The sequence below is a fragment of the Bos grunniens genome, chromosome 6, assembly GCF_055505025.1.
Source record: "Bos grunniens cultivar Pamir isolate PY7600 chromosome 6, Bosgru_T2T1.0, whole genome shotgun sequence".
Classification (NCBI taxonomy): Eukaryota; Metazoa; Chordata; class Mammalia; order Artiodactyla; family Bovidae; genus Bos; species Bos grunniens.
In genome coordinates this window covers 31,496,782-31,634,333 of record NC_141170.1, presented here as the reverse complement: position 1 = coordinate 31,634,333, position 137,552 = coordinate 31,496,782, and the positions used below count along the sequence as shown (strand labels likewise).

The window sequence follows — 137,552 nt, the reverse complement described above, 5'->3', positions numbered from 1 at the left end:
CTGAGAAACTTGTATGCAGGTCAAGAAGCAATAGTTAGAACCGGACATGGAACACTGGACTGGTTCCAAATTGGGAAAGGAGTATGTCAAGGCTGTATACAGTCACCCTGCTTATTTAACTTCTATGCAGAGTACATCATGCAAAATGCCAGGGTAGATGAATCACAAGCTGGAATCAATCAAGACTGCTGGAAGAAATATCAGGAACCTTAAATATGCAGATAATGGCACTCTAATGGAAAAAAGTGAAGAGGAACTAAAGAGTTTCTTGAAGAGGGTGAAAGAGGAGAGTGAAAAAGCTGGCTTGAAACTCAACATTCAAAAAACTAAGATCATGGCATCTGGGCCTATCACTTCATGGCAAACAGAAGGGGGAAAAAGTAGAAGCAGTGACAAATTTTATTTTCTTGGGCTCCAAAATCACTACAAATGGTGACTGCAGCCATGAAATTAAAAGATGCTTGCTCCTTGGAAAGAAATCTATGACAAACCTAGACAGTATACTAAAAAGCTGAGACAGATATCATTTTGCCAACAAAAGTCCATATAGTCAAAGCTATGGTTTTCCCAGCAGTCATGTATGAATATGAGAGTTGGATCATAAAGAAGGCTGAGCATTAAAGAATTGAATTGTGGGGCTGGAGAAGACTCTTGAGAGTCCCTTGGACAGCAAGGAGATCAAGCCACTCAATCCTAAAGGAAATCAACCCTAAATTTTTATTGGAAGGACTGATGCTGAAGCTCCAATACTTTAGCCACCTGATGCAAAGAGCTGACTCAGTGGAAAAGATCCTGATGCTGGGAAAGACTAAAGGCAGGAGAAGAGGGGATGACAGAGGATGAGATGGTTGGATGACATCACTGACTCAAGGGACAAGAATTTGAGCCAACTCCAGGAGATAGCGAAGGACAGGGAAGCATGGCAAGCTGTAGTCCATGGGGTTGCAAAGAGTTAGACAACAACTTAGTGACTCAACAACAGGCATATAATATTTTTCAATAAATTCTACTTAAAATTATAGTATCCTTTTTTGGCAGCTATGTTACACTATTGGCTTCTAATAATTATACAGCCAACTAACATCCTCTTGTAAAAAATAAGTATTTCTATAAAGTATGAGATGTAAGTTTTTAGACTTAACCCAATGGCTCACCTTAAAGAATCCACCTGCAGTGCAGGAAACGCAGGAGACATGGGTTCGATCCTTTGGTCGGGAAGATCCCCTGAAGAAAGAAATGGCAACCCACTCTAGAATTCTTGCCTGAAAAATCCTGTGGACAGCAGAGCCTGGCAGGCTAGAATCCAAAGGGTCACAAAGAGTCAGAAATAACAAAGTGACTGAGCATGCACGCACATACTTTTTTTAATAGACTGCATTTTGAGCTGTTTTAGTTTCACAGCAAACAAACTACACATTTAATAATAGAAAATGATCAAATTTATTGAATCTTCTTAAAACCTTGTAAGGCAAAGAAAATTTAATTATGGTAACTGGAAGCAATGATTGGGAGAAAAAAGTGATTTCATGTTTATAACTCATTAAACTATTTATAGCCCCAAACTTTTCTCTACATTGTCTTACCCCCATAACTCATTGTCCACTGAGCAGTAATCTTTTTATAAGGTAAATGAGATATATCTGACTTAAAACCCTTTACTGGCTTCTCATTACACTCAGAATAAATTCAAACTCATTATCTCCCTCAATTGCCCACAACTCTCCCTTTCACCCATCACCCTCCAGTCACTCCTGGGCAGGACCTTTGTACTTTGGTCTCTCTGCAGTTGACACTTCCCATATCCTTGCATGGTTGGCCCCTCATTACCAGTCAAGTCTCAAGTCAAATGTCATTGCCTTAGAGAGAATCTCCCTGATTGCTAATCATCCTAATTACTAGTCACTGTCATTTACTCTATTTTATTTTCTTCATAGAATTTATCATTGTTCAAAATCTTATTTAGTTTATTTAGCATCTGTCTCCTCCTCATTAGAATAAAAGCTCCTTGAGAACTGCACTGTCTTGCTCACTTCCAAGAACTAAGCACAAATGCCTAAAATATATTAGCTGAACAAAGGATGAATGGAGAACATCTTCATAAGGCGTTGAAAACTGTGTCTAATTTTAAGTCTTTTCCTACTATTAGTCTCTTTTAGGACAGACTATATTGTCAATGTCACTTAAAATTACACTTTAAAGTGTAATTTTCAGAAATGTATACAATTGTCCAAGTGTTATGTGACCAAGTACAAAACATAGAAGGACTATAACATTTTTCAGTAAATGCTACTTAAGATTATAGTATCTCTTTCTTGGCAACTATGTTACACTATTGGCTTCTATTAACCAGTACAATCAACTAAAATCTTCTTTTAAAAAAGTGTTTGCAGTGTTTCTGTAAAGTAATGACTTCTTCACATTTAAACAGTTGGGATTTGGGTATGAGATTTAGCACTAGTCCCTAAGTTTTTTCTTACTAAACTCAAACCAACATTACAACTAACTAGATTCTTTTTGCATCCAGGTTTTGAAACCTAGCACATCCATTATTTCTCTCAGCTTCACAGCATCTACAAACTTGGTACATACACCATCAGAATCCTCATTTAAGTCATTAATAAAAATGTACAATGGCATACTGCTAAAAAAATTTCTATGGCTTACACCTAAAGTCTCACCTCCAAGCTAACAAGAATCCATTAATAAACACATTTTGGGTATAGTAGTTAATTTCAAGCTAACTCATACCATCAAGTTATACCATACTATCACACGAACTACAATTCTCCATTTCATCCATAAGGATAACCTAGTGCTCAATTGCTCAGTCATATCTGACTCTGTGACACCATGGACTGTAGCCCACCAGGCTCCTCTGTCCATGGAATTTTTCAGGCAAGAATACTGGAGTGGGTCGCCATTTCCTCCTCCAAGGGACCTTCCTGACCCAGGGATCAAACCCACATCTCTTGAATCTCCTGCAGTGGCAGGCAGATTCTTTACTACTTGTGCCACCTGGGAAGCGCAAGGACAGCATGAATACTTATCATAAGTAATCTATCTCTCCTTGCCTCTATCTTTAATATTCTCTCTTTGAAAGTCTTCCATAACATAAAAGGAGCCTTGATATCCTGGCATTTTGCCAGTTAAACATTTAAAAGGATGATGGTATTTTTTAATAGGCTTCTTGGCTTTAACCCAAGAAATGGCTGAATTCTCTTGATTTTCCTTCTAAAGGATTGAATTCTGCATTCATTGTAACAATTCATTATTCCCATTTGTCCTTGAACTTGAAGAACAAGTCTTGGTTATGAATCAGATCAGATCAGTCACTCAGTCGTGTCCGACTCTTTGCCACCCCATGAATCACAGCACGCCAGGCCTCCCTGTCCATCACCAACTCCCGGAGTTCACTCAGACTCACACCCATCGAGTCAGTGATGCCATCCAGCCATCTCATCCTCTGTCGTCCCCTTCTCCTCTTGCCCCCATTCCCTCCCAGCATCAGAGTCTTTTCCAATGAGTCAACTCTTTGCATGAGGTGGCCAAAGTACTGGAGTTTCAGCTTTAGCATCACTCCTTCCAAAGAAATCCCAGGGCTGATCTCCTTCAGAATGGACTGGTTGGATCTCCTTACAATCCAAGGGACTCTCAAGAGTCTTCTCCAACACCACAGTTCGAAAGCATCAATTCTTCGGCGCTCAGCTTTCTTCACAGTCCAACTCTCACATCCATACATGACCACAGGAAAAACCAGAGCCTTGACTAGACGAACCTTTGTTGGCAAAGTAATGTCTCTGCTTTTGAATATGCTATCGAGGTTGGTCATAACCTTCCTTCCAAGGAGTAAGCATCTTCTTATTTCATGGCTGCAGTCACCATCTGTAGTGATTCTGGAGCCCAGAAAAATAAAGTCTGACACTGTTTCCACTGTTTCCCCATCTATTTCCCATGAAGTAGTGGGACTGGATGCCATGATCTTCGTTTTCTGAATGTTGAGCTTTAAGCCAACTTTTTCACCCTCCACTTTCACTTTCATCAAGAGGCTTTTTACTTCTTCATTTTCTGCCATAAGGGTGGTGTCATCTGCATATCTGAGGTTATTGATATTTCTCCCGGCAATCTTGATTCCAGCTTGTGTTTCTTCCAGTCCAGCGTTTCTCATGATGTACTCTGCATAGAAGTTAAATAAACAGGGTGACAATATACAGCCTTGACGAACTCCTTTTCCTATTTGGAACCAGTCTGTTGTTCCATGTCCAGTTCTAACCGTTGCTTCCTGACCTGCATACAAATTTCTCAAGAGGCAGATCAGGTGGTCTGGTAGTCCCATCTCTTTCAGAATTTTCCACAGTTTCTTGTGATCCACACAGTCAAAGGCTTTGGCATAGTCAATAAAGCAGAAATAGATGTTTTTCTGGAACTCTCTTGCTTTTTCGATGATCCAGCGGATGTTGGCAATTTGATCTTTGGTTCCTCTGCCTTTTCTAAAACCAGCTTAAACATCAGGAAGTTCACGGTTCACATATTGCTGAAGCCTCTAAAACCAGCTTAAACATCAGGAAGTTCACGGTTCACATATTGCTGAAGCCTGGCTTGGAGAATTTTGAGCATTACTTTACTAGCGTGTGAGATGAGTGCAATTGTGCGGTAGTTTGAGCATTCTTTGGCATTGCCTTTCTTTGGGATTGGAATGAAAACTGACCTTTTCCAGACTGCGCAATCAGCTCCAAAAACATAACTTCTAAAATATGTTACAGTTATCAGCAACACAGTCTTTATACCTTCTCTCTATATATTGTATATCTACCTTCTTTACCTTTGAGACACTAGACAATACCAAAGTAACTTTTGAATCAACATAGGAAAATAAACTGAGGGAAGATCCTATTATCACTGAAGGAAAGATCCAAGAATCACTAACTGTGACTACAAAAATTATCTCCAAGAGAAGCAAAGCGGGATAAAGCATTCAAAAGTGGAAAATTCTTTGTGTATTTATAAATAATAAATATATAATTGTTGTCAGCTTAATTTTAAACATCTGAGAAGTCCCAAAACATCCCATAGTCACTCAAAATTTCACAAATTCATTGTATATAAAGTTATTCACAAAGATTAAAGAGGGAGTTTTTCTACAACAAATGCAAGCTAAAGGCCTTGATCCACTGTTGTCTGTTTCTCCTGTGGAAGGTGAAAGCCTTCCAGGCTGAGTTGTTCTGGACTTCCCCAAACACCTGCAGAGCACTTCTACAAAAGCAACTTGAACTTACTGAGAATCGTTATCAACAAAATTTTAAAGATATGCTTATTAATGGTAAGAAGTAAACAAGCAACCACAATTGTATTTGTAATGCTCCTTGAATCAAGTAGTAGTATGTATGTGTTTGTTATATTATCCTTGAAAACTTATATATTCCTATTAAATTTAAAATATTTTCACTGCCAAAGAAAGACCAATTATCACTCCAAACAGTGCATACCCATCTCTTCCCTTTCAGAATCTTAACGCTGGATCTATTTTGCAGATTAAGAATTAAATAATGGCCTCACATTTTGCATAATGTGAAGTTAAGCAAACACTTAGAATTAAGGACAGAATTAAGAATACTAAACTTTATTTCCAAAATTAACTTCTAATCTTTAAAAGCTTATATGAACTCACTTTTATAGAACCATACATTTGTGCAAACTATTTTGTGTACCTCTTTGTCACTTGTAGATTTCATATACCAATTTCAAAGAAATTGATATAGAATACATGTTAACCTCTGAAGTAGTTATAAAATATTCCATCCTGTTGATACATTATAGTTGGTCACAAATTCTCTACTACTGCACTGGAATTACTTCGTTTCCTATTATAGGCATGCTTCAGAGACATTGCAGCTTTGGTCCCAGACCACAGCAAAAATGTGAGTCACATGAATGCCTTGGTTTCTCAGGACATATAAGTTATGTTTATACTATTATTTAGTCTATTAAGTGTGCAATAGCATTACGTCTTTAAAAAAAAGTACTAACCTTAATTTAAAAGTACTTTAGGGACTTCCCTGGCAGTCCAGTGGTTAAGACTCTGAGCTTCTACTGCAGGCAGGGAATGCAGGCTTGATCCCTGGTCAGGGAACTAAGATCCCACATGCTGCATGGTGCAGCCAAGAGAAAATTTTTTTTAAATAGTACTTTATTGCTTAAAAAAAATACTAACCAGCATTTGAGCCTTCAGCAAATTGTAATCTTTTTGCTGGTGGAGAGTCTGAAATATTTAGAGAATTAATGAAATGTAACACAAAGACATAAAATGAATAAACATTGGAAAAATGACACCAACAGATTTTCTCAATGCAGGGTGGCCACAAACCTTTAATTTGTAGAAAACACAATAAAGCAAAATATGATAAAACAAGGCATGCCTATACACCAAAAACAATTTTTTAAAAAAATGTATGTTGCCAATGTAATATGTATCCAGTATGCTGCATCCTTGGTGTTAAGATATAGCTGAGCTGGCCCTGCTTTCCAGGGATTATACTGTAGTGGAGAAGACAGCTAAGAAAAATAAAATAATCACAGCTTGTGATAAATGCAATGAAGCAGATAACCAAAGTACAGCCTGCATCCACAGGTTCCACATCTGCAATTCAGACCCATTTTATATAAGTCCCATTTTACATAAGGGACTTGAGCATCTGCAGATTTTAGTATCCCCAAGGGGTCTTGAAACTAACCCCCCACGGATACTGAAGGACAATGGTAGTGTGACAGCATCTGGTGGAGGTCTGAGGTAGCCTGCTTTAGAAGAGACACTCTGGAAAGGGCTCTCTTGAAGAGGTCACATCTAGGCTAAAACAGAAATAAGTGAGAAGGAGCCTGTACTAATATTCTATGCTGCTATTAACAAATCATCACAAATTGAGTGGCTTAAAAAACACAAATGAATGATCTCACAGTTCTGTAAGTCAGAAGTCTGGGTAAGCTAACTCCTCTGCTCTGGCTTCACAGTGTGGAAACCTATTATGGGTCAGCCAGCCCGACTCTTAACTTGAGGTGCTGGTAGAGAATCTATTGCCAAATTCATTCAGGTTGTTGGCTGAATTCAGTCCTTTGCACTTTTAGAGCTCAAGTCCCCAGTCCCTTGTCTGCTGTCAGCCTGAGGTCGTTTACAGCTTCTAGACACTGACAGCACTCCCTGACCAGTGGTCCCCTTGATCTTCAAAGTTAGCCAACAGTGGGTCAACTCCTTCTCATGCTTCAAAATGTCTCTGACCTCTGCTTTGCCCATATCCTTCCTGCTTCCAGCTAGGGGAAGTTCTCTGCTTTTAGGGGCTTCCTGTGATTACCTTGGGCCCATTCCAGATAACTGAGGATAGTCTCCCCATTGTAAGGCCCATACTTTTAATCACATTTGTAAGTCTCTTTTGCTATGTAATGGGCTTCCCATGTGGCGCTAGTGGTAAAGAATCCGCCTGCCAATGCAGGAGAGGCAAGAGAGGCAGATTCAGTCTCTGTGTCGGGAAGATCCCCTGGAGGAGGGCATGACAACCCACTCCAGTGTTCTTGCCTGAAGAATTCCATGGACAGAGGAGCCTGGCAGGCTACAGTCCATAGGGTCGCAAAGCATCAGATACCACTGAAGCGACTGAGCACAGCACACATGCTATGTAATAGGTAACAGATTCACAAGTGCTAGGGATTAGAGCATGCACACTTTTAAGGAGACCTTATTCTGCCTTCCACAGACTCAGACACACACTACCCCAAGAAGAAAGGAAACGGCAGGCAAAAGGCCTAAGATAGAAGAAAGCTTGGCCTGCATAGGACAAATAGCACAAAAAAGGCCCCCGGAGCCATAGCAAAGTGAAGGAGAGAACCATAGTAATGACATTATACACTCCTTTACATGAGTTAACTTTTTTCCTATTTGAATTGTACAAGTTTAGAATCTATTTTGAATTTTTAATCAATCTTAGTCATTCTAAAGCTAATGGTGATGAAGCATTAAGCCTCTTAACTTCCAGTCTCTTTCATTTCCCACAAAACCAGAAGTCACCAATAGTACTTTTTTTACATCTATATGGAGAAATTTCTTCTAATTGACATTTTCTTGGTTCTTGCATACAGAATTTCTTCAAATATTGATCTTTGTCCAATCACAGCATACATAAAATTTATATCTTAGATATCGGAGGCAAAAAATAAATTTAAAAAGAATTCAAAATATGAGTAAGAAACTTCATCCTCAACTCTTTTAAAAATTAAAACAAACAAAATTTTTTTTCCCAATAGCTTTCCACATAGACTTTTAGGGTAGTGGTTTGTGGTTAAATGTTTGTAAAGAGAACTGCACCTGTGATGTGGTCTGTTTTAAAATAAACTTGCACCTGCAGCTGCTTTTCACAGAACTGCTATTTGGGATACTACATGTCAGATATTTGACCATATACGGAGCACTTCCTCCTCACCACACTACCTTCTGGGCTGGTCCCTGATTTACAAACACCTTATCTCCAAAAAGTCATTTGAAAAAAACGGTTTAGATTTCATGATAATTTTAGAGATGCAATAATAAACAAGGTTTCCAGGAAATCCCTCAAACAATATGCTCCTTCTAATCCATTAACTCCAGTGGTCTGGTCCCTCACTGCTTTAAGGAAAGTCTAATTTATTTTCACGGGGGGCCTCTGATCTAGTCAAATATGTCTGCTTTCCTTTTCCTATATATGATTTGCTAATTCCTGTTTCAGAATCTTTTTTTACTCTGTTTTTCCTCACCAAAAATTTAGATTTTCTTCCTGTCAACCTTTGTAGAAAATTTTAAAATCTTTAAAACTAATTTTATAAGTCTTCCCTGCTTAATGTTATCCCGTTCTGTTCACTCCATTACTGTTTCTTCATTGCTAATAAATTTATCATTTTACACAAATTGGTGTGTTACTTTACATGGTTATCACTCTTCTTCATTTGTGTACAATTTATCTCATACTAAATTAACACTTTCTAGATGCAGAGAGGGGTTAATAAAGAGCAGTAGCAATTGGACACCCATAAAAGGATATAAGAAAGCACCAAAAGGAACTATAGAGGCTCAGTTAGGAAAATGTTTGAGAAAATGAACTTTTTCATCTTCTAGCTCTTCTACTCAGAGGTTTTACATCATGTGTAAATGTTGTACTAAGTGTGTTTCCCTCAATAACAAGGAAAAAGCATAAATTCATGATGAGGAATATCTAGTCAAAAAAAATTTTTAACATCTGATTTAAATAGTCTTTCAAGACTATTATATAATTCTTTTGAATCCCTCTCAGAGTTTCAAATAAGTTGCTTTCATCCAAAAGGTGTGCAATAATTATTTCCCAAATAACATTTTTATAGCACAAACATTTATTACAGTACAAAGAGGAAATTAATATAGCTATCTTTTGGCTAATAATTTCTCATATAATTGGAAACAACTATATATTTTAAATTTTTAAAATAAATTTTAAATTTATTTTCTCTCCATGACACTGAAATAGAGTTGCCATTATGGCAAATATGTATATGTGGTCTACAAGGCCAATGCTGCCTAAGAAAGAAAGAAGAAAGTGAAGTCGCTTAGTAGTGTCCAACTCTTTGTGACCCCATGAACTGTAGCCTACCAGGCTTCTCCATCCATGGAATTTTCCAGGCAAGAGTACTGGAGTGGGTTGCCATTTCCTTCTCCAGGGGATCTTCCTGATCCAGGGATCAAACCTGGGTCTCCCACACTGCAGGCAGACACTTTACCATCTGAGCCACCAGGGAAGCCCAATGCTGCCTCAGTTCAGTTCAGTTGATTCGTTCAGTCATGTCCGACTCTTTGTGACCCCATGAATCGCAGCACGCCAGGCCTCCCTGTCCTACCTGGCCCCTAATTCAAATGATCGTTCATTCATTTATTCTTTCTCTCAACAAGCATCTTATGGCATCTACTCTACATGGTAGGGATTCAAGTGAACAAAGCAGGTAGAACCATTGATCAAACAAGTTTACATGATGTCAAGTACAAAGTGCCACAGGAGCACAGATGTTGAGAGAGAGGTAGGAAGGGTCAAGGAAAGCTTCCCAGAGGAAGTACTATCTATGCTGAGATTGAAAGATGAGTAGAAGTCACACAAAAAAGGGAGGACTACGGCCTAAGAATGGTCAAAATGGACAAAAAGGGGAGGGCTATGGTCTAGTAATGCTCAAAATTCTCCAAGCCAGGCTTCAATAGTACATGAATTGTGAACTTCCAGATGTTCAAATTGGTTTTACAAAAGGCAGAGGAACCAGAGATCAAATTGCCAACCTCTGCTGGATCATGGAAAAAGCAAGAGAGTTCCAGAAAAACATCTATTTCTGCTTTATTGACTATGCCAAAGCCTTTGACCGTGTGGATCACAAAAAAACGGGGAAAATTCTTAGAGATGGGAATACCAGACCACCTGACCTGCCTCCTGAAAAATCTGTATGCAGGTCAAGAAGCAACAGCTAGAACTGGACATGGAACAACAGACTGGTTCCAAATCGGGAAAGAAGTACATCAAGGCTGTATATTGTCACCCTGCTTATTTAACTTATATGCAGAGTACATTATGCAAAATGCCAGGCTGGATGAAGCACAAACTGGAATCAAGATTGCAGGAGAAATATCAATAACCTCAGATATGCAGATGACACCAACCTTATGGCAGAAAGCGAAGAACTAAAGAGCCTCCTGATGAAAGTGAAAGAGGAGAGTGAAAAAGTTGGCTTAAAACTCAACATTCAGAAAACTAAGATCATGGCAGCCACTCCCATCACTTCATGGCAAATAAATGCAGAAACAATGGAAACAGTGGCTGACTTTATTTTGGGGGGCTCCAAAATCACTGCAGATGGTGACTGCAGCCATGAAATTAAAAGATGTTTGCTCCTTGGAAGAAAAATCATGACCAACCTAGATAGCATATTAAAAATCAGAGACATTACTTTGCCAACAAAGGTCCATCCAGTCAAACCTATGGTTTTTCCAGTAGTCACATATAGATGTGAGAGTTGGACTATAAAGAAAGCTGAGTGCCGAAGAGTTGATGCTTTTGAACTGTGGTGTTGGAGAAGACTCTTGAGAGTCCCTTGGACTGCAAGGAGATCCGACCAGTCCTTCCTAAAGGAAATCAGTCCTGAATATTCATTGATAGGACTGATACTAAAGCTGAAACTCCAATACTTTGGCCACCTGATATGAAGAATAACTCATTGGAAAAGATCCAATGCTGGGAAAGATTGAAGGCTGGAGGAGAAGGGAACGACAGAAGATGAGATGGTTGGATCGCATCACCAACTTGACGGACATGAGTTTGAGTAAGCTCCAGGAGTTGATGATGGACAGGGAAGCCTGGCGTGCTGCAGTCCATGGGGTCGCAGAGTTGGACACAACTGAGTGACTGAACTGACTGACTGATGGTCTAGGAAAAAATAAAATGTCAACAATTTGGAGCTGAGAGAAAACATAACTATTGGAGGAAATGAAAGTTCAATACGGCAGTATGAGTCCAGAGACCATATATTACATAAGTTTCAATACACCTACCCTTAAGCACCTAGTACAGTGCTGTATGCTGTGCAAAATTAAAATAGTTTACATGGGTGTAAATTTAGCATTATTATAAGATATACTTGTAGAGTAATGACTTTGCATAGATAACTATATAACATTTGATTATTAAATATCTGCATTCAATTCTGTTCTTAAGCAACATGAAACAAGTTTCCAAATATAACAACACAATATTATCAGTGATTTACAGTTATATGAAAAATAGATGATGAGTTCATTGTTATTTTAAATATAGTATAATAAAACATTAATTGCAGTGGTTAGTAATCACAACGTGAAGTAATGCTCTGATATGGCAATTAGTGGAAACAAAAATAAACTGAAATAAAGCAATTTACAGTAAATAAACAATTTTACCAAAATCACAGAAGACAAAACCAGAATAAACCTACCCCAAAATAATGAAAAATAGATCAATCTCTGAATGATATCCTCTAATTATAATTTTACCATATTTCCCAGTACTGTGAATGTATCTACTAAACATGCTTTCCCAGGCCCCAAAATAGAGATGTAATATGGCTGATGCCTCCTGATTTTCCCATTTTTCTGCCATTGTATAGGTTGAAATTGATACCATATCTCTGAGTAATCTTAGTCTTATAGACTTTATATCTCAGGGTTCAAGTATTTTCAGGATATATTGAAACAGAAATACATATGTCTAGACTCTATAAGTTTTTCACTGAGATAAAATGTAGACTAAGAGACAGTATAATAAAATAGTTATGAAAACTAACTTCAGAATGAGACAGGCTTGGGTTTAACTACCAGTTAGATAATCTCAAGCAAATTATTTCACATCTCTGAGCTGCATCTGTGAAAAGGGGATAATAATGGCACCCTTATCATAGATATATTGTAAGAATTAAATAAGATAATATACTTAAAATGCCTAGCAGAGTACCTGATACATAATTAGTATCACTCCAAATATTCAATGTTACTGACAATACCAAGTGGAGAATCCCGGTCCAGACAGGGATTAAAACTTTTGGGCATGATAAAAATGTGAGCTGAGCACACGTGGAAGCTTTATTCAGATATATTGTTGTTTTTAGTATTTTTTCATGTTGAAGACACACAAATCTCTTGCTCTAGTTCATATTGTTCTCCCAAGATTCAAAACTATATATCATACTGTCCAGAAGAGATTAGACACTTAAATCTCTTCACAGACAATCTTAAATGCAGCATGTCCAAAACTTATTTTCCCTTGTTTGCTGGCCCCTGCTAACCTTTTTCCTCCTGAGTTTTCTATCTTAATAGAGGGTACCATCATCCACTCAATTGTACAAGAAAATCTGTGAGTTACTATCACTCCTCACCCCCTCATTCTTAATCAGACACTAAGTCCTATAAAACCATCTCTTAAATAGCTGTTAAACTGTGTATTTTTTATATCTTTATTTCCAGGTCTTAGTTTAGACACTAAAATTCATCACCTAGATGACTGTAGCAGCATCACACTAACTTCTCTATAATCTTACCTTTTTCCATCAATTCTCTAATCTTACCCTGTTTAAAACCTTCCAATGGTTCCCCTTGATTCTAGCATAAAGTCTGTTTATCTCTTAATATCAAAAAGATACAGATCAATGTCACATTTTCCAACTCAAATTCTTAAGTTATTTTTATTAACTTCTAATACTTTACTGAAATTTAACAGAACTCAATTTAACTCTGTATTTATTAGCTATTTATTGGTACCTACTACGTGTATGTAACTGTACTAGATATTATAAAAGCTACAGAGATGAATGGTGATATATCTGGGAGAAAACTTCAGTATATAAAGTCTTAACACAAGGGAGAAAATACTTTAAAATCTGCAAATAGTACCTAAATACATATTTTTTTCAAAGATTTATGGCCAACAGATATATGAAAGGATTTTCAACATTGCTAATTATTAGAGAAATGTAAATCAAAAGCACAATCAGATGTTACCTCACACCAGAATGACTATCATCAAAAAGTCTACAAATAATAAATGCTGGATAGGGTGTGGAGAAAAGAGAACCCTCCTAAGCTATAAGTGACGATGCAAATTGGTTTAACCACCAAGGAAAATGGTATGGAGGTTCCTAAAAAAAACTAAAAATAGAGGTATCTTATGATCCAGCAATCACACTCCTGGGCATATGTTCATACAGAAAATATGAACACTCTAATTCAAAAAGATACATGCAAAAAAAAAAAAAGATACATGCACCTCAGTGTTCATACCACCACTATTTACAATAGCCAAGACATGAAATGACCCAAATGCCCATCAACAGACAACTGACTTAAGAAGATATGATATACATGTATTGTGTTAGTCTGCTCAGTTGTGTCAGTCCACTCAGTTATGTCCAACTTTTTGCAATCCCAGAGACTATAGCCCACCATGCTCCTCTGTCCATGGAATCTTCCAAGCAAGAACACTGGAGTGGGTAGCCATTCCCTTCTCCAGGGGATCTTCCCAACCCAGAGATGGAACTCAGGTCTCCTGCATTGCAGGCAGATTCTTTATATCTGAGCCACCAGGGAAGCCTTGGAGTATGTGTATATATACATTATCATACACACAAACACACACACACACATATAGAGAGAGAGACAGAGAGAGAAAGAATGGAATATTACTCAGCCATAAAAAGGAATGAAAACGTGCCATTTGCAGCAACATGAATGGAGCTAGAGAATGTTACACATAGTGAAGCGAGTCAGACAGAGAAATACAAATACTATATGATATCAGTTGTATGTGGAATCTGAAAAGTAAAACAAATGAATCTATATACAATTCAGAAACAGACTCACAGACATAGAAAGCAAACTTATGGTTACCAAAGGGGAGAGGGAGAGAGGGACAAATTAAAGGAGTATGGGATTAACAGATACTGCTGCTAAGTCACTTCAGTCGTGTCAGACTCTGTGCGACCCCATAGACGGCAGCCCACCAGGCTCCCCTGTCCCTGGGATTCTCCAGGCAAGAACACTGGAGTGGGATGCCATTTCCTTCTCCAATGCATGAAAGTGAAAAGTAAAAGTGAAGTTGCTCAGTCGTGTCCAACTCTTCACGACCCCATGGACTGCAGCCTACCAGGCTCCTCCATCCATGGGATTTTCCAGGCAAGAGTACTAGAGTGGGTTGCCATTGCCTTCTCCATTAACAGATACAAATGACTATAAACAAAACAGATATGAGGTACCATCTCACACCAGTCAGAATGGCTGCGATCCAAAAGTCTACAAATAATAAATGCTGGAGAGGGTGTGGAGAAAAGGGAACCCTCTTACACTGTTGGTGGGAATGCAAACTAGTACAGCCACTATGGAGAACAGTGTGGAGATTCCTTAAAAAACTGGAAATAGAACTGCCTTATGATCCAGCAATCCCACTGCTGGGCATACACACTGAGGAAACCAGAAGGGAAAGAGACACGTGTACCCCAATGTTCATCGCAGCACTGTTTATAATAGCCAGGACATGGAAGCAACCTAGATGTCCATCAGCAGATGAATGGATAAGAAAGCTATGGTACATATACACAATGGAGTATTACTCAGCCATTAAAAAGAATACATTTGAATCAGTTCTAATGAGGTGAATGAAACTGGAGCCTATTATACAGAGTGAAGTAAGCCAGAAAGAAAAACACCAATACAGTATACTAACGCATATATATGGAATTTAGAAAGATGCTAACAATAACCCTGTGTACGAGACAGCAAAAGAGACACTGATGTATAGAACAGTCTTATGGACTCTGTGGGAGAGGGAGAGGGTGGGAAGATTTGGGAGAATGGCATTGAAACATGTAAAATATCATGTATGAAACGAGTTGCCAGTCCAGGTTTGATGCACGATACTGGATGCATGGGGCTGGTGCACTGGGATGATCCAGAGGGATGGTATGGGGAGGGAGGAGGGAGGAGGGTTCAGGATGGGGAACACATGTATACCTGTGGCAGATTCATTTTGATATTTGGCAAAACTAATACAATTATGTAAAGTTTAAAAATAAAATAAAATTTAAAAAAAAACAGATAAGCAATAAGGATTTACCATCTGGTACAGGGAATTATGTTCAGTATCTTGTACTAACATATAATAACTGAAAAAAAACTGAATCACTTTGCTGAATACATGAAACTAACACAATAAAGTAAATCAATTATACTCAATTTAAAAAAATTCCTAACAAACAGTTAAAGGGCTACTAGATGCCAATGGAAGGAAGTGCATCAGAGAATTCAGCCCTGAGAAGGTATGATTTTAGCTGGGCCCTGTAGGTCATCTAAGAATTGAGATGTGGGGCAGCATAAGCAAAGGCCAAGGGAAAGAAATCTCAAAAAGCAAAAAAGAACAATGTGTATATCAGTTTTATTAGAATGTAAAGTTCTTCAATGAAAGTAGTAGGACAGCAGCTAGGAAAATAAGAATTGGGGTCAGATAAAGGCAGGCCGTGACTTAAGTTAAGAGCTAGGGCTTTACACTTTCGAGAATGAGGGTCAACTAAAGAGAAAAAAAATTACATGAATTGTGTTTCAAAAGACCTTCAACATCAAAGCTGTAAGTATCATTGAATCAATAGTTCTGTGTATATATGTATTTTGTGTGTGTGTGTGTATATGTGTGTGTGTGTGTATATATATATATATATAAAAAATTATATCTACAAGATTCCTCATGACAAGAAAAAATAAAAAGGGATTAAAATAATGTTTAGAAAATAATTGCAGAGGATTAGAATTTGTATGGAAAAGTAGTGTCACAATTTCATTACATTCTTCATTTTGTAATTACAACTACCAAACCTAGTCATTTTTAATTAAAGAATTAGAAGAGTTCATATGTTTAGCTCATATTTCAGGGTAAGTTCTATATTTTACTCCCAAGTCACTTTTAGGATTTCTGTGTCTTTAAATAGATACAGACCTTAGTTGCAAAAGAATCTATAACCTACTGGTTTCAGAGTAAGTGGTTTCCCACAGAAATGAAAGCAGATGGCAACTATGCTTCACCTTTTCTATTTTCTTTCTTATACCTAAAAATAATCCTTCTTTTTTTGTACTCAAAAAATAGTTCAAGGAGTTTCTGTGAGTGTATTAAATTACCAAGAATACATTTTCCCATTATTACCTCATATCAATTATTTTTACTATTACTACTATTCTGAGCATTAAAAAAAAAAAAAAAACTACTTCTTTGACAAATTTAGTCACCATAACTTAGTCTGTGACACTGGGATAAAAAGTAAATATGTGTTGGATTATTAGCTTAAGTTCACAAAAGGCATATATCAACTATTTCATTTTCTAAACGTTACTTTAAAAAAAAAAAAAAACCTGTGCTGATAACCAGAGCAATTCAAAAGACATTGTAAGTCATTGTTAAAGGCTACTATTTTGTATGCTGACATTGTATTTAGAAATATATTTTCTCAAATACTGACCTAGATTTTAAAGATTTAAAAAATAACAACTTGATCCAGACTTAACCTAGCTCATACACTTAATGGAGGGAAAGCAGTAAGTATAAATAAAGATATGAAGCATGGAAATAAAAAAGAGAAAGTTCTTCATCCTGCCTGAGGAGGCAGAAAAGGCTTTTAAGGTGACATTTAAAATCAATCTTGGACTTCCCTGGGGATCCAGTGGTTAAGATTCTGCACTTCTACTGCAGGGGACACAAGTTCCATCCCTGATCAGGCAACTAAGATCCTGCATGGCACAGCAAAAAAAAAAAAAAAAGACATTTGTCTTAGATGATGAGTAAGACTTCCCTAGAAAGCACAAGAAAACAATATGTATAATAAAGCAAAGGCGGCAAGAAAGAACATAGCCTGCACCAGGTTAATGAGGAATCTTGTAGATACAATTATTTTTATATTAACTACTGATAAAATGATAATTACAGCTCTGATGATAAAGGTTTTTGAAACACAATCCACATAAAGCTTTTTTAGTCGGCCCTCATTTGCTATACAATAAAGATTTTAGCTCTTAGCCTAATATTTACATATATTACACATAGTATATATACATGCAAGGCTATGCCATATATGGTAGCAGTGACAGTATGGCAAGAAGTTTAAGATGTATGCAGGAGTCAGGTCATAGGAATATGAACTTGAGTCTATAGATGTTGGGAATTTTTTAAAGGACTTTATAAGTTAGAGATGTGTAGTCATTTTTTGTCTGCTTATTTATTTTTAATTGAACCTCAGATGCAAACAGTTAACTATCCTCCTCAGTTCCTGACACATTATCATTATTGGTCCACAGTAAGTACCTCTCCTAATTCTTCTGATCACCAAGCTTTATCCCATTCTTTGCTCCTCCATAAGCAACCTTCTTTTGTATTTAATGTACATTATTTTGTTTGCATATGTTCTTATAAAATGTGTACTGTTGTATAGTTGCACATCTTATTACATACTCCATTTTTTTAACCTTTTTTCCTAAGCACACTGTTTTTAAGACCCATTCATGTTGCTATATGTATATATAATCCAGTTTCTAACTACTGGGGCTTCCCTGGTGGCTCATACAGCAAAGAAACTGCTTGCAATGTGGGAGATGCCAGTTGGATCCCCAGGTTGGGAAGATTCACCTGGCAAAGAGAATGGCTACCCATTCCAGTATTCCTGCCTGGAGAATTCCACAGACAGAGGACCCTGGTGGGCTACAGTCCATGGGATCACAAAGAGCTGGACACAGCGAAGCACCTTTCACTTTTTCCAATTACTGCATAGTTAAGATACCCATATAATTCATCATCTAAATCATAAAAGGGTTGCTATTAACAATTACACTGAAATAACAAGTTCAACAGGGCTGTACTAAGCAAACTAAGATGGAAAGTTACTATATGTGTCCAAATTCCATGCTGCTTACCCGTGATATTTATTGATCTCTCTTTAGAATCCAGGTTGTCTCCAACACCATGCTTTCAATAACAGCTTTTCAAACAGCCTCATACAGGTCCCATTATGGATCTATGTGGGAATTTGTTAGTCAAAAGGATGTCTGTAGTTATCTGTAAATTTCTTACATAAGTAAATATGGGAACACTGAAAAGAGCTAAAAACAGAGGAGAAGACTGCAAAGCAATATTTGGAGAATAAAGAGTGGTAGAGAATTCAATGAAAGGTATGGCTGGAAAGACTGCCTTGAGGCAAACTGTGGGAGGGCTGTGCATTCTATGCATGCTGTGAACTTCATTTTGATAGTAACTGAGAGTCATTGAAAGGTTCTGAGCAAGGGTATAGAATGATGGAAATATTAATAGCATTCTAGAAAGACGTATCTCATGATGCTGAATCAAATGTACAGCAGAGACTGGAAGTAAAAAGACCTATTAAGGGAATATTTGAAAGCCAATACAGTACAGCAGTTAGCTACAGCATCATAGAAATTCCAAAGCCAGTCCAGATTCAAATCTGGTTCGACTTCCCTAGTGGTCCTGTGGTTAAGAATTCACCTGCCAATGCAGAGGACATGGGTTCAATCCCTGATCTGGGAAGATCCCACATGCCACAGAGCAACTAAGCCCATGCACTGCAACTAGAGAGTAGCCCCTACTAGCAGCAACTACAGAAAGCTCCTACACAGCAACCAAGACCCAGGACAGTCATAAATTAATTATTTAAAGATAAACTGCAGGTGCCTTTGAATCCTAAATTAGAAATTATCATAGTACTTCTTCTTAGGGTTGAATGTCAAGAGCTTATAATAGTACTGGAACATAATAACCACTCTCAATGCTAGCTATTACTGCTGCAATAGTCCACAAGCATGTGAAATCAGTTTAAGCTAATCTGGTGGTAGAATTTTAAAAACCTGAACTCATGCCCTGAAGGAAGTATCCTAATATAACCTAGTGTGTCATTCATAATCCCATACATCCTAAACGAAAAAACAACAACAACAACAAAAACTCCCAAATCTGTTGGCTCTCATTAGGTCTAGTTTGCAAACTCCTGAGTCAGGCATCACAATAATGTAACAAAGATTCAAGTTGATAATACATGACAGTTGCCACAAATATAATGGTTAAATGCTATTTAATATGTGTTCATTTTCTAAGGACGCAGCGTTTTTCTCTGTAATTGGCATAGCCTTATGATATAATAAAGCATTAATATGTCTTTTCAGTGATATAAATTTTTAAGGAAACAATTGCCTCACCTAAATGGCAAATAATTCCAAGATCCGGTTATGGAAGTTTATACTACAGGAACTGCTGGAATTGAAGAACTGACTTCTGAACTGTTCATCAAAAATATCTGAGAACGTTAGAATACAACATTCTGTGAATATACCCTGGATATTATTACATTATTTCATATATAGTTAGGAAATGTAATGTATAGTATAAACCAAATAAATATTAGAGCAATGTGATCATTCCCATTAAAAATATCCAAAATAAGTTTCTATCTTCTCTATAACAGTAAATGCATTTTGTTGAGTATGACTACAATTCTTAAATTAGCAATAAAAATGATCAGAAAAAATTACTTAGATAAAATGCAAATTTAATACATTTAAAGCAAGGATATAATTACAGTCCTAGCTTAGATGCCACACTCTTTTAAGCAATATTTTCAGAACAAAATCCAGAGATGATCTCTCACCCTTCTGATCTCTCACAGCACTGTGTTTACATCACATACTGTCTTGTATTTCAGTATAATCTGTATGCATATCTCCTTTTCTACCTCATTAGAAGAAGATGTAGTCGCTCAGTGGTGTCCGACTCTTTGGGAGCCCATGGACTGTAGCCCGCCAGGCTCCTCTGTCCATGGGATTCTCCAGGCAAGAATACCAGAGTGGGTTTGCCATTACCTTCTCCAGGGGATCTTCCCCACCCAGGGACTGAATCTTCATCTCTCATGCTCCTGCATTGGCAGGCAGATTCTTTACCACTAGCGCCACCTGGGAAGCTCCTCATTAGAAGTTCAGTTTAGTTCAGTTGTCCAGTCACGTCCAACTCTGCAACCCCATGGACTGCAGCATGACAGGCCTCCCTGTCCATCACCAACTCATTAGAAGAGATTATGGATAATTCACCTTTGAATCTACTACAGCATATAGCATTCTGCAACAATTAATAAGCAGTTAATATTTGCTGATGACAAAAACCTATTAAAGTCTACATTCAAAAATGAATTCTGCATTTAGCATCAGAACATAAGGACTTTTACCTACACATTTTTTATTCATGAAATTCATAAAATCCTGTTCAGGTTTTTAAATGCTTATAATAACTTGTAGCACTTTAAAAATATTTTAGTTCAAAATGTCACTTTTCTAAAAAATTTTATTATTTTTTATGACCTGATTAGACTGCACTTTCTACAAAGAACCTGTATGTCACCATTAACTTTAACAACTTATTACAGTTCAACTTTAAACAATCTACATTTGAAGGAAGCATAATGTCTAAAATATATAGTGAATATGAACTGATATGTAATGTCTGAAAATTTAAAACCCTGAATTACTCTAAGATTGCAGGGCAGTCCTTTCACACTTACAGGCCTAAAAAAACTTCTACAGACAAATCTGACGAATATTTCCCTTATTACCACTCTTTCTCTTGAAATACTTTCATCTGAGCCCTTAAAATTTCTTTCATCCACCCAGTACAGCCTACCCTCTGGAAAAGGAATGAAACTCATTCACATTGAACTGGCAAAGGACTGCTAACAGCTGGGTGTGAGGGCCTGGTGTGGGAGCCCTGTCTCAGGTTTCTGTGCTAAATTTGCTAACCTAATCTTCCCAAGTCTCTGTTTCCACATGTAGACAATGAAGATACTGGAACTGGAATTAATGATTTCTAAAATCCATTCCAGCTCAGGTTATCTCCCTTAGGGATGTTCGCAGGTTTAGGCAACATTTACTCACTCCATTTATTTAGCACCTGAGATCAACACATGATCAAGTACTGTAACTTCAATACTTATTCATTAAACAAATCTTCATTGAACACTTACTCTGCGCCAGACGCTGTGCTGCGTGCTTGCAATATCACAGTTCTGTTGAGATCTACGACGTGATACAAAAGAGCTGAGAAAAAGGCAGTAAGGGAGTTAAAGAAAAGTCCAACAAGTGATGCTTAGACTGTCTCTTCACTAAAGCAGAATTTCTCAAATTTGGCCGGGAGCACTAAACTCTTCTTAGTAAGGGGGCTGGATGGCGTGTACAAAAAGACAGTGATGTGAAAGGCACGTTGAGTGTCCTCAGCAGCTGAAGGGTGGGAAACACAGGATAAGTGTTCACAGTACTTATCCCACTTATGATCCGGCACGTTTCGAGTGATGATTTGGTTTAACTAAACCACCTGTTCCACCATTGCGAGAACAGCGTCTGCTCTTGCCCATCATCGTTCTCCCAGAGCCTAACACGCTGCCTCGTGCTTATTAAGGGCTGAAGAATTTATTAAGGGCCCGCTCCTGAGGGTTAACATGTGTCATTTCCAAAATACCTGGAAGAACTTCTCTTCCACTAGAAGGAAGAGAAATCGCAGCGCCTCCTGCAGGCAACTTGAGTTCCTCGGAAACAGTCAGACTGCAGAGCACAGCTCTGCCTCCCCACCGTCACCACCCCTCATAAACTCCTCGGGAACTCCAATCCCCTGAAGTCACCGAGCCCTGCAGGCGGGGAGCTGGAGACGAGCTGCCACCCGCCGGAGGCCTGCGCCCTTCCCGGCGCCCGCAAGCGATTGCTCCAGTCAGCCGCGGCGCCGCCTTCACCTCCGTCTACCGTCCCCAGAAATGTCATATTTGGACGTTGCGTAGACAAAAACAATCTGATTAACTTCCTGACAGATAGGCGAAGACAAAACTTCAGCAAACAAGAAAATCTTATACACCTGCACTCGGCTCCGGGCCGGTGACGTCCGTACTGGAGCAGGACAACTCACGGCACCGCCCCGCCGGGCTGCCTCTCCTAGGCGTAGAGGTAAAGCGCCCTCTAATGATCACTGCTACCTCACCTGCGGTTAACCGGGCCGTCACCCTAGCCACGCCCAGGCTCGCGAGAGTAAGAACAGGACCAAAGAGGTCCCGGAACCGAACTTCGTTACCTACTGTTCCCACACGGAAAGGCCCGAAGGACCAACCGGAAGTCCTGGTTCAAACGCTCCACGGAGAGCATCCTGGGGACCGGAAGGAGGTGAAACTGCCGCATCCGACAGGAGCCCCTGCAAGACGAGCGTGGTGAGAGATCGCGTGGTTGTTACAGCGGCGTGTTGCTGGAGCGCGTGGCTCGTGCGCAGAGGTCAGAGGTGGCTGAAAGCCTGACGTCGGTGTAGAAGCTGAGACCGCGAACTATGGTGGGAAGATCCGGGCGGCGCGCGCGTGGAGCGGCCAAGTGGGCAGCTGTGCGAGCTAAGGCAAGTCGCGACCCAGCGGACGACGATGGAGAGGACTTCGAATCTCCACCCTCACCGGGGGACTCGAGCTACTACCAAGATAAGGTAGATGATTTCCATGAGGCCCGATCTCGTGCCGCCTTGGCTAAGGGCTGGAGCGAAATAGAGAGTGGGGACGAGGAGGATGGCGATGAGGAGGAGGAGGTGCTTGCCCTAGATGTTGCCGATGAGGACGATGAAGATGGAGAGAGTGAGGAGGGTGACGATGATGATGGTGGGAGCTCCGTGCAGAGTGAGACTGAGGCTTCTGTGGATCCCAGTTTGTCGTGGGGTCAGAGGAAAAAACTTTACTACGACACGGACTATGGCTCCAAGTCCCGAGGCCGGCAGAGTCAACAAGAAGTAGAGGAAGAGGAAAGAGAGGAGGAGGCGGAGGCACAGCTCATTCAGCGGCGCTTAGCCCAAGCCCTGCAAGAGGACGATTTTGGAGTTACCTGGGTGGAGGCTTTTGCAAAACCAGTACCTCAGGTAAATGAGGCTGAGACACGTGTCGTGAAGGATTTGGCGAAAGTTTCCGTGAAAGAGAAGCTGAAAATGCTGCGAAAGGAATCTCCAGAGCTCTTGGAGCTGATAGACGACTTGAAAGTTAAGTTGACAGAGATGAAGGATGAGCTGGAGCCATTGCTACAGTTAGTGGAGCAAAAGATCATCCCCCCTGGAAAAGGAAGCCAATACCTGAGGACCAAATACAATCTCTATTTGAACTACTGCTCCAACATTAGTTTTTATCTGATCCTGAAAGCTAGGAGAGTCCCTGCACATGGACATCCTGTCATTGAAAGACTTGTTACCTACCGAAATTTGATCAACAAGTTGTCGGTTGTGGATCAGAAGCTGTCCTCTGAAATTCGTTATATGCTCACACTTAAAGATGGTGCTGGAAAGAAAGAACTGAATTTAAAAGCAAAATCCATGAAGGCCAAGCCAAAATCAGTTTCAGAGACTTCTGCTGCTGCTTTGGCTGTTAGAGACCTTTCTGATGATTCTGATTTTGATGAAGAAGCTGCACTGAAATACTATAAAGAAATGGAAGAGAGACAAAAATTAAAGAGAAAGAAAGAAGAAAATAGTACCAAAGAACAGGCTCTTGAAGATCAAAATGCAAAGAGAGCCATTACTTATCAGATTGCTAAAAATAGGGGACTTACACCTAGGAGAAAGAAAATTGATCGGAATCCCAGAGTCAAACACCGGGAGAAGTTCAGAAAAGCCAAAATTCGCAGAAGAGGCCAGGTTCGTGAAGTTCGCAGGGAAGAGCAACGTTATACTGGTGAACTGTCTGGCATTCGTGCAGGAGTTAAAAAGAGCATTAAGCTTAAGTAAAGTTTTTGCTTAGCTTAAGTCTTTTGACGATAATTTTGGATTAATAAATTTTTATTTTTAACTGGTGATGAGAGTGTATTAATACTTAATGCTTAGCCTTAAATGTTAAAAATTCTGACAATAGGAAAATTTCCTATATAACCCTATTGAGGGTTATTGCTCAATTTATTTGTGTTTTAATTTGTAATCAGGTCATACAGAGAACTGTGGGAACAATATGAAGATGTGTGGGAAAAGAGGTGGTGATGGAAAAAAGTTCTCCACTATTCTGTCAAACAGTAGCCTGGGGAAATTACATAGGTAGTTGTGGAGCAACAGACTTGGAGTACTTATTTTTTTTCATGTATCGGTCTTTTATTTACACTTAGAGTACTTTTGTAATTTTTCACATAAAGTGAAGAGAATGCAGCTCTGGTAGACATCTTATTTGTAAGCTAGGATATAAAGTAGTTTTGATGTTCCATTGCCTAAAGTATAATTCTTGAGCAGGAAACTTACCAATAATGAGTTTAATGTTAAGTATTTTTGTACATTTTATTGTGGGAAAAGCTTAGGAAGGAAGGGGAACTTGGTTGAAAATAGAGATATGCCTTAATTACATCAATAGTGAATATTTTTTCATAGTGCTTAATGTGGTAAGATAAAAATTCCATTTTTTCTTCCATATTGTTGGTTGGTCTTTGTACTTTGCACTTGCAGAAAATCTGATAAGATTACTACTGAGTAAGTGGTAACTTCATAATTACATTTTTTTAAATATATATATATAATTATTCTCATCTTTATAGTAGGGGAAAGATGATGACATGGTGAACTTAAAAATTCTTAGGATGATGCCAGGGAGAAAATGAGAAGACTAGTGAAGGAGCACAAAGGACCTCTTAACTGTTTATGCATTAAATGTTGTGCTGGCTGCTAGAAATGCAGAGATGTCAGTGGTTCATATTTATTAAAACATTTGCCATAACTTTATCAGAGATGAGGATGCCAAAATTCCAGATTAACTTTCTAAAGGACAGTGTGTTTGGGATTTGGACCCAAGCTGGCTTACCTTGAGCCTTCATTATTTTAAACTCTGGCTTACAGCTGCTGCCAGCATAGCACATGTGCCAAATTACTATAAATAAAAAAGGAAAATTGGAAGTTTATATTGAGTGAAAAGATACTTTTGTAAGCATTTATCTCCTTATTCCTCACAACTTATGTAGTAACTTCTAGTATCCATACTTTAGAGATGAAGAAACTGGCAAAGAGAAGTAAGTTTCTCAAGGTCATTTAGCTATTAAGTGGAAGAGCAGGGATTTCATTCTAGCCTTTCTGGATTAAGAGCCCTATCCTGTATTTCCTTTTCTGATATAGTAGAAAAAGTACAGGTCTTGGAACTAAGTTACTAGGGTGATTTTGAGTTAAGTACCTGATTTCTGACTCATTTTCTTATTCTGTATGGTACTATTATACCTACCTTAGGTATAGGTATATACATGTAATTGGTTAAGAACTGTTAGATAATAGAAAATACATATATTTGTTTCTGGCACAGCATTCCTAAAACCTTCGTAAATTCCTAAGTAACAGGAGCACTGGGAATATCATTTGTTACAATGAGAGGACTCTAGGTGAGCTTCTGGATGGGAACGGGTCACCAGAAAGACCAAGCCATGATTAAAAGCTTGTAGTTTTCAGCCCCAGACCTTCACATTGCAGAGAGGGGAGAGGGGCTAGCTGCTGCTGCTAAGTCACTTCAGTCATGTCCAACTCTGTGTGACCCTATAGACTGCAGCCCACCAGGCTCCCCTGTCCCTGGGATTCTCCAGGCGAGGACACTGGACTGGGTTGCCCTTTCCTTCTCCAATGCATGGAAGTGAAAAGTAAAAGTGAAGTAGCTAAGTGTTTCTGACTCTTTGAGACCCCATGGACTGCAGCCTACCAGGCTCCTCCATCCATGTCCGTGGGATTTTCCAGGCAAGAGTACTGGAGTCGGGTGCCATTGCCTTCTCCCAGAGGGGCTAGAGATGAAGTTTATTGGTCATGTCTGTATGAGGAAGCCTCCACAAAATCCCAATAGTAGGAGGTTTGGGGACATGCTAGGATGGTGAACACATCCTCATATTGAGAGGGTGAGGTACCCAACTTCATGGGGACAGAAACTCCTGTAAAGGGGCTCCTCCCAGTCTTTACCCTGTGTACTTATTTATCCAGCTGCTCGTCTGTATTTATCATGTCCTTTGTGTGTGGACGCATGTGCATGTTCAGCCTTGTCTTACTTTGTCACCCCAAGGACTGTAGCCTGTGAGGCTCCTCTTTCCATGGAATTTTCTAGGGAAGAATACTTGAGTAGGTTGCCATTTCTTCCTCCAGAGTATGTCCTTTAATAACGTGTAAACATGAAGTGTTTCCCTGAGTTCTGTGAGCCACACTAGCAAATGAATCGAACCCAAGGAGGGAGTTGTGGGGACTTCAGACTTACCAGGTGTCACTGCGGAAGATGTTAAAAAGCCATGGTTCAATCCCTGGGTCTGGATCAGAAAGATCCTCTGGAGGAGGGCATGGCAACCCACTCCAGTATTCTTGCCTGGAGAATCCCATGGACAGAGGAGCCTGGTGGGCTATGGTCCATATTGTCACAAAGAGTTAGATATGAATGAAGCAACTTAGCATGTACTCACAGACTAAAAGAAGCACAGGTAGCAACCTGGGCTTGTGATTGGCATCTGAAGTGGGGAAGGGACAGTCTTGTGGGACTGAGGCCTTAACCTATGCGATCTGATGCTACCTCCAACTGGTGTTGCAGAGAATTACTTGGTGGGGAAACATGGTGTCAGAAGTGTTATGAGTAATAATAGTGTGACAATAAAGGAGAAACATACAGGTGGAAAGTGGTTTTTCTAATTTGAGAGCACGCTTTACCCAGACTCCTACTCCAGTTTTATCAGTTAGTACCTGTGACTTGGGGCAAGGTCCTTGATCTCTCTCTGTCTTTTCATCTAAACTGGGGATAATAGTATGTATGTATGTACTTCATAGTTATTAGAGTACAGTGAATTAGTATATTTAAAACTTTAAAAATTAGTATATTTAAAGCCTGTCCCTTCTCCACGTTATTATCCCAATCCAGGAATTGAACCCAGGTCTTCCCACATTGTGGGTGGACTCTTTACCAGCTGAGCCACAAGGGAAGCTTAAAGCACTTAGGGGCTTCCCAAGTGCCACACTAGTAAAGAATCTGCCTGCCAATGCTAGATACTCGAGACCTGGGTCAGGAAGATCTCCTGGAGGAGGAAATGACAATCCGCTGCAGTATTCTTGCCGGGAAAATTCCATGGACAGAGGAGCCTGGCCGGCTACAGTCCATGAGGTCACAAAGAGTGAGACAGGACTAAGCACATACACATACACACAAAGCACTTAGGACAATGCCTGTTAGGCAGCAAATACCTCATAGGTATTGGTTCTTATTATAGGTTGTGAGGATCCACATCTGACATGCAGATACTAAACAAATTACAACTAATAGCATAGTGATTCCTGTTCATTACAGGAACATAGAGAATAAGGTGTACTTGTCTATGTAAAAATGCTTCTTAAGAAATTAATATTCTAAGTTTGAAGCAAGAGGAGAGCAATTAAGACATATTTCTCCAAATGTATCACATATTCCTTTAGAGACTTCAGTTCACTCAGTCGTGTCCGACTCTTTGGGACCCCATGAATTGCAGCACGCCAGGCTTCTCTCTCCATCACCAACTCCCTGAGTTTACTCAAACTCATATCCATCGAGTCGGTGATGCCATCCAGCCATCTCATCCTCTGTCGTCGTCCCCTTCTCCTCCTGCCCCAAATCCCTCCCAGCATCAGAGTCTTTTCTGAGTCAACTCTTCCCATGAGGTGGCCAAACTATTGGAGTTTCAGCTTTAGCATCAGTCCTTCTAAAGAAATCCCAGGACTGATCTCCTTTAGAATGGACTGGTTGGATCTCCTTGCAGTCCAAGGGACTCGAAAGAGTCTTCTCCAACACCACAGTTGAAAAGCATCAATTTTTCAGCGATCAGCTTTCTTCACAGTCCAATTCTCACATACAATGCATGACCACTGGAAAAACCATAGCCTTGACTAGACGGACCTTTGTTGGCAAAGTAATGTCTCTGCTTTTCAATATGCTATCTAGGTTGGTCATAATTTTTCTTCCAAGGAGTAAGCATCTTTTAATTTCCTGGCTGCAATCACCATCTGCAGTGATTTTAGAGCCCAAAAAAATAGAGTCTGACACTTTCCACTGTTTGCCCATCTATTTCCCATGAAGTGATGGGACCAGATGCCATGATCTTAGTTTTCTGAATGTTGAGCTTTAGGCGAACTTTTTCACTCTCTACTTTTACTTTCATCAAGAGGCTTTTTAGTTCCTCTTCACTTTCTGCCATAAGGGTGGTGTCATCTGCATATCTAAGGTTATTGATATTTCTCCCGGCAATCTTAATTCCAGCTTGTGCTTCTACCAGCCCAGCGTTTCTCATGATGTACTCTGCATAGAAGTTAAATAAGCCTTAACTCCTTTTCCTATTGGGAACCAGTCTGTTGTTCCATGTCCAGTTCTAACTGTTGCTTCCTGACCTACATATAGGTTTCTCAAGAGGCAGGTCAGGTGGTCTGGTATTCCCATCTCTTTCAGAATTTTCCACAGTTTATTGTGATCTACACAGTCAAAGGCTTTGGCATAGTCAATAAAGCAGAAATAGATGTTTTTCTGGAACTCTTCCTTTTTCAATGATCACAACACTTTAAATATGAACTCATTCTAATAACTAGGACAAGATGGTACTATCCTTAGGTGACTTTGTCAGTGGTGAATTAACAGTAAATGAAGGAACAGAAATTACTGGGTTTAATAGTTACATCTTCCGAATTTTGTATTCACTTAAGAAACATTTAAAGAGCACTGAGATGTGCTGGATACTTTCCTAACACATGAATAATAAATTGTTAACTATTCAACGTGACCATTTTTCATAGACTCACATCATGAACTGTAGAGTCTCATGGATAAGAGTTCCAATAAAATAGATTACCGATATCAGGCATCAACAAAAAGCAACAACCTGTTGGTTTTATGTCACCATTGTAAGCTATAGGCAGCTATTGAAAATGCACAATATTAAAAATTAAAGAAGAAAATGTCAAAATAGTGGTCCAGTAACTTACTCTGCCACTAGCCAGCTGACTGGCTTTCTTTGGGCTAGTCAATTCTCTAAGCCATAGTTTCTCACCTGTCTTACTTATGGAGCTAAATAAACATACCCCTTTAATTTTTCTTGTAGAAATAAATTTGCCAGTCTTCTAAAACCACCTTAAAGGCCAAAACTTTTGGTAAACTGAGAAATTACTTCCTGTGATTTTAAAGATAAAAAGTAGCTTAGGTAATGTAAATATATTCACAAACCTGACAAAATAGTTGATGTATCTGAGAAGTAGATAAGAGTTGCTTGTTTTTCCTTACTGGTTGTATGAATTAAAAGAATTTTAATAGTTAAAGTAATTTAACACTACCAAAATAATTCAGGAAAGGCGAAAATCAGTATATAATCTCCGGTCACAATGATGAACACGTAACCACTGTCTGGATAGTAGGTGATCCAAAAAAATCATGTAAAATTCAACTAGAGTTCAAACCATGTGAACAATATTGTTTCAGGTAATAATCAAAGTTTTAAAAAATATTTTAAATATTGATTCTTCTAAAAACATTTGTTGTCTGCCATCACAAGTTAAAACATAGAAACAGTATAGAAAATTTAACACCACCCACATCAACAAATATAAACATGTGTTTTAAATTTTGCTTAGTCTCATGTCAAAGTTTTTAATTGAATGTAGTTGCTTTAGCTATGTATTCCAGAAAATGTTTTCTTTCATATATATTCTTTAAGCTAGTCACTTGTGAAGACAAACTGATCTTTTATATTTGCTTCAAAGGGAAGCTTTGAATAACAGTAAAATTAGGAATGAACATTTTTTAAAACTATAAAATAAAAACTTAGGGGGAAAGTAATAAAAATGTACTCTCTTAAGTGAAACAATATAGGGTAGCAATTAGGACCTTGACCTCTGGAGTCAGGACAGAATTTAAATCCCACTTTTACCACTGACTCTGTGTCTTTGCTCTATTTAACCTCTCTCTGTCTCAATTTCCTCATCTTGAATAATATATGATTGTTATATAACCATTTAAGTAGTTAAATCACATACATTTAAGATAGCACGTGGCATGTAGTAAATGTTTATTGTTACCATTAATCCATCAAAAATAAGTGAATTTACTCCCCATGAAAGAGTTCATTTTCTTCTTGGTTTTATCATAATGGTTCTTAAACCAGAATGCCTAGGGACCAACTGGTAAGTCTAATATGCAGATCCCTGTGCCCCACCTCCACAACTGCTTATTTAGCAATCCTGGGTGTGGACCCAGGAATCTGTATTTTTAAGAGACACCTCTGAGGATGCTTACCTAAAAGATCAGTAAAACATGTTAAACACTGCTCTGAGCACACAGCTTTTTAGGTTTTTCTTCACTTATAGGCATGTGAGTGAAATTAATTGCAAAAATGAAATATGGTGTGGTATTATGCATCATGAGACTATAAAAACTCTAGGGTAGAGAATCTGTTGAAAGGAACAGACTTTCCCCTCAGAACAATAATATAGGCCTAATTGTTACCGAGTCCAAGCTCATACAACAGGATAGGCCAATAAATCAAGAGAGGAGTTGTTGAGGTAAGGAATAGTAACTTTATTTAACTTTATTTGGAAAGCTGTCACACCAAGAAGATGGTGTCCAAGGAAATACCTTAACCAAGTTAGAATGTAGGCTTCTTGTTTACTAAAAAAGGAGGGGGTGTAGTTGGTTGTCACAAACTTCTTAGCGTGGGGAATCCTTTGCTTTTGCAACTATCCTCGTAGGTCAGATCACAAAGTTCCTACAAAGCTCCAGAAAGACAACTGTTCCCTGGAGAAGGAAATGGCAACCCACTCCAATATTCTTGGCTGGGAAATCCCTTGGACAGAGGAGCCTGGCGAGCTACAGTCCATGGGGTCGCAAAAGAGACACGACTGAGCGCACAAGCACATACATACAACAGCAAATGTTATTCTCTGTTCTGCAGATTTTAGCTCTATGTGAATGTGCTAAGTCGCTTAAGTTATGTCTGACTCTTAGCAACCCTATGGACTATAGCCGGCCAGGCTCCAGGGATTTTCCAGGCAAGAATACTGGAGTGGATGACCATGCCCTCCTCCAGGGGATCTTCCTGACCCAGAAATTGAACCTGAATCTCTCAGTCCTCCTGCACTGGCAGGTGGGTTCTTTACCACTGGCACCATCTGGGAAGCCATTAACTGGGCCGGGCTGAGTCTATTCTAGGTATGAATGATTCAGAGGTCAATCGTAGATGTAAGCAGATAAACATCTGGAGATCTGTCTTGCTCTTTCCCTTGCAATATATGAATAGAAAAATGTTACATTTTTAAAGGTCAGAAACTTGAGAATGGGCTATCCTGTTTATTTCAGACCATAGGCAACATTCTTGTAGCAAAAGCAATAGACTGCTGTTGCTGCTGCTAAGTCACTTCAGTCTTGACCGACTCTGTGCAACCCCACAGACGGAAGCCCACCAGGCTCCCCCGTCCCTGAATAGACTACAAAGGCTAAAGTAAAAGAAACACACCAATATGGAGTCAGATTTTTTCTTCCCTAGAATATAATCACAACATTTTACATATGATGTCATTGGGCTCCTGGACTCCCTGAAGCTAGAAATCCTTGGACCTCATGGGAAACTTGAGAGGACTGTTCCTTTTACCTTTAAGCATTGCTTTATATGGCCCTTGTATGTATGTGTGTGTGTGTGTGTGTGTATACTCAAAGTAGAAGACTGAACAAAATTTTATTAGCTCCTAGAATTCTTCATATTTATTAAGCAAGCTCTTTTAAACATACAGTACTTATGTTTCTTGGGGGCTTCCCTGATGGCTCAGCTGGTAAAGAATCTGCCTGTAATGTGGGAGACCTGGGTTGGGAAGATCCCCTGGAGAAGGGAATGGCTACTCACTCCAGTATTCTGGCCTGGAGAATTCCATGGACTATATAGTCCATGGGGGTCACAAAGAGTCGGACACAACCGAGCGACTTTCACTTTCACTTATGTTTCTAACATATCATGCTTGAACATACACAAAAAGAAACTGCAGCCAAATGAATGTTTATACCTTAAGTTTCATATTCAGTCCAAATTTCCTGAATCACTTCTATTCAAGGTCTCTGATGGCCACAGGATCAAATTTTGGTAGGATTTTAGAAAGAGGAAATGTTAATAAAAAGGAAAATTGTTAACTGAAAAAGGGGGTGGGGAAAGGAGGTAGGGACATGAGAACTATTTTTTAAAAGTAAATTTTGTGCACTGTGAAAAGGAAAAACTTCTTAGAAGATGTCAACTTTAGGAGTAGATACATTGGTGAAAGAGACATATAATACATTTAGAGCCATTAACTGCCCTATGGGACAGCCATTAACAGGATACACTGGCCCCTCAAAAGAAGCATGTACCTCTACTTACAGAGGGCAAGGAAGATCTGTGTAAAATCAGGAGGGAAGAATGAGTGTGGCAATATAAGGAATGTCAAACAAGTTAAACGTTTATCCAAAGGCAAGGGTGGGTGTGTGCTAAATTGCTTCAGTCTTCTCAGACTCCTTGCGACCCTATGGACCTCTGCTAGGCTCCTCTGTCCATGGGATTCCCCAGACAAGAATACTGAATTGGGTTGCCATGCCCTCCTCCAGGAGATCTTCCCAACCCAGGGATCGAACCTGTGCCTCTTGTATCTCCTGCATTGGCAGGTGGGTCTTTACCACTGGTGCCAGAAGCAAGGGTAGGAAGATAATATTCGTAAAGTAGGGGAGGGTTAGATCAGGAATTATCTTAAGGAGCTTAGATAATATTCCTTAGATAATACAGAGAAGGCAACCAAGGTTTTAAGAATCAGTTCAGTTCAATCGCTCAGTCCTGTCTGACTCTTCGCGACCCCATGAATCGCAGCATGCCAGGCCTCCCTCTCCATCACTAACTCCCTGAGTTCACTCAGACTCATGCCCATCGAGTCAGTGATGCCATCCAGCCATCTCATCCTCTGTCGTCCCCTTCTTCTCCTGCCCCCAATCCCTCCCAGCATCAGAGTCTTTTCTAATGAGTCAACTCTTCCCATGAGGTGGCCAAAGTACTGGAGTTTCAGCTTTAGCATCATTCCTTCCAAAGAAATCCCAGGGCTGATCTTCAGAATGGACTGGTTGGATCTCCTTGCAGTCCAAGGGACTCTCAAGAGTCTTCCCCAACACCACAGTTCAAAAGCATTAATTCTGGGACTTCCCTGGTGGTCCAGCGGCTAAGACTTCATGCTGCCAGTGCAGGGGGCCTGGGTTCAATTCCTGGTCAAGGAACTAGATCCCACATGACACCACTAAGACCAAGTAGAGTCAAATAAAATAAATAAATAAATTAAAAAATAAATAAACAAAAGCATTAATTCTTCAGCGCTCAGCCTTCACAGTCCAACTCTCACATCCATACATGACCACAGGAAAAACCATAGCCTTGACTAGACGAACCTTTGTTGGCAAAGTAATGTCTCTCTCTGCTTTTCAGTATGCTATCTAGGTTGGTCATAACTTTCCTTCCAAGGAGTAAGCGTCTTTTAATTTCCTGGCTGCATTCACCATCTGCAGTGATTTTGGAGCCCCAAAAAATAAAGTCTGACGCTGTTTCCACTGTTTCCCCATCTATTTCCCATGAAGTGATGGGACTGGATGTTATGATCTTATTTTCCCGAATGTTGAGCTTAAAGCCAACTTTTTCACTCTCCACGTTCACTTTCATCAAGAGGCTTTTGAGTTCCTCTTCACTTTCTGCCATAAGGGTGGTGTCATCTGCATATCTGAGGTTATTGATATTTCTCCCAGCAATCTTGATTCCAGCTTGTGTTTCTTCCAGTCCAGCGTTTCTCATGATGTACTCTGCATAGAAGTTAAATAAGCAGGGTGATAATATACAGCCTTGAAGTTCTCCTTTTCCTATTTGGAACCAGTCTGTTGTTCCATGTCCAGTTCTAACTGTTGCTTCCTGACCTGCATACAGATTTCTCAAGAGGCAGGTCAGGTGGTCTGGAATTCCCATCTCTTTCAGAATTTTCCACAGTTTCTTGTTGATCCACACAGTCAAAGGCTTTGTCATAGTCAATAAAGCAGAAATAGATGTTTTTCTGGAACTCTCTTGCTTTTTCCATGATCCAGTGGATGTTGGCAATTTGATCTCTGGTTCCTCTGCCTTTTCTAAAACCAGCTTGAACATCAGGAAGTTCACAGTTCACATATTGCTGAGCCTGGCTTGGAGAATTTTGAGCATTATTTTACTAGCATGTGATATGAGTGCAATTGTGCGGTAGTTTGAGCATTCTTTGGCATTGCGTTTCTTTGGGATTGGAATGAAAACTGACCTTTTCCAGTCCTGTGGCCACTGCTGAGTTTTCCATGTTTGCTGGCATATTGAGTGCAGCACTTTCACAGCATCATCTTTCAGGATTTGGAATAGCTCAACTGGAATTCCATCACCTCCACTAGCTTTGTTCATAGTGATGTTTTCTAAGGCCCACTTAACTTCACATTCCAGGATGTCTGGCTTTAGGTCAGTGATCACACCATCATGATTATCTGGGTCGTGAAGATCTTTTTTGTACAGTTCTTCTGTGTATTCTTGGCACCTCTCCTTAATATCTTCTGCTTCTGTTAGGTCCATACCATTTCTGTCCTTTATCGAGCCCATCTTTGCATGAAATGTTCCCTTGGTATCTCTAATTTTTTTGAAGAGATCTCTAGTCTTTCCCATTCTGTTGTTTTCCTCTATGTCTTTGCATTGATCGCTGAGGAAGGCTTTCTTATCTCTTCTTGCTATTCTTTGGAACTCTGCGTTCAGATGCTTATATCTTTCCTTTTCTCCTTTGCTTTTCACTTCTCTTCTTTTCACAGCTATTTGTAAGGCCTCCCCAGACAGCCATTTTGCTTTTTTGCATTTCTTTTCCCCCATGTCCAAGGAGCAGTGGCTGCGCGGGCACAGGAGGGCCTAGAGGAGCTATCCCACGTTGAAGGTCAGGAAGGGTGGTGGTGAGGAGATACCCCTCATCCAAGGTAAGGAGCAGTGGCTGTGCTTTGCTGGAGCAGCCGTGAAGAGATACCCCACGCCCAAGGTAAGAGAAACCCAAGTAAGATGGTAGGTGTTGCAAGAGGGCATCAGAGAGCAGACACACTGAAACCATACTCACAGAAAACTAGTCAATCTAATCACACTAGGACCACAGCCTTGTCTAACTCAATGAAACTAAGCCGTGCCCATGGGGCCACCCAAGACGGGCAGGTCATGGTGGAGAGATCTAACAGAATGTGGTCCACTGGAGAAGGGAATGGCAAACCACTTGAGTATTCTTGCCTTGAGAACCCCATGAACAGTATGAAAAGGCAAAATGATAGGATACTGAAAGAGGAACTCCCCAGGTCAGTAGGGGCCCAATATGCTACTGGAGATCAGTGGAGAAATAACTCCAGAAAGAATGAAGGGATGGAGCCAAAGCAAAAACAATACCCAGCTATGGATATGACTGGTGACAGAAGCAAGGTCCGATGCTGTAAAGATAAATATTGCATATGAACCTGGAATGTCACGTCCATGAATCAATGCAAATTGGAAGTGGTCAAACAAGAGATGGCAAGAGTGAATGTCGACATTCTAGGAATCAGCGAACTAAAATGGACTGGAATGGGTGAATTTAACTCAGATGACCATTATATCTACTACTGCGGGCAGGAATCCCTCAGAAGAAATGGAGTAGCCATCATGGTCAACAAAAGAGTCCGAAATGCAGTACTTGGATGCAATCTCAAAAACGACAGAATGATCTCTGTTCATTTCCAAGGGAAACCATTCAGTATCACAGTAATCCAAGTCTATGCCCCAACCAGTAACGCTAAAGAAGCTGAAGTTGACCGGTTCTATGAAGACCTACAAGACCTTTTAGAACTAATACCCAAAAAAGATGTCCTTTTCATTATAGGGGACTGGAATGCAAAAGTAGGAAGTCAAGAAACACCTGGAGGAACAGGCAAATTTGGCCTTGGAATACGGAATGAAGCAGGGCAAAGACTAATAGAGTTTTGCCTAGAGAACACACTGGTCATAGCAAACACCCTCTTCCAACAACACAAGAGAAGACTCTACACATGGACATCACCAGATGGTAAACACTGAAATCAGATTGATTATATTCTTTGCAGCCGAATTTGGAGAAGCTCTATACAGTCAACAAAAACAAGACCGGAGCTGACTATGGCTCAGATCATAAACTCCTTATTACCAAATTCAGACTGAAATTAAAGAAAGTAGGGAAAACCACTAGACCATTCAGGTATGACCTAAATCAAATCCCTTATGATTATACAGTGGAAGAGAGAAATAGATGTAAGGGCCTAGATCTGATAGAGTGCCTGATGAACTGTGGAATGAAGTTTGTGACATTGCACAGGAGACAGGGATCAAGACCATCCCCATGGAAAAGAAATGCAAAAAAGCAAAATGGCTGTCTGGGGAGGCCTTTTAAGAATCAGTCCAACATAATTAGATCAACATTCAGAAAAGGAAATTACTCATTCTAACTGCTGTACACCAATGGACTTGGATTAAAAATAGGGGGATAAAAACCAGCTAGGAGTCCTTTGCAATAACACAGGCAAGAAGAGACGAAAATTTCAATTAAAGAGGACAGATTCAAGGAAAGATTTGAGAGAAATTTCTAAGGAAACTTGGAAAAAAAGAATGAAAATTGGAACAAAGTGTGGGAAAAGCCACAAAGCAAAGCAACAAAGGTCAGCAAAAGCAAGTAGCCACGTAGTTTCAGCAGTTCTATTAAGATATTGAAAATCTAAATAGACACAAAATAATGATAAGCTCCTCTAGGGTGCCTCTCGAGTTCCACAGTATACTCAACATAATTTTGCTGTGAATAGATCATTAAAAAGATATAATTATCAATCTATTAATAAAACAGTCATTCAACATTTTATTTTCTATTATAAAAGTAATATATTCATTATAAACTTCTTAAAAATGCAGAAAAGTAGAAAAATGGAAAAATACATCCATATTTCTACCACCCAAAGAAAAGGGCCATTGTTTGATCTTGATTAAATATATTGCTTGGGTTTTCCAAGTGGCACTGTGGTAAAGAATCTGCCTGCCAGTGCAGGAGATGCAGGTTTGATCCCTGGGTTGGGAAGATCCCTGGGTTGGGAAGATCCCCTGGAGGAGGAAATGGCAACCCACTCCTGTATTCTTGCCCCCAAAAATTCCATGGACAGAGGAGCTGGTGGGATATAGGCAATGGGGTCATGAATCAATGGGTTCAAGAGTTGGACATAACTGAGTGACACACAAATATATTGTGTAAGAGAAATATATTTCTTTAGAGTCCATTGTACTCTTAATAAGAGTATTGCATTCAAAGTAGTGCTCATAAGAGGGGCAGGCAGTTGGTACAAGTGGGAAGACCTTGAAGTCACCTCCAAGACATAGGAAAGTTACAACTACTTAAAGAGTAGTGACCTAGGAGAACAACCTTAAGATTAGCAGAGAAGATTTCCCACAACTAAAGACATAAAGAAGGAGCCACAGTGAGACAGGGAGGGTAGACATGCAGTATAGTCAGGACCCACATCCCCTGGGTCTGGTGACCCACAAACAAGAGGAATATTTTAATCACAGAGGTCTTTCCCCAAAGAGTGAGGAGTCTGAGGCTTGCACCAAGCTCCCCAGCCTGGTTGTCATGGATCAGGAAGATTAGCCCCCAGCATTTCTGGCTTTGAAAACCAGCAGGGCTTATGTTCAGTAGAGCCAGAGGCTTATAGCAAACAGACTGGACTCTTAAAGGGCATGTGCAATATCTCACATGTTCCAAGTCCCAGCACAGAGGCAATAGTCTGAAATGAACTGGATCAAACCCAGTTAGTGAGGCTCGAACCTTGGTGAGGCAGGAGGCAACTGGGACTTCCCTTTGAGATAAAGACACTGGCAGCAACCATTCGGGGAGCTTGTTCTACTGTGATAACACCAGTGCTGTTAAGTTCAACTTTGGAATCCTCCCTCTAGCTTATTAGCACCAGAGACCCAGCCCTGCCTTATAGAGGGCCACAGCAGCCACAGCACAAGACACAGCCTTGCAGCCGAATGGGCCGGGGGCCAGCAGGAGTCATTTACCACAAAAGAAGGGCACACACAGTCTACGTGGAGTGGGCACCACTAGAGCGCTCTGGTGACCAGAGGGGAGCATGTTGTTGGACTTCACAGGGTTTCTTTTACAGAACGCCACTTCTCTGAGATCAGGAAATGTAGGGAGCTCCCTGGTGTCCAGTGGTTAGGATTTGGCGCCTTCACTGTCACAGCCTGGATTCAACCCCTGATGGGGGAACCGAATTCCACAAGCTTTACTACAAAGCCAAAAAATAAATAAATAACAAGATCAGGAAATGTAACAACCTACCTGACACATAGGAAATAAGCATAGGGAGCTGAGCAAAATGAGACAGAGGCATATGTTCCAAACAAAGAGGCATAACCTCAGAAAAAACTAAATGAAGTAGAGATAAACAACAAACCTAATAAAGTGTGTGTGTGTGTCTGTGTGTTAGTTGCTCGAACGTGTGCCCATGAACTGTAGCTTGCCAGGCTCCTCTGTCCATGGGATTCTCCAGAGAAGAATACTGGAGTGGGTTGCTATTTACTTCTCCAGGTGATCTTCCTGACCCAGGGATCAAACCCAGGTCTCCTGAATTAGCAGGCAGACTCTGCCGTCTGAACCACCAGGGAAGCCACCAACCTGATAAAGAGTTCAAGATAAGACCACAGAGATGCTCACCGAACTGGGGAGGAGGATAGATGAACACAGTGAGAATTTTAACAAAGAGAAAACATACAGAAGGCTCAAACAGAGCTGAAGAAGATAATAACTGAAATAAAAATATACTAGAAGGAATCAACAGTAGATCAGATGATATAGAGAAATGGATGAGTGATCTAGAGTAGTGTTACTCAAGCTGAACAGAAAAAAAGTGTTTTAAAAATGAGAATATTTTAAGAGACCTCTATGACAGCATCAAGCATACTTTTATAAGCATCCCAGAAGAAGAGAAAGGGGCAGAGAACTTACTTGAAGAAATAATAGCTGAAAACTACCCTAACCTGGGTAAGCAAACAGATATTCAGGTGCAGGAAATACAGAGTCCCAAACATGATAGGCCCAAAGAGGTCCAAACAAAGGCACATTAAAATTAAAATCCCCGGAATTAAAGATGAAGAGAGAATCTTAAAAGCAGCAGGAGAAAAGCAACTAGGTACATACAAGGGGACTTTCATAAGGCTGTAAAGTTTTTCAACAAAAACTTTGCAAGCCAGAAGGCACACACACACGCACACGCACACAAACCTACAACCAAGAATACTCTACCCAGAAAAGTTATCATTCAGACTTGAAGAACAGATAGAATTTAACAGACAAGCAATAGCTAACAGAGTTCACCACCACTGGGAAATAGATGGGGAAACAGTGGAAATAGCGTCAGACTTTATTTTTGGGGGCTCCAAAATCACTGCAGATGGTGACTGCAGCCATGAAGTTAAAAGACTCTTACTCCTTGGAAGGAAAGTTATGACCAACCTAGACAGCATATTCAAAAGCAGAGACATTACTTTGCCAACAAAGGTCCGTCTAGTCAAGGCTATGGTTTTTCCTGTGGTCATGTATGGATGTGAGAGTTGGACTGTGAAGAAAGCTGAGCGCCGAAGAATTGATGCTTTTGAACTGTGGTGTTCAGTCCTGGGTGTTCTGGGTGTTCTTTGGAAGGAATGATGCTAAAGCTGAAACTCCAGGACTTTGGCCACCTCATGCGAAGAGTTGACTCATTGGAAAAGACTCTGATGCTGGGAGGGATTGGAGGCAGGAGGAGAAGGGGACGACAGAGGATGAGGTGGCTGGATGGCATCACTGACTCGATGGACGTGAGTCTGGGTGAACTCAGGGAGTTGGTGATGGACAGGGAGGCCTGGCGTGCTGCAATTCATGGGGTCGCAAAGAGTCGGACACGACTGAGCGACTGAACTGAACTGAACTGAAACCAGCTTTAAAAGAAACCTTAAAGGGACTTCTCTAAGCCGAAAAGAAAAGGCTGCTACTACTACAAATATAAAAAGTATGAAAGAAAATTATCTCACATACATGTACTGAAAGTGTGAGAATGGAAAAGGTATTCCATTCAAATGGAAATTAAAAGACAGCTAGGGCAGCAACACCTATATCAGACAAAATAGACTTTAAAGCAAAGACTGCAGAGAAGGACATTCAGTATGATAAAGGAATCAATCCAACAAGATATAACAATTATAAATATATATGCACCCAACATAGGAGCACCTAGATATATAATGCAAATATCAACATATAAAGTGAAAAACTGACAATAATACAATAATACTAGGGGGAATTTAACACCCATTAGGGGGAATTTTCGGAGAAGGCAATGGCACCCTACTCCAATACTCTTGCCTGGAAAATCCCATGGACGGAGGAACCTATTAGGCTCCAGTCCACGGGGTCGATAAGAGTCGAACACGACTGAGCGACTTCGCTTTCATCTTTCACTTTCATGCATTGGAGAAGGAAATGGCAACCCACTCCAGTGTTCTTGCCTGGAGAATCCCAGGGACGGGGAAGCCTGGTGGGCTGCCATCTATGGGGTCGCACAGAGTCGGACAGGACTGAAGCGACTTAGCAGCAGCAGCAGCACCAGGGGGAATTTTACATCAATTGACAGAACATCCAGACAGAAAATCAATAAGGAAACAATGGCCTTAAATGACACATTGGTACAGATAAACTTAATAGCTATTTATAGAAGATTCCTTATGAAAACAGCAGAATATACATTCTTTTCAAGCACATACGGGATAGATCACGTGCTAAGCTACAAAACAAGTCTCAGTAAATTTAAGAAGACTGAAATTTGAAAAAGAATATCATCCCTTCCCAAGTGATATCTTTTTTCCAATCACAGTTCTAAAAAGCTTAGCCTAAAAGAACATCTATGACATTGATCTTATAAAATTTTTAATATATTCTGTGTCATCCTTAAGATCACCAAAGGGTTTCAGAAAACTGAACATGAATAACTAAAAACAAAATGCAAATAAAATTGAAAAACACCTTTTGCTTTATTTCACAGCAAAATTAATAGAACTTGATTCTTACAATGGCTTGGATTTTAAAACAGTATAGGAAGTTGTTCATTTCATAAAGGAACATCAAGATTAGCCTCATTTTATAACCTGAGCGTCCCTAAATGTTCCAGCTAACTCAGCCCTTTATGTCTCTGAACCTTATGTAGAGCTGTGATTATAATATTGAACCAAAAGCTAAAAGCATAAGAAACTAGGAACCTGAATATCATCCACCTTTAAAGAAAATCCCTATAAACAGCCTTGCCTGTAAATTTTAAAGGACTCATATGTCAGCTGATTTTCTATATTCATTGTATATAGAATGTACATGGTGAACTCTTTTAGCTAATTCATTGTAATTGATGACATAAAGCATAAATAGAACTGTTTTAAAAGTAAAGAGGCACAAAAGACTCAATATACCGCAAGGTTCCATAGCATGTCAACGTTTCTAACACCGTAGGTAACGTGGCTAACTGGAAAGGAGAAAGCTGGTAATTTAGACTAGATAACATTTTATAGTTTGTTAACTTGGTGACTCCTTTGGCTACAACTGGCCTTTCTCAAAAGTCTGATCTCTTTTCTTCTACCTACAATGGGATTGGTATATATTCTTGTTAAATTCTTTACTGAAAAACTGCAAAATATCTTTGTGAAGGAACCTGACAAGAATATGATACTTATAAATTTCTGCATGCAAAAACATGGTAAGAGAGCCAGTTAGGGACCACTTTGTTATACAGAAGAAATGAGCACAACATTGTAAATCAACTATATTTCAACTAAAAAAAAAAAGGCAATTAAAGACGGGTAATAAAATCATATATCTGGAATGTTATAGTTTTTCTCTTCAAGGCATTATAGTTTATAATTCCTAAAAGGCAATTTTATTTTTTACCAAGACTCCACCCTCAGACTGAAAAGGAAAGGCCCAGCAAAATTCCAAAATGCTACAAAATAGGATGAAGACGCTTTCCCCCATTTTGTTTTTATTACTGCAGGTTGTAGGCTGTTTTAATAAAACAATAATACATAGTTAATAATAACAATTATTTCACCCTATTCCAGAACAGGAATCCAGGTTCACAGGACAAATAATTTAAGTAGGCAGTAGCACTGGAATCAACAGGTCAGGAAAATGCCAGAAACTGAAAAACTACTAACTTCTTGAAGTTAGCTTCTTATAAATACCTCCTTTTAAAATGTTTTGTTCAAAAGATTTGGTGATAGTATTAGAAGTCTCACGATAATTTCTTGTAATTTCAAGATGATTTTCAGAGAATAACAATAATAAAAAGGTTTACTTTCCCTTTCAGAGAGGGATAACGACAGAGGGAAAGGCAGACCAGAGAAAGAAGGAAAATCAGGTGGACAAAACGTTACACAACAGTGATTTTTAATTACGAGTCAACATGGATTCTATGCCAGCATTTTGCAGCCGGAACACAAAGCTAAACAGCTGGGAAATACTCGGGCACGTTCAAGGAATCTAGCGTAAGGAATAACAATAGTAACTGGAAATTGTCTTATTCAAAAAGGAAATGTTTATTTATGGGAATTACTGGATCAGTAATCGTTGATTCAAATATTCAAGATAAAGCAACAGTGGCCAATTACTAGCGAGACACGGGCGATATGAAAGTGAAAACTGTCGACCTGTAATAGATGCTTGTCATATAAATTCTAAGCTGTTTGGTTTAAAACGCATTCATGCGCACCCGAAACACCGGAAAACCAGGGAGTTAAAGCAAATACAAGATTTTTATACAGGGCACATGACAGCGAACAATAGAGGTGGGGGAAGGTGGACACCCACCTCTGGTTTCTCACATAAAAAGCTCATAAATCAAAACCTTGAATGAACGGTTCAAGTTATAGTGTGTGCAAGGCAAACGGTACAGTTTAATAAGAGGGTGGGGGGAGCGGGTAGGTTCCTATTTAAAATTAGCTTTCGCCTCTTTTTCAACCCAGATCTTTGTGCCTCCTTGCTACTGATAAAGTTGGGCGGTTACACACACAAGCGCCGCCAGCTATTTCTCCGGGTCTCCCATCGTTCAAGCACCGGGGGTACACACACCTGACCGCTTAGGAGGGCCGTGCCGGGGGCGGGTAAGGACCGGGCTCCCGGCGCCGTCTCCACCCCCGGGTCGGGAGGGAGCTCAGCGCCGCGGGAGCCGGGCGGAAGGTGGGCACTGGGAAGAGGAGGAGGTCGCCCCCTAGGGGAGCCGCGCCGCAGGCCCGGGGCCGGAGCGGGAGGGGCGGGCGGGAGGAGGCGGCCGGTAGGGAGACCGCGCCGTCGGGCGGGGCCGGCCCTCCAGCTGGCTCGGACCCCGGCGGGGCGGGCCGTAGACGAAGTGGCAGGGCCCGGACGCCGGGCCGTAACCCAGGAGAAAGGGGGCAGCGGCGCGGACGGGACGGGGCGGCGGCTGCCCGCCGTGACCCTCTGCTCCCCCGCCCAGGTCTGGGCGCGAGTCGGAGGCGGCGGCGAACGAAGGAGCCAGCATGGCTGAGACCTCGCCGCCGCCCACCGCCGGCGCGGAAAGTTGTAGCGAGGAGCCGGCGAGGGGTGGGAAGCAGCGGCCGGAGGAGCCGCGCCGCGCTCCAGCCGGGGGCGCGGACCGGGAGGACGAGGCGGGGCCGCCGCTGGCCTCCCCCGCGGGGCAATCGGAGCCCGGCTCTCCGGTGGCCGCCCCCTTCTTCCTGCTGTACCCGGGAGATGGAGGCGCCGGCTTCGTAGCGCGCCCGCCGCCGCAGCAGCAGCGCTCCTGGAGGACGCCGCCGTCGCCGGGCTCCCCGCTGCCCTTCCTGCTGCTGAACTACCCGAGCGGGGGCGGCGGCGGCGGCGGCAAACACCGTGAGTGGCGGCGGGGAAGGGAGATGCCGGCAGGGAAGGGGGGCCTCGGCCGGAAGGGTCAGTCAGGCTGCGCGGAGCTCCGCCTCCCGCAGGCTCCCCGGAGCGGAGCGGGGCGCCGGGCCAGCGGGGAGGCAGGGGCGCTGGGGGCTGCTCTCCGGAAGCTCGCGTCCGGGGGTGCAGGGGTGGCGGGGGTGAGGGGCACGGCCGCGGTCCGGGCGCCGGACTGTTTACCTCCGAGTCTCCCCAGGCCTCAGGCTCCCGCCCGGCCTCCCCACCACTCCCCTCCCGGGCCGGGCGTTCGTCCTTGCCAGCCTCCCACGTGCTCGCGGATCACAGCCCCGGGTTTCGGGTGGGAGTCGTCCCGGGAAGAGTCGAGGAGGGGGCGGCGCCCGGAGCCTGGGCCGCCGGGCAGGTCAGCCGGGTACAGGCTCCCAGCGCCGCGGCCGCCGAGTAGGTGTGGCTGCTGCGCTGCTGCCGCCGCCCGCGTGGCCTCGGTTGGACCACTGAATTTTTTACGAGCGTTCAGTCTACACCCGTAAATATCACAGATCCGTCCTCCCACAGTGGGAAGAGAAATCAGGAACTGTGCGCCGGGGTGATGAGAAGGGAAAGTGTGGCTTGGGGAGGGCACCTCTTGGGATGATCTCGTTTGACAGGAAGAGGCCTCCACCTTTTTAAGAACACTGTCACCGGAGCCCTCTGAATGCAGAGGACCCACTTTGTGCTGGATCGGTCCAAAAATGTCTGGCGCTCCTTGCTAGTGAGCGCGGTCCTAGAGTAGGCAGTGTGTACACAAGACTTGCGGCAGTGTGAAGTCTGGTTTAAGACGACAGGATCTTAAGAGTGTGAAAATGTGACTGAGGATACAAGACCTGAAATAATTGCCGAAAACTTGGCTTGTATGAGTTCTGAAAAGGGAGACTTGCCTAAGGCGAAGAGAGAATCAGTCTATCTCTGTCTCAGGTCTGTCTCATAGCTAGAAATTTCTTTTTTAGCACCAAAGCAAACCCTTTAACTGTTCTGCACTGCCAAGAAACCCTGACATTGCCCTTTCTCCCTCTGATCCGTCCCCTAGAAAAAGATTAACATTAGTTGAATATTTTCTGTGTGCCTGTGCTGCGATGATCGTAGTTAACCCTCACATCGCTATAATTCAGTATGCCGCTTTTTCAGGTGAGGAAGCTGAAAATCAGTGTGTTTAAGTGATTTGTCCTAAGTAACAGTGTGAGAGAAGGAATGAAGTTGACCAGATTCTGCCTACCGAGCCCAACGCTCTTTGAGCGAAGAGCAGACGTGATTGGATGGTTCTTCTCCAAATTAGGGTCCATTGGGTTCTCCTGGAGGGAGTCCTTTGTTAGCTTCTCTGTTTTACTTACCTAGAATGGGGGCCAACACTAACCATTGACTAAGAGTTTTAGTAAAATCTTCCTTTGGGTGTTGCAGTAATCCACTAATCTCCAAAAGGGAGTGTCTAATATTGTCAGAAATGAGTCTTTTTATAAGTAGAGGAGGTGAAGGTAAGAATATTCTCAACACTAGTTTTCATTTTCTAAGGAATCTGCTTTCTGATTTGTTCTTTAAGCACTGCCTTCTTCTTCCTAAAACTGTATTTTTGTATACCGCTTATTAACCAGTCATTGTAGAATGAAGAAGATCCTCCCCTCAGTTCTTTATAACTCTGTGTAACAGTTGTGGTAGAAGGTGTAATGTAGAAAAAATTTTTCAATTATTGGCCAGTATCTGTTATGGGCATTACCTGAATTTCATTGATTTATTTGATTCCTTCCTCTTATAAGGGCTGACTTTTTTTTTTTTTTTTTTAAGTATTTTCAGAAAATTGGGGCCTTAGCTTGATCAAGATCAGCAGTGAGAATTTAAAGCTTAAATTTTGTAACTGTGATTCCTTGGTCTCTACCTTACGATAGTAGATATGTGGCATGATTTGTCCACACATAAAGTTCTCCTGTCCTTTAATTTCTGAAATAGTTTATACGTGTGTAAATACCCAGAAAAATTATTGGGGAAATATGTGTCCCACTTAACACTTTTTATAGACCAGTCACTGAGGGACAGTTTATATTGTAAAAGATCACTGGTAACTTACATTATTCAACTATAAAATTGTCTTCAAGTGGTTCTTATTTTGTACTGTTTTTATTTTTATCTGTTATTTTAATATATACTTTAGAATACATAAACTTGGAAAAAGGAATACCCTAGATATTAATAAAAATACTTCCTTGTTGCTACTCTGTAGAGTCAGTGCAGTATTGCTTTGTGTAATGTACCTGGGGTCTTCTGATTCCTTATTTGAGCAACCTCAGACCAACTGTTTTTAGAAGACTTCTCACTTCAGTTACCAGGGCAGTACTTAGACTCAACCTCAACAAGTAATGAATATTTGCCTCTTCAACACCAAATTTTTAACTCTTGCTAATGTATTTGCCAGAAGTGTATACATATACAGTAATTTTGACAGGGTGTCTATTAAGGTATTATTATCTCCATTTTAGAAATCTTGACGGTACTCAGAAATTTAAAAAATTAACCTTTACGTTTGAGTTTAGGAGCTTTGTTGTAAATGACACCGATGAAGAATAGCAAAAATGTGTGCAGAGGAAGTAGCCTAAACTGTGTAGGAATCATGATATATAAGGTTTCAATGTAAAATCTTGCAGGATATACGGTCTATAAAAGAACTCAATGAGCTTAAATGCAATATGAAACTTTTCTGATGTGCCAGTCTGACTCTGTGTGCTAGTAATCTGCTAAATTTTTATGCTTCTAGCTTTTAAGTCTCAAAATTCTACCATGCCTTTTTTTTTTAATAAAAATTACAAGTAATGCATGCATCTGTTCTTACTCTTTAAATGTTTTATAGTGCAAAAGTACACTGAGCACAAAAAAAATAAAAAAGTACATTGAGCACGAAGTGAACTTTCCTCTTTGTGGGCCCTCAAGCCCTCCTGTCCCCCGGCTTCTTCCATCAACACCATAGTATATTATCAGAGAATACCACCTTTGAGTTTGGTGAGTTTTCTTGCAGAACTTTTGCATGCATTCACACAACTGTGTGTGTTCATATTGCATGGGGCGTTCTCCCCCTTGGCGTATGACTGTTCATTCCAATTTTTCATCAGCTCTCTGAGAAGGAGCTTCTTGCATGCCACAGCCCAATACTTTTGAAACCAAGTCCCCCTAAAACACAATTCTTATGCCGAGTTTTTGGTTAAACCCTCTATTGAAGACTTCATTCTCTTTCTTGTCCCACAACTGTTCCCCTCAGGATTAAAGAGTATCAAAGAAAGGGGGGGATTGAAACCAACAGGACCCTGTGGGGCCTTTCCAGGAACAAAAGTCGTTCTGTGTCCCCCATTTCTTACTTGTAAAAAAAAAAAAAAAGACTTTAGACTCAGGCTTTTCCTGAGTGCCAAAGAGTAGCCTCAAGCCAAGGACAGGTTAATGAAGAGGACTGTAGAGTCACAGGATTCCTAGTTTCTCCTGAAGGGATATAGATAACAATCTGACATACACCTTTGAATTGTTCTGTAGAAACTAAGACCCCCACCCAGGTGGAAGATGTCCACCACATGTAGATCTCAAGCATTGTAGACCCCAGACTGGTTGGAACCAGAAAGTTGAGATTCCTGAAACATAAGCATGTTATCAGCCAATCAGAAGAAGGTTCTTGAGCTGATCACGCATCCTGTGACCCTCTCCTCTTGCTGAAAGCCATCCAGGAGTTCAGGTCTTGTCAGCATGAGCTGCCCATTTTGCTTGCTTGGCATCTTGCAAATAAACCCATACCTTGTTTCAAACACCTATGATCAGAGTTTGGCTTTCTGTGCCAAGGGCACACCAATAACACTTTTAATGCCTTCCTTTTCCATCTTAACTTTTGAGATGTCTTATGGGTGGACAGAATGGACAAGAGATGGCTTCTCCTTCCTTAGTCGGAAGGAAAAGGCACTCCTGCCATCTGCATGGTTATCAGCTTCTACTGACAGCTCTTTTCCTCTTTCAGCTCCCAGATCCACCACAGACATTTGTGTTTAAGGCAGTGTCATGCAAATAGCCCACATCTCTGCCATTTACTCTCTCGAGTACAGCAGTGTACAAAAAAAGTCACACTTTCATAGAAGCAGCTTTCTGTATTTGTGTATGCTGTTTTGAGATGGGAGGAGGGCTAGGAAAGGAATAGAAAGAAGGGAGAAAAAGCCTTGGGGAGGACTGGCAGCGTTACTATGACTACCCACTTCAAAGTTGAGTATACGTAACAGTGAATGCCTTGGTTGAGCCCTGCAAAGTGCAGAGGACAAGGCTTCTAGAAGCATTCAGCTGTTTCTCACAGATGCACTTTAAGAGTCCATGATTTAGGGAAGGAACTTTCTCATTTACGTATAAAACCATGAATGTGTATTTAAGGCGAGAAAGTCAATTTTATGTTCCCAGTTTCGTACACACATTTACTGTATAAAGATATATATATATATTATATATATATGTGTGTGTGTGTGCATATATACATTATTTGTATATGTATGTATTCACTGACTTTAGTTTATTCAACATGGATATTTCTATTATTATGTCTCTCTCCTTTTTTCATTGTTTAACAGTACTATAGAAAACATTATACCTGGTTAGGAGTTGAATACACATTAATCAGTTCATCTGCTGTTTGCTTTTTAAACTTTGAAAAGACAAAAGTACTTTTTCTGGTTTTGCAAATATAGAGGCCTCTGCCCCAAATGCAGAGGTATGAAGGGAAGGGTCCAGCCATCAGAATGGAAAAGTTTTGCACATTTACCTCATTAGTAGGTTTCTGCTTGATTTGTGACTTTTAAAAAGACAGCCTTTTGTTATAATCAATGTAAAAGCAGTGCCTTTCTTTACAGCCTTGTGATTCACAAATCTATAACCATCAGCTCTTTTCCAACTGTGTTCAGAATGCAAGGAGCCACTTTCTGATTCATTAAATGCCATTTTGTCAAATGGCAGCTATAAGGACTCGTAAGAAAAGGGGGAAAACCTCAGAAATGCAGCATCTTCAGTGTATAATTGTTTGTAGCTTGGTGACTACCAGAGACCTGTAGTTTAATTCTTGACCTTGCTCAGTTGCTGAGTCCTGTCTGATTCTTTGCGACTCCATGGACTGTAGCCTGCCAGCCTCTTCTATCCATGGGATTTTCCAGGTAAGAATACTGGAGTGGGTTGCCATGCCCTTTTCCAGTTTAGTCCTTAAGAGTATCTATTACTAAATCGTAATCTATTATTAAATCTATTACGTAATCTATTACTAAAATTATTACTATTTAGTAATAAATTACCCTAAATTACTAAATCATAGTATCTATTACTAATAAATAAATACTAATTTATTTATTAGTAAATAAATTACTAAATAGATGCGTCCTTTCTACACACAGTTGAAATGCCCTGGGATCCTGAGCATTTCAGGCACTGGGTTGTGCCCCAGTTCCTGCCTCATGACTAAATTAGCTGTCTGCCTCTTGCCTTGCTGATGTAACTTTCATCACCACTGCTGCCTGGACTGTCACAGTTGTCTCCCCAGCCATCTTCTCCCCTTCTTTTCTGCCTGCTTTCTTTTCTTTTACCTACTCTTCTGGCCTGGCATTATCAAAAACTCCTGTTAGGCTCTTAATGGACAAAGCAACAGTTTCAGAATATTAGATGTAATCTCTGAGCCTTTGACTTTGTTTTGGCTGCTTTGCTAGTGATAATCGTGGGTTCATTCATTCAGAGTTTTCTTATTTCTTAGTTCTGATCTTAGCTTCATTTTAGATACTATAGAATCCTAAAAGGCTGTTCATTAGACGACAAAAATTTTACTGTAGTTCTATAACCCAGACAATTATGAATAAAGAACGTAACTAGCAAGATAGTTGTGGTACTTAGTGACTACCATTTCTATGAATAGAATATTTTTATGTGCTAGGCAGGCAGGCAAAAACTTCACATGTATCAGTAGTTACCAGTTTAGGGGGTTATATTTATGAGGTATTTCTTAGAATTTCCATCAGATAGAAGAGCCAATACACAAAACCACTCACTTAAAAATGAAAGCTGAAAATAAAAAATGGGGAGGAGGAGTAGTGCATATAGAATTCATACAGGGAAATAGATGGGTGCAACAGATGTTTGTCATCGGAGTATTTGACTCAATCTCTTAAGTGCCTGATCGAAACTATTACGTAAAATAAATTCTGATAGTAACCTTGGATTTAGAAGATTATATTCTGGAGATACTGATTTTTTGGTTTTAGGGAGTCTTATCTCAAATATCAGCACACATCAGATTCACCTGGAGGTCTTGTTAACAGAGATTTCTGACCCTGTCCCTAGAAGTATGTGTGTTTTGTTTTGTTTTCTGTTTTTACTGAGGTATAATTGACATTTTTAATTTTAAATGGAAGCCCACTCCAGTGTTCTTGCCTGGAGAATCTCAGAAACGGGGAAGCCTGGTGGGCTGCCGTCTATGGGGTCGCACAGAGTCGGACACGACTGAAGCGACTTAGCAGCATAGTTGATTAACAATGTTGTGTTAGTTTCTGGTATACAGCAGAGTGATTCAGTTATACGTATGCATGTATCTGTTGTTTTTCAAATTCTTTTCCCGTTTAGATGATTACAGAATATTGAGCAGAGTTCCCTGTGCTGCACAGTAGGTCCTTGTTGATTATCTGCTATAAATATGGCAGTGTATACATGTCAATCCCAAACCCCCAATCTAACCCTCTCCCCACCCATCCTCCCTTGGTACCTATTATTGACATATTATGTTAGTTTCAGGTACACAACTTGATAATTCAATATTTGTATATATTGCTTTTTTTTTTTTAAACTGAAGGATAGAGAATGAATTCACATTCCTGAATAGTCTGAGTATCCAAAGCTCATGAGTTAATCACAGTATGCTCCTTCACCAAGGCCCTAAAGAAACCAGTTTGGAGAGAGGGCAGTAAAAAAAGTTGCTGGGTAGGAGAGACAGCAGAGGAAAGGCGACAAAGAAAGCAGCTTTTCAGACTGAAAGAATAGTATTGGCCGAAAATGTTCACCAGAATGTATTTTGTCTCACATCTTTTTCCCTTTGTGACTTTTTAAAATTTATTTATTTTTAATTGGAGGATAATTGCTTTACGATATTGTGTTGGTTTCTGCCATACATCAACATGAATCAGCCATAGGTATACACATGGCCCCTCCTGCTTCAACCTCCCTCCCACCTTCAGAAGCTAAGAGAACATATGTTTCTAGTGTAGGTCATAGGTAGTAAAAAGTCTAGGTGGATGATGATAAGAGTTTAGCCTTATTAACTGGATGAAATGATAACTCCTTGTCAGCTAATATTTTTGAAAATTCCTGAAATAATTAAACAAGTTGCATAAAAGACATGCTGCTTCTCTGTCATTGCACAGGCAACTGGTAGCCATCATAAATAAAAGTAGAATCCCATTTTAATGAACTTTGCAGAATATCACAGCTGTCACATTTCTATACAAATGTTATTAACATTATAATCTCTTCTACAGTGCAAAGTAGCTCAAATATGAGCTTTTAAATTTATTCTGGGAATAATTTAATAGTATACCAAAGCATTAAAGAATTGATTTGAAATTATGTGAAAAGAAATGCTTTTAGATTTACAAAAGCAGTGGTACTTGAGAGGGTACGTATCAATATGGTCATGCCCTCTACTGTAGCTATTTGAATAACTGTGCAAAGTTAATTCATAGTCTTCCTAAAACATAACAGATCAGGAATCAGGCGCTGCTGGGCCAAGATCATACTCTTTGCAAAGAACATCTTAAGTGTGTGGTTCTAGACTTGCTCTGTACGGAGTGGACATGAAACTCCGCATGTGTCGGGTGAGTGGCGTGAACGGTGGGGCAGAGGTGGGAAGTTTTGAAACCTCACAATCCATAAGGAAAGGAGAGATTGGCAGGCTGTGACAAGTGGCACATAGGAAGCAGAATAAATTAATTGGTTCAGTGTGTTGCCTTTTAAAATGAGGTTCCTGTCTCTAACCATACAATCTTTTTAGGGACTCTCCACAGACATTTATCTGCTTCCCCTGCCTTTTTTTTATGAACTTAGGAGATACAGTCACCAGATGTGGAGGCTTGGTAAAACTCTGACCCCTCTCCTCTTTCTTCCTCAAGGCTCAAGAGTTACCCCACCATACCCTTTGCTCAGATCACCTTTTTACTTTCCTCTACCTTAGTCCCTTGAACATTGATCCTTACTGACTCTTATTTCATGTGATGATAGGTTTTTGTTTATATTAGAGTATAATTGCTTTACAGTGTTGTGTTAGTTTCAGCTGTACAACAGCGTGAATCAGCTATGTATATACATATATCCCCTTCCTCTTTTTTTTCCCAGAACTCTCAAAGGCAGAATCACTTGTGAAATGATGATAATGGCTGCCATGTACTGACTGTCTGCTTTGTGCAAAGTGCCATGCTGAGCATTTTACTTTACGTTATTTCATCTAACTCTGAAGTAGTTAATAGGAGTATCCCCATTTTGTCAGTGAAGAAACGGGCGCCGAAACAAATACTTTGCCAAGGTTACTCAGCTTCTAAGTGGTGGACTAGGATTCACTGTGGGCATTCTGACTTGAGTCCACGTGCTCTCAGCCTCCCTCACCGTCTCCCATAACTGGAATCACATTCCAAACTGGAGGCTCCTCCTTAGGCAGCAGTGGCCCTCAAGTTTCTTGTTCTGCCCAGCAAAGCCCTATTTGCTTAAAAAAAAAAAATGAATGTGAAATTCACAAGATACCAGTGTGATAGAAAAAACAGTTATATATGTAAGTAACACTGAATTAGCCACATGTGTCACAGGGACTTCAGAAGTCCTTAAACGCCCATAATTTTCTGTTTCTTGTCTTTGCCTTTGTTCTTTCTTCATATCCATAGTGACTAGCACATAATACCTTATACATTGTATGGCGTCATCGACTCAATGGACATGAGTTTGAGCAAACTCCAGGAGATAGTGAAGGACAGGGAAGCCTGGCATGCTACAGTTCCCGTGGTCACAGAGTCAGCACAACTGAATGACTGAACAACAACAATACTTGTTAAATGATTGAATTTGTTATGTATAAATGAATAAAGCCTGTGTTAGAATGAAGTGTCTTTTGGGGCATAAATATAGCTTGATTTTCTAGAACTTGGGGTTTTCATGACTGAAGTGAAACAGGAGGGTGGAAATACACCATTGCAAAAATATAGAGTACTTTAAAGTTTCATATCTATACCAACAAGTATCTACTGAGAGTCTGGTATTGGGAAGGTACTGTTGTAAGCAAGTGTGTAGTGGTTTGCAAAACAGGCCAAGTTCTTACAGAACCTGTGGTCTTGAAGCTAGTTATTTATTTCCTTTTTAATATTTGAATGAATTGAGATAGGATAAATTTCTCAAGATGGGCTACCAAGCAGTTGGTAGCTTTACATCTATAAATTATTACCTCCTGCCACTTAGCCATGAAGCCCACTTTAGTTATTAAGGCAGGAGTTATTTTTGTCTTGTGTTGGTTAATTTTAACAAGAAAAATGTGCATTATAATATTACTCCTGGTGGTGTTTGGCAGTCAGAGTCTGGCCGTCATGACTCAGCTTCTCAGGTTACTCATTGTATATAATATCATTCTTGGCTAATATCTAACCAAGTAGTACTGAGCTTGCCAAATGTATAAACCTAAACTTGCAGCAATCTCAACATCAGCAGTAGATGTAACGGAGCTTTGTCTGTGAGAGGGAAGGAAGTGGAGGGAGGATGGGAGCATGTGACAAAGTCATGATCATTCAATTGGATAATCTTATAATTTAGCAGAAACATCTGGTCTTTCCCACGTGTCATCATGATGATAATTCATTGAGAAAAACACTTTTGTGCTAACAGCAACTAGTGAAATTTGAGGGAAGGTAAGACTTTTCTTCTTAAATTGTAAAACCATGACCCAGGAAGCCTTGGGAAACAGAACTTGTGAGCTTTACAAACTGATTTAGTTGCACAAGTTGACTGATTTTAAGAAGCACTATTGTGTGTAGAATAGGAACTCCGTAATAGGAGTAGTCAGCTAACTATAAAAGGAATAAGTGAAGTGGTCTCTTACCTTCAAAGCTGTTGGAGAAGAATTGGCATACCTACCAGAAATCTATTTCTGAAAAGCATCTAAATAATATCATTTAAAAATGAAAACTTATTAGAAATAAGCCAAATGCTCACCAGTGTGAAAATGGATAAAAAACTGTTTATATATAGAATGGACTATTACCTTGTAATCAGCAGCCCGAAAGGTAAAGTACAGCTACACACTACAGTATTAAGATATTAAGAAGAGATGGCAAGAATACACAGAAGAACTGTACAAAAAAGATCTTCATGACCCAGATAATTACAATGGTGTGATCACTCACCTAGAGCCAGACATCCTGGAATGTGAAGTCAAGTGGGCCTTAGAAAGCATCACTACAAACAAAGCTAGTGGAGGTGATGGAATTCCAGTTGAGCTATTCCAAATCCTGAAAGATGATGCTGTGAAAGTGCTGCACTCAATATACCAGCAAATTTGGAAAACTCAGCAGTGGCCACAGGACTGGAAAAGGTCAGTTTTAATTCCAATCCCAAAGAAACGCAATGCCAAAGAATGCTCAAACTACCACACAATTGCACTCATCTCACATGCTAGTAAAGAAATACTCAAAATTCTCCAAGCCAGGCTTCAGCAATATGTGAACCGTGAACTTCCTGATGTTTAAGCTGGTTTTAGAAAAGGCAGAGGAACCAGAGATCAAATTGCCAACATCCACTGGATCATGGAAAAAGCAAGAGAGTTCCAGAAAAACATCTATTCTGCTTTATTGACTATGACAAAGCCTTTGACTGTGTGGATCATAAGAAACTGTGGAAAATTCTGAAAGAGATGGGACTACCAGACCACCTGACCTGCCTCTTGAGAAATCTGTATGCAGGTCAGGAAGCAACAGTTAGAACTGGACATGGAAGAACAGACTGGTTCCAAATAGGAAAAGGAGTTCGTCAAGGCTGTATATTGTCACCCTGCTTATTTAACTTATATGCAGAGTACATCATGAGAAACACTGGACTGGAGGAAGCACAGGCTGGAATCGGGATTGCCGGGAGAAATGTCAATAACCTCAGATATGCAGATGACACCACCCTTATGGCAGAAAGTGAAGAGGAACTAAAAAGCCTCTTGATGAAAGTGAAAGTGGAGAGTGAAAAAGTTGGCTTTAACATTCAGAAAACGAAGATCATGGCATCCGGTCCCATCACTTCATGGGAAATAGATGGGGAAACAGTGGAAACAGTGTCAGACTTTATTTTTTTGGGCTCCAAAATCACTGCAGATGGTGACTGCAGCCGTGAAATTAAAAGACGCTTACGTTATGACCAACCTAGATAGCATATTCAAAAGCAGAAACATTACTTTGCCAACAAAGGTTCGTCTAGTCAAGGCTATGGTTTTTCCTGTGGTCATGTATGGATGTGAGAGTTGGACTGTGAAGAAGGCTGAGCACCGAAGAATTGATGCTTTTGAACTGTGGTGTTGGAGAAGACTCTTGAGAGTCCCTTGGACTGCAAGGAGATCCAACCAGTCCATTCTGAAGGAGATCAGCCCTGGGATTTCTTTGGAAGGAATGATGCTAAAGCTGAAACTCCAGTACTTTGGCCACCTCATGTGAAGAGTTGACTCACTGGAAAAGACTCTGATGCTGGGAGGGATTTGGGGCAGGAGGAGAAGGGGATGACAGAGGATGAGATGGCTGGATGGCATCACTGACTCGATGGACGTGAGTCTGAGTGAACTCCGGGAGTTGGTGATGAACAGGGAGGCCTGGCGTGTTGCGATTCATGGGGTCGCAAAGAGTCGGACACGACTGAGCGACTGATCTGATCTGATCTGACACACTACAGTATGGATACATCTTAGAAAATGCAGTTTTGAGTGAAAGTGTGTTAGTCGTTCAGTCGTGTCCAACTCTTTGCAACCCCATGGACTGTAACCTGTGAGGCTCCTCTGTCCATGGAATTCTCCAGGCAAGAATACTGGAGTGGGTTGCCATTCCCTCTCCAGGGGATCTTTCTGACCCAGGGATAAAACCCCAGTCTCTGACACTCCAGGCAGATTCCTTATGGTCTGAGCCACCAGAGAAATCTTAGAAAATGCAATATTGAGTGAAAGGCTTAGATTATATATAGTATGAAGCCCTTTTTGCTGAAGTTAAAAAGCTGAAGCTGAAATACTACTTGAAAGAAAGTGTTAGTTACTCAGTCATGTCCAACTCTTTGTGACCCCATGGACTATATAGCCTGCCAGGCTCCTCTGTCCATGGAATTCTCCAGGCCAGAATACTGGAGTGGATAGCCATTCCCTTCTGCAGGGGATCTTCCTGACCCAGGAATCAAACCCAGGTCTCCCACATTGCAGGCAGATTCTTTACCATTTGAGCTACCTGGGAACCCCAAGATATTGTTTAGGCATCCATTATTTGTAAGAATGGTTTTAAAATAAGGTAATGGTTTACACAAAATTCAGAAGTAGTTGCCTCAAAAGGGGAGGCAGAAATTCAAAAGAGAAGTGAAAGTCGCTCAGTTTGTGTCCAGGCCAGAATACTGAAATGGATAGCCTTTCCCTTCTCCAGGGGATCTTCCCAACCCAGGGGTCAAACCCAGGTCATTGCAGGCAGATGCTTTACCAGCTGAGCCACAAGGGAAGCCCAAGAATACTGGAGTAGGTAGCCTGTTCTTTCTCCCGCGGGAACCAGGGTCTCCTGCATTGCAGACGGATTCTTTTAACAACTGAGCAATTGGGGAAGTTATCAGAAGAAAGAAGGCATGTGTAAATGTCAGACACTGGTCTATTTCTCCAGCTGAGCAATGGTTTCATGGATATTAATGTGTTTTTTTTTTAAGACTTAAAATTACGCATTGAAGTTTCTTGTTTAAAGATGTTCTGAAATGAGTCATTTTAGAGAATAGTTCCCCCCTTCATTTGTCTTCTCACACTTCTGAATGTATCAGGTATTCTTAACATGTTCACCTGAGTAAGTAAATGTGGCAGAAACTTGGCAAGGTGGTTTTTTCAGCTCTCAGAGAGGTGGTACAGTAAGCAAGCGACATCCTTCTCGATAGTCAGGAAGAATTCGGTTGACCCTTTGCCAGCACAAGCAGAAAGATCCATACTGGATTCGAAGCTTCTCAAAAAATGCCCACTTGGGAATTTCGTGGTGCTCCAGTGGTTAGAGCTTGGTACATTCACTGCTGGGACCTGGGTTCAATTCCTGATCCTTGAAATAAGATCTCACAAGCCACACTCCAAGGCCAAAAAAAAAGAGGAATAGAAAAAAGGCCCACTTGTTAAGAACCTGAACTAGCTATATAAGGGTGACAAAATAGAATATATAGTTTGTGAAGCATTAAGGTGTAAAGTATGAAAGCTGATAACATTTTTTTCTTCTTCATATCGTAACTTTGTTGAAATTGATGTTTAGGAAATTTCAAAAGTACCTTGCCTGTGTTACTTTGTTTTTGCTTTTATTTACTTTTATTTTCCCTGTGATCCTTGGGGTGAAGTGCTGAAGTTGCAAAGTATAGAAGAAAACATGGACTTTAGGGGCATTCTAGAAGCAGCTGGAAATCGCAGATCAGCCACTTGTTAATTGTGTGATCTTGGACCAGTTAGGTGGCTCTGCTTGGCTTCCTTGAATGTAAAGAGGGAATATCAATATCTACTTTGCAGGAGTCTTGTGAGGACTTGCTATAATATTTATGTATGAAGCACCTAACAGAAAAAAGAAATCCAATAAATGATAGTTCCTTAAGTAGTGATAATTTTTCCACATTGTATAACAGGGACACTGAGCATGACAAATAAGTCTTTGTCTTAGGAGCTGAGTAAATATACTTTAAAGGAATGTAACTACTAACTTTGAAAAGTGAATCTCATTTGCTTTCAATCATAATGTGGAAAATTCGAGCTGTGTAAGCAGCTAGAACATAGGTATTATTCAGATCATTATCTTGAATTTAAACTTTACATAGTCTTGTTAATTCTGTTTTACGGCCACAGACTGTACCCCAGCCCCTCACAACTATTTTACAAGTATATGCTGTTATTCACAAGTGCATTCACGTGAGAAAATAGTCCAATACAGCTTATAAGTAGTATGTTTATGAGAAAAAAGTTAAAAGTTTGTATGTTTTGCCAATGACTTAATATTGCCTTTATGTTCTAAGCTAATATGTTTACATAATAAAGACCCAAATGTGAAAACATGACTAAGCAATAATTTAAATTACTTTTATTTATTGGAGAAGGAAATGGAAACCCACTCCAGTATTCTTACCTGGAGAATCCCATGGACAGGGGAGCCTGGCCTGGCAGGCTACAGTCCATGGGGTCGCAAAGGGTTTGACACAACTGAGCGACTGAGCATAGTTCTCTATAAATTGTGCTGGTTTTCATAGTAAATGTATTGCTTATGAACACTGAGCAACTGTCATGTTGAAGACTCAAGAGTGTTTACTGCAAACAGGTGTAACTTGGTAGAAGTACAGGTTTTCCTGCCCATCCACAGTTCTTATTTCTGAAATAAATGTTAACACCTCCTCAAACTGATACATATGGGAAACTCAATGGTAACCAGTGTGTACACATTTTTCTCTCCTGGGCAAAAGTTTTAGTTGCTTTGGACTTCGCTCGCTGTGCCCTCCACCTGAAGAGAAGGACCTTGGAAGGAATGTTAACCAAGTTACTCTGCTTGTTGACATAGATGTTCATTTTGTGCTGCTATGTTGTAATGAGTCCAAATCTCCTGTTCAGTGTTAAATAAATGCTTTATTGTTTGATTGATGGGAAGATTGTCCATCACTGTTTGCGACCTGCTGGATTCATATATTGGTGTACTGTGCTTAGTCACTCAGTCATGTCTGACTTTGTGCAACCCTGTGGACTGTAGGCTCCTCTGTCCATGGGACTCTCCAGGCAAGAATACTGGAGTGGGTTACCATTTCCTTCTCCAGGGGATCTTCCCCACCCATGGATTGAACCCATGTCTCTTAGGTCTCCTGCATTGGCAGATGGGTTTTTTTTTACCTGCTGATACCACCTGGGAAGCCCAACACAGGCAATCCCAGAGCATTCAGATTAATTTATATAATCACTGTTCTATGTTTTAAGAATATATCAGTGACCTAGAATCTTGATGTCATATGTACAGATAGCCAGGGATGTTGGATATTGTGGTTCCAGGAACTATTCAGTGTAACTTTGAAGATTTTCAGTTCAGTTCAGTCACTCAGTCGTGTCCAACTCTTTGCGACCCCATGAACTGCAGCACGCCAGGCCTCCGTGTCCATCACCAACTCCCAGAGTTTACCCAAACTAATGTCCATTTTGATGCCATCTATCCATCTCAATCTCTGTAGTCCCCTTCTCCTCCTGCCCTCAATCTTTCCCAGCATCAGGGTCTTTTCAAATGAGTCAGCTCTTCACATTAGGTGGCCAGATTATTGGAGTTTCAGCTTCAGCATCAATCCTTCCAATGAACACCCAGGATTGATCTCCTTTGGGATGGACTGGTTGGATCTCCTTGCAGTCCAAGGGACTCAAAAGAGTCTTCTCCAACACCACAGCTCAAGAGCACCAATTCTTTGGCTCTCATCTTTCTTTATAGTCCAACTCTCACATCCATACATGACCACTGGAAAAACCATAGCCTTGACTAGAGGGACCTTTGTTGACAAAGTAATGTCTCTGCTTTTGAATATGCTGTCTAGGTTGGTCATAACTTTCCTTCCAAGGAGTAAGCGTCTTTTAATTTCGTGGCTGCAGTCACCATCTACAGTGATTTTGGAGCCCCCAAAAATAAAGTCAGCCACTGTTTCCACTGTTTCCCCATCTATTTGCCATGAAGTGATGGGACCAGATGCCATGATCTGTTTTCTGAATGTTGAGCTTTAAGCCAACTTTTTAAGTCTCCACTTTCACTTTCATCAAGAGGCTCTTTAGTTCTTCTTCACTTTCTGCCATAAAGGTGGTGTCATCTGCATATCTGAGGTTACTGATTTCTCCCAGCAATCTTAATTCCAGCTTGTGCTTCATCCAGTCCAGCATTTCTCATGATGTACTCTGCATATAAGTTAAATAAACAGGGTGACAATATACAGCCTTGACGAACTCCTTTTCCTATTTGGAACCAGTCTGTTGTTCCATGTCCAGTTCTAACCCTTGCTTCCTGACCTGCATACACATTTCTCAAGAGGCAGGTCATGTGGGCTGGTATTCCCATCTCTTTCAGAATTTTCCACAGTTTCTTATGATCCACACAGTCAAAGGCTTTGTCATAGTCAATAAAGCAGAAATAGATGTTTTTCTGGAACTCTCTCGCTTTTTTGATGATCCAGCAGATGTTGGTAATTTGATCTCTGGTTCCTCTGCCTTTTCTAAAACCAGTTTGAACATCTGAAACTTCACGGTTCACATATTGCTGAAGCCTGGCTTGTAGAATTTTGGGCATCACTTTACTAGCATGTGAGATGAGTGCAATTGTGTGGTAGTTTGAGCATTCTTTGGCATTGCCTCTCTTGGCAATGGGATTGGATTGAAGATTTTAATGACTCCTTAACTATGTTTTAAAGTGTTGCATGGCTTAAAGTTCAAACTATAAACTATCTCCCTTTAAGCTTTAATATAAAAAGATGGAAATTTGTCTGGCTAGAAAGAAATTGTGCTATAATCAGATGTGAATGTGTTAAATGAAGGCTTATATTCTGTATTTGGAAATTAAGTTTAGTCGCTAAATTGTGTCCAATTCTTTGGGACCCCATGGACTGCAGCATGCCAGGCTCCACTGTCTTCCACTATCTCCTGGAGTTTGCTGAAATTCATGTCCATTGAGTCAGTAATAGTATCTAACCATCTCATCCTCAGCCGCCCGATTTTCCATTGGCCTTCAATCTTGCCCAGCATCAGGGTCTTTCCCAACGAGTTGGCTCTTCGCATCAGGTAGCCCAAGTATTGGAGCTTCAGCTTCAACATGAGTCCTTGCAATGAATATTCAGGGTTGATTTTTTTGAATTGACTGGTTTGATATCCTTACAATCCAAGGGACTCTTAAGAGTCTCCCAGCACCGCAATTTGTTGGTACTCAGCCTTCTTTATGGTTCAACTCTCACATCTACAGATGTGATATACATGACTCCTGGAAAAAACCATAGCTTTGACTAGCTGGACTTTTGTCAGCAAAGTGATGTCTCTGCTTTTTAAAAAGCTATCTAGATTTGTCACTTGTGGCTCAGCTGGTAAAGTATCCGCCTGCAATGCGGGAGACCTGGGTTCGATCCCTATGCTGGGAGGATCCCCTGGAGAAGGGAAAAGCTACCCACTCCAGTATTCTGGCCTGAGGATTCCATGGACTATACAGAGTTGGATGCAACTTTAACTCTCACAGATTTGTCATAGCTTTCCTTTCCTAGGAGCAAGGGTCTTTTAATTTCATGGCTGCAGTTTGCTTCCTTGAAAAAGTGATCTTAAAAAAAAAAGTGTTCTGATCTTACTGCTCCATGCCGAGTGCCTGGCATGTGGAGTACTCTTAGTGAATATTTACTGAATGAATGAAGGAATAGGTCTGGTCCAAATATAGAGGTAATGTTGGAAGAGATTTAAACAGAAAAGAATAAACCTACCTGGAATATTTTGTTTTCCTTATAACTTACTGATTTTCTTCCTGATTATAAATAAGTATATTCATATATGCATTCTTACATTTTGCCAGTTTGCCTTCCCTCTAACAATGTGAAAATGCCTGTTTACCTACAGAATCTGGTCCTTAGTATTTTTTCCTTTGAGCGCAATCTCAAATTTGGGTGGAGGCATTTACAAATTTTTTTGTATTTGTTGTAAACACTTTATTCCAATACAGCTTTCCTTTTCATTTACTTTTTAAAGAATTTTTGTTGTTGTTGAAATATAGTTGAATTGCAATGTTGTATTACTTTCAGATATACAACAGAGTGATTCAGTTATTTATATATATGTAACATTTATGACATTTTAATAATACTCAAGAAGAAATTTTTCTTTCAGTTGTTAGATATCCCTCTCATAAGAAATCCTAGAACAGAATAATCATAAGAAATCCTAAAATAGAATAAATCATCTTGGGACATATTTCTTGAAGTTTTATGTTCCTCTTTAAAACCAGACCCTTCAGCAAAAGAAAAAAAAAATTGTTTGCAACCATCCAAAGCATTTTCAAAGAAAATCTCTGTCATCCCTTATCTCTTTGTTATTTTTGTAGCTCAGAAAACAAGTACCTGAGTTTTCACTTCCAAGGCACAAAGGCCTCATTGATGTAGAGGGGTAAACTGGTTGATTGGTTTAAGATAATATGATAGGACTTCCCTAGTGGTCCAGTGGTTAGAACTCCACACTCCCAGTGCATGGGGCACAGATCAATCCCTGATCAGGGAAATAAGACCCTACATGCCTTGTGGTGTGGCCAAAAGATAGAAAAATAAAATATGCAAAATAGAGAGAATATGATAATGTGCACTTAGGGTGTTCCAGGGTGGGAGAAATTTTAAGATGTAGCGTAGTTTTATCCTCTTATTAGAAACAAGCTAATGTAGAAACTTGGTGAATACAGCAGTGTCAGAAGTGAAGGAGGGACTGCCATAAATCAGGAAGGATTTAACTTCTAGGTTGTTTTATTTTTTCCTGCACTTCTGTCCAATCTGAAAAATTAAGTCTTTGTATTTTGGAGAAGGAAATTATGAATGCCTGAAAGTGTATTTAAATCAAAAATTTGCTTTAGTTTTTCTTAAAACACCACCTTTAGCAGAGCAAAGAATTTTGATAGCTAAGTATATAAGGATAAAAGAAGTGAATTATGTGCTTGTTAAATTAATCCAGCTACCTCTTTTACCATTTTTGCTGTGCAGCGTTACCCAGTATTAATTGTCCTCCTGTTTCCCAGCCCTTTTATCCTACAGCAAGGGGAATTGATGAGAATACGTGCATTGTGTTATGTCTGATCACAGTTTGACTAGCAGAGTCTGGAAGTGGGTTGTGCACGATGAGAGCAGGCAGCCTAATTGCTCTCCCTGCATCAGCAGCATCTATAAAGCATCCTGGGAATTGCTCGCCCTACGTTCAGAGCAGCTGGTCACATGAGCTTGAATTTTCAGTTCAGTTCATTAGTCAGCCATTTTGGTCAACACCCTGCTTACTGCGCACAACCAATCCTATTAGAACTCAGCATCCCGGCTCCTCTGAGCAGATCCTGGAAGTGATTTCTGCAATTCAGGATTTTTTTTTTTAAGCTAAACAGAAAATATTGGTTTATTTCTTGTTCATTTTTTTCTTTTGTATTTTTTTTTTCTGTAAAAAGAAGGAGGATTTTTCACTTACTCATACAGAGGCCAGTTTTTTTAAAGCCAACTAAGGTAACATCGGCTGTGCAGGATTTCAAGCCTCTGCCTCAGCTGAAAAAGAAGGGGGTAGGGAAGGGAAGATAATAGGAGAGAAGCTGGAAGAAGATAAGCATCATCTTATTTTGCTATGTGGTAGGAACTGCCTCTGAGAAAACATAGCATAGAATTATTTATCTTGAACACTTGGTGCTTAAAGCATAGGTATTTTTCCGTCTTTTTTTTTTTTTTTTTAACCCTCACCTGCCTCTTTTCTTGAGAGCTTTGTTTCAGAGCTTCGGATTTGGGGGTTATTTATTTTTGTTTGGGGTGTGTGTGTGTGTGTGTGTGTGTTGTGGTCCCAGCTGAGTCATCATGTCTGCTCTGACGCCTCCAACCGACATGCCAACCCCCACCACTGACAAGATCACACAGGCTGCCATGGAGACCATCTACCTTTGCAAATTCCGAGTGTCTATGGATGGAGAATGGCTCTGCCTGCGAGAGCTGGATGACATCTCACTTACACCTGACCCAGAGCCTACCCATGAAGGTATGGTCAGAACCCGTCCTCCAGTATCTCACCAGCATCCTCATTGTTAATCAGGCTGGGAGGGTCAGGGAGAGGCAGGAAGAACCCATACTCTAAACTAGCTAATGGCCCTGAAAACCTTTCATCCTTAAACCTACCACCAGCTCCCCTTCTCTACTTTACTGGGGGAAAAGATTTTTTCCCTGCCTTCTGAGGTATCCTTTCAAAAGATGCTGGTGCTTGCTTAGAGTTCTTTGTCTTGAAGGCTGTAAAGAACATTTGAGATCACTTATCACATCTGACCTTAATCAACCAATGGAAAAGCTGTTAATTCTGATTAGATGCTAACATATTATAGAAATTATAGTTGTTTTTAATAGAGTAAGGTAAAATTGCATGACTAATTAATTATAGGAGCGTACGTGATATAGTTGAAGCACTCACGAAGGGTATCCTATCATCAGGATATAATGTTAAACAGGCTGTGGTATCTAGAAAATACATGGTCAAACATTCTTTCTTTAAGATAATATAGGTTGTAAGGTTAGATGAGAAAGCAGTTTTACGTTCAGTGCTTATTTAATGAATATGGTCTCAAAAAAGCATAGTACCTTAAAAGGTTAAGCATGATTGATAAGGTAATTCCTACCTATGGAACCGATTGGGCATTGCTTTTTATAAGTTGTTTGTGGTAACTGTTGACCCATGTGAAATCTCCACTCTCAGTCCCTTTGAGACCTTTGTAGTCTCTTGACTTGTGACTTTCTTCCAGAACCTTTTCTAAATTCTGAGAGGCTTTTATCTTCTACCCCTAAATTTTGTGAACTTAATACCATAAGGAAGAAAATTAATTTGAATCACATTGTTTTGTACCTTTGTGTACTGGCCTCTTAACTAGTGTTTGTTCTCTACCCTTAAAATAATGAAGAAAGAAATGCTCACATATGAGAATAAATTTTACATAAAATCTGCCCAGTGTTTAGGCATACTGCAGGACAGAGGGCACAAGGTGAATTGCACCTAGCAGTTGGGTTAGAAAAAGTGATTCCTTGCCCTTGACCAAGCATTGCAATCTTATCATGACTCAGATTTCACTCTTTGTTTCTGAAAAGGATTTTATTTTCCCAGTTAGCCGCTTTTAGAGAGGGTTAACATCGAAGCACAAAGCAGTCATTTGGGTGTGTCTTTAAGGGCAATGTTTAAGTAGTTTCTAAGGCCCTTTGCACCCTTTAACAATTGGTTTGTCTGTTGGACAGCTTCCTTTGGCTCTGAGTTTCAGAATGTGCTGCATGGCGGTCAGGAGACATCAGCTGGAGGCACATACAATGCCAGTACTGTTTAGAACAGCCTCTCGAGCTTTAAAAATCTTTAGGGAATAAAAGTACATTTTGAGAATGCTACCAAGAAGTCTTTTCAGCGGATGCCTCAGTCTGCATATTTGGTTTTTAAAATACTTATTTTGAAAGTCACACAGTATCATATATTCCCTTAATTATAAAATGTAGTGTGTCATTGTCTCTAATTTTGAACAAATTTAATCATTTGAATGGGCTTCCCAGGTGGCTCAGTGGTAAAGAATCCACCTGCCAATGCAAGAGACACAGGTTCAATCTTTGGGTCGGGAAGATCCCCTGGAGAAGGAAATGGCAACCCACTCCTGTATCCTTGCCTGGGAAACCCCGTAGACAGAGGCGCCTGGTGGGGTACAGTCTGGTGTGGATCAGGAAGAGTCGGACTCTACTTAGCGGCTGAACAACAGCAACAATCGTTTGCATACCTATTTGTTTTTTGAGCAAGATACCTGTGAGTAAGCAAAAGTGAGCTGCTTGGTTCACGTAAGCATTTGTAGTGGTGCTGTTTGAATTCTCTATGGAGAAATCTGTGATGGAAACATATGAGGGCTGCAACCTAAGCTCAAGTGACACATCCTTGGGTTAGGGGAAACAGACAAATAGAAAGTTTCCAACACCTTAGAATCAGCTGGAGAAGAGGTGGAGGAAAATAGAGAAAGGCTGGCAATGAATTTTGGAATTCTGCCTTCAGCTGGGTAAATGAAGCAACAATTTCAAATTATTAGTCCTAGAAGTAATAAAAGAAAGTCCAGGCCCAAGAAAACATCCATAGGTTTAGTGATCTAGGAAGCCAGGTAAATAAAAGACAGGGATTTTATTCTACTGGCTAACTCTGGATGTCTAAACAGTGACTTCAACCCAAGAAATGTCTGCCTTAATATTAATGCTAGAGACAGTTGTTAAGTTTAATTTAGCTATTAACCTTTAAGTGGTGATTGCTGGACCAGTGATAACAGGAACCCTACTGTGTTGACAAAAAATGGAGCACTCGGTGCCCAGACACAGCGAGTGTTCACAGAACACTTCCCAGTTGATTCGTAGACACAAGGAAGGACATCTGACTGTACAAATTCTGCGTTGGGGCTCCCGACTCCCATGAGAGAAAACGGGCAAAAACGTCATGTATCTTCTTAAGACGATAATCTCATTGTGGCCTCATTGGTAGAAGCTTTGAGGTTTCCAACTTGTGTTTTCTGAAAACAGCTCTTGTCTTCACTCTGCTGGCCACAGTGTAGACCAGACCCAGAGTTTCAGCCCACCTTAATTCTTAAATACATGGGAATAAAAACTCACTTCATTAGTTTAGTACTTATTGGTGGTCAAGGAGATCAGCTATCTCTCATTTCTTTTAGTACACTTTTGTAAAAACCTGGAACAAATGTCCAAATATTTGATTGCAAGAAGAAGGTTCAGGAAAGGCTTCATCCAGGAAGTGACACTTGGACTAGGCTCCACCTTGTGTGATAACTAGAGGATCACAGGCAGATACTGTTGTGGGTGGGGACTGGAAGGGACATTTCAAGCAGCACACAGTGAGATTCTGGGCTGGACTATAGTAAGTTGTTAGGAATGGTAGTCACGATAGTAAGTTAGGAGCATTAAGCAAGATATTTAATGTAAGTTCAGTTCAGTTCAGTCGCTCAGTCATGTCCGACTCTTTGCGACCCCATGAATTGCAGCATGCCAGGCCTTCCTGTCCATCACCAACTCCCGGAGTTTACTCAAACTCACATCCATCGAGTTGGTGATGCCATCCAGCCATCTCATCCTCTGTACCCTATAAATGTTAGTTATTTGTGTAATAGTTATTCATGAAACAATGGTTTGAGCTTCAACAGTTGTAAGCCCCATTGTTAAATCTCTTGCCTTTTTAGTATGTATTTCTAGTTTTGTTTCTGTTTTTGTATTTAACCTTTTGGAATAGTCTAAGCTAGACTATTCCAAGCTTAAACTATTCCAAGCTTAAAACTACCACAAGCTTAAACAAGTCTAAGCTTGTTTGCTGGACAGACTAAAGGTGGTTAGTAGCTTAAATTCACATTTCAGCATTGTCCTTTCTTGGGCCTTTGCAAACAGGAAAATAATTGGTTAAAAACAAAAGTCGGTTATTAAGAAATACTTGTTTTCCCATTAACTTTCTTTTAAAGAAGAGGAATCCGACATTGAGAAGTGAATAGATCAGTTTAGTACAGTAAAATAGGCCATTTGGTTACAAAGGTAGCTCTTAAGATTTGAATTATTTTTTGACTTAGAAAATACCTTTTTCAAATACAGATAGTAAGAGGCAGACTACAAAGAAATGATACAGCAGCAGACACATTAAGAAGAGAACCTCTGGTCAAGCCTTTGATTTTCAAGTTACAGAGAACTTTGGTTATAGAAAACTGTGTGTGATGACTGACTTCAGACACGCTGTTACTGCATAAGTGTCCAGTTTTCCCCTGGTAGTCACATATTGCTTTAGTGTGCATTTAGAGTGTCTGGCACTTACACAGTAATGTATAAGGAGCTAGCTTGTATGTAACATCTGTGATTGTAGTAACGGTACTGTACTACTTGTAAGGATCCTGTACTACTGTACTACGTGTGTTTGGTCTGTCAGTTGATCAGAAATATTTATTGAGCATCCCTTGATGCAAAATCCAGTTCTAGAGACTAAGAAATAATGGCCTTTGCCCTGAGTGAATTCACAGTCAAGGAAAAAAGATGAAACAACAATGTCAGAGGCTGCTGTAAAACAAGTGTGAACTACTTGGTTGCTAAAGGACAATCATGTTTCATAGGAACTGGACATGGACTTCTAATCCATAGTGACCATACTTACCAAGGGACAGTATGGGTGTAGATTTCATATCAGGTTTTCCCATATAGTAGGGAATAATCTGCTGATATAATAAGCAAGGAAAATAATCCCTGGAAGATGAAATAGAAAGTGGTTGTTTTTGGTGACTGCTGAAAGTGTCTGGTTCTGAGATAACTCCATTGACATTTCCTAATGTATTTTTACTCATTAATATCATTGCACAAGAGTAAAACCCCATTCTGCCTGGGAACTGCATATGTTTTAATGAAAAAAGTGCATGACCCAGTGGGCATTTTGGCAGGGGAAGCCAAATGGCTGTTGACCAAGAAACTTCATAGCATCAACTTACTACAGTCTAGTGCCAGGCTTCTAAACCTGGGAAGATGATCCAAAAACTGATATATAAAATTTTTTATGTGTACTTTATTTTTCCTGGGGAAGAAAAAACCTTAGGAACCATTAGAACCCCCAAAGAAAATAAATGTTTAGAAAAACATGCATAATTTTAATCATAAGATCAGACCCTCGGCCCTTCATTCAGCACACACTTAAGTGTCCCACCTATAATTTATGCTCCACACTATGCTAGGTCCTGAGGTATAGCACAGTGCCCAAGCCTGCTCCTCTGTATTTTCTGAGCTTATTGACAAGCAAGAGGTGGGGTAGTTCAACAAGTATTGATAAAATGGCTTCCCAGGTGGCTCAGCGCTAAAAAATCTGCCTGCCAACACAGGAAATGCGGATTTAATTCCTGGGCTGGGAAGATCCCCTGGATGAGGAAATGGCAACCCACTCCAGTATTCTTGCCAGGAAAATTCCCTGGGCAGAGGAGACGGAAGAGCTACAGTCCATAGGGTCACAAAGAGTCGGACATGCCTGAGCATCCATGCATGAGTGCTATGGTATAGAGCCAAACATGTTTTATTAGGAAGGTCCAGGGAAATTTTCCAGTTGAAGTAAGTCATGTTTGAACTAAGACCTAAAGGATGTGCAAGAGTTAATCTGGTTATAAACTGGAGGCAAGGGACATTAGGGGTGGGGAATGGGTAGGAGACAGCATTTGCTGAGATCTGGATACCAGAGCTGAAAGATTTTCAGTCTCTCCAAATTTTCTTTCCAGTAAGTTTTCACTTCTTTGAGAAAAAATACTAATAAAACTACATGCTCTACCAGGGACAAAATGTTAGGGTTAGTGAAGAAATAGTATATTTCTTCTTTTCTGATTGTGTATAATGTTATTTTTTAACAGTAAAATCTGAAGTGTTTTAATAGTGAATAAGTTCATTAGTGTGTGTGTTTATTTCCATACTTTAATAAAATAAGTATATATTAAATCATCATATAATATGTGAATTTTAATAGCCCTCTTGAATAAGACTTAAATAAGAATTTCTCCCAATTAACAGAAAAATAAAATAATCATTACTCCTAATATTGAATACCAGTAACATGCAAGTTTGTGAGAAGGCTTTCTATTTTCACATATTTATGTGTGAACCTTCCCTTATATTTTTTATGATGAACATGTATTTTCTACTAAGAAAATTATAAACCATGTGAAGCTCAAAGATTCTTAAATGAAACCGCTGTAACTGAAGTTGATGAAAAATCAAGGCTTCAGTTATTTTCATAAGTAAACATATGTTAATGATATCCAAAGCATCACTTGGCTATATATAAATTATCTTTTCTGCATTTGTGTGTGTGTGTATATGAAATTATATAAACTGGATTTAAGGCATCCAGCTATCATAGTTTTCTATTATGATTAAACAAATAGTACCATATGTGTTAGGGCATAAAAGAGAGACAGGTGCTCTTTTCCACCACAAAGACTTACTTTTGTCTTCCCTTTTCATTTCCACAACTACCAGGATCTAACTGTGTCACATTCAGATTCCCACACCTATTTTCAGCTTTTCTCCAAGCCATTTCTCTTCCTATTATACTGATTCATTCTTTATAGAATTGCCAAGTAAGTCTTCATGAAAATAAACTTTTCATTCTTGTACAAGAGTCTGTTTCAGACAGTCTTTATATTGAATGAGGAATATTCTTGAAAAAGTGATGGCGACAGTGGTGTAGGAAGAGATGCTGTCTTTTATTGAGCAGCTACTTTGTGCCAGGAACTGTTTCCTCTAAGTAATATATATATGTATTACCTCATTTAATATGTACAAAAACCCGCTGAGCCTAGGTACTGTCATCCCCATTTTACAGATTGACAGAGATGTAGTAAGTGGTGGAACTAGGAGTCATTCAGGCAGCCTGGATCCAACCTACATGCAACTTTCCTATACCAGAATTCAGTGAGTGTAAGTTCAGCAATAGACCCACACATAGTAAGGGACGTCTTCTTCCCAGTCTCTGGTGACATATTTCTATCCGTTTTATACACAGTGGAACATGGCATTGGCCAGCTTATGTCCAGGGAGCACCCAAATGTGGCCAGAAGCATGCCATTTGGGGCATACTTGGCAATTGCCATCAGTTAAATTGGATACCTTAGCATTTTATCCCCTTGTTTTGTTTTGTTTTTTCCTCTTTCCATTTTTATAAAGTCTGTGAAAATATTTATATGATTGTATAGATGCTGTCAAACAATAAAAATAATGCACTGCTGAGACTGACCTGGTGGGCAGGTGGCTCCTTTATGTGCCAAATTTTAAGTGTTTCTCAAATGAAGGTGCAAGGTGACATGGAAAGCTATTTATGGTAGCAGTAATGTTCGTGATTATGGATTGTCAGAAACAATAACTATGTTGAATTCTTATTCTTTAGTCAACTATTCCCGTGCCCTTCTTTTGGATAATTTTACTTATCAAAAGGTTTTTTCAAACTCCTTTTCAATACTTGCGTATTTCAACCAGGCTGTGATTCTGTACTTCACTGAAAAAATGGTTATTCTTGTTGTTAATACTATTTCTGCTTTAAATTCTTCTCACTGACATTAAATTAGAAACCAGAAAGGACCTCTGACTCCCTTCATCCATGAACCTTCTTTAACAAGTCCAGTATCCTTCATCTCCTGAATCGTTGGGTTCTGTCTCCATCACTTGATTGAATACACTTGAAATCATTCTCTGATGATTTATTTTAGCCTATGTGATTCATACTTTTATAAAATTATACAGAAAGTTCTTTAGGGCAAAACTTTTCTTTTGTACCCTTAAGAAGGCCTCCTATTACTGTATATACTATTTATGGTAGCCATCTAATACACTTAGGTGAACTCAATGCCCATATGGTACTAGTGGTAGAATCCACCTGCCAATGCAGGAGACCTAACAGACTCGGGGTCCATCCTTGGATGGGGAAGATCCCCTGGAGGAGGAAATGGCAACGCACTCTAAAATTTTCAGAGAATCCCAGGGACAGAGGAGCCTGGCAGGCTACAATCCATGGGGTTGCCAAGAGTCAGACATGACTGAGCATCTGAGCACACACACAGAAATGCCCCATAATCCCCAGAAAATGATCACTTTTAAAAGAAAAGACTGTTGTAGTACCTTACCTTCCATTACACACAACTATGGTTTCTGGATATTTAAAATTTTTTTTTTAAATATCTCTTAGCTCATAATTCAGACTCATTGTATTTTATTTTGAAAATAGAAGTTTAGTATAACAAATAATTTTTTGTTGAACATATCTGTGAATACTATTCAGTGCTGATGAAAATATAGGAAAATTCAGGTAGAATATTTATTGGCACAGCTTTTTTGAAAATCGCTTTATCAGTGTGAATCAGGCGCCTCAAAAATTAAGTTCCAATGGTTATACCAGACATTTATTGCAATGAAATAATCAGATATGGGCAAAATATACAACTATGTATAATCATCACAGTATTATGATTTATAGTAGCAAAACTTTAAGTATAACTTAAAAAACCTAACAGGAAAATTATTGAATAAATTGTAGAGCATCAGTACCACAAACATTGATAATGATGTTGTGGAAGAATATTTAGTGGTCTAGGGTATTGTTTAAAGTATAGTAAGGTTTTAAAAGCTGTCTCCCAAGCCACATATACAGTGTGATCACAAATTGATTTAAATATAGATACATGTACACCCAAGTGAAAGGAAATGTACCAAAAATGTAAAAAGTGGTCTTCTCTGGAGAGTGGAACAATAGAGGATTTTTATATTCTTCATACTTCTTTATGTCTTCCAAATATTCTTGTTATTGTTCAGTCGCTTAGTTGTGTCTGACTCATTGTGACCCCATGGACTTCCGCACATCAGGCTTCCCTGTCCTTCGCTATCTCCCAGAGCTTGCTCAAACTCATGTCCATTGAGTCAATGATGCTATCCAACCATCTCATCCTGTTGCCCCCTAATATCCTATAAGAGGATATATTACTATAATCAGGATACTGTGTTGTTTTCTCTTTAAAGAAAAAAGCTTTATGAAAGCTCTAATGTATGGATGTACTCATCCATCTGTCTACCTCAGAGTTAAGTATCTTCCGTGACAGACTTTCCCACATCCATGAACAGGAACCATAGCTCTAAAAGCAGGACTACTGCTTTAGATCCAATGTCCAGTATAATTTTTTAATATTTCTAGTTAGACATTTTGAGTTTTTCCAGGTAACAGGCCAAAAAACATTACTTTTTGGCATACTTTGTTTTCAAAGCTAACTATACGCTGCATACAGTGCACGTGTGGCCCACAGTGTCTAGACTTGGGTGCATTCAGTACAGCATTTAATTTACGCCTATCCTATGCTCAGAAAATAAAACCTGAGTGGGTCAGTTCAGTTCAGTTGCTCAGTCGTGTCCGACTGTTTGTGACCCCATGGACTGCAGCATGCCAGGCTTCCCTGCTGCTGCTGCTGCTAAGTGGCTTCAGTTGTGTCTAACTCTGTGCGATTCCATGGACGGCAGCCCACCAGGCTCCCCCGACCCTGGGATTCTCCAGGCAAGAACACTGGAGTGGGTTGCCATTTCCTTTTCCAATGCACAAAAGTGAAAAGTGAAAAGTGAAAGTGAAGCTGCTCAGTCGTGTCCATTCTTAGTGACCCCATGGACTGCAGCCTACCAGGCTCCTCCGTCCATGGGATTTTCCAGGCAAGAATACTGGAGTGGGGTGACAGGCTTCCCTATCTATCACCAACTCCCAGAACTTAGTCAAACTCATTTCCATTGAGTCGATGATGCCATCCAACCATCTCATCCTCTGTCATCCCCTTTTTCTCCCCGCTTCAATTTTTCCCAGCATCAGGGTCTTTTCCAATGAGCCAGTTCTTCGCATCAGGTGGCCAAAGTATTGGAGTTTCAGCTTCAGCATCAGTCCCTCCAAAGAATATTCAGGACTTCCTTTAGAATTGACTGGCTTGATCTCCTTGCAGTCCAAGGGACTCTAAAGAGTCTTCTCCAATGCTACAGTTCAAAAGCATCAATTCTTCAGCGCTCAGCTTTCTTTGTAGTCCCAGCTCTCACATCCATACATGACTACTGGAAAAACCATAGCTTTAACTAGACAGACCTTTGTTGGCAAAGTAATGTCTCTGCTTTTTAATACGCTGTCTAGGTTGGTCATAGCTTTTCTTCCAAGGAGCAAGGAGCGTCTTTTAATTTCAGGGCTGCAGTGAGTAGGATTGTCTATTTTATAGAATCATGTTACTGTTCTTTCCTTTGGCACGCCTCCTTTTGTAATCTGCTCTCAGTGAGAGTACTGGAACATTTGTTGCTACCAACCGGTTAGCCTCAAGTTTACATGGTCAGGTTCTCTGAGTTGTGATTACGCGTGTACAGGGCAGTCTTTGTGAAATTCTCACAGTGAATAGATTATAGATTCTATTGCCATCTCAGAAGCCTGCCAGGCAAAGTTTTCTGGACAAGGTTCATTCCTTGTTACTCTGATCTGGAAATAGCCTGGCTTGTCTCCCTTGTACGGTAAGTTTTACCCACTTGCCTCTGGGATTTTATAGAATCCTGAATCGGGAAGAAATATCAGCAGGGTTCTCTTTGCACCCCAATCCACAAATGAAGCACTGGAACAGCTCCGTGCTGCCTCTAAGCTGCTCTCCCTAAAATTAGCTTTCTTCAGGTCTACTTTCAGTTTCTTCCCAGCTCCTTGTTACTCCTGTCACTGGCATCTGCTTTAGTGCACGGTCATTAATCACGGTGCGTTTCTACTGTCTTTGCTCTATGTTGGTGAGCTTCTTCTGGACCTTTTTTGGATGGAGCTTTTAATGTGTGCCTTTCTTTGTAGTTCACATCATTAATAACTCTTCTGTGGCTCATCAGCTTCCAGTGCCAGAACGTCCTGTGTCTTAAGGTAATCACAGACGTTGTGTATCATTTTCCAGAGGTAAATGCTATACCAGATTACGTAACTAGTACTCAGTGATGGAGCTCAGGAATTCAAGTTTTTGGATTCCCAGGCCTGGGCACCTGTGAGACCTGACTGGGAAGAGAGCATGGCTGTCATTTGAGGGAACCCACAGTATTCTCTGCTCTTTATTTGTTTAGTCGCTCAGTAGTATCTGACTCTTTTGCGACCCCTTGGATTGTAGCCTGCCAGGCTCCTTTGTCCATGGGATTTCCCAGGCAAGAATACTAGAGTGGGTTGCCATTTCCTTCTCCAGGGGATCTTGCCAACCCTGGGATTGAACCCTCATCTCCTTGGCAGGAGATTCTTCACAACTGAGCCACCAGGGAAGCCCCCTCTTCACTCTGGTTCTGTATTATTTGGGGTTTTTTGGTTGTGCCCCTTTTGGGGAAGGTAGAGAGTATAATGGGGCACGATTTTCCATTGTGATTGTTCCAGCTCCCACCAGTCCCTTGGATTGCTGTGAAGTGCTCTTGAGTACAGGGAAGTAAATATTAAATTATTTCCCTTGCAGTTTTTCCTATTTGAACTTTGTCAGAGAACAAATAGAAGAATCTGATGAGCTTAGAAATACTTGTGTAGAGGGACAGTGAAACAGACTTATTGTGAAATAGCCTTTAAGTAAATATTTTCCCCCATAATTAAAATTAAATCAGTGTATTAAAATTAATGGGGTTCTTCTAGAAAATACATTTAGTATTACTATGTAATATTTTAGTGAAAACAACTTGATTTTTCTAGTTAAAAAATAATATATTCACATTTAAAAGGTCACAAAATACAGAAAAGTAAAAAATATAAAACAGAATTCATCTACAATTCTAGTACCTATCAATAACCACTAATAGGATTTAGTAACCAGATTCTCTTTTTCAGTATATATACATGGAGTTCATTTACAAACTCACACAATCTTATAAGTTGTGTGTATACCTGAGTTGTGTGACCTGCCTACAACTATATCAGTAGATGCAAATCTGTACCACCTCCTTTAATGCCTTAGTTGTTTGGATGTGCCATAAATTCTTTATTCCCTTATTACAAGCATTTAGGTTATTTTAGGTAAATTAGGCTACCACAAACATTCTTGGTATATCATTGTGTTTCTGACTTGAACAATTTTCATTTTTAGAAGTGGAATTTCTGGCTCAAATAGTAATGTATTTTAATTTCTTATACACATTTCCAAGCTGCCATAAACATTACAAAACTTTAATGCCATGGTATCATGAATGTTCCCATTGGCTACCTCCTTGCAACTCATTTTTGTCTGTGACTGCTGTAGTTGGTTGTGGTTTCTCACACTGATTAAAATCTCAACTCTCCAAGGAAACAGTGTGGTTTTTTGGGATAGTTGATTCAGTAGCTGTAAACTACATAACATTTTATCTGTTTTTCTGTTTTCTTTAAGCTAGTGACAATGTTCTATGCAGAAGAGGATGAGTTTTACTTCTGATTGTACACTGAGAAATTCCGTGTTTCTCTAAGATTGCTAGCATTTACTTTCTGGGGTTAAAAAGGCTGCTGGGGCTTCTTTTTTCTTTCTTCTAGAGGTGTAAAAGTTAGGATATTTCTGATATGTACTCTGTCTTATCTGAGAATGTCACCGTGTCCTGTTCTATGGACAGCAGCTACCCAGTTGAGGTCCACAAAAACTCTTCATTTCTGACACTTCTTATCACCAAATGTGTGGGATTTTTTCCAATAGCAGCAATTCTTTAACAAGGGCAGGGTGTCCCACAGTTTAACTCATTTCTAACTCCGTTCCCCTGGAGATGGCATCAGATCCCACAGGTCAAGGGCTCAGATCCTCAAGCCTACTCCCTGACCCCCACCACACACAGACTTTGGCTGCAAGTGACAGGTCCCCAGGTTACCCACCATTTCTAGCTGACTGGGCTACAAATCGGAGGTTCCCATGACCTTCTCTCTCTTGAATTCAGTTATTTGCTAAACAGCTCATACAACTCAGGGAAACCTTTACTTATGTTGCCAGTTTATGAAAGGATGTGTTGGAGGATACAAACGTACAGCCAGATGAAGAGACACGTAGAGTGAGGTCTGGAAGGCCCAGAGCACAGAAGCTTCTGTCCCTTTCTAGTTGATGTACGTCACCCTCCTGGTTCATGAATATGTTCACCAACCTGAAAGTTTTCGGACCCCATACTATTGGGATTTTAAGGAGGCTTCCTCATATGGATAAGACCCATTATTAACTCCATTTTCAGCCCCTCTTGTCTCTCCAGAGAAGTGGGAGTGGGGTGCTGATAATTCCAAACTATTAATTATGGGAACCAACTCCCATTTGAGAGACCCCCAGAGTAATCTCATTAGAACAAAAGATGTTTCTAGTGTTCTTATCACTTAGGAGTTTATAAGATTTCAGGAGCCTGTGTCAGGAACTGGAAATTAAAACCAAATATTTGGTTCCAGGATATTTATTATTATAAATCACAATATCACAATAACTTAATTTTACTTTTTCCAGGATTGTTTGTATTTCCCTGCTAATAGTTTTTTTTGTTTTTTTTTTTTTTAACTATACTTTGGAAATAAAATAGACATTGGCCTAACTTACTGGTTAATTCTAACAGGACCTCTTAGCTTTTTTTTTTGTTAGCTTGATAAGTTAGCTTGATAGCTCCTTTGCTAATATTTATTATTATGTTACCAACCCAATTACTGTTAGTTTAACAGAGCCTCAGTTGCTAAATTTGTCCTTGGTTTACTTAACATTGACTTATGTTATTTCTCTATGTTTAATAATTAATTTGTTTTTTTTCAATCCAGTCTTCTCTATCTCCTTTAAATAAGTATGGCAAATACTTAGAGGACTCCAGTCTGTAGCCAAATCAAAATACAGGGTATGCATTGGTTTCTTGTAAATGTAAAGTTGACATTTATTACCTATGATACACTAAGTACAGGTACTCTTAAGTAACAGTTATGTTCACAACAGTACTTCAAAGAGTTATTTGTGATCAGTGATTGGGTTTCAGGAAGGATTTCCCCTCAAGAAACTGTAATAAACTTTCAAAAAGTAACACTCTAAATCAAAGACACCATGGAAGCACCTTAAATGTCCATCAACAGATAATGGATAAAGGAGATGTTGTGTGTGTGTATATATATATGTCTGTGTGTATATATACATACACACACAATGGAATATTACTCACCCATAAAAAGGAACGATATTGGGTCATTTGTAGAGACCTGGATGGACTTAAGAGTGTGTCACACAGAGTGAAGTAAGTCAGAAAGAAAAAAACATATATTGACTCATATATATGAGTGGAATCCTTTTGTATAGCACAGGGAGCTCAGTGCTCTGTGGTGACCTGAATTGAGTGGGGTGGAGGGAGACCCAAGAGGGAGGGGGTAGATGTATGCATATAGCTGATTCACTTCATCGTATAGCAGAAACTAACACAACATTGTAAAGCAGTTATACCCTCAATAAAATAAAAAGAAAAAAGAAAACACACCTAGCCTCAAGGAGACAGTGTAACTTGTCTCTAAACTAGGCTGTAACTCAGTTGTCTATACTACAGACTCCATAGTAATAATACTGAAGAGAGAATATGTCAAGAAGAGAGATCTCACAAGCATGGGTACATAAACAGTGGAGAGGCACTTTGTGGCTATTCCAGCGCTTCTCAGGAGGGAGGGAGCTGCAGCCCTACCCCGCCCGCTCCATCGTTGAGAGAGAAAAGGAGTAGCCAACATCAAAGCCAGGGCCTCTTTCCCCAGACACACTGCATCATCATTGAGTTACCATGTACCATAAGAGCAACTGTCTTACAGTATGACTAAATTAAATATTTAATTCAAGTGAATTAGTCTGCTCGTTTAGCCAGGAAATAAGCTATGCTTCCTTGAAAATTCAGGGCCTTTGTACAGTTGCAGCCTGTCTCTTGTCTCTTGACTTAAAGTATATCTTCATTCAAATGGATCTTAAAAATAAGGTGATAGAGTCTGTTAGGAGCAGCATTTTTAGCCATTTAATCCAAGTGTTTCAAGTGGAGTGGTGGTCCTGATGTTGCGTTGGTCTCATGGCAGCAACCCTGTGACAATCCATACCCCTTTCCTTGTGAGTCAGTGTTCTGAGTGAGAACTGAGTAGCCAGCGTAACTTTGGAAGCAGCCGTTTACCACTCGACATTTAGAGTGCACGTCTGGCACAATTCTGATCTCCACAGCTCTGAACTATGCTTTATCGAGAGCAAAATTTAATCCAGACCTTATCTTCTGTATCAACCAGTGAGGCTCTATATTACTCTTCTTTGCAATCTGTGAATATGTATTATGACAAAAATTCAAGGTAATATAGCTTTTTAGATCAGGTGAAACATACTCGAGGCAACAAACTGCTACTCCTCAAAAAAGGAAATGTTCTGGGAAAGAGACAGGAGTTGGCTCTGCTGCCTCCCACCTCTTTGATTCATATATTAGATGCTTTTGTTGTTGTTGTTTTAACAAGTTGAACATATTCCAGAGGGCACAATTTTTTAAAGAAATCTTTTATAAATTCTTCTTTGGGGGTTATAAAAGAATATTGTGGTATGCATTCTTTATTACAGTACAATTCTGAGCATGCCAAGGTAAAGTGGGGAACAACTTTAAAAAGAGAACACATACCTGTTACCTTCCAGGGAGCAGGGCTGTCTCTTTTAAACTGATTCTATCACTCTGGCACTCATGATTTTAAGTGTTGTTTTAGAAACAAAACAGAGTAAGTCTGGATGGAGCAGAAAAGTGCTCTAGATGAGACGTGCCAAGGGAAAGTCAGAGAGACCCCTTGTACCCACCACCCATTTCTACCTAGAAATTCACTTTCCTGAGCTCTTCTTTGCATAGATCTTGGAGGTTCTTTATATTCTTCTTAATAAGATAGACTTTTATTAGGTGACAAATGTAGTTTTTGGTTAAAGAAATGCAGGCTAAAATAAGAATAGTCCAAGTCTATATAGAAAAATATCATGATTATTAGAAAAATAGGTTCTTACAAATCTATAAGCCTACACAATATAAATCTGTGGCACATTATATTTTCAGAGGATTATACTTGAAAATCATATATGCAAAGATGTCTGTATATGATGTATTTTAACACAAATTCATTGTAAAATAATAGAATAGTGCTTTTTCTGTATGAGACACTTTCTGAGTATTCAACACGTACAGATCCACAATCATAAAATCCAGTAAAAGCTCTGAAAGCGTTTTTCATAAGTTTGCCTGAACTTATTTGGTGCTGAAATATGACCTAAATTTACTTGAGGCTATTTATAGTCTTTATTGATTCTGTTTAATTTGAATATCCATTCATTTCCTGCAGAAATACTAATGTGCTTGCTTGTGACACTGCCCCAGGCCGTGCTACTTCTGCGTGTTTGTTGGCCTCAGTATTGCCATTTCACCTTTCTAAAAAAATAAAATTCTGAATTTCAAAGTTCATTTGGCCAGAAAATAACCAGATAAAAGATTTTGGACTGATGTTTATTCTTTTACTCTTTGCAACAGTTCTGAAGATAGATACTGTTCTTGTCTGTGTTTTATAGATGAGGAGACTCAGGAAAAAGAGATGAAGTCTCTTCACCAAGGTCATAACAGGCAGTGAGGGGTGGAGCTGGGATGTGAGCCCGGGCAAAGTCATTAATGGAAATACAATACAAATGTAATAGAATAGAGATACTTGCTTGCTTTTTATATTAGCTATCTTTGGGTCTGACCTAACAATAATATTTTTATATGTAGTTTTCGTTCCATTTTAATCACATGTCACCTTACTAGATCCCCATCTGCTTCCCTGTTTTCTGAATTTAAATTTAAATTTTATATATTTTTGGTTTTTTTGGTACATTTTTACAGGATAACTGACCATATATTTGACACTGGAATGTACCCTTACACGCCGCTTGAAAATCACTATGCCACATGAGAACCAAAGTTAACCAGTTTAATTACAGTGATAATTTAATAAACTTGTGAGAAAAGGACAAATGATAAATTCTTTTTCTAGATGGTTGTTTCAAGTTATTGCTTCAGATCCAACGCTGACTTCCATGATAAATTTTTTAAGAAAGAGGGCTTATCATGGGCAAAATATTCTTTGCTCACTTTCTTATTTTTGCTGTGCTTTATCCTCTGAGAACTTACATTTATTTGCTAAGTATTTATACATATAAAATTCACATGATTTTGTGAGTTTAAGTATGAATGTTGCAGTTGTGTGTAATGGTTTCAGTTTCTGAAGGATGAAGCTAATCCATTTTTTTTTAAATTTCTGTAGGTTCTCAAATTTTATAGAACAGATAATGATCTTACAGCTTAAGACACTGTTAGAAGAAACTATAATGAAGTATCGTTTATATTTGAAATCTTGACATTCTTGTCCTTTTGCCTCACATGGAATATTCTGTATACAAGAGTATTGAATTTATAGTGGGGAAGGAAATCCAAAAAAGAGGCTGTGTATACAGATAGCTGATGCACTCTGCTGTACAGTTGAAACTAACACAACATTGTAAAGCAACTATGTGCTAATCAAATTTAATTTTAAAAAACGTTGAATTTATAGTAAGAGGAAAGAGTACTATACATTAAATTGAGTCAACGTCTTATCTTTATTGAATTATAAGTGATTTATTTTTAACAGCAATTTTTCCTTTATTTTTGTTTTGAGGAAATAGAACCATCGGGGTGGAGGGCTTGGGACAAGTATAGATTGTTCTTTATTTTTACTGTCTAAGCCACCATTTATTTTAAGAAAAGTCACTAGATTTCCATCATAATATTTGGCCTGAGTCTAAAAAACACTCCACATGTGTTTTAGCTTCACAGAAGGTCAAAATAAATATTAAAGAATGCAAATCTTGATTTTCGGTGGGAAAAAAAATCGGTTACTTTTTATGGGATGTACATCTTTCTCTCCTCTGATGAGAAGCTTTGAAATTGTTAATCTTAGCTTTGAGACATGTTTAACAGTCATAGTTGATATATCTGCTTGGTTAGTGTCGCATGGCTCCTTGGGTACGTCCCCAGCACTTTTCACTGCTAATCTCCTGGTTACACCCAAAGAGTTCTAGGAATCCCCCTTTCAGTTACCCCTTTTGATACCTTGTTTTTGATAACACTTTTCTTTCTTGGCTTGCATGACATTTTATCTTTCTTTTCCTTTCTTTTTGCCGTTTGCAAAGACTCTTGGGAGGATTTGACAGATTTGGTGGAGCAAATGCGCGATGATACAGAAGGTGCGTGCCACACCAGCATCTTTCAGCCTTTTTTTTTTTTTCTTTCTTTCTTTTTCTTTCTTTTAATTTTCTAACCACCTTTTGATCGTTTTCCATAAGAGGAAGTGTCTACTTTAGGTTTTATTTCCCATTGACAGTAGCTGGAGCAGTAAGCTTGTTTGCCAGATTGTCCATGCAGGTGCTTCATACAGGAGTAGGGTTTTCAGAGTCTTGCATTTAAAATCTTTATGGTTCCAAGTAAAGTGGCATTAATATATGTTTATGCTGTTCCTTCAGGATATTTGTTAAATGACATGTTCAAAGGGGACTTTATTTCAAGATTGTATCAATTTTTTCTGTCTGTCTTTTCATTTGTTTCTTAGGAAAATGTAAATGTTTTTATATCATTCATTTAAAAATGTATATATACATGTGTGTGTGTATGTGTGTGTGTGTATGTGTATGTGTATATATATATATATACCTATTTCTTTGAATTCCACAAACAGTTTAAAAACAGACCCCAGGAACATCAAGTATTTGGTCTGGAATGTTGCTCTGATTTGTAGATTTCCATCAGAGTAAGCACCTTGAGCTTAGTCATCTTATAGCATTCCTTTCTGGTGGAATTTCTTTGACAAGTAGAACATACATTTTAATGCATGAAGGCTCCCAAACCAGTAATTATTTCTTCCATAATCGGTACCTTACTTTAAGGAGCTCAAGGTGATCTACACTTTTTATAAGAAAAATTGAAGTCTGGCTCCACTTCACTATATCATTTTACTTCCACTTTGGCTGGGCAACTGAAAGCTCCCCAGCTTCAGTGTACATTCTCTTAGCGCACGACCACCCACCGCTCTGCCCACACTGGCCTTTCCACTGACTGCATGAGCTGCACTCAACCTCCTCTCCTGCCTTGTTCCCGTGACATCCCAACCAGAACATTCACTCCCCTTCTCCCCGCCCCCAGCTCCGCACCCCCAGTCTCTTCATGAGAACTCTACGGAAGCACTCCCTGACAGCTTTGACACAGTTCATTTATCCATAAACTCAAGTCCTGCAGAACCTGGAGCTTAAGGTTTTTTCTTGTTCTCTCCTTCTTGTGTGTTTGCATTCATAGCTAAAGTGTAAAATCCTTGAGAGCAGAGATCGTCTTAAAATTCTTGGTACTCATATCAGCTTGGGACAGTATTGTCCTTGGTAGATTTGGTCACACTGAACAAAAATATCAGTCAGTTTCTCTCTCCATTGATGCCCAATAGTTTCTTCTTCAGCACTTTACTTTCAGTGAGTCAGTTATCCTGAGTTTCATGCCATTTCCTAGAATCAAACTATCTTTTTATTCTGTCTTAGGTTTTACTTTTAATATAATTAGCTATATGTATTCTAAAGAAAAAAACAGATCAGTATTATCTAGTCCTGAGAGTTTCTAGACGAGGAAAAAAAGAGAGCCGTGTTGATTCATTGCGTGAGTACTGTCTGCTATGTTAGCTGCCATTTTGATTATGATTATTATTTACCAGACACTAAACAGGTTTAAGGTTTTGATTCCTTTAATAGACTTCATACATAAAGGCCAACAAATCCGTGTCCTTCTTAATAGACTTCTTCTCTATGACTTAGTCTTGGCAAAATTCTGTTTCTTTGATATGAATTACTGCTGTAAGATCAAGCCTACTGTGTGAGTCAGCCTCCTCTTTTTCATTTCTTTTTTGATGAAATTTTTGTGAATCATTAGAGGGGAAATCAGAAAGGGAAAAAAAACCAAGATATGAATTTTTTTTAAAGTATAACTGAACTATATTGTATTAATTACTGCTGTATGGCAAAGTGACTCAGTTATACATATAAAGTGAAAGTGAAGTTGCTCAATTGCGTCCGACTCTTTGCGACCCCATGGACTGTAGCCCACCAGGCTCCTCCATCCATGGGATTCTCCAGGGAAGAACACTGGAGTGGGTTGCCATTTTCTTCTCCAGGGGATCTTCCTGACCCAGGGATCGAACCCGGGTCTCCTGTGTTGTAGGCAGACGCTTTACCATCTGAGCCACCAGGGAAGCCCATACATGTATATGTGTGGGTATGGGAAGCCATACCCACACACACACATATTCTTTTTCATATTCTTTTCAATTATGGTTTATCACAGGAATCTGAATATAGTTTCCTGTGCTACACAGGAGGACCTTGTTGTTTATCCATTCTATGCATGCCAGTTTGCATCTGCTGATCGCAGACGCCCACTCCATCCCTCCACCAGGGCCCTCCCCTTTGGCAACCACCAGTTTGTTTTCAGTGTCCCTGATTCTGTTTCTGTTTCATAAATAGGTTACTTTGTGTCATATTTTAGGTTCCACAAATAATAAGTGATGTCACATGGTATTTGTTTTTCTGATTGACTTAGTGTGATAATCTCTAGTTGAAACCAAATAGCATTATTTTGTGCTTTTTTTTTATAGCTGCAAAGAACATTATTTCATTCTGTTTTATGGCTTAGTAATATTCCATTGTATATATGTACCACATCTTATTTATTCATTGCTCTGTTGTTGGACACTTATGTTGCTTCCATTTCTTGGTTATTGTGAATAATGCTGCTATGAATATAAGGGTGCATGTAAGAAGATGTGAGTTGTATTACTTTGATGATCCCTACCAGTAAAGTGGAATATGGTAATGTTAGCCAAGAACCTATTTACAGGAAAGTCTTACTGCAATACAGCTTAAAAAAGAAAATCAGAGTCAAGGAAGGAAAATGGCTTTACTTGTTAACTCTTTTGAGTCATTGCATCCTTGGGTTTGTATAGAATTTTCTGCATCTTGTGTCTCATTTCAGTTATATGAAATACTGGAATTTATGAGTCAGGCTTCCCTGATGGTTCAGATGGTAAAGAATCTGCCTGCAATGCAGGAGACGCTGGTTCAGTCCTTGGGTCGGGAAGATCCCCTGGAGGAGGGCGTGGTAACCCACTCCAGTATTCTTGCCTGGAGAATCCCATGGACAGAGGAGCCTGGCAGGCTACAGTCCACGCAGCCGCAAAGAGTCGGACCCAACCGAGTGACTAACACTTTGACTTTCACTATGGAGTATTACCAACACATAACAACCATAGCAGCTCAGGGTCGGGAGAGGAGCCTGCAGTCAGACCTGGAGAAAGCTACTGATGTATGTAGGCTCAGATCTTTTCAGGAGACCCTTCACTGCTGAGCTGTTTTAATTATATTTCTTATCAGTTATTATGGCTGTGTCAAAAGAGGTGGCTTTTTAATAGGCAAAGTGTTAACACTAGCTTCCATTTTCCTGAAAAACTGCTTTTTAAAATACCAAACTCTAGGAGGTCACAGATTTAACTATTCATTTTGGTGTTTGATTTTTCTTGTGTTTTGTTTTGATTTTGGCAAGATTGAAGGTTTTTCCGGTGAACTGATTTCTTACAGTGATGGTTGGTTTTACAGTCAACATGTCTATAACTTACGTCTGGTAGAATATGAAATGTCTTCTTAAGACAGAATTGTATCATGTTTACAACATTGGTCAATTATCTTACATATCATCTCATATGTGCTATTAATTCAGGTTGAAAAGTTTTGAAACTCACTAAAAGATTATGAAGACTAAATGAAATAATAAAAGCACATGGTTTACCCTCTTTAGTTCTCACTAAACACTGAATTCCTATCTGTACTTATTACAAACCTTTTAAACAGATTCTGTATATTTGCAGTTACCCAGATTACTCATCTCTTTGAGCACTGGAGTGGCTGGGATGTTATTTGAATTAGGGAAATAATATACTTATGTGAAATAATACCTGATCAAGATGGCTTACTGGTCCCTTGATGTATTTCATGAGTTAAGACTTGATGTCCGTCATCTTGAAAAATGGAAGGAATATATCTAAGAGATTTGTTTTAGCATCTAGTACTGTATCGGGCTTCCCCGGAGGCTCAGACGGTAAAGCGTCTGCCTGCAATGCGGGAGACCCGGGTTCATTTCCTGGGTCGGGAAGATCCCCTGGAGAAGGAAATGGCAATCCACTCCAGCACTCTTGCCTGGAAAATCCCATGGACGGAGAAGCCTGGTAGGCTATAGTCCATGGTGTCGCAAAGAGTCGGACAGGACTGAGCAACTTCACCTTCACCTTCACCTTCAGTACTGTATCACACATATGTTCAATGAAGGTTTTTTTTTTTTAATTTTTATTTAGTTAGTTTTGGCTGCACTAGGTCTTTATTGCTGTGTTATTTCTCTAGTTGCTGTGAGCAGGGACTACTCTTTTGCTTGCGGTGCTTGGGTTTCTCATTGCAGTGGCTGCTCTTGTGGAGCACAGTCTCTAGGGCACATGGGGTCAGTACTTGTGTCACATGGGCTTAGTTGCTCCGGGGCATGTGGTATCTTCCTGGACCAGGGATTGAACACAAATCCCCTGCATTGGAGAAGAAGGCAATGGCAACCCACTCCAGTACTCTCACCTGGAAAATCCCATGGACAGAGGAACCTGGTAGGCTGCAGTCCATGGGGTCGAAAAGAGTCCGACAGGACTGAGCAACTTCACTTTCACTTTTCCTTTCATGCATTGAAGAAGGAAATGGCAACCCGCTCCAGTGTTCTTCCCTGGAGAATCCCAGGGACGGGGGAGTCTGGTGGGCTGCCGTCTATGGGGTCACACAGAGTCGGACACGACTGAAGCGACGTGGCAGCAGCAGCCCCTGCATTAACAGGCAAATTCTTAACTACTGAACCACCAGGGCAGTCTCTGAAGACTTATTTTAAATTAAATAAAATTGTGTAATTTATCTATGGAGGACCATAATACTTTTGAAAGCTAACAATTTTTTATTCTTAGTACAGCCTAAGCATTTCTAAATATTTAACACCCATGAGCTTGTTTAATCTTCAGAACCCTATCATCATCTTATGGATAAAAGAAGTAAGGCCTGCAGAGTTAAGAAACTTTCACAGTGTAATACTACTCAGCAATAAAAAGGAACAAACTATTGATAACCTGGATGGATCCCTCAAGAATTATGCTGAGTGAAAACAAAAAAATAAAGCCAATTTTAAAAGTTACATATTGTTTGATTCCATTTATATAACATTCTTGAAATGACAGCACTACAGAAATGGAAAATAGATTAGTAGTTGCCATGGGTTATAACAGGGTAGGAGGCAGGAGGGAAATGCTTGTGGCTATAAAAAGTCAAAATGAGGGATCCTTGTGACACAGTTCAATGTCACATCCTGGTCATAAGTTACTCTACTTTTGCAAAATCTTACCTTTGGGAGAACTAGGTTAAGTGTACACAGTATCTCTCTATTATGTCTTACAACTGCTTATGAAGCTACAATTATCTCAAAATGGTTAAGTGCCAAAAAAAAAGAAACTTGCTTAGGGTTACACAGCTAAGGGAAGTTCAAATGCCAGCAAACTAGTTTCAGAGCTGTGTCACCCACTATACCAAAGTTCAAACCTAGTTGACTCTCAAAAATACTTTTCATCAGAACTCCACACACACATCATTGATTTCTACAAAAGTTTCTTAAAACAACACATAACCTTAGTATATGAGACATACTATAATAAATCGATTTTTTATACCCCACTAAGGAGTTGTGAACTTTAGTTTGATAGTCCAGTTTCCTGTACTGCCTCTCTGTTATATATCCATTTTAGCTCTTGCTACCAAGATATAAGCAAAAGAGCTCTTCCAGCATTGCCAGTATGTTGCGTTCTTTTCCAGCACCCTTTAAAGGCTGAGCCAGTGATCTTGCATCCTTCTATTTTGCTTTAGACCATCTCCTCTGATGAAAACATCTTATTTCTAATCATTGCACCCATTATCCCTTTGCTAGTAATTATCCAACCCCAAACTTTAGTTCGTATTTATAACTGTGTGATAAAAATTATTATAGAATGCTTCCACATCATTGGGTCCTTTTTTTTTTAAACCCCTTACTTCCAAAACAGTTATTCAGTGTTTTTCATTTCCATTTTTAGCACAGTATTCCAGGCTCACAGGGTGAAAATGTTAGGTTATTCTTCACTCCTGTTTCCTTAACAGGTACGATTCTTCAAGTTAAGCCATTTTGATCCTCTCCCCCAAATTATTCAAATTTACTGTGCATAATCCTTTTAAGGAGCTTCCCAGGTGATGCTAACGGTAAAGAACCTGCCTACCAATGCAAGAGATGTAAACGATGCGAGTTTGGTGCCTGGGTTGGGAAGATCCCCTGGAGGAGGGCATGGCAACCCACTCCAGTATTTTTGCCTGGAAAATCCCATGGACAGAGGCTGGTGGGCTACAGTCCGTAGGGTCGCAAAGAGTCAGACACAACAAGTGACTTAGCACGCACGCAGTCATCCTCAAACAGTGTTTTAATCATATGACTTCCCTGCTCAGAACCCACAGTGGGTTCCCACTGCCTGCTTCCTGGATATTCAGGTCTAGTGTTACAGACCTGTCATTTAACTCTACCCTTCCTGTTTTCTAATCCTCCCCACCAAGAAGAGAGTGCTCCCCACTGTGTTCTTATCTCCCTCACCTCATTTCACATACCCATTCCCACCACGTGGAATACTTTCTTCCATGTTGTCTGTGAGTTCATATTTAGGTTCTGCCTCAAATCCTGTACTGCAGTTATCATGCTTTTATCTTCATATTGATTTGGTATTGTCTCATTTGGAGCATGAGTATACAGTATTCCAGGAAGTTAAATTAAGGGTAGAGATTATGCCTGTATTTTGTCAAGGTTGGGATTTACTCTGCTTACAAACTAAAAAACCATCCTATTACTGTTTCTTGGATACTGGTAAAGGACACGATGAAAAACGTTATTATCCACAACACAGTGGGCAGCCTGAGCATCAGCACATTAGTATCAGTTCCTCTTGCATCAGAGTTGCACCTGGGAGCATCAGGAAGATGCTGTGTGCATGGTGTTTCTATGTTGCAGCTGAGGAACACTGAGTTTGGGGAACAGATGCTTTTATAGGAAGCAGCAGTAAAGCCTCATCATGTCTCACAATGATCAGTTGCAGAAGCAACCCCAGGAAGTGGCCTGGGTAATAGAGCAATCAGGGCCTGGCAGTCTTGATACAACCCATGAAGACTTACAGTAGTGCAGGAAGTCCCAGAAGGATTGTCCTCTCTCCGTATCTTACAAGTTAGATAAAAAGACATGAGAAATTTCCCCAGCATCACTCAGGGGATGTGAGAAAGACAGCTCTAACTCTTCTAGATCAGAGATCTAACTGTTCTAAGTCACAATGTGCCCCCTAATACTTAAATTATTTCTGTGGAATAAATTGAGCAGACCAGGGAACTCTTAAATTTGTACTTAACACCTAAATTTCTTATGTTGCATCAAAACAAAGAAGATTGACAATTGTCCCAACTTCTAGATGTTCCCAGAAATAATCTGGGTATTCTTCAGTGGTGTGGAAGGAATTCTTCAGGTAAAGGTACTTGAAGAAGCCTGGGAAACTTGTCGAAACTAAACTTGATTACAGTATCCTATTGGGAGCCCAGTGAAGAGGAGATCAGTGTGATTTCCTAGGGAACTCTTGGACAAGCTGGATTAGAAATGAACATCTTTTAAAAATTAGAAATGGTTACCTAAAAGAAAGCAGTGTTTTCCTCTATTGCTCACAGTGTTCTGACTCTGAATGTGGGTTTTTTCTTTTTCTCACACCCACCAGTTCTCCAACATCACTTCAATTCGGACTCTGTCTCTCTGGGGTTAACACAGGCTCCACAAGACGCCCCTTGACTTTCAACGCAGATCACAAGTCTAAGTTGTCACCCATGCTCTGATCCACCAGCTCGAAGTTAGAGGTTTTCATGACCCCCTCCTCAAGTTTTATAATTTGCTAGACCAGTTCACACAACTCAGGAAGAGTTTACTTGCTAGATTACAGGTGGGTTCTAACAGAACACAACTCAAGAACAGCCAGATGAAAGAGATGCATAGGAGCACAAAACTTCCATACCTTCTCGGGGCACATCACCCTCCCATCACCTCAGTATGTTCAGAAGCTCTCTGAACCTTTCCATTATGGTTTTTATGGAGCCTCAGTATGTAGGCCTCAAATGATTATGATTTAATCATTGATTAAAACCTGGTTCCTTGTAGCTCAGGTGGTAAAGAATCTGCCTGCAATGCAGGAGACCCAGGTTCAATCCCTGGGTCAGGAAGATCCTCTGGAGAAGGGAATGATGACCCACTCCAGTATTCTTGCCTGGAGAATCCCATCAACAGAGGAGTCTGGTGGGCCACAGTCTGTGGGGTCGCACAGTCAGACATGACTGAGACACAACTGAGCGACTACTACTGCTACTCTTATGATTGCACTCTCCAGTCTCCCGCCCCCTCCCCTCCCTGGATTTGTAGGTGGGAAGTGATGGCTGAAAGTCCCAACTTATCGCACCACTGGTTTCCCCTGGCCACCAGCCCCCCCAACACCCCCACCCCCCATCTCGGTTCGGAGGCCTTCTAAAATTCACCTCACTAGCATAAACTCTGATTGAGAGGAAGTTGTTAGGAATAACAAAGGTACTCCTTTTACCTTTGATGTGGAGCTATTTCAGGAACTAGAAAGAAACAGAATATAACAAAAGATGCTCCTATGGCTCTTATCACTTGGGAAGTTATTAAGATTTTAAGAGCTCTGTATTAGGAGGTGGGGACAGAGAGAGATTGATTGATTGATCGCTTTATTTCACAATACCTGACTAAAAATGAGTAAGAGTATACCGGTGAGTGGCTTTGGAATACTAAATATCCAGAAAAACTCATTCATTTCAATGCTAATGGCAGTCAAAAGGGGTTTTTTTGGTTATGTTCAGGGAAGAAGAAAACAGCACTGAATTCTTACTGGAGTCTAGCAGGTAAACCATGACCTGAAGCAAGAGAAAGCAGAAACCATTTTTAATTGTGGAATTTTCCAAGTACATAAAGTAGAGAGAGTAACATAAGAAACTCTTAACTTTTCCATCACTCAGCTTCAATTATTATCACTGTATGCTGATCTTATTTCATCTATCACCCCCACATTTTTCTAGAGTATTTTAAAGCAAACTCTAAACATTGGCTTATTACCTGTAAATATTCAGTACTATACCTAACAAAATTAACAAAAATTTCCTAATAGTATGTACTATTCAGCCCATTTTCAAAGTGCTTGTCAGTTTTTTAAAATCAGGATCCATATGCTATATTTTATTATGTCTCAAGTTTTAATTTTTTTTTTAAATTAAAGCTTTATTGAGGTATAACTCACATATCATTAAGGGTTACCACTTTAAACTGTACAGTTCAGTGGTTGTTAGTATATTCACAAAGTTGTGGCTTCATCACCACTGTCTAATCCCAGAATATTTTCATCACCTTACAAAGAAACTCTGTACCCATCAGCATTCACTCCCTATTCACCCTTCCTTCCAGTTCCTGACAACTATACTAACCTACTTCCTGTTTCTATAGATTTGCCTCTTCTGGACATTTCATGTAATGTTTGTGAAAAATTGGCATTAATTCTTTAAATGTCTGGTAAATTTCAGTAGTGAAACAATCTGGTTTTGGCCTCTTCTTTATGGGATGTGCTTTTTATTATGAATTTAATATCTTTACTTACTATAGTTCTATTCAGATTTTCTGTTTCTTCTTGAGCCAGTTTTGGTAGTTTATCTTTCTTAAAAATTGTCCTTTTTATCTAGGTTATCTAATATGTTGGCATACAACTGTCCATACAATCCTTTTTGTTTCTGTGAGGTCAATAGTAGTGTGTCCTCTTCATTTCTCATTTTAGTAATTCTGTTTCTGTTGGGCAGTCTATCCATTTGTCAGTGTTACTGATCTTTTCAGAGTCAACTTTGAGTTTCATTGATTTTTCTCAGTAGTTTTATTTGCTATTGATTTCTACTCTAATCTTTACTATTCTTTTCTCCTTAGGGCTTTCTACTGATAAATGTATTTATTGATTGCCCTTGACGAATCTATCTATGAAATCATGGAATTAGGACATGCTGGAGCTAGAAGCACCAGTTCACTGCTTCACAAACATCAATGCGTATACCGATTGGTTTAGGTTTTGGTTGAAGTGCAGAATCTGATTCAGTTGTAACGCTGGAGGGCAAGTTTTCCCATTTCGCTTCCAGGCAATGCCAATGTTGCTGTTCTAGGACCACACTTGGAGTGGTAAGAATCTAGGTCATTTGGTATCAGAGTTGTTAGTGGGGTTTTTCAAACCATGTTGTTTCTCCCCATTCCAGGCATATTAGTGTGCCCCCTGCTTGAGAATTAGTGCTGTGATTAATTATGAGTGATACAGGTATGTGATGTCTCTTTTAAAAAAATTACTGAACAACTAATTTTACAGTTGAGGAAACAGGCCTCAAAGAAGTAAGATTCCCTGCCTGGCATCATATAACAAGCTAATTAGCACAGATGATTCAGGTCAAATAGAGTAAGGCTATTGGGTGGATATAGTCTTTCTGCTGATAAGGCTTGATTTTAGCAAAAATATCTTTGAGTATGCTATTACTAAGCAAAGGTAACAATCAGGGTAAATAGCAAAATATATCTTTGAGTATGCTATTACTAAGAAAAGGTAGCAATCAGGATAAATAAATTTATGGTTAAATTTATTTTATTTATTTATTTTTTGGCCCTACTGCACAGCATGTGGGATCCTAGTTCCCCAACCAGGGACTGAACCCATGTCCCCAGGAATGGAAGCATGGAGTTTTTGGAGAAAAAAAAAAAAAATTCATTTTAACGTAATGTAGAAACTGTCAAAATTAGGTCTGAAAATATTTCAGGCAGGTAAACTGACAACATGGAAGCATGCAGTCTTAACCACTGGACCACCAGGGAAGTCCCTCTAGTTAAATTTTCTTAACTCCTTTAACGGATTTCAACCCAGGGAAAATATTACTTAAGTGAATTTCTTCTTTATTACTCTTGAGTAGAAGCTTATTTGATATCTCAAATGACATTAAGGAGAATAGAAACAGATATAGATACATAGATAATCTAAGGGCCCTATATTTTTTAATTGAAAGATAATTGCTTTACAGGATTTTGTTTTCTGTCAAACCTCAACATGAATCAGCCATAGATACATCCCCTCCCTTTTGAACCTCTCTCCCATCTCCCACCCCATCCCACTCCTCTGGATTAATAAAGAGCCCCTGTTTGAGTTTCCTGAGCCATACAGCAAATTCCCGTTGGCTATTTTACATATGGTAATGCAAGTTTCCATGTTACTCTTCATACATCTCACCCTCTCCACCTCTCTACCCATGTCCATAAGTCTATCCTCTATGTCTCTTTTTCCATTTTTTCCATTGCTGCCCTATAAATAAATTCTTCAGTACCATTTTTCTAGATTCTGTATATATGTATTAGAATACAGTATTTTATCTTTCTCTGACTCATTTCATTCTGTATAATAGGTTCTAGGTTCATCCACCTCATCAGAACTGACTCAGATGCATTCCTTTTTATGGCTGAGTAATATTCCATTGTGTATATGTACCACAACTTCTTTATCCATTCATCTGTCGATGGGACGTCTAGATTGCTTCCATGTTCTAGCTATTGTAAATAGTGTTGCAAAAAACAATGGGATACATGTGTCTTTTTCAATTTTGAAAAAGTTTCCTTAAGGTATATACCTATGAGTGGGATTGCTGGGTCATATGGTGGTTTTATTCCTAGTTTTTTAAGGAATCTCCATACTATCTTCCATATTGATTATTTTTAGATGAAGATTGAATAAAAATTCATAATTCTTTTGTATAAATTTGTCATCAAATTAGTTAAATGGTGTTTTATTACAAGGTATTTTTAGTACGTTCAGTAATTTCTTTCACTGTAATGGGAAATTCATTTTATACTTAATTTTATACTCTTAAGAACTGTTACAACAGAAGTCCAAAATAGCTTTATTTAGGAATTATTGGTCTTCAGTCATTTTGAACTTCAAGTAAGCTTTCCTTTCAATATCTTTCTGTTAGTTGGTCATTTTAAGTCTCATATTAATGCTTTTAGGTATCATTGGGAAATTTCTCTATGACAACTGTTCTGTTTCACATTTAAGATAAAAGTTATTGTTGTACTACATATGAATCATTCCCACTTTACCAAGAATTGGGTATGATGTAGCATACTTAATATTAACATAGTGTTAAATATAATTTACTTTCCTTCAGTTATTAATAAAACATTTCAGTATTTCTCCATATGTGCATTCATCATTGCATTATGAAAGTGAAAGTGAAGGTCACTCAGTCGTGTCCAGCTTTTTGTGACTCTATGGACTCTACAGTCCATGGAATTCTCCAGGCCAGAATACTAGAGTGGGTAGCCGTCCCCTTCTCCAGGGTATCTTCCCAACCCAGCAATCGAACGCAGATCTCCCGCACTGCAGGTGGATTCTTTACCAGCTGAGCCACCTGGGAAACCCATCATTGCACTATAAGGAGGTAAAATAGGATCTTGGAGAGATGATTGGTTTGCAGAATAGTGTGGCTAAATGTCACTTAGCGACGTGACTTTGGGTCCATTTTTTTCACTGCTATTGACTCGATGAGCACATGACTGTAAAATTTATGAAAACTTCCTCATATGGAAATTAGCAGCCTTAAAGAGGTGTAGTCAAGACCCATATGCTCTTAAAAGGACCTTGATTTGAAAACCAATATAGTTATTATAACTACAGTCGTTTCTACAGGGTTTCTTTAGTCCACTGCTCCTGCTGTGTTTCCCATCAAGACTGTTTGTACCACCATCCAAATCTAGAAACAACCAGATAATCACCAAAATTAGAAACACAGAGGTTGCTCTCCATTCCTTCTCTTTCTTCTTTCAATCCATGTGGTCATCAAGTCGTGAAATTCAGTCATTCTACCTCTAGAAGTCTCTCAAAGCCAACTCCCTCTTCTCCACACAGCACCCACTGCTCTAGTTCCAACCCTGATCATAATTTCTCTCCTCAGCTTTTGCAGTAAACCTTACTTGCTCTTGAGCTCTGAGTCCCTTCTGATCCATCTTCTACAAGGCTGCTAGAACAGCTTCTCTAAAATTCAAATCTGTGACATTACACCTCACATCAAAATCTTTGCTGGCTTTAAGGTAAAATCTATGTTCCTTGAACAGAGCCCTTAGCATCTCTCCCTTACCTATTTTCCTTGTCTCATCTCACAGGTCTTACTTATATGTATCATAAACTTACTGCATTTTCTTCAATTTTGGTTTCTTCCACATGCTATGTTCTTCCGTATTTCTGTGCCTTCACCCTAGCTGTACTTCATTTCTGCTCCTTTCATGGCTCTCCTCCTAACCCTTCCTTGCTTAATTTCTCTTTATCTTTTAAGACTGAACTTAAAAGTCTCATCCTTTAGTGGTTTCTAGTGGCATCTAGTGGTTTCTATATATTAATTTTGTGCTCTGGTACCTCTGTGAATTATTATGTTTCTGTAAAAATTTTAGTTCGATTTTCTGGGTGTAACATTAGATTGTTTGAGAGCAATAATACATGATCCACGGTTTTACAGGTTATATGTTTCTTTGTCTTCTCTAATTGCATTGGTCTGCCAACCTCAGTACAACGTTATGTAATAGGCATGGGTAATAGATATTAAACTTTTCTGAAGAATACATCCAATGGCCGAGGAAATCGTATTGGACTTAGAACTTGCCTGAAATCCTACATTAATATCATATCTACTGTCTTTACCATCTGAGCCACCAACCCCCTGGACAAGGAAATGACTACCCACTCCAGTATTCTTGCCTGGAGAATTCCATGGACAGCTTGGTGGGTTACAGTCCATGGGGTTGCAAAGAGTTGGACACAACTGATCAACTCTCACTTTCACTATCTTAGCTTTAAATATATATAAAATTTACATTCGATTCCATAAAATGGATGTATATGGCTCAACATGAAGACATTTTAGTTGTCCTGTAATAAAGTTAATTGTGGTTGAAAATGTTAATGTTTATTCCAAAATTTCAAGCATTCTCTGTAAGCTGCCCAGTTTTGTTCTTTAGGCATCTATTTACTCAAGTTTGATGAATAGTAAGCACTTCAGTGTTGAGGACTAGGTCTTTTATCGCTGGGTTCCCAGCATTAAATATAGTGTCTAACACCCAGTAGATGCTTAATGAATGAATAAACAAAAGTTCAGTTTTGTTTATTTGTCTAACACCCAGTAGATGCTTGAATGAATAAACAAAAGTTCAGTTTTGGAGAAATAGTGTTGAATGTTAGCATTGTGAAGAATTAAAATTTTAATTATTTTTTCTCATAGAAAAACTAAGACTAACAACATTGTGAAAGTTATGCATTTAAAAATAATTTTTGGTCTATACAATAAAAATAGAACTTTTAAAAACCTTTTATAGTTATAAGCCTGAAATAGAAAAGATCACATTATAAGTATTCAGCTCAATCAATTTTTAAAAAATATTCATTCATTTAATAACTACCCCTTTACATGTTAATATAGATAACTTACTTTTCATGAAAACTGTATTTCTTCCCCTAAAATGTTGCAAGAAGGTGTCATGTGTTATATTTGGGGAAATTTGTTTAATGTCTGGCCTCAGAGAGGACAGCTAGAATCTTACATCCACTTCCACATTTCTTTTTTTTTTTTTTTAATTAGTTAATGTTTTAGGTCCCTGCTGGCTATCTATTTTATTTTTTAAAGCACATTTTGATGTGGACTTTTTTTTTAAGTCTTTATTGAATTTGTCACAATATTGCTTCTGTTTTATGTTCTTGGTTTTTTTCTGTGATGGATGTGGGATCTTAGCTCCCAACCGGGGGTCAAATCTACATCCCCCGCTTTGGAAGGTGAAGTCCCAACCATTGGACTGCCAGGGAGGTTCCTAGTTGTTTGTTTTAAATAGAGCAACATGTATATGTCAGTCCCAAACTCTATCCCTCTGCCCAACTCTTTGTCCCTGGTAAACCAGATGTTTTTTCTCTAAGTCTGTGAGTCTGTTTCTATTTTGTAGATAAGTTCATTGGTATCATTTTTTTTTAGATTCTGCACAGAGGTGATATCATATGACATTTGTCTTTCTATGACTTCACTTGGTATGATAATCTCCAGGTCCGCCCCTGTTGCTGCAAATGGCGTTATTTCATTCTTTGTGATGGCTGCAGCTCAGTGGTTTTTCACATACTCCCCAAGTTCACAAAACTAACACCACATCAAGCAGAACTTTACCTCCCCTTCATAAGTCCCTCCATACTCTCTTCCAGTCATTGCAGCCCTTTTTTCGCAGCGTACATTAGTTCCACAAAATCATTTTATACTTGAGTACAATTCAAGACAGGTAACAAACTGACTAGAGAATTTCTTATGACAAATCAAGCTAATGATGTAATATTCATTGTTAGTAGCCAGAGTTATAAAATGGAGAAAATTTATAAGTACTAATTATTTTCACGTAGTTAAACTAACCAGGAAACAAACTTAATTGTAATGACCATACTCTTATACACTGCTAACACAAAAATGTTGATAATAAAGCATGAAATAATCATTTGACTTTTGTATTAAATAATTAATAATGAGCAATAAATTCTTTTGAGCTCTTAGGTCTAGTTGTCAAATTACCCTGATTTTTGTTTGGCTTGCTTTCATTTGTTCAGAATAATAGTTCTCCACAGGGAGAAGATGTCCTTCTGCAGACTCTTGGCCATATCTGGGGATATTTGGGGTTGCCATGCCTAGAGGGTGCTACTGACATCTATAGGGCAAAGGCATCCATTACGACTAAATTTAATTCACAAAACAGCCTCACACAAGAAGGAGTTGTCTGGCCCAAAATATAGTAGTGCCAAGGTTGAGAGTAATATTTCCTGAAGAATGGGAGGGCTGTTTATGTTTGACACATGTTAATTCAAGCAGGTTATAGCACCATACTAACTGGAGTCTAAAGTATTAGGAATTTAATTTCCCTATGCAAACTGCATTATTAGGAATTTAATTTCTTTCTGTAGTTTATGCATCCTAGACACTATAACCAGTTGTCTTAAACATTTCTGCTACTGATTACAATGAGATGAGGCAATGTAGAAGAGCTGGTACCACCACTTCTGGAAAAATGCCTCAAAGCCTGGGGTTTTGTACTTGTTCCAAATCCAGCTCTCCCCACGTGACTGGTTGTCACCAGGTTGGAGTTAGGTTGTGTACGTTGACTAGCAGCATTGTTTAATTTTGTTGTTGCTGCTGAGTCTCTTCTGTCGTGTCCGACTCTGGGCGACCCCATAGACGGCAGCCCACCAGGCTCCCCTGTCCCTGGGATTCTCCAGGCAAGAACACTGGAGTGGGTTGCCATTTCCTTCTCCAATGCATGAAAGTGAAAAGTGAAAGTGAAGTCACTCAGTTGTGTCCAACTCTTAGCGACCCCATGGACTGCAGCCTACCAGGCTCCTCCATCCATGGGATTTTCCAGGCAAGAGTACTGGAGTGGGGTGCCATTGCCTTCTCCGGTGTTCCTTGTTACTACCTCACAAAACCACCACAACCGACCGTCTTATCCTAAACCCTAATTTTGTTGTTAGGGCCCTGAATTAATGGTCTGTTGAGGTCCTTTAATGGACCAGAACCTGGTGGTCCGGAGTCGACCATAAGAAAGTAAAAGAGAGAGAGAGGCTGATATTCCCTGGTTTACTCGGAAAACCAATAAAGTCCTTGACACAGGGCTTGCATCGCTCACGAAGGCATCGGGCGCCCTCTCGAGGGGGTGAAAGCACAGTGCGCCTTCTCAAGAGGGTCTTAGAAGCCCGGGCAGGAGAGTGAGCATGATGTGTTTCTACACTCCAGAGAACTAGCTGGAGGGAGAGAGAAGAGAGAGAAAGAAAGACACTGGGACCCAAGCTCTGATGGAGCAAAGGTGTTTTATTCAACATAGCATGGGTATATATACTGTCTTATAAGGTAGCTATTTTCAGCAAAGATAAAGATCAGAAGTCCAGACTTACAAATTATCAAGGAAACATAAGGCAATCCATATCAAAGAGAGAGGGTTGTAAATAATCACTTTTACTGTATGGTTCATAAAAAGGAAGAGGGTCGCAAATAATTACTTATCACCATATGGAAAAACTAAGGAAGGAAATGCATGCATTCCTCAGCCCTGGGAGCGGTTTGCCACCCCTCTTAATTCCTGAATATTAAGGAATTAATAAGGAACAGAAGGTTCATGACAGATCCAAAACAGCACACAGGAAGCCTCCTGTTAAATGCCTCCTGACAATGGTCTACAGACCTGAGGCCAAGAGAATGGTACCTTATGGACCACCAGTTAATCCAACTCCAGCCATGTTTTCCTGCATTAAGTGGGGAATCCAGCAGCTCTCCACAAACATCCATGCAAGCCCACACACCCCTGCCCTGTTCCTTTCTCCCAGGGATTGTGGAAGGTCAGATACAGTACAGTGCACATAAATGCTGGTCATAGTGTTGGAAGTTAATATCTGATAAAGTTCTTCATGGCTCTTTTTCAGGGATAGTTTTTTTGTGTATTTCATTGTCCTTGGGAGATTGTTCCATTCTTGACAAGTTTGACCTGTAGTAAACAGAGAAACCAGATTTGAGCCATGGTCCTAAAACATTTATTGATGTGAAAGAATTAATGGCAACATAGAAGTTCTGACCTTCCTAATAAACTATCCTCTAAAGAAATTACCTCGGAGAATAGTACAACAAACCAAAATTTGTATAAACCTCAAGTTCTTAAACTTAATGGAGAAGAAAGTGAGCTTAGAATTTGGCCAGTTGATTCTGTTCCATTTAACCATGAAAGCAGATATAAATTAAAACATTGTGTGAAGAAAATTACTTGGAACAATTTGAATAAAATAATCTCTGCTTTGTTTCTATTATGGGAGCATGGGCTTTTATTAGTATTACTTTTAGTCCTCCAAAAAAGGTAAAACATTTCATAGTTCTCTAGGTCTTTTCCAATTTGTATGGAAATTTAACATATTTGGTGTTTGGGAGGATGCAGATGTCATAGTGGAAAGAGCATTAAAGAGCATTTCATGCTATAATACATCCAGGTCTATATTCTGCCACTTAGGAAGTGTTTGGCCTTGGATCTCTAAACCGTTACAGTCTGGCTTTAGCTCCTGGAAAGGGGAATAGCACTTAAATGATGGAGTCACAAGAATTAAATAAGATAACTGTGTAAAAGAATGGTCAGCAAGAGGGAAGGATGCACATTATTTGGAGTCACCGATGCGTTTGTAAGTGGATTGTAGTTGTCAGGAGCACGTGGTTTGAAGTCAGAAAGACAGAGTGTAGACTCTGGCTCTGTCATGTAGTACTGGCTGTGCCTGGGGTCAGCTCCTTTATTCTTGGAGCCTCATTTCTCTGCCCTATCAATTGGTGCTCTTGGTGTAACTGTCTCCTAATGTGCAGTGAGGAGGTACTGAGGTCATCATTGTAAGAACCCACAGGACCAGACACAGGGTACGCACCTGTGGAACAAAGATGATTCAGACTTTTGTCAGGTAAAATGTGGTATTTCTTCCCTTTCCCCAGATGGTGTAATTGGTTGATGAGAGCCACGTTAAGTCTATGTTAAGTCTTAAAAATAATTTCGCAGTTGGTTAAGTTCTAAGACTGCATTATACTGATAATGTTAATTGTTCATTTAAGAATGCTCAGTTTAAATAATAATTCTACCTAGTATAAATACTAATAATGCAAATAACATGTTGGGAACAAAGTTTAAGCACTTTATCCCTTTTTTCTACAGTGGCTTTATTTTTTTTGAGCTTCACAAGCTGTAGAGAATGGGTGGGGCGGGGCCAGGGTAAAAGCGGCCTGTGTGGGAGCTGTGCAGTACTGAGTTATGACCAGCCTAGGTCAGGGCAGTGGCAAAGGCGTTGGTAAGAATATTAAAAGACTACTCAAGGTTTAAATTTTCATAAAATAAATACACCTTTTAGTGTTCTGCCAAGAATATTCCCAAGGAAGATTGGCATCTCTCTCTTTTTTTTAAATAGCAAGTGCATGGTGGAGAGGAACACAGCAACTATTACTATAATTTGGTGTCACTGCCTTGATTCTTGCCAAGACACCAGTAGTCTTACCCACTGTGGCTTTTGCACCATCAATGCAGATGTCAACGTGGTGAAATTAGACTGAATTTTTAAATGTGCTATTTCCAGTAACCAGGCTCCACGCTCTCCCCCTTGGGTTTACAGATCCTAATTATCTCATGGCTAACGAACGCATGAACCTGATGAACATGGCCAAGCTGAGTATCAAGGGCTTGATCGAATCTGCTCTGAACCTGGGGAGAACTCTGGATTCGGACTACGCACCTCTGCAGCAGTTCTTCGTGGTGATGGAGCACTGCCTGAAACATGGCTTGAAAGGTAGGCCATGGCCTCAAAATGAGAATGCGCATGCACCTGTTTCCTAGCAATACGTATTCAAGAAGAGAAACTTTCCTTATGGAGCCAAAGAATAAGAAGCCTCTTGAATTCATATTAATCCACTGGGATTCGACATGTGGGTACAGAATGTTGGTACATTTGCGTACAGAAATATGTTTGACGGTATAAGGCTTAAAAAAAATACAGATCCTGAAAAGCTAGAGCTGGAAGCACTGTTACAAGTATCGAGTTCAAGATGACAATTGTGCTTCACTGGTGGATATAGCTCTAGAGTGGGGCATGGTTTGTTCAAAATCCCACAGCAAGTAGGGGCAAAGCAAGTGCTAGAACTCTGATGTCCTGGCTCTTGCTTCCGTGCTCTTCCCACTTAACCATAAGCTTTCAAGGGCAGGACCTGGCGTTATTCACCTTTGCTTCTTTTCCTCCCCAATCTTTGATAACCTGCTCCTGAGTTACATATTCTTTTCCACTAGACTGTTTTCTTCACTAATACCACACAACTTAAAGCACGATATTATTAAAAATTTTATTGTTCATATACAGGTGGGCCATAAATTCCTCCTGAAAGAGGAAGAGCTGAGTCTTGGGAAGCAGGAAATACTTTATTTTTATGAAATGTTATCAATTCTGAAAGCATGAATAATTTTAAGACTGTCTGATAATCTGGGATTAATTCCCTGAAAAGCACACTGAATAGCTAGTAGGGTATGTTTGTATGTGTGTGTTGAGAGTATGTTTATATAAAAAGTATTAAACTACTGCTTTGTTTTTATCACCTTAGCTAAGAAAACTTTTCTTGGACAAAATAAATCCTTCTGGGGGCCTCTAGAACTGGTAGAAAAGCTTGTTCCAGAAGCTGCAGAGATAACAGCAAGTGTTAAAGATCTTCCAGGACTTAAGTAAGTTTAAGGTTGAATTCTATGTGTCAGGGAAAACATTCTTCTCAACTACTTCCTTTAGGAGTGAGACGGAAGACAATGATGACCATAATGTATTTCATAACAATCCAAAATGCATAATGTTGTTATGAATAGACATTGTTAGGAGGGCCCTGGTAATGTAGAATATTGAGAAGTGTGAGGGATAATTATTATTGACCTAAGAGAAGTTGTCTTCATGTTAAAATACCAAATATTCTCTTATTTTTTTCAAAGCACTGTGGATATCAGCTAGTGAGTCTCAAGAAACCAGATCTAGGGAGGTGGCATGTTAGACTTGTCTTCTGGAGTTTGAGAACCACGATTAAAACAGTTGTCAAGTGAACTGCAGGAACTGACTGATAACCTGCCTTGAAATTTGAAAAAGAGTAGGTGATTACCTTCCCAAACTAGATTGGCCTAATTTTAATCAGTTAGAGGTCTGAATGGCCTGTGTCCTCGTTCTTGTTATTTGGGTACTTACATGATTCACACTAAACTTAGGATTTACCAAAACAAATCTGATGGGACATTTTCAGTTTGGCCTCCCAGAGGTCTTCAAATTGTAGTCTCATCCAGTAATGAATTCCTCACAAGCGCACTTGTCCCAGCACACCCCGGCCCCCACCAGCCCTCACAGAACTCCTCACACAGGAGTGTGGTGACGGAGGGGCTGTGTGTCAGGAGTGCCTCATTACACGCACTGTACTGAGGGATCATGAGCAGGAGTGAATGAGCCTGTCCCACCGTGGCCTCCGCCGCAGCTTCTACTGGTTTTTTGGTTTCTGTGTTTTCGTAGAACACCTGTAGGCAGAGGAAGAGCCTGGCTTCGTCTGGCACTAATGCAAAAGAAACTTTCAGAATACATGAAAGCTTTGATCAATAAGAAGGAACTCCTCAGGTATGAAGATCTTCTTGTTGAACTTTCTCCTTTTCTCGGTATGTTCTGTATCATATTAGGTTGAATCATATAAATTTATCACTTTTGTGGATCAGAAGCGGTTGATTCGTGACAGTTTTACATAGTTCAGCTAATGCCTTCTCCCACATCAAACACACACACATGCTTAAGATTAGATGCTTTTCTATTAAGTGTGCTCACACTGTCGCTGTGGCATAGGTATGGTCCTTTGCAGGACAGGTCAAAACTTAACACCTTCAGAAAAACAGGAAAGGCTTTGACACACTCACATATACCCAGGCTCTGTAAGACAAGAAGTTGACATGTAACATTAAATTCCAATGCAGCACACAAAATAGTTTCAAGTTGGGTCATAGGTACAGATGGAAAACAGCAAACAATAAAGCTTTTAGAAGACACATAAAGTATACCAAAATTTCTCAAACAGGACACAAAAAGTTCTACCTATAAAGGAAAAAAAAAAGAATAAATTAGTTACCTTAAAATGAAGAACTTCTGTTTATCAAAAGACCCTCTTTAGATTAAGAGTGAAAGGCAACTCATTACTCTAAAGGAGATATTTGTGATATGTGATACATATATTCAACAAATGATGAATATTCAGGGTATATAAAGAACTCAGTCCTTCAATCCAAAAAGAAAAAGGCAAATGAGCAAATATAAAAATAGTAAAGGACTTGAACAAGCATTTCACAAAAGAAGAAATTGAAATGGCCAGTAAACACATGAGAAGATCCCTAACTTCACTAGCCATTTGTACATATGAGTTAAAACAAGAGTGTGATAACCTCACACAACCACCAGAATGGCAAAATTGAAAAAGATAGATAATGCCAAGTGTTGAAGAAGATGTATAGTAACTCTGCTGGTGAGTTAATTAATATAGAAACTTAAAAAAACTACCATCCTCTATAAAAGCTGATCATAAGCATTTCTTGTGACCAAGTATCCCACTTCTAGTTATTATATCCAATAAAAAATGTATAGTTATGTTTAACAAAAGGCATGAACAGGAATGTTCATATCTATTAGAATGTACCAGCCCCAAATATTTATAATAGACCCCGAGTGTGTATTCACAGTAGAATGGGTAAGTAAATTATGGCATACTCATACAGTGAAATACCATATAGCAGCTACACACAGCCATATGGATTAATCTGGTTTTGTTGGAAACCAGACATGGAAAATACTCTGTGTATTATTCCATTTATATAAAGTTCAGAAACATACACACCTTACCTTTCATGATAGAAGAAGTCAGGAAAGAGCTACCATTGGTGGGGTGAGGGTACTAAATCAGGAGTAGAAGGGAGCATAACGTGGTTTTGGAGGTTCTGATAATCATACTGTTTTTAATATGGTGGTGGTTACATGGGTATGTTCTCTTTATGAAAACACAGTCTGCCGTAGTGTATGATTTGTGTACTTGTCTTTATGCACCTTATAGTACTTTGATATTTACTGAAAGAAATACAAATACAGCATATTGCCTCTGAGAAATAGTATACGAACAAGTAACAGAATTTGAAGACATGATTGAATTTTCCAAAAGTCTAGTTTCTACAAGAAATTGCACTACAGCACCTAATATGGAGCATTGTTTTAATGTTGCTGCAGCTGCATATGCTATTGATTGCTGTTTTCTTGCCTAAGAAAATTAAGCAAACCAGGAAAAAGAGAAACAAGAACCATTCAGGATAGCTTATTTATTTCTACAAAGAGAAGGCTCAACTTTCCAAGGGTCAAGCTTTGATGAGGCATAGGGTCTAGTGTTCGAGCTGTAGGTCGCTACAGGGAGTAGAAAGAAAGTGAGAAAGTGTTAGTCCCTCAGTCTTGCCCGCCTCTTTGTGACCCCATGGACTGCAGCCTGCCTGGCTCCTCTGACCATGGGATTTTCCAGGCAAGGATACTGGAATGGGTTGCCATTTCCGTCTCCAGAGGATCTTCCCAACCCAGGGATCGAACCCAGGTCTTCTGCACTGCAGGCAGATTCTTCACTGACTGAGCTACCAGGGAGGATACAGGGGAGTGTCTTCAATCAAAATTATTTGAATCAAAATTATTGATTCAAAGTGAGGTCCAAAGAATTTGATCTTTACCCACAGAGCACCCAAGTTAAATGGGTTCAGTCTTATGAACTAGACAGAACATTTTCAATCACTTTGACTCAGCACTTTCACACCCTGGGTATGTCTTAAGAGAAATGCATGTGTATATCTACCAAAAACCATGTGCAGTAGTGTTCATAAAAGTACTGTCGACTGTACAACTGAAAGAGCAAATAAAATGGATCCACTGTAGTTTATTCCTACAATGGAATACTGTCCAGCATTGGAAGCAAATGAGCTACCATTGCATACAACAATATGTACAAACCTCACATATAAAGCACAAGGGAAGCCAGACAAAGGAAAATGTGTACTGTATGGTTTTGGGGAAAGAATAAAGTGTTAAAGAACCTTGTTCATTCCAATTCTTAGTTTTCTTCACAGGCTATTAATATGTGTGCAGTTATCAAGAGAGATGGTAATTTGCAGATTATCCATGTGCTGCTTTTGAAGTGTTTTACCATTTGTTAATATTTTTAATAGAGAATCAAAAAGAAAAGAGAAACTCACATCAATGAAATGTATTATTACCAATCATTGAGGTTGACCATGAACAGTCAGTCCCAAGTGACTTTGTTGAAAACAAGTAGATTGCAGTGATGTTTCAGTTATGATATCAAATTGGTTGAAATTAATATTTCAAGTCATTTCATCTATATGTAATGATAATTTGGGTACATCATGAAAGAATATTTAATTATTCAGGGGTCTTCTAGGATTTTTATCCATTCAGAATCATTCAAGTACTTTGTTTCTCTTTTACTTTTTTATTTCAAAGTCATTTTCAGCACATTATGCCTGGTCTGTGGAATTAGTTGTGGGAACAGGCCAAAACTAGCCTAACTGTTGATTAGAGAGTTGGCTAAGGAAAAGGGAGTTTTGGCTGAACATACTTATACTACAGTCATACAATGGAATGGTATAAAACCAGTATAAATGAAACTGCAGAAAATTATCTATTGAAATAGAAAGATACTCACAGTATTGTTAAGACAAAAAGAAATTCACAATGATTTAATGGTATAATGCCCTTTTCGTTGGAGAAGGCACTGGCAACCCACTCCAGTACTCTTGCCTGGAAAATCCCATGGGCGGAGGAGCCTGGTAGGCTGCAGTCCATGGGGTCACTAAGAGTCAGACATGACTGAGCGACTTCACTTTGACTTTTCACTTTCATGCATTGGAGAAGGAAATGGCAACCCACTCCAGTGTTCTTGCCTGGAGAATCCCAGGGACAGGGAAGCCTGGGGGACTGCCATCTATGGGGTCGCACAGAGTCGGACACGACTGAAGTGACTTAGCAACAGCAGCAGCAGCCCTTTTAGTATCCCTCAAAAATAAGTATCAGTTCCCTTCAGTTCAGTTGCTCAGTCCTGCCTGACTCTTTGCAACCCCATGAATCGCAGCACACCAGGCCTCCCTGTCCATCACCAACTCCCAGAGTTCACTCAAACTCATGTCCATCAAGTCGGTGATGCCATCCAGCCATCTCATCCTCTGTCGTCCCCTTCTCCTGCCCCCAATCCCTCCCACCATCAGGATCTTTTCCAATGAGTCAACTCTTCACGTGAGGTGGCCAAAGTATTGGAGTTTCAGCTTCAGTATCATTCCTTCCAAAGAACACCCAGGACTGATCTCCTTTAGGATGGACTGCTTGGATCTCCTTGCAGTGCAAGGGACTCTCAAGAGTCTTCTCCAACACCACAGTTCAAAAGCATCAATTCTTGGGCGCTCAGCTTTCTTCACAGTCCAACTCTCACATCCATACATGACCACTGGAAAAACCATAGCCTTGTCTAGATGGACCTTTAGTATATGTCTCCATAAATGATCTGAAACATTATATATCAAGGTCTTAACAGGTCATTGGTGGGTAGAATTACAGGGTTTCTTGTGTACCTCTTTTTGTGCTGTTTTTTTTTGTTGTTGTTTTTTTGGTAATGAAAACTGATTTTATTAAATAAAAGATAACAAGCATTTTAAATCATCCTCAACCTATTATACATGCTTGTTAGGCAACTTCTGCTAATTAGCCTAAAGCGAAAGAATGTAACTAATTTGACAGTTACATTTTTTAAATGTTTATTCACTATGTTAAAGGAATGTGGTACTTAAATAGAATTTAAAATAAAGCAGATCGAGGAGGGAGGGATAATTAGAAGTTTAGGATTGACATGTACACACTATTACATATAAAATAGATAACATGGACCTGATGTATAGCACAGGGAACTCTACTCAATGCTTTCTAATCACCTATATGGGAAAGAATCTGAAAAAGAATGGATATATGTATATGTATTACTAAATCACTTTGTTGTATATCTGAATAACATGATATTGTAAATCAACTATACTTCAATGTAAAATAGAAATTAAAATATGTATATTTAGTAAAATAAAAACTAAAGCAGATCAAATAAAAAGGTAGTTTTTAAAAACAAACTTAATGATTTTTTTAGATGCATGAAAGATTGAAAAATTATCCCCTGGTGCATTGCAAATATAAATATGTGGGAAAGCATGAATACTCACTTCAGTGAAAACACAGTTCTGATCACTTTTCTTTCTGCTAGTCTATTTTCTAGAGTCTGTTCATGTACCTGTTATCTAAAATGAAGTATCCAAGTAATATCATAGGTGACCATATTTAACCACAAGACAAATGCTTTACTTCTTGTCTCATGATTACATCACTGGATTCTTGAGGTTTTATTACATAGAGCATTCCATGGATTTCTCTTGCAGTGAATTCTATGAACCCAATGCCCTCATGATGGAAGAAGAAGGAGCTATAATTGCTGGTCTGTTGGTGGGCCTGAATGTCATTGATGCCAATTTCTGTATGAAGGGAGAAGATTTGGACTCTCAGGTATGAGAGAGATATTCGGTGGCCTAGTGTATCAGTCTGAGTTATCTCAGAATTTGGATTCATCAGATTATACCAACCAAATTAGCAGAAATTCTGAGTCATAAATAGAATTTTCTTTAATTTTGATGTGAATATAAAAAATTATACATAATGAATATTTTTCAAATTCTTGTCTTAACAGTGATTTCCATTAAAAATATTTTCCCATTAAAAATATTAAATATATATATATATATATAGCTACGTGGTTCAGTGGCAAACATACACACACACAAACGTATAGACCAAAATATATACACAGGAATTTAATAGTAGAATATTTGAAAAAAGAAAAAGAAAAAAATGTTAAACCTTAATTAATTAATTTATTTAATATTCAGTTAACCTTAAATTTGGGCTTCCCAGGTGGCTCAGTGGTAAAGAACCTGCTTGCCAAGCAGGAGACTCGGGTTCGATGCCGACTGTAACTGTAACTGGTGGGTTACAGTTCATGGGGTCACAAAACAGTCAGACACCACTTAGTGACTGTAGCCCACCAGGCTCCTCCATCCGTGGGATTCTCCAGGCAAGAATACTGGAGTGGGCTGCCATTTCCTTCTCTACGGGATCTTCCCGACCCAGGGATCGAACTCAGGTCTCCTGCATTGCCGGCAGGCTCTTTACTGACTGAGCCACCAGAGAAGCCAAACAAAACCTTAAGTTTATGTTAAGTGTTCTGTTGACTTTCTTAGTCGTATCCTACTGACTTAATCTTGAGTCTTACAACCCTTGTCAATTCTTGATTATAATAAAGCATTAAGTTTTTATTAAAATTTCCTAGTAATTATCATGACTATAATACTGTTTTTAAGCGCCTAGAAAGAGACATTTTGTTTGTTGTTGTTCAGTTGCTAAGTCGTGTCCGACTCTTTGCAACCCCATGGACTACATTGTGCCAGGCTCCCCGGTCTTTCCCTGTCTCCCAGAGTTTGCACAAATTCATATGTTATGGCTTGGTAAAAGTATCTAATTTTATATTAAATTCTGAAAATTCTCTCTGTAGGTTGGAGTTATAGATTTTTCAATGTATCTCAAGGATGGGAACAGCAGTAAAGGTAGTGAAGGGTATGTGCAAAGAAAATTTGCTTTCTTTTTTTCTTCAATGTTGTTTGATAGTGTTTAAAGTTTACAACTGTCCTGCTTTAAGAGATTTGCTGAAATTATTTCTGATTATATATCTCTAATAGAGTCTTATAAAAAATATCTATTGTGCCTGCTAAACCCTAAAAGGGGTTTTAGTTCAGTGTATTTTCCTGGTATGTGGTTGAGGGGCAAATAAAATAAAAAGTTTTATAAAGGGAATCTAATGCTCCATCTCTCAAAAGTAGTGTTTGAAAACATGGTCTTCTTGACCAGAAGAACTGCATTCTCAGTTTGCTTAAATTTGCCCTCTGACATGTGCATCATGGGATTATGTAAAATGTCAACATTACAGGGAGCTGAGTATATGGGAACTCAGCACTAAACTTCGGTAACTCTAAAATGATTTTAAAATTGAAAGCTTTTAAAATATTCATACAGTACCTTGCAAATTAGCAGTCACAAGCTTACCCTTTACCCATTATAAATGTGGCTGCTGCTGCTGCTAAGTCACTTCAGTCGTATCCGACTCTGTGTGACCCCATAGATGGTAGCCCACCAGGCTCCCCCGTCCCTGGGATTCTCCAGGCAAGAACACTGGAGTGGGTTGCCATTTCCTTCTCCAGTGCATGAAAGTGAAAAGTGAAAGTGAAGTCGCTTAGTCGTGTCCGACTCTTCGTGACCCCATGGACTGCAGCCCACCAGGCTCCTCCGTCCATGGGATTTTCCTGGCAAGAGTACTGGAGTGGGGTGCCATTGTCTTCTCCATAAATGTGGCAGGTGAAAGCATAATTAGCCTGAAGTGTTTAACCTTAGGCATTGAACTAAATTATATTGCTTGTCCTTTAAGTAGTCCTAGAGGTATGTGGCGTTGAAGTTTTCTTTCAGTTGAAAAGTCTAACTTTTGTCTGTTCTAGATTAGCTGTTCCCAGAAGTGAACCTCCTTTTTCCACACTTGATTTTCTCATGTAATAGTAAACATTTGATCTTTGTGAAAGCCCTTTAAACCATTCATTGTGAAACCAAATAGCACTTAAAGGCAAATATATTGCCTTTGAGAACAATTATTATTTTACCCAAATAAGCTTAATTCAATTCCTATGACAAATGGAAAATTGTTCTTATAAATAATACTAGCAGGTCGCACAGAGTCGGACACGACTGAAGCGACTTAGCAGCAGCAGCAGCAAAGCAGAAAAAAAATCTTTGAATTGCAAGAAGATAATTTTTTTCTTTAAATGCCTCTAATAGATTATACATTATACCTGTAACCTAAGTTATTAAGGTGTGTAAGCCATAAGAAGGGCTTTATGAATATGCTGGGAAGGTCTTCACAGTTTTAAACCTCCAGGTCTCTTGTGTCAAGGAAGTTCTAATCAGGTCTGTCTTCTGGTTCATTGTGTCTGAGCCATAATTTCCTTCCTGTTTTATGAAAATATTGGAGGTGGGACATCTTAGTATTTCTAATGTCATTTACTTTTTCTCTATTTTTTATCTTTTTTCCCTTCAGAGATGGCCAGATTACTGCAATTCTGGATCAGAAGAACTATGTAGAAGAACTCAACAGACACCTAAAGTAAAGAATGAATAAATACTATTACTTTCTGGGGATTTTGGTGTGGGGGAAGGGAAGGGAAGGATAAACTGATGATGAGCAGTTAGGATAAATTCAGACAATACTCAACAAATATATATATAGGATTCCTGCTAGCACAGCTCTGAGCCTAGGTACTGGATATGTGGTGTTTACCTGTTTTGGTGGGCTTTAATGAAAGGTAATATAAAATTAATATATAATTAGAGTTTTAGTGATTATGTAAACATACTCAGTGAAGAACTCTTAAATTTGTGCCATAGAGACTTGAAATTGGAGGTCTTGGTTCCGTAGAGCCAGTCATGTATTTCAGGACCATGTCTTAGGTGAAGCACTCACCACTGTAGTGCCTTTAGATTAATGATTTCTCATTGGTCCCTTATATTTTTCATATAGTGGATCAACAGTATTAATTTACCCTCTTTTCACCGTCACTACCATTAATTTACCAAGTACTCACCAAGTATTTTTCATGACCAGAACATAAAATAATCTCTCCTCTCCTGAGGAGAGCTGTCCAAAATTTATTGGCATTCTCAAGTACACTGATGGTCTAAAAAACTGTTGAATAATTCATAAAAGTGAATATATCCATTTAATTATCTTATTTATAGTTCTCTTGTGAAAGATAATCATTTTAATTTAAGTAAGACCTAAAATGTGATTACACCAGTATGAGTATAAATTACAGTCTTGGTTCCATCTAGAAAGCTCAAAAACAATTTAAGTACATTTTTCTGGGGGCCAAGTACTAATAATGAACTAGCAGTGACCTGTGGAGATGTTAGCTTAACCAAGATACGGTTACAGTTGACAGTGAATGTGCTGTGCTATGCGTAGTCACTCAGTCGTGTCCAACTCCTTGCGACCCCATGGACTGTAGCCCACCAGGCTCCTCTGTCCATGGCGGTTCTCCAGGCAAGAATACTAGAATGGGTTGCCATTCCCTCCTGCAGGGGATCTTCCCAACCCAGGGATCAAACCCAGGTCTCCAGCGTTGCAGGTGGATTCTTTACCATCTGAACCACCAGGGAAGCCCAAGAATACTGGAGTGGGTAGCCTATCCCTTTTCTCCTCCCGACCTAGGAATAGAACCAGGTCTCCTGCAGTGCAGGCAGATTCTTTACCAGCTGAACTACCAAGGAAGCCCCTGAATTATAAATATAACAGTATTATTTATTTTTTCAGTGCTTTTGTTTCTTTATGTATAGTTAGAGGTGCCTCGGAGAAGGCAATGGCACCCCACTCCAGTACTCTTGCCTGGAAAATCCCATGGATGGAGGAGCCTGGTGGGCTGCAGTCCATGGGGTCGCTAAGAGTTGGACACGACTGAGCGACTTCCCTTTCACTTTTCACTTTCATGCATTGGAGAAGGAAATGGCAACCCACTCCAGTGTTCTTGCCTGGAGAACCTGGAGAACCGTGGGCTTCCGTCTGTGGGGTCGCACAGAGTCGGACATGACTGAATCGACTTAGCAGCAGCAGCAGAGGTGACTAGCACATGGGGTTGTTGAAAGGAGTTAATGAAATTGTGCAAGTAAAAGCATTTAGAAGAGTGCTTGGTGTGTGACAAGCACATCATAATTCGTGTAGCCTACTATTATTATTAAATAAGTAAACCTTGAAGTACAGTGTAGTGCATGAACTTTTAAATTTCATCAACAAATGCTTGTTAAGGAATTTCCCTGGCCGTCCAGTGGTTAAAACTCTGTGCTTCCACTGCAAGGGTCGAGGGTTCAATCCCTGGTTGGCGAACTGAGATCCCATATGCCCCATGAACCTCACAAAAAGCCTTTGGGTGTGTTCATTTTGATTTGGGGGATGAAGTATTTATAGGCTGAGAATAAGCCCTAATTGACTCACTGACAGAGAAGTAACCTCTCAGGGGCCAATACTTTGGCTGGATGATTAACATGAACAAGATCTGAGTAAACAGTACTTTTCTCCCAAGGGGAAAAAAACAACACAAATTTTAGTGCCAAGAATGTAGCAGGTAAGATACCCATCACCTTGTAAGTGTCTTAGAGCCTATAAGCCTATTGAGAATTGTAGACAGTAAACAATGAATGATAAGTATGATGGGTGTTTTAAAAGAAAATATAGGATATTGTTCTGCATCTCAAAAGAGACTGTTAATTTTTTTCTTCTCTTCATAGTGCTACTGTAAACAACCTTCAGGCAAAAGTGGATGCATTAGAAAAATCCAACACTAAACTGACAGAGGAGGTAAGTGTTCTAGAAATTGTTCGATTGACTTAATAGAATTTAATAAAATGCATTAGTGGAAAAGAGTTTCTCTGAAGCCTCAGAAATATAGGACTTGATTTTTCAGATAATATCTACCCTAGTACTCCTTGTTCTGACCAAGAGTGGCCAGCTGGCTTATGTCAAGTATCTCAGTTATCCAGTTGGACTATGTAGGGTTAGAACCTGGTTTGATCAAATATTTTGCTTTCTGTGTGAATGTTTTATCTGGTCTAGCCTAGAGTTAATGTTCAGTAAGATAATGTGTTTATCATTTATTTATTCATTGAACATTTTGGATACTATGTATGTCCCAGAGCTAGACACAGACTCACATCTGCCAGGCATTGATTTATGTGTGCTGGATTGGCGAGTTCCCCCCTTTACAGGTTTTATTTTCTCCTTGGGGTGATAGAGTGATGAGGTATATAACCTAAAGAACACTGGTCAGAAGACTGGTAATTCCTGCTTACATGTCATGCTTTAACACGTCATGTGCTCCTGAGCAAGTAAGTCACTTGACCCTCAAGAGACCCAGTTCCTTCTCTGGCAAAGTAGTGTTTCCCCTTTTAGCCTCACAATTACCCTGAAGATCAGATAAGAATATGCATGTGAAAACTTTTAGAAAAGTCCCTAAAATAAGAATTAAAATATAATGTCATACTTCACTTCTGATTAATATTTTTTCCCTAGCTTACCAACAATATATTTTTTTCTTCGATAGCATTAAATGTTTCTATGAGAAACCTTAAATAAAATTTTTCAGATGACAAAGACTTTATCTTCTCTTTTTCAAATTATAACTATCCTATAGTGAAACAAAGTTGGTTAAATACCACAACATAGATGGACCTGGAGGCTATTATGCTTAGTAAAATAAGAATGAGAAAGACAAATACTGTCTGTTATCTAAATGTGGAATGTAGAATCTAAAACATGAATCAAAAAAATGACTATAAAACAAAACAGAAACAGACTCAGAGATAATAGAGAACTTGCTAGTGGTAAACAGTGGGGAGGGGGCAAGATAGGGGTAGAAAAAATTAAGAGGTACAACTGTTATGTATAAAATAAATAAACTACAAGAATATATTATATAGTAAAGGGAATATGGCTTCCCTAGTGGCTCAGTTGGTAAAGAATCAGCCTGCAATGCAGGAGGCCCAGTTTTGATTGCTGGGTCAGGAAGATCCCCTGGAGAAGGAAATGGCAACCCACTCCAGTATTCTTGCCTGGAGAATTCTGTGGACGGAGGAGCCCGGACGGCTACAGTCCATGGGGTCACAAATAGTCAGACACAACTGTGCGACTAACTTTCACTTTCAGAGGGAATCTAGCCAATATTTTATAATTTTAAGGTTACAATATATAAAAGTATATAATCTATTGTATATACAGAAGTATAACCTATAAAAATATTAAATGACCATGTTATCCACCTGAAACCAATCTAATGTTGTAAATCATCTATACTTCAGAAAATAATTTGGTCTTAAAAAAACAAGTTAGGGACTTCCCTGGTGGTCCAGTGGTTAAGACTCCCTAGTTTCCACTGCAGGGTGTATGGGCTCAATCCCTGGTTGGGAAACTGAGATTCCACATGCTGTGCGGCATGGCCAATAAATAAATAACTAAAGTACAAACAGAAAAGCAAGTTAAAGCACTAGTTAAGAAATGCCATCTAATCAGATTTTTTTCAGAACTAGCGTTTTCACTGTTATGACTTTAAAACACCTCCCTTATTGCTCAGTTCTGTGGATCTTATGTTTGGACATAGATTCTTAAATTATATTAGAACTTTTAATTTATGGATACGATCCTTAGAATTTTATCCCACAAGGCTTTCGAAACATTGTGCATAAAAATTTTCTACTGTGATTCTGTTGCTGGTATATTGGGGTGATGTGGGATAGCAGTTAAGCATGCTCTCCACAGCTAGGCTCTTTGGGTTCCTGTCCCTGATCTGGTGCTTGGTAGCTCTCTGATCTGGGGCCAGTTACTTAAGCTTCTGTTCTTTGGTTTACTTATCTGCAAAATGGGGCAAGAATGATAATAAACTTTTTGTGTGCATTAAATGATGTTAATACATAAGGACCTGGATAGTGGGCTTCCCTGGTGGCTCAGCTGGTAAAGAATCTGCCTGCAATGTAGGAAGACCTAGGTTCGATCCCTGGGTCAGGAAGGTCCCCTGGAGAAGGGAATGGCCACCCACTCCAGTATTCCTGGGGCTTCCCTGGCAGCTTAGAGAAGCCTGACGGGCTTAGTCCATGGGGTTGCAAAGTGGGACATGACTGAGCGACTAACACTTTTCTAGATCAGTGCCTGACACATCCATCACATGCACTCAGTAAATAAAATCATTAATTTTATTTCCTAAGTCATGGGACTTGTCTTCTTGGCCTAAGTTTATTTTACCAGCAATATTAATCATGGGCAAGTACTGTGTGTGGACTTTATAAATAACAGATAAGGCTAATAAGGTCTTCCCTCTCTCATTTCCATCTATTTTGGATTTAAAGGGACCAGTTAAAAAAACAAAACAAAACAAAACAAAACCTAGAAGGACCTCTCTTCCCTCCTGAAATCTGGACTAGTAGAACAAAGGTGGCGCTAGTGGTAAAGAACCTGCCGCCAGTGCAGGAGACACAAGAGACACGGTTCATCCTCTGGGTTGGGAAGATCCCCTGGAGGAGGAAACGGCAACCCACTCCAGTGTTCCCGTGAAAATCCCACGGACAGGGGAGCCTGGCAGGTTACAGTCCATAAGGTCGCAAAGAGTCGGACACGACTGAAGCGACTGAGTGCACAGGACAAGATGAAAAGAACTGAGCAGATGAGGATAAATAAATATCCACTTTGTGTTAGTAAAGCTGACTTAGAGAGTCCACTTGGGTCTGGAGTCGTCATTCCTAATGTTTATTTGACGGTGAGACCTTGGAAGAAGCCATCTGAGGTGTGCTTGGATCAAGAGCACCAACCTGCTTGCCCAGAGTCACTTCTGAGAGAAATGGGCTGTCAGACCCACCTCTAGAAAGCTCACCAGAGCCTGGATGCTGTACTTACACAGTAGAACAGGAGCCAAGTAGAGACAACAAAAAGGGAGACCAGCGTGGCTGAGAGGAGCTGCTCAGCGCCTTTCCCAGCCTCCTTCAGGCCCCTCGTCGTTCTCTCAGGAGCTAATCTCCACACATACAGAGAAGGAGAGTGTTTCCACCGCGTTCTTCCCTCCCTTGGGACAGGGTTATAAACATGTCCCCTAAAGACACACTGCCAATAACATTACCTTGTCTTTAGGCACTGAAAAGAAACAGAAAAATCTCTTCGATGTTTAAAGGCATCTTTTCGAGTGAGAACTTTGGTCTTTTTGTCTTTTTTTTTTTTTTTTTTTTTAATTTTTGGCCATGCCACAGGGCATTTGGGCTCTTAGTTCCCTGACCATGGATCAAACCAGCCCGCCCCTGCATTGAAAGGGAAGAGAGCCTTAACACCACTGGACCACCAGAAAAGTCCCTAAAAACAGGTCTTAATGAGGGTGTGTAAGATGGGTCCCAAAGCATGAGGTGACCTCTCAAACATTTTAGAAATAGGTTTTGTAGCTAAATATAATTATGAGTTATCTATGGGGACACCCTTGAGGTAAATGATCATAACTTAACATTCTGTTACTGGAAAAAAAAGTTTTTACACAAAAAGCAGTAATAAGAGATATTTGTCTTTCAAGATAGCTCTCCTAAGTTTTTGTGGGGTTATAGATAGTTTTCTTTCCTTCTAGAATACCTAAGCGTGAAAATCATGTCCTTGCAGATTATGAATTATCTTATTCTGTGTTTAATAAAAGAAAGATTATTTTCAAAATTTTATCAACAGCTTGCAGTTGCAAACAACAGAATTATCACCTTGCAAGAAGAAATGGAACGAGTTAAAGAAGAAAGCTCCTACATATTGGAATCGAATCGGAAGGTGAGAGCATGTCACTGTGTTAACAGTGAGGGCGGGGGTGGGTGGGTGGCACGCTCAGAGGGCTGCTTGAAAGCAGCGAGCCTTTGCATATGTTAAGTGCACTGTTTTCCCTGAGACTGGGTGCAAAATTACTTGAATGATGAAGGTTATGGGAGGCTGATGCCCCTCTCCTATTGACACTCCTTGGCTTCACCACCATGTACATCTGTTTAGAGACTTCAAGAAGCAGTCTAATTCAATGTATTTTTTTATATACACCATTGCATTTTTTATACATTATATACATTTTTATATAATGATTTGTACTATTTTTAGAAATAATGGTACTGTTTTATAAGAAGTATATCTCTGATATCACTGGGAAAGAGTTCCCATATAAATGAATTTTCTGGATAACTCAGTCCCTTTTATATATGTCTCAACATATTTTGCAAACCTTTTGTGTACTGCACAATTCTGAGCCTTCTTAAGTAGAGGATAGGATTTACTCCATGTGGCCCTTTATGGTGACTGAAGATCATAGTTATCAACATTGGCAATTCTGTACTATGTTATAATGGTGCTGCTCAAGGGGGCTGTTGAAACTGATAGAGCTTCTAGAACCTATACTTAATTGTCCCAGATTCTTTTTTTTTTTTTTTGCCTTTTATTTCACTGGCATCTTTTATTTCTTACTGCTGTTAGCATTACTCTTTCTGGAAATGCTCCCTACTCCTTAGCCTCATGTTTCTAACCTACTGTGACCTAGGAATCCAGAAATCCAGTTTTTTAAATTGTTCTTGAAGAGTAAGTACCTAGCCTCTGAGTGGGAACCAACATAAATAAAAAGAAAGTGGAGTCGCTCAGTCGTGTCCGACTCTTTGGGACACCATGGACTGTAGCCTGCCAGGCTCTTCTGTCCATGGGATTTTCCAGGCAAGACTACTGCAGTGGGTTTCCATTGCCTTCTCCAGAGGATCTTCCTGACCCAGGGATTAACCCAGGTCTACCCTCATTATAGGCAGATGCTTTACCATCTGAGCCACCAGGCAAAGTTTGACTTTAATGCATGGATTTTGTAAAACAAGACAACTGTGACTGCTCAGAGGTTTCTGGTGAACTGTTCATTTCCCTGGTGGCTCAGCCGGTACAGAATCTGCCTGCAATGCAGGATACCTGAGTTTGATCCCTGGGTTGGGAAGATCCCCTGGAGAAGGGAACTGCTACCCACTCCAGTATTCTGGCCTGGAGAGTTCCATGGAGTCACTTAGAGTATAGGCCATGGGGTCGCATAGAGTCAGACACAACTGAGCGACTTTCACTTTCCTTCTTCTTTCACTTTCCTTCATCTTTCACTCTTATCTCGCTGTCTGGGTGGAGATAGCAGATGTGAGATCTTTTGGAGGAGGACTGAATAACTGAAACTTTGGCCCAATTTATAGTTTACAGTGAATACTATTTTGTTTCTTAGAGGCTGGTATTTTGAGACTTCTACCACTTGGTTTGGTAAGCTGCAAGGACTTGAAACAAAATGGCAAAAATTTCCCAGTTCAGCTTAGAATATTTATGGAACCTCTGCAGTTTCTTTATTGTCTTCGTTCATTGTCATATGTGCTTTGGTGTGATCATTTTCCTTACTGAATAGGAGTGCTAGTGTCCGATAACTGTTGGATTCTCTACATCCTCAGATGTGTACTGTTTTACTTACCTTTTCAAGGGTCCTAAGCCAGACCGGACTTCTGAGGGGCAAGCACTGAGTGAAGCCAGGAAGCACTTAAAGGAAGAGACACAACTGCGACTGGTAAACTGTGCTTTTATGTCCTCATGGTTCAGCACCATGTTAAAATACCCCCATTTAGGGGTTTTATCTCATAGATCAAGGGAAGATCAGTAGTAGTCTAACAAATTTTATGGATCCTGTGAATTTTTTTCTCATTCTTTTAACCCATATTCCCTACAGTGTTTCCTCAGTCCTTGCTTTGAGTATTCTCAACAACCAATAGAATTTTGCCAATCTTCATTTTTAATTTATTTTTGCTTTTATAGTTTGTGTTGCAAAAACGCTAGGTATATAGAACCTACTTTTTAAACTGTATGATCTCTCTTACTGCCTCAGTCCTCACCCCTGCAAAGACATGTCTCCTCGGATAGGTCAGCTCCTCTTCTCCTTACTACGAGTCATCAGTGTAGACTTGTCCTCTCTTACTTTTAGTTGTTATTTCTGAATTTATTCTTGTTTTTATACATAAATAGAAAAATACGACATCGGTATTAGTCTTAAGATATTCATAGAAATTAATTTATATACATATATAAGAATGTATAATAAGGGCTGAAATACTTCTGCAATTGATTTTATCCAAATATTAGTATAATAATAAACCTGTGTCTTCCCAGGTGGCTCAGTGGTAAAGAATCCACCTGCCAATGCAGGAGACGTGAGTTTGATCCCTGGGTTGGGAAGATCCCCTGGAGAAGGAAATGGCAACCCACTCCAGTATTCTTGCTAATGTTACTTTAGCAATGTTATTTTAACATCCTTGAAATAATTATCATTTTCCTTCTATATGTTTGTAGATTCAGTCTCAAAATGCTTTCCATAAAGAAGGTCCATAAAATAATGTATGTCAGTGTTTAAAAATACGGTTTGAGTTGCCTTCTGTCATGGTCGCCACGTACAGTGGAATGCCTCAGTTAAGAAGCAAATGAAAAAATGGTACAAAAAATTTTCCACTTTGCCATACCACATTATGATAAATGTTTTGTTAACAGAGAAAGAAACCAAGCAAATAGGCAAGGTTCTAGATGTGCCCTGGGCACAGCGTGGATGCAGAAGAACCTCAGTTCTTTGTATCTGTGATCATCCAAATAACACAGCAGTAGTAAGGTTGAAACAAAAGCAGGCCTCGTGTTAAGTGAATATAAAAGTTCAGTTAGCCACTATATTTATTTTAATAATAGCAACCAAGGTTTATTTGACTTTGTTTTATGCTGAGAACTTCATATAAACATACATGCATCTTTTTCATGTAATATTTTTAAAATTTCAAGATGATAGAAGTAAATGAGCATAAATGTATTGCATCACTTTCCCTTTCAGGACACTGAAATAGATCCCACTTAGCGTCAAGTCCAAATTGCTGTTTTACTTTTAGGGACCTGTATATCACCTGCATTTTCATTCTAATAGTCATTGGACGTTGAATTCATTTCTCTCAGTTTCATGAAATCTTCTCTTTTTATTCATCCAGCCATACTGACCTCCTTTCTCAATTAGAGCATATATACAAAAAGCAGTGTATCAGTGATTAAATACAGAGCTCTGTGTTCAGCCTATTTTTGAGTTAGCTGCTATATTTGAAATAGATAACCAATAAGGACCTACTATAAAACACAGGAAATGCTGCTTAATCTATAAAAATGGAAAAAGAATTTGAAAAAGAATACATCCATGTACATGTATAACTGAGTCACTTTGCTGTGCACCTGAAACTAACACATTGTTAATCAACTATGCTCCAATATAAAATAAAATAGAAAAAACTCAGCCATATTGACAGTTCCCAGTAACTGAGATGTTACCTTGAGGACCCAAAGTATCTTTTTGGTCCCTTGGGATCTTGAAAATGTCAACAACCTTCAAACTAAAGAGAATTCCAGATGCTTAATTTTGTGCTGGCTACTGTAATACTTCGTATTTTTATAACAGGACATGATACAGTTGTTTGTTTTAATATCTAATGATGTGCCTCAAGTATGTGTGTATTTTAGGCATATTAGATAGCTCTACCTTTGGCCTACCATGTTTTTCAGATTTGTAAATTCTTCAGTAAATATTACTATAATTATCCTGGTTATTCTTATTCTTAGTATTAATGTCTCTGTATTCAATGATGGTTTACATCTGTTTTGCCAGACTTCAGACCTGAGAATTTAGGCCTGCCTTTTCCTGCAGAATTTTGTAGTTTGTACATAGTTGAGTAAAGAGAGAATAAGTAATTTGTCTCCCTCTGGGGGCAGGACGTTGAAAAAGAACTGGAAATCCAGATCAGCATGAGACAGGAGATGGAATTGGCTATGAAGATGCTGGAGAAGGACGTCTGTGAGAAGCAGGATGCCCTGGTGTCTCTGCGGCAGCAGCTGGACGATCTCAGGGCTCTTAAGCATGAACTTGCCTTCAAGCTGCAGGTACGAGAAGCACAAGGAATGGGCTCACTGGCTCCTTAAATCCCAGGGCTTCCCTCTGTCCCTCTTCTTCTCTAGAATCGCACTTTAAATACAAGAGGAAAGAGTGGTGTCACTTTGAGGCTGAAAAGTGAAAGTGTTAGTCACTCAGTCATGTCCAGCTGTTTGTGACCCCATAGACTGTAGCCCGCCAGGCTCCTCTGTCCATGGGATTCTCCAAGCAAAAATACTGAAGTGGGTAGCCATTTCCTTCTCCAGGGGATCTTCCCAACCCAGGGACTGAACCTGGGTCTCCTGCATTACAGGCAGATGCTTTACCATCTAAGCCACCAGGGAAGCCCTAGCTGCCAATAAACCACTTTAGGAATCAGACCATCATAGGATCCTGTATGCTTATTCTGGAAAGCCACAGCCACTTTTCACATTGTCACATCTACTCTCAAGTCTGACCTACCAACTGAGTTATATAGATAAATTGATGTACTTTCTGATGTTGATTTTTGAGACAAAACTGCAGATAACAACACTAATATTAAATTAAATATTGCTTCCTGCTTTTCTCTGTTTGGGAATTAACTGATGGACAAATATTAATATATAAGCATTTCTATTTCTTTACTTCCCATTAAGGCACGTGTGACTTTTTTCAGGATTTTACATTCTATATAAATGTAAACATTACTCATAATTCTTTTCTGTAACAGAGTTCAGACTTGGGAGTAAAACAGAAAAGTGAACTGAACAGTCGCTTAGAAGAGAAGACTAATCAGATGGCTGCTACCATTAAACAACTGGAACAAAGGTAAAATTGCTGTTTCTCTAGTGAAACAGGGCATTCAGTCCTGGAAGTGAGGAGAACGTGCTGTGGATTTGACAGAGAGTATGTGGAAATCGCCCAGCTTATCACCAGGCATGTTCATAGAAAGAAAGCCAATTAAATGTTGTTTTTTAAGATGTGACTAAAAACCATTTCAGTGTCATGTGTTAGAGGAGGGATACGTACAAGGATGAAAGGACTTTTAAATCTGTGTGTGATTCTGTTACTGTTTATTACTGAAGTCTTTGAAGACTTTAGTGCTAGGTGATCGAGGGGTACTGTGAACCTCTTTCCCTCCTTTTTCATCTCCCTATTCTCTCTGCTTTCTCCTCAACAGTTCCGCAGCTTCCGCTGTCACCTCCTGCCCACAGTGCTTAGATCTGTTGATCTCCAGTTCTGTCTTCCTTCTATATTTTCATCCCCTGACCAGCTATTTCCCCCTAGTGCCTACAACTCAGTCTGCCCAAAGTACATCTTCTTCCTATGCTATTCTTCTGTCTTTCTGTCTGAAATCACCACATTCTTGCTAGTGACTCAGCTGCCAGGAGAAATGGCTAAGGCTTCAAGATTAAATGAGCCACAGTACCCCTGGTCATGAAAACTTTGCTACCTGTAACACCCACTGATCACCCTTCTTGCACTTGAGCAAAACTACACTACTAACTGGCCCCTGGACACACTTCCCATATTCCCCATCCGTGTCTTTCCTAATTGTTATTGTTCAGTCATTAAGTTGTGTCCAACTCTTGGAAACCCCGTGGACTGCAGCATGCCAGGCTTCCCTGTCCTTCACTATCTCCTGGAGTCCACCCAAACTCATGTCCTTTGAGTCAGGGATGCCATCCAACCATCTCACCCTCTGTCATCCCCTTCTCCTCCTGCCCTCAATCTTTCCCAGCATCAGGGTCTTTTCATTGGAAGAGCCAACGTTGGCTCTTCACATCAGGTGGCCAAAGTATTGGAACTTCAGCTTCAGCATCAGTCCTTTCAATGAATATTCAGGGTTGATTTCCTTTAGAATTGACTGTGTTTTCTAATAGTTTCATCAAATAGAAATGTCCTTCCTCTTTTCACTCCCTTGTTCTTCAGATACATCTTTTATGTTCAGGCTAAAATGCCACTTATCCAAAGCTTCCTCTGATACTTCTTCCCAGTTTGTCCTCGTTGGAATTCCTATAGCCTTGTATCTATACCTAGCCATACTGCTCATAGCACTTCTCACTTCCTGTCTTACCTTATAAACCTTTATATAGGTATCTTATCTTCTGATGAGAATGTGAGTTCCTTGAAGCTAGTTAACTGTACCCTTTAGGTTCCCTTGTTGGATCTATCACAGTGCCATGTGTCCAAAGCATTCATTGAATAGACATGTAAATGAATAGGTGAATGGATGATTTCTTTTATTCGAGTGGTTCTTGACCAGGGTAGGTCCTGAACAGCACTGCATATTATTGTTGACTCAGAAGTTAATTGTTAATTAATAAATAAGCTTGAAACCTCTGGCTTGGCTGATTGTAAATGAAAAAGTTATCAGTCTATCTCAAAAGTTGTCTTGTTCATAAAAGTTGTATGTTTATGATTTAACAAATCAATATTAGTGTTCGTAAATTGTGTTTTTGAAATGTGTCAGATGATTTTTCAGTGGATTTTTGTTTTGGTATTTAAAGCAGACAGAACTGAAATAATGACTTATCTCTTCAGGTATTAAGCTGACTTATTCTCTTGCTATTTTTGTCTTTCCTATTTATTCATTTTCTCATTCCCCTTTCACTCCATTTTTATTTTTATTTGTATTAACATAGTGAAAAGGATTTGGTGAAACAGGCAAAGACCTTAAACAGTGCAGCAAATAAACTGATCCCAAAACATCATTAGGCATTTTACAGCTGGTCACCTCACAAGTTGGATATCACAACTTAATTGTAAAAGGAAGAAATCTGAAAGCAATTGCATTTATGCTCTGATTCTATATAAAATGTCACCAAAAATTGACTTTGAATTTGCTGGACTTTAAGAAAAACAGTTTGATATATAGGCTGTGTTTTTTCCTTCTTCTTTATTTTCTCCCCAGAGGTAGCAAATTTAGTATAAGTTCTTAATTAATTACCAAATAAACTTTGAGAAATTACTTCTGAGTTGACCAATATATAAACACCCCTTTAAAAAAAAAAAATCCTAGGGAATGGAAGCTCTGTACATACATGATTGATGCCTTTACAACCCAGTCCCCCATAATACGAGTTTCTAGGTACAATGTCTGTGTCAGTGAGCCTGTTCTGCCGTTGCGATGTAATGAACTAGAGGTGACGACCACACGGTTTTGGACTCTCCTAAAGTAGTTCTGTATCTCGTAGGCCATGACCCCTTTTCACTTTGGTTATCTAGGTTTAATCCCCAAGCCAAGGATAAGTACTTAGTATTTCACTACAGTCCTCTTCTCCATAACCAAGATTGCTTGCAACTTTTTTGCCTTAGTGACTTCAGGGGGTAAAAAACAGCATCCTTCCAGTTCTTTAAAGTCATAGAGATAAATTTAGTGATTAGGTAACTTATGATAACATAATAATATGGAAGCTTGGGAAGACCCTCCTAATATTTGTCATCTTCTACCTCTTCCATTTTCCTGCAGTTCCACTTCCTATTTAGGTAGCTCAGAGAAAGCAATTTTAATACAGACACTCCTCTCCTATATAAAAAAATAGGCTACACACTTTTCAAATCTATTCTGCTTTTCCTTTTGAAGTAAAGATGACGAGGCATGGACCCAAGTAATGGTTCCCTGCCTCTTGTCTCTTGTTGACAACCTCTACTTAAGAGTTTCTATTACTTTTTGTTCAGAAAGGAATTTGCTTAAGTTTTCAGAAAAATAACAATCTATTAGAAAACCATTTCAGAGTAGGAAACAGACAAATTTAAATAAACTTATATTTGTTATTATTTAGTCTAAAAATAAAGATTCCCAGTAGGTATTCATAAACAGTAATTAGCAAGGCTTCTTTTTCTAAGTGACCACAGATCTAATCCTTCCTAGACTTTACATTGTAATAATCCTATAAATACTTTGATTTTTATAATGACTTGATTTGGGGGGACAGGCATTACATAAGCCTTTATTACTTCAAAAAAGGCTTGGCAAAATTTTTGTTTTTCTCTTTTGTCTCATTCTGATGGGATTTGCAGCATTTCAGCTGCTTAAGTGGGGACAAAGATAACCCCTTTGCTTCCAGCTGTTGAAATTCTTTATCACCTTAGAAAAACCAGGATTAAGAGGGTAAGATAGATTTTTATAGGTGTGTTTTTATAGGTCCTTGCAGACTTGAGCCAAAGTCAAGTCAAAGAGCCTATGGCCAACCTCATGGAAGCTCCTGTGCTTTTGAACTTAGTTTATTTCTTATAATTTTGCATCTACTCTTATCTTCATCACCCTTTTATGGTGATGAGTTGCCTTTTCTATGAGTATTTGGAAGGAGTGCTCAAACACCAAAATAAAACATTTTAAAGACTACACATAGCATGCTTCCAAATTCTATTAGAGAGAGCCCCAGATACTTCACCTTAGAACATACTTTTTATAGGTGCAAAGTTATAGGATATATGGGAGAAAACATTCATCAGAATCTTCCAGAGAATATGGTCAGGAATCTTAGGCAGGCCCAGTGCTGAAACGCTTGTCCACTTAGTCACACACTATGTGGTAGATATGGAAAAGGAATAAGATGTCCAGACTCTGACAAAGGCTTTTCATTATGTCAAAACCCGAAGCCTGGGTAAAGGTTGATGTATAGTGTCCAGTGATTTAATATATTTGTGGTTAAGGAAAGGGACAAGGAAGATGTTCTAATTCCGTGTCATAAGAAGGTAGTTGCCCATTTGCAAGTTCCAGTTATGAGTGTAAAACAGAAATATAAAGTACCAAACCTATTAGGAAATAAAAACAAACAAAAAAAGTGGATTTAACTTTAATTACTGTGTACTTGAAGTTGGCTTTGGTATGGATTTTCTAAAAAGTGATGTTTTATTGTTTATCATCTAATGGCTGTAAACTGTAGTACTAGAATAAAAAAAAAAAATGGAAAATCAGCTTTTCCTCTGCCTGGTTCACCTTCATCTTGCTTTTTTTGGTTAAAGGATTTGTTCCTCCTCCATCTTTTTTCCCCCCATAATTTCTTCCCATGTCCTGCAGAGTTTATTTTCCTCTCTGTGTATCCCCATGCCTTCTTCCTTGGGTTGTTTTATTTTGTGCTGTGAACTTGGTCTTCCTCCCCGCCATGGCTTTTGTTTTTTATCACACGTTCATATGGCTCACATCCAGATTGCGCCAGGCTGAGCGAGGCCGCCAGTCTGCTGAACTGGACAACCGGCTCTTCAAGCAGGACTTTGGAGACAAGATCAACAGTCTGCAGCTGGAAGTGGAGGCGCTCACCAGGCAGCGGTGAAGAAAGCGCAGCTTTGGTGGCCAGGGTGGTCGTGGGAAGTACTGATGCTAGACAGCCAGGGGGTAGGGGGGAGTCTCCTGCTCCAGCCATTTCCATTCTGTCTCTGCCAAGTCCTTTCTCCAGAACTAGAATCCAGAAAGCTTCACGTACACCAGCATTCCCCAAATCTTGTCAGCATCTTTTGCTACCAAAGAAACAGGAAATTAGAACCCAAGGTCCCAGATAAATAGGATGGAGTAAAAGACTGTAATGGCCAACACCACACTAATAATAACAGGATTTCCTGAATTCTTACTGTGTGCAGGATACTTTACTAAGCACTTCATATGCAGTTTCTCCTAACATCTTCCCTTCAACCCTGTTTGTGATCTCATCACCCCTACTTTCAGATGAAATGGAAACTTAGAGGGGTTAAATTGTCCAAATTCACGTAGCTAATGTGTAGCCACATTCAAAAAGCCTATTTCTCTGACTCCAAGCCCTTAACCATTCTTCCACGCACGTGCATGCTAAGTCAGCATATCGTGTGTGGGTGCTAAGTCACTTCAGTTATGTCTGACTCTTTGTGACCCTATGGACCGTAGCATGTCAGGCTCCTTTGTCCATGGGATTCTCCAGGCAAGAATACTGGAGTGATTTGCCATACCCTTCTCCAGGGAATCTTCCTGACCCAGGGATCAAACCTATGTCTCTTTACATCTCCTGCATTAGCAGGTGGGTTCTTTACCACTAGCACCACCTGGGAAGCCCATTCTTCCATACCATCTCTCAAATGAGACTCAACTGTGTGCCAGAGGCACTGCTTTCAAACAAATATAAGTTTGTTGTTGGATATACAAGTACACAGCTACTAAGGACACTGGTGGTTGAGGGTGTAACTGGGGATTGACTGCATAACTGTAAAGAGATAGCTAATTAAAATGTGATGGGACTTACAGTGTCAGTGCTTTCATAGGGTATCTTGAAATTTTAGGAATACTATCCTTCAGTTATAGTGAATCCTACCAGCATTCAGTTGACCATAACTATTCATTAAGAGTTAGTGTTAATTGTCAATACTCAGAGTAGTGCCCGCAGACACTGGGAGATCCTAAAGTACATTCTTAATCATCCCAGGAAGCTTAAATACGTCGAATGTATTCTAGTGCTACTAGTTTTATTGTGTTGTATTTTACTGTAAAACCTGGTTGTCCATAGTGTGGACATACCATAGTACCACTAGGTGGCACTAGTGGTAAAGAACCCACCTGCCAATGCAGGAGACCTGAAGAGACGCCGGTTCAATCCTCTCGATTGGGAAGATCTCCTGGAGGAGGCCATGGCAACCCACTCCAGTATTCTTGCCTGGAGAATCCCATGGACAGATGAGCCTGGTGGGCTACGGTCCACAGGGTCACGGAGTTGGACACGACTAAAGCAACTTTGCACACGTGCACTTTAAAACCTGGTTGTCCATATATACACGGTTGTTTCTATTGTTGTTGTTCAGTTGCTAAGTGCTAAGTCGTGTCTGACTCTTTGCCACCCCATGGAGTGCAGCATGCCAGGCCTCCCTGTACCTCACTGTCTCCTGGGATTTGCCCAAGTTCATGTCCATTGAATCAGTGATGCTGTTAATCAAGTATTAAAATTTAATTACTGAATTCTAAGAAAAGGGTTTGGCATTCTTTAGAAAACAGTACAGAAATCCAAATTTTCATCATTTTTTTCTCCCACCCATCCCAGGAATCATCTTGAGTTAGAGCTAAAACAGGAAAGAGAAAGAAGGTTACAAAACAGCAGGAGCATCCCAGGAAAGGGATCCCAGAAGCCAGAAGAACCCAAAATGGTAATGTTTGTTATTCCCTTGTTCCTTTACTTTGGAGAAGGCAATGACACCCCACTCCAGTACTCTTGCCTGGAAAATCCCATGGACGGAGGACCAATTTTTAGAGGTTACCTTGATGGACCAGGCTATTTTCTCTTATGGAACACATTTCATTACTATGGCCTTGAGTACCTAGGTGGTAGGCAGGCGCTGGGGTAGACACATGGAAGCTTGATTCTAAGTCTGCCTCCAGGACACTCTAACTTGAATTCATTTGGAAAAGGAGATTGATAACCATAATTTCCAGTGACCATCTTTTCGTTGTTGTTCAGTCACTAAGTCATATCTGACGCTTTGTGACCACATGGACTGCAGCACCAGGCTTCCCTGACCTTTACTTCTCTGTCCTACAGTGACCATCTTAATCCTTTCAATTTGTTAAGATTATTTTAGTAGCTAATATTTTTAATAATATGGTATCACCATCCCTCCCTAATCCTGAATTCCCCTTTAACAGAATTGTCTTAAATGTTGATTTGCTTCTGTACACCGTTTTCCAAGTCATGAAGATTTCAAGTTTAGCATACTCAAGGTGCTTCTCTTGGGAAATTTAGAAAAAGAGGGAACTAGGCTTGGGAAATGGGAAATAACACAGAGTGGTTTAAAGAGCAGGAGTAGAAGCTTCTAGAGAACAGTGTTAGGAAAGAGACCTCTAGCACCTATAGTGGTGAGAGAGCCAAAATTGGATTATCCCTGGGACCCAGGAAACAGGGTTTTGTCCTAAGAAGTAACTGATACCTTGAGCCCATTTTGTAAGTAAATAGGATATATTCTGAATTCATTTCAGTCTCAAGAATTAAAAAACTATCTACTCTGAAAATCATTTGTTGCAAGTCTTATCCAAATAATTTGTTAAGAAACTACTCGGAACAAAGAATAAAGGCAAATATCTTGAAAGTTAAATTCCTCCCCTAACCTTTAAAAAAAAAAAAAAAGCTGCTTAGCTTCATACCAAGCTAGGACAATACAGAAGAAAATGTCTGCATGGTTAAGCTTGTTTGGCAATCTGAACAATTAACAAACTGGGCTGTTTTCTTTTGGCAGGATGGGAAGCACAAAATCCAAGAGGAAAATGTTAAACTAAACAAGCCCCTGGAAGAAAGCCACAGGTGTTTACTAATAAAGTACTAAGATATAAAGCTCTTTTGGGGTGGTGGGACAGAGGGAGCTTTTGTTAGACATTGGCAGTGACTCAGATCAGACACTGACTTGTAATATTAATATTCCAGAAAGACATTTTAAAGGGAGAGTGAATAAGGAATAAACCAGATAACACATATTGAACCAAACCCATTTAGTCAGTTTCAGAAGAAATAAAGGTGATCAGGCTGTCTGTCTTCTGATTCTTTCCTGGTTAATCCCCAAACTATCACTTAAAAGATTAGCTCTAATCTGATCTCTACTGGATCAGTAGGACAAGTGAATGAAAGACAAATCATAGCATTTCCTGGGTTCTTAATGCACTTGAGCATGACCTGCTTCCACCTGTGTGCTAAGTGAATGGAGGCTATGTTTCAAATACATTCCCTTATTTCCCTTATGTTTTTCTCTTAAAGAGAAAAATAGTTTATTTTTCTTAACTCTTCATCTCATTTGCTCACTGAAGAACATGGGATCCCTTCCAGGAAGTTGACTTTTAACAAATTACATCCAACTACATGACCTTCTGGAAAAGGCAAAACCATGGAGATAATGATTACTAGGGATTAGGAGATATGGATAGATGAATTGGTAGAGCACAAAGGATTTTATAGGCCAGTGAAAATACTCTATGACACTGTAATGATGGATACATGTCGTCATATATTTGTCCAAACCCATAGAATGTACACCACCAAGGGAGAAGCCTAAGGTAAACCATGACTCACAGCGTGTCAGTTTAGGTTCAGTAACTGTTCGCATCGGGTACCATTCTGGTGTGGAATGTTGATATTGGGGGAGGGTGGGAGGTCCAGCAGAATATATAAGCAATCTGTGTCCTTTCTGCTCAGCTCTGCTGTGAACCTAACACTGCACGAAAAATTAAAGTCAATCATAATGACAACAATAACAAAAGATTAGTATCAAGGAAAGATACCACAGAGGAGTTTTGAGAGACCTATATAGTATATATTTTTGGCAGCTGAATCTGTCCAATCTTTGATGCCCTAAGAATGAGATAATATGTCATCTGGAGCAAAACTAGCTGCTGGAGAAGATAAATCACACAGTCCAACAGCGGGATGATTTTGGAGGTGCTTAGCCTAAACAGTCCTTCCTTGCCTCCAAGGCCAGAGTGATTCCAGTACCTTTAAGTTTTACTCCCAAGAGAACATGGTCTGATCCAGGACCAGCCTTAAACTCCTTAAGATTAGAGCTAATCTTCCTACAGACCATCATGGGCTGTGGGAAGGAATTAGACCATAAAATTAACCAAGGCTTAAAAGGGCCTTTCAGAGTCAGCTCATGCCAGACAAAAATCAAGTCATTTACTTTCAGGAGTGTCTTACATGTCAGGTTCTGATTTTAGGCCCTAGAAATAATACAATGACTATCCCTTGGCATCCAGGGTTCCAGGAGCCCCTTCAGATATCAAAATCCATGGATGCTCAAGTCTCTTACAAAAAATGGCCTGGTACAATGAACATAATGCGCTGTATCTGTGGATTGTGCCTCTGGGATTTAACTAACCACAGATGTGGAACCTGAAAACCAGGAGGCATGAGTATACTACCTTATATATGTATTGTACTCTGCAGCTTAAAAAATGCGTCACGTTCATTGTCTCCTTACAAATTTGCTACTGCTAAGTCACTTCAGCTGTGTCCGACTCTGTGTGACCCCAGAGACGGCAGCCCACCAGGCTCCCCCGTCCCTGGGATTCTCCAGGCAAGAACACTGGAGTGGGTTGCCATTTCCTTCTCCAGTGCAGGAAAGTGAAAAGTGAAAGTGAAGTCGCTCGGTCATATCCGACTCGTAGCGACCCCATGGACTGCAGCCCACCAGGCTCCTCCGTCCATGGGATTTTCCAGGCAGGAGTACTGGAGTGGGGCGTTACAAATTTACTTCTCCTTAAAAAAGCTTAATCATCTACTCCTACTTTACAGGTGAGAAAAATGAGGCACACAGAGACCCAAGTTGCCTCTCTTTATCATGTCTTCCTTTGTCTTCCTCTGCACTAAATAAAAGCTGCTTCCAGGGCCTCGCCTGGCGAGAACTGCCATCCTAAAACATACCCAAAGTTGCCTTGGATTGTGGTCCAAGGAACAGCTGCCAAGCTGGTCATATTAATGGTCACACTGCCATTCAACTGAAGAGAATTGGAATCATTATAGATCTGTGGTCCATTTCCCCCAGAATTTAATGTGGGCTTTGCTTCTCTTGTATAAGTTCTGTTCCAAGTTGGGAAAATTGGGGTTAGCTCAGCTGGTCTCATGAAGAAATAGTTCAATCTAAATGGATAACTTGGGAGAAGGGACTAATACATGACATATGAGAATCAGCAGGTTTCCATAATACTAGATAGGAAAAAAAGCTATTAAAATGCATGGCCTCAGCCACTGGGGCTTTGTAGGTTGGGAGACACGAAGACTATTTTCTTGATAGTAGGAAGAAAACAAAATATAACTCTCATCTATTTTTAAACAGGAACCTAGACTAATATAGGATCTTATCCTAGTAATAGATTTAACAACCAAAATTTCCTCTCCTTGGAGGTCAACATTAATAATTACTTTGGTCCCAGCAACATAGAAGAACCATGGTATTGCTTTCTCCATGCTTTGAAAATGATAAAGGAGATATAAGCCGCTGTTAGTTACTGTTTTTACTTTCCTGTTATAGGCTGCAGTCTCACCCTGTGGATCAACAGGTAACTGAGTCTCCTGTCCTAAAACATCTTGTAAAAAATTAGGTAGGTAGTTGGCTGGGCCCTGCCTAGTTGTAAACAGGGCAGCAAGGGAGGTAGGTGAATGCATACAAGTCTCTGTGCCCCATCCTTTTAATATCCTAAACATGCATTTCCCCAACACTCTCACAGCAAGTAGGACAGTTTTGAGCAATTTACTAAGTAAAACAGCAGTGCTCACTTCCTATTTGAGATTCTCTTTGACTTACTGTGAGACCTCAGAGAGCTCACCAGACCTCCCTTGCCCTTAGCTTTCCCTTAAATAAAAGGAAGAGAAAAAGTACCTCTTGATCACTTGGAAATAAGCAAACATCAACGGTTAAGAAATACATTACAAAATATAGTGGTAACTCCATGAGAAAGATGATAAATGCTTCTATGTCTGAGTTACCATGGTCTTTTATTTACTAGGTATACTGAAGCCTACTCCCTTCCATTCCTCATGACAGAATAATATAAAAGGGATGGAGATTTTTACATTTATATACATGAATTTCTATCAGTAAAATTGCCTGTTACTCTATTATAAAAATTAAGAGGGTCAACAAGGATAATGATATTATCAGAGTTGTATTAAGGTGGTAAGACTATATATATATATATAACTTGTTTTTCTAGTTTCCAATAGTCTGCAGTGTGATTATATAATTTTGTAACTAAAAATGCATATTCTGAAAATATATTTCTGGGGCTAAGGGAGACTGACTGGCTCACTGTGTGGTTTAGGATCAGCTGTTGCCCTCCGAAAAGCCACCGAAGTATTGTCAGCTATGCCAGGAAGACTGCAGCCTAACAAAGGTAACGGTGATGAGAAACAAACAAGTTCTTCGTAGGGACGCCCACTGCATGACTAGCTGCTTCTGATGACAGGGACTTTGCCATGTAGAGTGCAGAGTGGGGGGTGGGAAGCAAAAGGAACAGCAGTGAGTGTGTACCTATTATTTTCAGTCCTATTAAGTCATATCAGTAAATCCCCATTCAAATATTAAATACAGAATTTACTACATAATTTAAAATAAGCGAATGTATAAATTTGTTCATTACAAAAGGATAATGAACAAAGTGTACATGAAGTCCTGGTCTCATTAAGCTTATGTCCTTTGTGCCATCATTTTATGAAGAGCCTTGGGCTCAGAGGTGTCACCTGCAATTCCCAGTTACTGAAAGCTCAGATGCAGCCTGACTTTGGCTGCAAAGTCTACACTCCTTCCAGTACTCCATCCTGTTTAGAACAGAGAAGACAGGTTAGGGAAGGGAATCCTTTGAACTAGTTGGGGAAACACCCTCTGAAAGGAAAACAAGCTCTCTTTCCACCAAACCACTTGTTTTCCCTTTGGATCCTCAAGGGTCTCTGTCTGAGCACCTTCCCAGCTTGTCATTCTAGAGTCAGCTGGGTGAAGGGAGCACGCAAGGAAGAGTAAGCATCTTTGACGGCCACATCTGTGCCTTGCTCACAGTAGGATCCCCCAGTATCTAATATGTGCCCAGTTCATAGCAGATGCTCAAGAAATGTTACAGACAAATGAGTGTCAGGAACAAGTGCATAGAGGAGATGGAAACATGCCCAAATTCTACATTACAACCCAATTGCCAGTGTCTGTGATCGTGCTAAAATTTTAACAAGCAAAATTGTAGTATGACCTAGTCTTAAATTAGCAGAAACAGATAAAGATGGACTGCCTTTATAGAATTGGAAGTTGTAGTTAGAGAAATGTGTTCCAGAACAGAAGAGGCTGCTAATCTAATTCTGGCTTTTCTTGTCTAAGACCTGCAAAGTAACTGCAATATGTCAGAGGAAACATTCCTCCCAGGCTTTCAAATAAGATTGATTCCCCCCTACTCCACTGCACCCTCAGAAAAATGAATTGTTTAGGCAGAAAAGAGCATTATTTATGGGGAAAATTATTCTTCACAGCCTTTATACAGGGCACCTTGGAGCTGTGTGTGCACTGTCCTGTCACTCTCTGCAACACGGCCTTAATGACCCACATGCTGTCCCCCAGTTTGGCTACTAAAGACTCCAAATGCTTAGTCACTCAGTCACCTCCGACCCTTTGGACTGTAGCCCACCAGGCTCCTCTGTCCAGGGAATTTTACTTAAGTGGGTTGCCATTTTCCTCCGCTAGGGGATATTCCCAACCCAGGGATTGAACCCGCATCCCTTGTGTCTCTTGTGCTGCAAGCAGATTCTTTACCCGCTGAGCCATCAGGGAAGCCTTTGCTTAATAGATTAATTTCCCAAATAGAAAGGAGGCAGGCAGCTGTGCCTGCACTGATATCCCAAAAGATGTGCTCACAGAACATCACAGGAAAACATTAAGCACATCATGTATTAGAAATTATGCTTTTAGTTCATGCTCAGCAAAGTTTCTAAGTGTTTTGCTGGTTACCAAACCCACAGCTAGGTCACCGCTTGCCTTATTTGGAGTATGCTTAGGTAACAGCAAACTAATTTTAGAACTAGCCCACCTAAAAGTGAATATAAATGGAAGTATATATTCTGTGAAGATAAATAATCTGTGTATTATCTGTTCATGTGACCTCTGTGGAAATGCTTGTCTTCATTTAGATCTAAGAACTAGACTGTGCACTTTGTAGACAGGTTGTTTGGTCCGATACTGTGTGGCATACAGCACATATTCAGCCAGTATTTTATTGGACATTAAGCATCCGTCATATTTGGCCTCCTGCATCCCATGCATACTTATGCCCTGCTCTTCTGTTACCCACCTGACCTCGCTTTCTCTTTGTAGAATGTATGTAGGAACTGCAGAGGAACCTTCTGTAACATCTGTTCAACAAACGAACTGCCTCTTCCTTCAAGTATCAAGCCTGAGCGAGTTTGCAATCCCTGCCACGAGCATCTGATGAAACAATATTCTACCAGTCCATCGTAAGATGGAGGCCAAGATCTGGACCAGAATGTATCCACCCACGTTAGATGTCAGAATCCCCTAGAGCAGACTTTAGAATCAACTCGAGTTGATAGGAATGCTTTAAATAAACCAGGTCCAGGAAGAAAAGGCAGTGGTTAACAGTGCTGGAAATTTTGCGTGTTTTCTCTAATAACTGTATGAATAAAAGTTACTCATTTGAGCCTCTCTCTGCTAAATCTAAACAACCTCACTTTGAAGCATTGATCTGATAGCTTGTCTTTGGAAGGGCTATTCATTTTTATGAATAGTGATATTAATACTGAGCTGCATGTTAAAGGAGAGAGGGTCCTTAGTGAATAAGAATAAAAAGGAAAATGATCATCCCTTTATTATATTTGGAGATTCAAGAGGGAAAGATCATTGTTAACCGAGATTGAAATGATAGAGGTTACATGTTCTCTCAGGTGCTGCTAGACAAACATTATTTCCTCTTTACCCCTCCCACCTACCTCTTCTTTAAAGGATCTCTACCAAACTGTGAACCCAAACTCAGGGAAAAGAAATTAAAGAGTAATATAAATTTTGAATGTACTTAATATTATAATGTATTCTAGTTTTAGGACCAGAATTTTCTAGTTCTGGCCTACACGTTTTCACTATCAGAATAAGGAGGAAGAATGTTTGCCGTTTTTCCACTTACTGACTTCAAAAGTAAATACCTGCCCTTTTCAGAATCTGCTATGCAGCAAGCCAGCTCTTCCCCAGTCTCCCTCCTCTCTGGGTCATGGAAATTATAAGGGGTTTTAAAGATAGGGTTTGACTTTTGCAAACAGGAAGTACTAAAGCAAAGCCATGTCAGGTGTAGAGTGAAGAAATTTAATTTGTCCATGGCTGAGAATATTTGTTAAATTCTTTTGTGAATAAGGGATTCCTTATTCCAAGCCAAGATTCAGAACTGGTAGACAGGTTTTTTGGAAAATATACTCAAAACAGTTCTTAGCAACAAACCCTTTGGGGAAAAAAAAAGAGATGTGCATTCAGCAGGGGAAGGCAGGAAATGGTCTATGCTCCTTTGATTATGTTGCATGTACATAGATTGTTTGATTCCAATTAAGACCTAAGAAGATTCTGTTAACTGGTTTAGAGTTATGGGGTGGAAACATCCTGGAACTATGATATTTGATAAATTCTGTCTCCTAAAAAGAGTGACAGCCCAGGAAAGTTGTTATTCCAGAAGTCTGACCTGTTACATGGTGGATCTGAATTTTAAGAGTCCTAGGGAGAAATAAAATTAGTTAATTCCAACATCGTTTGTTGTCATTTTTTCTCTTTAAATAATATCTATTGCTTGTGATTCTCCATCTTCCTTATTTTTGACTACATATATGTGTCAGCACTGTTCTAGGTTCTACAGAAAATGGGGGGGAGGATTATCCTAAATTAGCAAAAGTTATTTTATAATTAGTTTTGAAGTAAATTGAAGAGGCCACTCTGTACATGGCATGTAAGAAGAAATAAATAACTAGCCACTTGAGATTTGTTCTGGAAATGACATAAGCTGTTTAGTGTTTCGGTTATTTTTTTAAGACCAAAGCTCCAGAGATTTGTTATTAGTGCATATGCCCACGAAGCAAGGGGACCAAGTCATGAATACCTTGACTTAACGATAGGCCTTTCTTCCTTAAAAATTGTTTCCACTGTTTACAATACAGTTTCCACTGTTTACAATAGCATCACCAAGAATAACATATTAGGAATACACTTAACCATAGAAGCAAACGACTTGTATCCTGAAAACTAAAGCACTGCCAAAAGAAGATACCAGTACACGGAAAGACACCTCATGTTCATGAATTGGAAAACTTACATTATTGACCAGATGTATTAATACGTCTTTTGTTACCCAAATGTTACTGACCAGAGACATATAAATACATTTTTAAAGAGTGATACAATTAACATCACTGTGCAGAGTTTTTAGAATGTAAAATTGATCAAGGGTTCATTATACAGCTTAAGATTGTCATAATCATT

At 39.6% G+C, this 137,552-nt stretch overlaps 3 protein-coding genes and 1 non-coding gene across 30 annotated transcripts; 2 read left to right on the top strand and 2 right to left on the bottom strand.

Annotated features, from left to right (window-relative positions):
- Window positions 1–20,116: 20,116 nt before the first annotated feature.
- Window positions 20,117–22,789, bottom strand: LOC147370512 (uncharacterized). Its single transcript, XM_086407319.1, has 4 exons — window positions 22,782–22,789; window positions 22,473–22,729; window positions 21,595–21,667; window positions 20,117–20,696 (listed from the first exon to the last, which is right to left on the bottom strand). The coding sequence occupies exons 1-4, from the start codon at window positions 22,787–22,789 to the stop codon at window positions 20,654–20,656; spliced, it is 381 nt and encodes a 126-aa protein (XP_086263445.1). The 3' UTR covers window positions 20,117–20,653.
- UTP3 (UTP3 small subunit processome component) lies at window positions 22,708–24,422 on the top strand. The gene has a single exon (XM_086405490.1). The coding sequence runs from the start codon at window positions 22,932–22,934 to the stop codon at window positions 24,354–24,356; it is 1,425 nt and encodes a 474-aa protein (XP_086261616.1). The 5' UTR covers window positions 22,708–22,931; the 3' UTR covers window positions 24,357–24,422.
- A 19,627-nt stretch (window positions 24,423–44,049) lies between these two features.
- Window positions 44,050–136,823, top strand: RUFY3 (RUN and FYVE domain containing 3). 27 transcript variants are annotated; one of them, XM_086405483.1, is made up of 20 exons: window positions 44,050–44,558; window positions 47,568–47,588; window positions 82,262–82,315; window positions 101,539–101,712; window positions 102,515–102,632; window positions 103,450–103,551; window positions 108,432–108,555; window positions 109,598–109,659; window positions 111,185–111,250; window positions 113,425–113,494; window positions 117,380–117,472; window positions 119,169–119,252; window positions 121,472–121,639; window positions 122,341–122,438; window positions 126,766–126,885; window positions 128,615–128,717; window positions 129,801–129,865; window positions 132,579–132,606; window positions 133,369–133,440; window positions 135,396–136,823. In XM_086405483.1, exons 1-20 carry the CDS (start codon window positions 44,207–44,209, stop codon window positions 135,537–135,539), a joined length of 2,118 nt encoding a protein of 705 aa, XP_086261609.1. In that variant the 5' UTR covers window positions 44,050–44,206; the 3' UTR covers window positions 135,540–136,823. The 27 variants fall into 27 exon arrangements, 20 of the variants coding, with proteins under 20 accessions (XP_086261609.1, XP_086261591.1, XP_086261590.1 ...); XR_015165338.1 differs by lacking the exons at window positions 44,050–44,558; window positions 47,568–47,588 and adding an exon at window positions 62,035–64,581 and having other exon boundaries at window positions 132,579–132,648; XM_086405468.1 differs by lacking the exons at window positions 44,050–44,558; window positions 47,568–47,588 and adding an exon at window positions 62,035–64,581.
- Window positions 121,901–121,972, bottom strand: TRNAY-GUA (transfer RNA tyrosine (anticodon GUA)). Its single transcript has one exon. It is a non-coding gene; the product is annotated as a tRNA-Tyr (tRNA).
- Window positions 136,824–137,552: the final 729 nt, after the last annotated feature.

Coding starts and splice junctions, on each gene's coding strand:
- LOC147370512 (XM_086407319.1), bottom strand. Junction 21,668..22,472: donor CGGCCCGGAGCCGAGTGCAG/GTGTATAAGATT, acceptor CCTTTTTCTCAG/CTCTTTTGTATCACGTCGTA. Junction 20,697..21,594: donor AGCACAGCGTCTGGCGCAGA/GTAAGTGTTCAA, acceptor TAATTGTTGCAG/AATGCTATATGCTGTAGTAG.
- UTP3 (XM_086405490.1), top strand. CDS start 22,932: ATGGTGGGAAGATCCGGGCGGCGCGCGCGTGGAGCGGCCAAGTGGGCA.
- RUFY3 (XM_086405483.1), top strand. CDS start 44,207: ATGGCTGAGACCTCGCCGCCGCCCACCGCCGGCGCGGAAAGTTGTAGC. Junction 119,253..121,471: donor AAGAGACACAACTGCGACTG/GTAAACTGTGCT, acceptor CTCTGGGGGCAG/GACGTTGAAAAAGAACTGGA. Junction 129,866..132,578: donor CCCCTGGAAGAAAGCCACAG/GTGTTTACTAAT, acceptor TTCCTGTTATAG/GCTGCAGTCTCACCCTGTGG.